Source organism: Aotus nancymaae, unplaced genomic scaffold, assembly GCF_030222135.1.
Source record: "Aotus nancymaae isolate 86718 unplaced genomic scaffold, 86718_ANA_hifiasm-v0.15.2.pri h1tg000008l, whole genome shotgun sequence".
Classification (NCBI taxonomy): domain Eukaryota; kingdom Metazoa; phylum Chordata; class Mammalia; order Primates; family Aotidae; genus Aotus; species Aotus nancymaae.
In genome coordinates this window covers 61,232,107-61,376,285 of record NW_026988419.1, presented here as the reverse complement: position 1 = coordinate 61,376,285, position 144,179 = coordinate 61,232,107, and the positions used below count along the sequence as shown (strand labels likewise).

The 144,179-nt window shown below is 41.9% G+C and overlaps 1 protein-coding gene across 2 annotated transcripts; it reads right to left on the bottom strand.

Annotated features, from left to right (window-relative positions):
- Positions 1-36,173: 36,173 nt before the first annotated feature.
- On the bottom strand, positions 36,174-115,269 carry ITGA6 (integrin subunit alpha 6). 2 transcript variants are annotated; one of them, XM_012462374.3, is made up of 26 exons: positions 115,088-115,269; positions 75,818-75,942; positions 73,906-73,985; positions 72,084-72,339; positions 69,983-70,114; positions 66,083-66,293; positions 65,228-65,421; positions 64,998-65,086; positions 64,208-64,326; positions 60,904-61,002; positions 60,589-60,650; positions 55,508-55,668; positions 55,189-55,332; positions 53,377-53,492; positions 53,068-53,257; positions 52,896-52,979; positions 52,718-52,797; positions 52,488-52,565; positions 52,298-52,400; positions 50,884-51,057; positions 49,584-49,682; positions 49,375-49,485; positions 49,179-49,277; positions 42,739-42,864; positions 39,311-39,440; positions 37,061-37,148 (listed from the first exon to the last, which is right to left on the bottom strand). In XM_012462374.3, the coding sequence occupies exons 1-25, from the start codon at positions 115,267-115,269 to the stop codon at positions 39,333-39,335; spliced, it is 3,222 nt and encodes a 1,073-aa protein (XP_012317797.2). In that variant the 3' UTR covers positions 37,061-37,148; positions 39,311-39,332. The 2 variants fall into 2 exon arrangements, with proteins under 2 accessions (XP_012317796.2, XP_012317797.2); XM_012462373.3 differs by lacking the exon at positions 39,311-39,440 and having other exon boundaries at positions 36,174-37,148.
- Positions 115,270-144,179: the final 28,910 nt, after the last annotated feature.

The window sequence follows — 144,179 nt, the reverse complement described above, 5'->3', positions numbered from 1 at the left end:
GTAAAAGAACCAGTTTCTTCTATTGCATCCTGTTGCAAAAGAAAATGGATTCTTATTCCACTTATGCAAAACACTGTATTGCCATAAGTTAAGAATACTTGCAACTAGCTTCCAAATTTTGGAGAAACCAGGCAGAGAGAAACAAGTACACTCTAAATTTTGTTCACAGGAGTATACCTTAATTGTTAAAAGTTGTAAATAGCTGAAAATAAGTTTTCCTGGCATTGAAAAACAAAGCATCAGCAACATTTTAAGCAAAAATTTAAAAAGGATTATTTCAGTTTTCTGTTAACTCAGTGCATACTGTTAACTCTTGTTCTGCATTTCAGCTCATGAGTCCTGTATTGTTTTCCTCTGCTCCAATGTCACAATTTCCAAAGTTATCAGAAACATTTATTTAAGAGCACCTGTCAAAGTCCTATAGCTGATTATAAACCATCTTTTGAAAAGGATCAAAACAAGACAGCAATTGTCTGTGAATGACAAAATGTCCAGGGTAGTTTTGGTCAAAAACATAATTAACAAAGAAATTTGGTTATTTTTGTGGTTAACAGTAACATAGTAACCCTAATTATGATTGATAGCATATACTTAGACATGAGAATTTTAGAAATCCAATACAATTTTGGAACATACCTTAAAATTATATAGTAAAGTATAACTTGAAGGAGTTAAACATAATTTTTATTTTGACTACGCCATGTAACTAAGCATGTCAAATAATCCTGTTTATTTATCTTTTGGATGCTTCAGGGGACCTGTGTAACAGCCAAAAGTTAGGGGCCAGGAAAGACAGTTTTGAAGCTGAAATTTGATTTTGGGAAACCTATCAAATATGTTAAAGGTTTAAAACACTTGATATTATGATATAGAATTCCAAGTTATCATAAATCATTTATTAAGCCAAAACGATGCTCGAAAAATTTTTTAAAAGGCAAAAACCTGTACTTATTTAGAGGGAAGACTTAGATTTCCAAACATTCTGTCTGTTGTCTCTCCCTTTCTTTTTTTCTCAGTAGCTTATTTGCAAGATAAAAATCTTTCATTATCCTTTAATTATATTACATGAAAATCGTCTTTAAGAGAGAGAAAGCCAAATTTCACCCTTACATTAGTCTATTATTAATGTCAGCCTTAATTTTTAAAAAACAAAATTTTATAGGCTGGGCATGGTGGCACACACCTATAATCCCAGCACTTTGGGAGACCAAGGCAGGTGGATCCCTTGAGACCAGGAGTTTGAGAACAGCCTGGCCAACATGGAGAAACCCTGACTCTACTAAAACTGGAAAAATGAACTGGGTGTGTTGGTACCCACCTGTAATCCCAGCTGTTCGGGGATCTGGGGCAGGAGAACATGAACCCAGTAGGTGGAGGTTGCAGTGAGCTGAGATTGCACCGTGGCACTCCAGCCTCGGCAACAAAGCAAGACTCTGTCTCCAAAAAAAAAAAAAATGAAACCCTTATAGATAATTCTATTAAATCTTAACCACTTTGTCCAGGAGATGAGATTCTTGTTTATTTATTTTTGAGATGGCGTCTAGCTCTGTTGTCCAGGTTAGAGTACAAGGGCAGCAGGATCTTGGCTCACTGCAACCTCTGCCTCCCAGGTTCAAGCGATTCTCCTGCCTCAGCCTCCAGAGTAGCCGGGATTACAGGCACCCATCACCACACCTGGCTAATTTTTGTATTTTTAGTAAAGGCGGAGTTTCACTATGTTGGCCAGGCTGATCTTGAACTCCTGACCTCAGGAGATCTGACCACTTCGGCCTCCCAAAGTGCTGGGATTGCAGGCGTGAGCCACTGTGCCCTGCCTCTTGTAAACCTCTTATAACTCTTTACAAATTTTTGTTAAAGAACAGATTAGTACCTTTAGAAAACTTTGTTTTGCTCAGCCGGGCACAGAGAATCACTTGAACCCAGGAGGTAAAGGTTGCAGTGAGCTGAGATCACATCACTGCACTCCAATCTGAGTGACACATTGAGACTCTGTCTTAAGAAAAAAAGAAAGAAAGAAAAACCTTGTGCTTTTATTCCGATATTCAATTTCTGGAAAAACCAAATAATACTCTTGAATTTAGTCAATATATTTACACACAGGATTTCTTTTACAAGGTTAATTTTTACAGACCTTCCACAACTTGTTCAAACCTTTAGCTTTACCAACTCTAACTTTCTAAACTTGGCAAAAATCTACATTCCCATGTCTTCTTACAATTTCTTTTTACTAAAAACACATTTTACTTTTTTTTTTACACACCTTGCATGTAAAACAATTTTCAGTACCCTCAATTACATGTTACGATAGTAACTCTTAGAAATTTTTTGTGTTAACATAAAACCTGGTAGTTACTTTAATTATATACTAGGCCCAGATAAGGTTTGACTCTTTCCAGCATAGCTAGGGGCGTGGTTGACACCATAGGTCCTCAGGCCTTATCAAAATGTTAGGCAAACAAGTCAAACAGTTTCCAAAAGCCAAAGAAACTGTTTTTGACCTTAAAGCATTTAATAAACCTAGTATTTGACCTGCATAATTTAGACCACATATTTACATTTTGAAGACATTTGCCATGTACTCTTTAAAACTTTTTATATTTCTCAAAGATTAAAGTCACATGAACTAAAAAGCATTGCAGCTTCTATTTTTTATTTAAAAATATTTGATAAAAGTGCTTATTTTTCTTTAATCCATCAGATCTCTTTTTTTATATATAAGCATCACACATCTATTTCATATATAACTACATAGAAGAAGATTCAGTAGTTTTAAGTTTGTTTGTTTTTTTTTTATACTTTAAGTTCTAGGATACATGTGTGGAATGTGCAGATCTGTTACATAGGTATACACATGCAGTGGTGGTTTGCTGCATCTACCCCCTTCCCCTGTCATCTACCTTAGGTATTTCTCCTAATGTTATCCCTCCCCAATCCCTCCACCTGCGGCTATCCTACTCCTAGCCCTTTAACCCCCCCTACAGGCCCCAGCGTATAATGTTCCCCTCCCTGTGTCCATGTGTTCTCATTGTTCAACACCCACTTATGAGTGAGAACATGGAGTGTTTGGCTTTCTGTTCTTGTGTCGGTTTGCTGAGAATGATGGTTTCCAGCTTCAGCCATGTCCCTGCAAAGGACATGAACTCATCCTTTTTTATGGCTACATAGTATTCCATGGTGTATATGTGCTACATTTTCTTTATCTAGTCTACCATTGATGGGCATTTGGGTTGGTTCCAAGTCTTTGCTATTGCGAACAGTGCCGCAATAAACATACATGTGCATGTGTCTTTATAATAGAATAATTTATAATCCTTTGGGTATACACCCAGGAATGGGATTGCTGGTTCAAATGGTATTTCTAGTTCTAGATCCTTGATGAATCGCCACACTGTCTTCCACAATGGTTGAACTAATTTACACTCCCACCAACAGTGTAAAAGTGTTCCTATTTGTCCATATCTTCTCCAGCATCTTGTCTCCTGATTTTTTAATGATTGGGATTCTAACTGGCATGAGATGATATCTCATTGTGGTTTTGACTTGCATTTCTCTAATGACCAGTGAAGATGAGCCTTTTTTCATGTGTTTGTTGGCCTCGTAAATGTCTTCTTTTGAAAAGTGTCTGTTCATATCCTTCACCCACTTTTTGATGGGGTTGTTTGTTATTTTCTTGTAAATTTGTTTAAGTTCTTTGTAGATTCTGGATGTTAGCCCTTGGTCAGATGGGTAGCTTGCAAAATTTTTTTACCATTCTGTTGGTTGCTGGTTGACAATAATGATAGTTTCTTTTGCTGTGCAGAAGCTCTTAAGTATAATTAGATCCCATTTGTCTATTTTGGCTTTTGTTGCCATTGCTTTTGGTGTTTTAATCGTGAAGTCCTTGCCTGTGCCTATGTCCTGAATAGTATTGCCTAGATTTTCTTCTAGGGTTTTTATGGTGTTAGGTTTGATTTTTAAATCTTTACTCTATCTGGAGTTAATTTTTGTATAAGGTGTAAGGAAGGGATCCATTTTCAGCTTTCTGCATGTAGCTAGCCAGTTTTCCCAGCACCATTTATTAAACAGGAAATCCTTTCCCCATTTCTTGTTTTTGTCAGGTTTGTCAAAGATCAGATGGTTGTAGATGTGTGGCATTACTTCCGAGGTCTCTGTCTGTTCCGTTGGTCTATATCTCTATATTGGTACCAGTACCATGCTGTTTTGATTGCTGTAGCCTTGTAATGTAGTTTGAGGTCAGGTAGCATGATGCCTCCAGCTTTGTTCTTTTTTCTTAGGATTTTCTTGGCTATGCGGGCTCTTTTTTGGTTCCATATGAAGTTTAAGGTGATTTTTCTCCAATTCTGTGAAGAAAGTCAATGATAGCTTGATGAGGATAGCATTGAATCTATAAATTACTTTGGGCACTATGGCCATTTTCATGATATTGATTCTTCCTAACCATGCTCATGGAATATTTTTCCATCTGTTTGTGACCTTATTTCCTTGAGCAGTGGTTTGTAGTTCTCCTTGAAAAGGCCCTTCACATCCCTTGTTAGTTGTATTCCTAGGTATTTTATTCTTTGGAGCTATTGTGAATGGAAGTTCACTCATGATTTGACTCTCTGGTTGTCTGTTATTGGTGTATAGGAATGCTTGCGATTTTTGCACATTGATTTTGCATCCTGAGACTTTGCTGAAGTTGCTTATCATCTTAAGGAGATTTTGGGCTGAGATGATGGGGTCTTCTAAATATATAATCATGTCATCTGCCAGTAGAGGCAATTTGACTTCCTCCTTTCCTAGTTGAATACCCTTTATTTCTTTTTCTTGCCTGATTGCTCTGGCTAGAACTTCCAATACTGTGTTGAACAGGAGTGGTGAGAGAGGGCATCCTTGTCTTGTGCCAGTTTTCAAAGGGAATGCTTCCAGTTTTCAGTATGATATTGGCTGTGGGTTTGTTGTAAATAGCTCTTATTATTTTAAGATATGTTCCATTGATACCTAGTTTATTGAGAGTTTTTAGCATAAAGGGCTGCTGAATTTTGTCAAAGGCCTTCTCTGCATCTGTTGAGATAATCATGTGGTTTTTGTCTTTGGTTCTGTTTATGTGATGGATTACGTTTATGGATTTGCGTATGTTGAACAAGCTTGGCATTCCAGGGATGAAGTCTACTTGATCCTAATGGATAACCTTTTTGATATGCTGTTGAATTTGTTTTGCCAGTATTTTATTGAGGATTTTTGCATCAATGTTCATCATGGATATTGGCCTGAAGTTTTCTTTTTTAGTTGTGTCTCTGCCAGGTTTTGGTATCAGGATGATGTTAGTCTCAAAGTGAGTTAGGATTTCCTCTTTTTGTATTGTTGGAATGGTTTCAGAAGGAATGGTACTACCTCCTCTTTGTATCTTTGGTAGAATTCTGCTATGAACCCATCTGGTCCTGGACTTTTTTTTAGTTGGTAGGCTATTTATTGCTGTCTCAATTTCAGACCTTGTTATTGGTGTATTCAGGGATTCAACTTCCTCCTGGTTTAGTCTTGGGAGGGTGTAAGTGTCTAGGAATTTTATCCATTTCTTCTAGATTTATTGGTTTATTTGCATAGAGGTGATTATAGTAATCTCTGAAGGTAGTTTGTATTTCTGTGGGGTCAGTGGTGATACCGCTTTATCATTTTTTTGTTGCATCTATTCAGTTCTTCTTCCTTTTTTTTTTTTAACTAGTCTGGCTAGCAGTCTATTTTATTGGCCTTTTCAAAAAAAAAAAAAAGCTCCTGAATTTATTGATTTTTTTTTTTTAAGGGTTTTTTCGTGTTGCTGTCTCCTTCAGTTCTGCTCTGATCTTAGTTATTTCTTGTCTTCTGCTAGCATTTGAATTTGTTTGATCTTACTCCTCTAGTTCTTTTAGTCATGATGTTAGGGTATCAATTTTAGATCTCTCCTCACTTCTCATGTGGTCATTTAGTGCTATAAATTTCCCTCTAGACACTGCTTTAAATGTGTCCCAGAGTTTCTGGTACATTGTGTCTTCATTCTCATTGGTTCGGAAGAACATCTTTATTTCTGCCTTCATTTCATTATTTATTCAGTAGTCATTCAGGAGCAAGTTGTTCAGTTTCCACGTAGTTGTGCGGTTTTTGAGTGTTTCTTAATCCTGAGTTCTAATTTGATTGCACTGTGGTCTGAGAGACTATTTGTTATGATTTCCATTCTATTGCATTTGCTGAGGAGTGATTTACTTCTAATTATGTGGTCAATTTTAGAGTAAGTGTGACGTGGTGCTGAGAAGAATGTATATTTTGTGGATTTGGGGTGGAGAGTTGTGTAGATGTCTGTTAGGTCTGCTTGGTCCAGATCAGCATTCAAGTCCTGGATATCCTTGTTAATTTCTGTCTCATTGATCTAATATTGACAATGGGGTGTTAATGTCTCCCACTACTATTGTGTGGGAGTCTAAGTCTCTTTGTAGGTTGTTAAGAACTTGCTTTATGTATCTGGGTGCTCCTGTATTGGGTGCATATATATTTAGGACAGTTAGCTCTTCTTGTTGCATTGATCCCTTTGCCATTATGTAATGCCCTTCCTTGTCCCTTTTGATCTTTGTTGGCTTAAAGTCTGTTTTGTCAGAGACTAGGATTGCAAACCCTGTTTGTTTTGTTTTTTTTTTCTCTCTCCATTTGCTTGGTAAATCTTCCTCCATCCCTTTATTTTGAGTCTATGTGAGTCTTTTCATGTGAGGTGGGTCTCCTGAATACAGCACACCAGTGGGTCTTGACTCTTGATCCAATTTGCCAGTTTCTTTTGATTGGGGCATTTAGCCCATTTACATGTAAAGTTAATATTGTTATGTGTGAATTTCCTTCCATTTTGATGCTAGCTGGTTGTTTTGCCCGTTAGTTGATGCAGTTTCTTCATAGTGTCAATGGTCTTTACAATTTGGTATGTTTTTGCAGTGGCTGGAACTGGTTGTTCCTTTCCATATTTAGTGCTTCCTTCAGGAGCTTTTGTAAGGCTGGCCTGGTGGTGACAACATCTCTCGGCAGTTGCTTGTCCGTAAAGGATTTTATTTCTCCTTCACTTAAAAAACTTAGTTTGGCTGTATATGAAATTCTGGGATGAAAATTATTTTCTTTAAGGATGTTGAATATTAGCCTCCACTCTCTTAAGAGATCCTCTGTGAGTCTGATGGACTTTCCTTTGTGGTTAACCCGATCTGTCTCTCTGGCTGCCCTTAGCATTTTCTTTCATTTTAACACTGGTGAATCTGATGATTATGTGTGTTGGGGTTGCTCTTCTCAAGGAATATTTTTGTGGTGGTCTCTGTATTTCCTGAATTTTAATGTTGGCCTGCCTTGCTAGGTTGGGGAAGTTCTCCTGGATAATATTCTGAAGAGTGTTTTCCAACTTGGTTTCATTCTCGCCATGACATTCAGGTACACTGATCAAATGTAGATTTGGTCTTTTTACATAGTCCCATATTTCTTGGATGCTTTGTTCATTTCTTTTCACTCTTTTTTTCTCTAATCTTGCGTTTTTGCTTTATTTCATTGAGTCAATCTTTGATCTCTGTTTTCCTTTCTTCTGCTTGATCGATTCAGCTATCGAAACTTGTGTATGCTTCATGAAGTTCTCATGCTGGGTTTTTTACCTCCGTCAAGTCATTTATATTCTTCTCTATGCTGGTTATTCAAGTTAGCATTTCTTCTAACCTTTTTTCAAAGTTCTTAGTTTCCTTGCATTGGATTAGAACATGCTCCGTTAGCTCAGAGAAGTTTATTACCCACCTTCTGAAGCGTGCTTCTGTCAGTTTGTCAACTCACTCTCCTTCCAGTTTTGTTCCCTTGCTGGTGAGGAGTTGTGATCTCTTGGAGGAGAATAGGTGTTCCAGTTTTTGGTGATTTCATCCTTTTTGCATTAGTTTCTTCCCATCTTCATGGATTTATCTACCTTTGGTCTTTGAAGTTGGTGATTTTTGGATGGGGTCTCTGAGTGGACATCCTTTCTGTTGATGTTGAAACTATTCTTTTCTGTTTTTTTAGTTTTCCTTCTAACAGGCCGCTCTGCTGCAGGTCTGCTGGAGTTTGCTGGAGGTCCCCTCCAGGCCCTGCTTGCTGGGAATCTCTCACAGGGGCTGCAGAACAGCAAAGATTGCTGCCTGTTCCTTCCTTTGATAGCTTCATCCCGGAAGTATACTCGCCAGATGTCAGCCAGAGCTCTCCTGTATGAGGTGTCTCCCATTCAAGATAAATGAGGGTCGGAGAGCCACTTGAGGACAGGCAGTCTATCCCTTATCAGAGCTCCAGTGCTGTGCTGGGAGATTCATGCTCCCTTCAGAGCTGCTGGGCATGGTGTTTAAGTCTGCTGAAGCAGAACCCACAACCACCTCTTTTCCAAGGTGCTCTGTCCTAGGAAGGTGGGGGCTTTATAAGTTCGTGTCAGACTGCTGCCTTTTTTCAGAGATGCCCTGCCCAGCAAGAAGGGAGACTAGTCACAGTCTGCCTGCAGAGGCCTTGCTGAGCTGCTGTGGGCTCTGCACAGTTGCTGTGTAAACTTCCTGGAGACTTTGTTTACACAGGCAAAGTTAAAACCACCTACCTGATCCTCAGTAATGGCGGACACCTCTTCCGCCACTGAGCTCAAACATTGCAGATCGAGCTCAGACTGCTGTGCTGGCTGCAAGAATTTCAAGCCAGTGGATGTTAGCTTGCTGGTCTTTGTGAGGGTGGGACCTGCTGAGCTATATCACTTGGCTCCCTGGCTTCAGCCCCCTTTTGTTCAGGGGAATGAGCAGTTTTGTCTCGCTGGCATTCCAGGCGCCACTGGTGTATGAGGGGCAAAAAAAAAAACTGCTGCAGCTAAAACGGCAGCCCAGTTTTGTGCTGGAAACCCAGGGTGCTGGTGCTGTGGGCACCAGAGGGAATTTCCTGGTCTGCGGGTTGCGCAGACCATGGAAAAAGCGCAATATCTGAGCCAGAGTGCCAAAATGTCTGGAAATGTCCCTAATGGCTTCCCCTAACTAGGAGTGGGAGTTTTCCGGCTCCTTGTGCTTCCCAGGTGAGGCAACACCCCCACCCTGCTTCGGTTTGACCTCCTTGGGCTACACCCACTGTCTAACCAGTTCCATTGAGATAAACCTGGTACCCTAGTTGGAAATGCACAGATCACTTGCCTTCTGGCTTGCTCTCTCTGGGAACTGTGAACTGGATCTGTTCCTATTCAGCCACCTTGGCAGAAGTCCTGTTTTTTGTTTGTCTGTTTGTTTGTTCGTTTGTTGGTTTTGAGACAGAGTCTTGTTCTGTCACTCAGGTTGGAGTTCAGTGATGTGATCTCAGCTCACTGCAAACTCCACCTCCTGGGTTCAAGTGATTCTCCTGACTCAGCCTCCTGAGTAGCTGGGATTTACAGGGGCCCACCACCATGCCTGGCTAATTTTTCTATCTTTAGTGGTGATGGGGTTTGTCTGTGTTGGCCAGGCGGGTTTGAGACTCCTGGCCTCAGTTGATCCACCTGCCTCAGCCTCCAAAAGTGCTGGGATTACAGGCATGAGCCACTGCGACTTTCCAGATTTTCCATCTGTCAATCTCCTAATTGGATTATTGGACCCGGGGTGGAGCCCTTCAAGAAACAGGGCTAGGAAAACATTTAGTTTCTAGGACCTAATAAGTAGGTATAGTTTGAAGACAAAAACAGATTTTGAGAGGCGTGTACCCGACATTATTGGGGTTCCCTGAGGAAAATAGATTGTTCCCAAAATAGGGTCCATGGTGCCTTCTCTGTTTTTTTTGAGGGAATCACAGGCTATCAGAAATTATCTTAGGCGTCTCCTGTGTGCAGTAAGAGTGGAGAAAAATAATCAACTGAGAAGACAAAAACCTTTTTCCAACCAAACAAGATCCAAGAAGAAAATAAAAGACATAAAGGTGTCTTAAATGTACCTATAGCTGGAATATTCACTTTTTTTTTTTTTTTTTGGAGACAGAGTCTCACTTTGTTGCCCAGGCTGGAGTGCAGTGGCATAATCTTGGCTCACTGGAACCTCCACCTCTTGGATTCAAGTAATTCTCATGCCTCAGCCTCCCGAGTACCTGGGATTACAGGTGCATGCCACCATGCACAGCTAATTTTTTGTATTTTTAGTAGAGTCAGGGTTTTGCCTTGTTGCCCAGGCTGGTCTTGAACTCCCTGAGCTCAGGCAATCTACCCACTTCGTCTTCTCAAAGTGCTAGGATTACAGACATAAGCCGCCACACCCAAGCAGCCAATATTTCTGGCTTTTTAACTTTACCATAAGCCACCTCACAGGTGAAACCAACAAGTCTCAACTAAGGTTATGACTCAACCACCAGGGTATGAGATATTTTCAAAGAGGTGGTAAGCAGTGTTTACAAAATCTAGAATCTTTAAATGTGACTCATATAAAGGAAGATTTAAGAAAGGAAGCTAGAAGTTGTTCATGGAGGGGAGTAACCACATGGTAAAAGTCACACACAAATTAACCAGAACGTACTCATTCCCTAAGCCAGGACTGAACTGGGGAAGCCATTGTAAAATGGCAGCGAGCAAAAGAAAATACTGCCATGTGGTTATAAAGTCAATTTCCTGGGACGTAAAACAAGATGGAGACCTCATCCAGTGTTCTTGTTTTGTTGTTTTTCATCAGAGATCTGTAGAAAAGTTTGTTAAGTATCAAGTTTTCTGGGCTGGCTTGAAGAGCAGGCTTATGGGATCCTAATCCCATGTTCTATCCTAAGATATTCCTCCTTATGACAGAACTATACAGAAAGACACTTAAAGCACACCAGATTGGCTACAGGTTAAGACTAGCCTCACAAATCATTTTTTCCTTTAATCAAAACTTTACAGATGATATAAACATTGATTTTTGCCATTCATTCAGCCAGCTTGCACAGAGTTAGGGAAGCCAGAATTCTGGCTGGTAAGAACTTTTAACCGTTTGCTGACATGTCAGGTTTCTGGGTTCCCTTCCCCTGAGCTATGGAGCCCTATCAACCCTGGAGTCCTATGAAGGGGAGGCAGACTTATCTACATACTTTAAAAGTTGTCCCTCCTCAAGACATTGTTCAGTTAGATCTGTATTTTCTTCCTGGTTGATTTTTAAGCCAAACAGTTTAAGGTTTGGGGAAATTATACTTACCCTAATTTGGGGATGCATGTGGAGGGTGATGTCCTATGGTATGGAGACAGTTACCCATCCACAAAGAGAAGACAGAGAAGGAAACAGAAAAGACAGCCTTCCCCCACCCCCTAAAAAAGAGTTCCAGTGATTCAGGATCATTGGAGAGAAGTACAGACTGAAGATGGTGGTTTACCCGTCTGGAAGGAGGGGAAAAAAGGCATCCCATAGTTTATTTGTCTTCCTAGCAAATGTCCAAGGTACATGAGGGAGATGGGAAAAAAAGGCATCCTCTTTTTTCTTCCATCCTTATATCTCCAAGTTTCGCCAGCCTTGGCAGGTGCCACCCAAATGCCAATATGGCCTTCACCCATGCAGCAGGGAGGCCTAGAGGGTAGGAATATCTGCATTCACCTCTGCGCTGGCCTATCCTCCCTGCTGTTGGTAATCTTTGAGTTCTGTAGATCTCATTTATGCCATGGATATACACACACATGACCTCCTTCCATGATGCTAGGGGGAGGTGCCTAATTGGCAGGAATTAGTCATTCTCTCCTGTGCTGTGCCCCTAGACTTCTGCTGTTGTCTGCCCTGATATCTGGTTTTCTTTTCTTGGGCTCCAACTTGAAGCTTCAAATTGAGTTTGGGACAACAGAGTAACTCAGGTGGGTGCATGGACTCATTAAATTGACTCCCAGGTGGCCTTTGACAAACTACAGTCAGTGACTGGCAGGAGCAGGCTGGGCCGTTCTTCCATTCTGTGCCATTCTGTGTGATTTTTACCATTTTTCCCTGCCATAAGCATTCTGCTAAGGTGAAGCTGTGGAACCAGGTCCATCTCAAACAAGTGAGAGGAAGGGAGTCCCAAGAATTGGGGACCTGGTCCAGTAAATTGCCTCCCAAAAGGAAAAAAGAAAAGCCTCTTGCATAGAAAAGCTCTCTGTATTTTCAGGGCTGTGTTAACTCCTGACATGGAGGAGAAAAGGAAAAAAAAAGAAGCTTAAGTGAAGGAAGGAATAGGCACCTGGAGGAAAAAGCCTCTTGCTCTTATGCAAGTGGGTTCCTTCAATGGGAAAAAAAACTCTTAATCACTGCCTCCTCTCTGCCTCCAAGTAAAGATGGAAACCGCACTGTTCTGAATTACATTTCTGATGACTGGGCCATGTGCCCATCCTATCCAGTAATATCTCCATAGTTTGCAACAACATTCTTAATATTATGAAAGAAGAGATAGAAGCCATTACAATCCATGAACGAAAGAAGGGAAGTGCCACAGCAAAGTCTGGGAGTCTTGGCTGATACCCTAGCCGGTGGTTGGGAACTGGAGTTGGTCTGGGGCCTTCAGGCAACATCAAGGTGTGGCCTTGGCCAGATGCCTTTAATTGTCCCAGGTCCTTATTCCGATGCCCCTTGATGGTCAGACCTTTGTGAAGGGAAACAAAGCCAGGATTCCCTATACCAGAGAGTAACAGGGCAGGGTGGCTGTGGCAGGTTCCTCCCCAGCATTACTCTGTAACTGTGCCATTTGCTCTTAATTGGCTAATCAGAGGATTGGTGCTTCATTCGCCTTCAGTAAAAAGTCTGAGGAGAGAAGCTTTGGGAAAAAGTGAAGAGTCATAGGTCTACTCACTCTTCTGACAATCCTGGATGAGCGCCCAGAAATGATGCATGATTTTTCTCAGTCACTTTGCCAGCAAGGACCCTCTAGCTGTTGATGCCCCTACCCAGACCTTGTTTGTGCATCCTGCCTGTGGCAAGAGATGACCTGCCCACTGAGCCCACCCGGGCTGCACCTGGCTTGCACATGCGGCTGTGTTATAGCTCACTTGCATTCAGTGGTTCCCAAGTTCTTGTCCTGCATTCATGAAGAATGAGGATATGCTGACAATTGAAGGGTAAGGAGGGTGGAGAAGAATTGTATTGAGCAACAGAATGGCTCTCAGTAGAGAGGGGATGCAGGAGTGGTCCCCCAACCCAAATTGGGTGGTTTCTCTCCCAGTGTGATTGAGTGTGGGGCTTTTTTGGGCTCAGAATAGGGGAGTGCATGCTCATTGGTTTGTGAGTATGCAAAGAGTTCAAACCAAAGGCACCACTCAAAGGTGGGCATGATTGTGCAAAAAACCAATTAGGGAGAGTAGGTATATGTAAAATAGGTGAAGGGTGGGAATCAGAGAAATATGTACCAATAGGTTCTCAATCCAGTCCAATCTCAGTCCAAAGTGGATTTGACTTGTGGCTTGGCTTTCAGGCTTTAAATTGTCTTTGGCATGGAGGTGGGGTTTCACCTGTGACCCACCCTTAGACCTAGTATACCTACAAATTTTATTAACTGAAGATTTTAAAATTTTTGCTGGAATTTGTTAGTGGGATTTAATCAATACATTAAATCTGTAAAATGTGATACTCTCTAAAACTTGAAGAATAATGATTCTTTATGCTTTTCTCTACTTTTATTCTTCTCATTTCCTGATTGCTTCTTTTGTTGGGAGTTCTCAGACTCCAGTAACAAAAGACAGCAAGAGAAAAACATATAGATGTTTATTAACACATATATCCCCTATATTTGGGAGATAATCCAGAGAAATGGGTACATCTCTAAGAGGTGGCTTTCACTTTAGGCTTAAATACCATGGCTTCCTGAAACAAATAAATGGTGTTGAGGAGACTCAACTATGACATGATGGCCAGGAAAATCATGGTAAACAAGAGCAAGGTTTGTTGTGTAAATATATGCCAATGCCTTCTTCATTGATGAATTTCTAGTGATTTTAGAGTTATCCTTTTCTTGATGCAGAGAGGAAGCCATGCTTACAAATGGAGATTTCCTTTATAGGTGTATAACTTCTCTTGCGAAAGGTTAACATCTATGTTTTCAGAGCTTCTCCTGTTTCTGCTGTTTTCCAAAATAATCAGCTCAAAGTAATCTTTATGCTAACATGGTGAATTTCGAGTGGTATATTCTGGTCTCCTACAGTAATATTTTGGGGTGATATGTTCTTAACCCTATCCCTTTTATCATTATTTTTTAGTTAAGTAATGTACACACACATCTTTACCCTTCTTAGAGATTTAGAAAAATAGAAACAGAATTCACTGTGATATGAATTTATTGGACATATCTTGAATAATCAAGTTGATCCTAAAAAGCAGTAAAAGTTCTTTGAATCCAGCGTTAGCTGGAAGAAGGCAGCTACTTTCTCTCTATATATTTTCTTTTTCAATTTCCCAACTCTTATAACGTTTTCTTTGGGTTGATGGCCATATTGGTCAGAGTTTTGATGCATAAAATAGAATCCACTCTTCATTATTAGCATGAAGAGGGGGTTGATTAGATGTAAGCAAAAAAGACGAAAGTGGTCTCTAGGCTGGGCCACTGAGAATAATTTCTAAAATAATAACCCAGCTGGGCAGCGCTGAGGCAGTCACTGGAAATTGCCAACTGAAAATGATCAAGTTAAAACTGCATTTGCAAAAATTATGAGAGTAGGCTGGGTGCAGTTGGTCACGCCTGTTATCCCAGCACTTTGGGATGCCAAGGTGGGCAGATCACTTGAAGTCAGGAGTTCAACACCAGCCTTCTCAACATGGTAAAACCCCATGCCTAAAAAAAAATACAAAAATGAGCCGGGCTTGGTGGCACATGCTTGTAATCCCAGCTATTCGGGAGGCTGAGGCAGGAGAATCACTTGAACCCAGGAGATGGAGGTTGCAGGGGGATGAGATTGCGCCACTGAACTCTAGCCTGGATGATAGAGTGAGACTCTGTCTTAAAAAAAAAAAAAAGAGTGAAAGGGTTCTTATTTTAGAACTCCATAAATTGAGTTGAGAATCAACTCAATTTTTTACTTTTAACCTCCAAGCTGCCCTTGTTCGTTCCTGGGCATAGGCTAAGATAACTATAGGAGGAATTTAGTTTATACTTTAACTTTGAAACAAAGATGATAATAGTGCTTTCCCTAAACAAATCTTCTTGCCTGGGAACCAGACCACCTTTTTTAAGACTAACAAATCAGCCACAAGGTTGGGTTTATGAGTTATGTAGCTAGAGGCCACAAGATTCCTGACCTCTGGAATTGCTCCAGAAATAACATCACTATTTGTAAAAGTGTTCAAGATATTTTTGAAACCCTGTATTCTGATGCACCAGCTGGCACCACCCACACCAGTAATCTGGTTCAACCAGTTCTGTAATCCCACCCAGTAACAGAATGGCAAAAAGAACCCATTTGGAACCCCCTACATTTTCATTTCTAATCCAGCCAATCAGCACTCCCACTCCCTAACTCCCTATCCACCAAATTATCCTTAAAAAACCCAGTCTCTGAATTTTGGGGGAGATTGATTTGAGTAATAAAACCAGTCTCCCCTTTAGCCAGCTCTGTGTGCATTAAATTCTTTCTCTATTCAATTCCCTTGTCTTGATAAATTGTCTCTATCTGGACAGTGGGCAAGGAGAATCCCTTGTTCAGTTACAAATTTGGGGGCTCATCTGGGATAGCTCTTGGGGACATCTGTTTGTGGTTTGGCAGTCACTCACCAGTTTCAGGTCCGCAGGCCAGTCCAAGTGGCTGTTTAGTTCTCTTGGTCTAAGGACTGCCTCTGGTGCTGTCTGCTGGCTGGGCTGCTGCCAGCCCAGAGTGCATGGATCTAATTGCAATGGACACATAGTTTCTGTAAGACATCTTATAACCTGGTTTGGTGAGAATTCCGGGTGCTGCCCAAACACCCTTTGTTCTTCTGATCTACTGACCTCTCTAGAGGCACTGTGGCCCCATCACAGGGACTGTCTAGCTTTCTCTAGAATTGTAGGAATAGTCTCAGTTTGTGGCAGTCTCTCCCCAGCTGGATGAATAAGGGACCTGTTTAAAGAAATGTTCTTCTGGTTTGGAATCTGGTCAGGAATTGTGGTATGGAAGACCTTCTCTTTGTCATTACTTTGCTGTGTATTTACATTTATGGAGGGGATCCCGCTGACAGAAGTCCAGCTGGCCTAACTCAGGGTGACCATCACTCTTCCATCTTGCCCAGAGATCATCTACTGAGTTCCTGGTCAGAGGTCATCCCTCCCCACCTCGAGTGGATCAAAGATGATAGAGGCCAGTGTGGGCAAATTTGAGCCTGGCCAGGTCAATATTTGGACCGTGAGCAGGAAAATGAATGTCTGTGTACTGTTCCATGAGTATTCTCTGCCTTTCTGGGACTAAAATTTAATACTGGAGAGATTTGTTCAACTGGTCCTTTCTGTAGATAGGTGTGATGGTCGATGTAGCCACTTTGCTTTGACTGTGGCTCCCTCCCTTGGTTGCATCCGCCCTCTTACAGCTACTGTTGGACAGTGAAGAGGTTTCTATGCTGAGATCAAGAGTGGGAACACATGTTCCAGCATCCACTTTGGGAGAGTGTTTGTAAGGTGCTATGTGGCAGGTGGCGAAATGCCTCAATCCATCTTGTATGCCTGTACTTGCGCTTAGTGTGCTGTTTTCTTTGACCCATGTGAAAGCTACCAAGTTCACCCTCTGGCATATTGGGCTTCCTATTGGACCAAGAAAACTAAAAACTTGTTTTGGGCTTGATCTGGTGGATGTGGTGTCCCTACAAACCACTGGAGACTTATTTGAAGATGGGAGACTAATTTTTGATAAAAACTCAGAAGTAGAGGGAGCCAAATGTCTGCCATACTGGAGGAGAGTATAACACTGCTTGGCCATAGTACCCTGTGGGATTAGGAATGCATGATGGCCTTGTCAGAGTTCCCTTTGTCTCCAGACGATCTTGGAGTTAGATTTGTTTTGTAAAAGGAAAGTGAAATGGGAGGAAATCTCCTATATATGGTATTTAATAGCACTTTGGCAAATAAACCAATGCAGAAAAGGTGTAAGGTCATAGCCCAACTAACTGACAGTGGAAAAAAGCCTGTTTTCTCTGAGTCACAGGAAAAAGATGATGACATTTTGATTGCTCGGTTAAATGAGGCTGCAGCTTCTCCTCCTACCTACGGATGAGCTGGGGCTGCTCTATGAGCACCTGAGCTGGGGTCCCCATCATCCCTGATATCCCCACCTTTGCAGGAATAGGAGCCAGGAGCAACAGGAATGGTCTCCCTCCTCACCTCTGACAGGAAACCAAATTCGGCCAGAGTACCCCTCTAGCTCAGGGAAGGCACTTCCCTCTTCAGCAGATTCCTATAGGGGACAGTGATGCTGTCACAGGTCAGCCTATGAGGGCTTATCTGGGTCCACTCTCCATTTTCTACCAGGATGATTTGTTTAATTGTAAAAATAACATACCCACATACTTGGACAATCTGAGGAGGATGGAAGACTTATTCTCCTCAATATTTGCAACCCACAGCACCCCTTGGGCAGATGTGCAAAATTTTCTTTGCACTTTATTGACCTCAGAGGAGCACAGAATGGTCCTAGGTAAGGCCAGGGAAGAGGTTGGTCACATGCATGACTCCCCGGGTAACCTGGTAAGGATGGCTACACAGGTGGCTGTACCCATCTCAGACTGGGGGTGGAACATAAATGGAGAAGGCCTTATCAAGATTTAGTCTCATCAAGACTGTGTTCTGGCTGGCCTCTGCAAAGGAGTGCTGAAACAGAATTCTTTTTAGATGGAGTCTTGCTCTGTTGCCCAGGCTGGAATGCAATGGCGAGATCTCAGCTCACTGCAATCTCCATCTCCTGGGTTCAAGTGATTCTCCTGCTTCAGCCTCTCAAATAGCTGTGATTACAGTCACATGCCACCATGCCCAGCTAATTTTGTATGTTTTTAGTAGAGACAGTATTCACGATGTTGTCCAGGCTGGTCTCAAAACTCCAGGTGATCCACCCATCTCAGCCTCCCAAAGTACTTGGATTATAAGCACAAGCCACTGCGCCTAGGCTAGAAAGGTCTTAATAAGGTTCAGGAGGTTAGGCAGAAACCTAATAAGAAGCCCTCAGAATTCTTGGAATGGGTATTTAAAGTGTACAGATGGTGTACAGATATTGATCTAGAAGTACCGACAAATGGTAAATATGACCTTTATCAGCCAAAGTGCTCCTGGCATTCGGAGAAAGTTGGAGGAGATGGATGGGACACTGGGTATGTCCCTGTCCCAGTTAATAGAGATTGCCTTTAGGGTGTTTGCCAGTCCAGATAATTTTTAAAATTGAACAATGAAAGATGAAACATCAGGCTAACCTTCTGGTTGTGGCTCTGATTCGAGGGGTCCCAGGACCACAGTGTGAATTTCCTTTAAATGCTCCATCCCAGGTAGGACCCCCACTGAGCCCAGACCAACAAAGGGGGACACCCCACTGTAGGTCCCAACCAATGCACTTTTTGCAAGCTAGAAGGGCACTGGAGAAAAGTCTATCCACATTCTAAATAAAGAACAATGTTAGGAAAAACCTCCTCCCTGTTCACCAGATGCTGGGAATAGCTGAGAGGTCTGAGGTTAAAGATATCTAGGAATGATGGGGCCCTGGGGTTGCTCCTGACCCAAGCAACACCCTCCATTCCCACATGGAGTCCCAGGTCATGATGACAGTGGGAAATCAACTTTTTGACTTTTTGATGGACACTGTGGCTAGTTACTTAGTGATAAATGTCTGGCTGTCTAAACTCTTCAGAAACTGTTAAAGTAACCAGGGTCTTTGGAAAAACCTTAACGAGACCATCCTCCAACCCTTAGAATGTCAGTTGGGCCAAGCCACCTGAATCACAGCTTCCTGTATATGCCTGAATGTTCCATTCGTCTGCTGGGATGTGACCTCCTAACTAAACTATATGCCAAAGTTACTTTCAATCCAGTATGAGTAAATATTGTGGTACCCTCCAGCATAAGCATGTGCCCTGTAGGCTGCTCTGTTACAGCTCAAAGACTCTGAACCTGCTGTCATTCCTGAGGAGGTACTTAAAGAGCTGAGTCTGGAAGCAGGGGCAGATGGGAGACCAGGAAGGGCCAGAACAGCTGTCCCAGTACAAGTCAAGGTACAAGTGGGAACAATGCAGCCATGCTTAAAACAATCCCTGTTAAGCCAACAAGTGAGAAGGGACATCCAACCTCTGCTGTGTGCTTCCCTTCAGTTAGGACTCATTAGGCCTTACTGGTTCTCATATAACATGCCTATTCTGCTGGTCCAGAAGCTTGGGACTAAGAAACATAGATTTGTTCAGGACTTGATGACTATCAATAAAATTGTAAAAGATATCTACTCAGTGGCCCCCATCCTTATACTTTTTTTAAAATTGTACTTTAAGCTCTGGGGTACATGTACACATCCTGCAGGATTGTTGCATAGGTACACACATACCATAGTGGTTTGCTGTCTCCATCCCTCCATCGCCTACATCAAGCATTTCTCCCGGTGTTATCTCTCCCCAACCTACCTGCCCCCACCCCCCGTGCCACTGTCCATCCCCTCCCCTGCCCCCCGCCCCACTGACCTACCCCCATGTGTGATGTTCCCCTCCCATGTTCCCCTCCCTATGCCCATGTGTTCTCATTGTTCATTACCCATCTATGAGTGAAAACATGTTCTTCTATCAGTTTGCTGAGAATGATGGTTTCCAGATTTATCTGTGTCCCTCTAAGGGACATTAACTCATCCTTTTTTATGGCTGTATAGTATTCCATGGTGAATATGTGCCACATTTTCCCAGTCCAGTCTATCATTGATGGACATTCAGGTTGGTTCCAAGTCTTTGCTATTGTAAACAGTGCTGCAATGAACATGTGTGCATGTGTCTTTATAATAGAACAATTTATAATCCTTTGGGTATATACCTAGTAATGGGATTGCTGGTTCAAATGGTATTTCTAGTTCTAGATCCTTGAGGAATTGCCACACTGTCTTCCACAATAGTTGAATTAATTTACACTCCCACCAATAGTGTAAAAGTGTTGCTATTCTCCACATCCTCTCCAGCATCTGTCTCCTGATTTTTTAATGATCACCATTCTAACTGGCGTGAGATGGTATCTCAATGCAATTTTGATTTGCATTTCTCTAATGACTAGAGATGATGAGCATTTCTTCATATGTTTGTTGGCCTCATAAATGTCTTCTTTTGAAAAGTGTCTGTTCATATCCTTTGCCCACTTTGGAATGGGTTTGTTTGTTTTTTTTCTTGTAAATCTGCTTTAGTTCTTAATCTAATATCATAGATTCTGGATATTAGCTCTTTGTCATTTGGGTAGCTTGCAAAAATTTTTTCCCATTCTGTTGGTTGCCAGTTCACTCTAGTGATTGTTTCTTTTGCTGTGCAGAAACTCTTGAGTTTAATTAGGTCCCATTTTTATATTTTGGCTTTTGTTGCCATTGCTTTTGGTGTTTTAATCATGAAGTCCTTGCCTGTGCCTGTGTCCTGAATGGTATTGCCTAGGTTTTCTTCTAGGGTTTTTATGGTGTTAGGTCTTATGTTTAAATATTTAACCCATCTGGAGTTTAGTATAAGGTGTAAGGAAGGGATCCAGTTTCAGCTTTCTGCATGTAGCTAGCCAGTTTTCCCAGCACTATTTATTAAACAGGAAATCCTTTCCCCATTTCTTGTTTTTGTCAGGTTTGTCAAAGATCAGATGGTTGTAGATGTGTGGCATTACTTCCGAGGTCTCTGTCTGTTCCGTTGGTCTATATCTCTATATTGGTACCAGTACCATGCTGTTTTGATTGCTGTAGCCTTGTAATGTAGTTTGAGGTCAGATAGCATGATGCCTCCAGCTTTGTTCTTTTTTCTTAGGATTTTCTTGGCTATGCGGGCTCTTTTTTGGTTCCATATGAAGTTTAAGGTGATTTTTCTCCAATTCTGTGAAGAAAGTCAATGATAGCTTGATGAGGATAGCATTGAATCTATAAATTACTTTGGGCACTATGGCCATTTTCATGATATTGATTCTTCCTAACCATGCTCATGGAATATTTTTCCATCTGTTTGTGACCTTATTTCCTTGAGCAGTGGTTTGTAGTTCTCCTTGAAAAGGCCCTTCACATCCCTTGTTAGTTGTATTCCTAGGTATTTTATTCTTTGGAGCTATTGTGAATGGAAGTTCACTCATGATTTGGTTTGTTTGTTATTGGTGTATGGGAATGCTTGTGATTTTTGCACATTGATTTTTGTATCCTGAGACTTTGCTTAAGTTGCTTATCATCTTAAGGAGATTTTGGGCTGAGATGATGGGGTCTTCTAAATATATAATCATGTCATCTGCAAATAGAGATAATTTGACTTCCTCCTTTCCTAGTTGAATACCCTTTATTTCTTTTTCTTGCCTGATTGCCCTGGCTAGAACTTCCAATACTGTGTTGAATAGGAGTGGTGAGAGAGGGTATCCTTGTCTTGTGCCAGTTTTCAGAGGGAATGCTTCCAGTTTTTGCCCGTTCAGTATGATATTGGCTGTGGGTTTGTCATAAATAGCTTTTATTATTTTAAGATATGTTCCATCAATACCTTGTTTATTGAGAGTTTTTATCATAAAGGGCTGCTGAATTTTGTTGAAGGCCTTCTCTGCATCTATTGAGATGATCATGTGGTTTTTGTCTTTGGTTCTATTGATCTGGTGGATTATGTTTATATATTTGCATATGTTGAACCAGCCTTGCATCCCTGGGATGAAGTCTACTTGATCGTGATGGATAAGCTTTTTGATGTGTTATTGCATTTGTTTTGCCAGTATTTTATTGAAGATTTTTGCATTGATATTCATCATGGATATTGGCCTGAAATTTGCTTTTTCAGTTATGTCTCTGCCAGGTTTTGGTATCAGGATGATGTTGGTCTCATGAAATGAGTTAGGGATGATTCCTTTTTTTGTATTGTTTGGAATAGTTTCTGAAGGAATGGTACCAGCTCCTCTTTGTACATCTGGTAAAATTCTGCTGTGAACCCATCTGGACCTGGATTTTTTTTGGTTGGTAGGCTATTAATTGCTGCCTCAACTTCAGACGTTGTTATTAGTCTCTTCAGGGATTCAACTTCTTCCTGGTTTAGTCTTGGGAGGGTTTCAGTGTCCAGGAATTTATCCATTTCTTCCAGATTTACTGGTTTATGTGCATAGAGTTGTTTGTAGTAATCTCTGATGGTAGTTTGTATTTCTGTGCAATCGGTGGTGATACACCCTTTATTTTTTATTGCATCGATTCTTCTCTCTTTTCCTTTTTATTAGTCTGGCTAGTGGTCTATTTTGTTGATCTTTTCGAAAAACCAGCTCCTGGATTTATTGATTTTTTTTTTGAAGGTTTTCTTGTGTCTCTATCTACTTCAGTTCTGCTATTATCTTAGTTGTTTCTGCTAGCTTTTGAATTTTTTTGATCTTGCTTTTCTAGCTCTTTCAATTTTGATGATAGGGTGTCAATTTTAGATCTTTCCTCACTTCTCATGGAAGCATGTAGTGCTATAAATTTCTCTCTAGACACTGCTTTAAATGTGTCCCAGAGATTCTGGTACATTGTGTCTTCGTTCTCGTTGGTTTCAAAGAACATCTTTATTTCTACCTTCATTTCATTGTTTATCCAGTCGTCATTTAGGAGCAAGTTGTTCAGTTACCATGTAGTTGTGTGGTTTTGAGTGAGTTTCTTAATCCTTAGTTCTAATTTGATTGCACTGTGGTCTGAGAGATGTTATAATTTCTGTTCTTTTTCATTTGCTGAGGAGTGATTTACTTCCAATTATGTGGTCAGTTTTAGAGTCAGTGTGATGTGGTGCTGAGAAGAATGTATATTCTGTGGATTTGGGGTGAAGAGTTCTGTAGATGTCTGTTAGGTCTGCTTGGGCCAGATCTGCATTCAAGTCCTGGATATCCTTGTTAATTTTCTGTCTTGTTGATCATCTGATATTGACAGTGAAGTGTGAAAGTCTCCCACTATTATTGTGTGGGAGTCTAAGTCTCTTTGAAGGTCGTTAAGAACTTGCTTTCTGTATCTGGGTGCTCCTGTATTGGGTGCATATATATTTAGGATAGTTAGCTCTTCTTGTTGCATTGATCCTTTTACCATTATGTAATGCCCTTCCTTGTCCCTTTTGATCTTTGTTGGTTTAAAGTCTGTTTTGTCAGAGACTAGGATTGCAACCCCTGTTTGTTTGTTTGTTTGTTTGTTTTTTGCTCTCCATTTGCTTGGTAAATCTTCCTCCATTCCTTTATTTTGAGTCTATGTGAGTCTTTGCATGTGAGGTGGGTCTCCTGAATACAGCACACTGATGGGTCTGGACTTTTTATCCAATTTGCCAGTCTGTGTCTTTTGATTGGGGCATTTAGCCCATTTACATTTAAGGTTAATATTGTTATGTGTGAATTTGATCCTGACATTTTGATACTAGCTGGTTGTTTTCCCCATTAGTTGATGCAGTTTCTTCATAGCATCAATGGTCTTTACCATTTGGTATGTTTTGGAAGTGGCTAGTGCTGGTTGCTCCTTTCCATGTTTAGTGCTTCCTTCAGGAGCTTTTGTAAGGCTGGCCTGGTGGTGACGAACTCTCTCAGCAATTGCTTGTCTGTAAAGGGTTTTATTTCTCCTTCACTTATGAAGCTTAGTTTGGCTGGATATGAAATTCTGTCTTGAAAGGTCTTTTATTTAAGGATGTTGAATATTGGCCCCCACTCTCTTCTGGATTCTAGGGTTTCTGCCAAGACATCACCTGTGAGTCTGATGGGCTTCCCTTTGTGAGTAACCCAACCTTTCTCTCTGGCTGCCCTTAGTATTTTTTCCTTCATTTCAACCCTGGTGAGTCTGACGATTATGTGCGTTGGGGTTGCTCTTCTTGAGGAATATCTTTGTAGTGGTCTCTATTTCCTGGATTTGAATGTTGGCTTGCCTTGCTAGGTTGGGGAAGTTCTCCTGGATAATATCCTGAAGAGTGTTTTCCAACTTGGATTCATTCTCCCTGTCACATTCAGGTACACCAATCAAATGTAAATTAGGTCTTTTCATACCATCCCATAGTTCTTGGAGGCTTTGTTCATTTCTTTTCACTCTTTTTTTCCTCTAATCTTGCCTTCTCATTTTATTTCATTGAGCTGATCTTCAATCTCTGATAATTCTTTCTTCTGCTTGATGGATTTGGCTATTGAAACTTGTGTATGCTTCATGAAGTTCTTGTGCTGTGTTTTTCAGCTCCATAAGTCATTTATGTTCTTCTCTAAGCTGATTATTCTAGTTAGCATTTCGTCTAACCTTTTTTCAAGTTTCTTTGCATTGGGTTAGAACATGTTCCTTTAGCTCAGATAAGTTTGTTATTACCCACCTTCTGAAGCCTGCTTCTGTCAATTCGTCAAAGTCATTCTCTCCCTTGGAGGAGGAGAGGCGTTCTGGTTTTTGGTGATTTCATCCTTTTTGCATTGGTTTCTTCCCATCTTCATGGATTTATCTACCTTTGGTCTTTGAAGTTGGTGACTTTTGGAAGGGGTCTCTGAGTGGACGTCCGTTGTGTTGATGATGAAGCTGTTTCTTTCTGATGTTTAGTTTTCCTTCTAACAGGCCCCTCTGCTGTAGGACTGCTGGAGGTTCACTCCAGACACTGCTTGCCTGGGAATCACCCGCAGGGACGGCAGAACAGTATGGGTTGCTGTGCCTGTTCCTTCTCCTGGTATCTTTGTCCCAGAAGGTTACCCGCCAGACATCCACCAGAGCTCTCCTTTATGAGGTGACTCTTTGGATGTACGGCGGGGGGGGGGTGTCAGGGAGACACTTGAGGAGCCGATCTGTCTCTTATCAGAGCTCAAATGCTGTTGGGCAGGGACATTCAGGTCTTCTGCAGTGGAACTCACAACTCCCTCTTTTCCCAGGTGCTCTGTCCCAGGAAGGTGGGGCTTTATTTATAAGTACCTGACGTGTTGCTGCCTTTTTTCAGAGGTGGCCTGCCCAGGAAGGAGGGAGTCTAGTCACAGTCTGCCTGTAGAGGCGTTGCTGAGCTGCCACAGGCTCTGCTCACCTGCTGTCTAAACTTCCTTGCAGTTTTGTTTACAAGGGTAAGGTTTGGACTGCCTTGGTAATGGAGGACTACCTCAGTAAAGTGGACTGCTTCAGTAATGGCAGACTGCCTCGGTAATGGCTGACTGCTTCAATCACAACTGCCTCATTAATGGCGGTCGTCCTTCCCCCCACGGGGCTCCACCGTGCTGGGTGGAGCTCAAACTGCTGCCCTGGCTCAAGCCAGTGTGTTTCAGATTGCCGGTCTTCATGGGGTTGGACCCACTGAGCCAGTTCTTCTGGCTCCGTGCCTTCATCCCCCTCCCTTTCAGGGGAATGGGCAACTCCATCTCACAGGGTTTCAGGTGCCAGTTAAAATGGCCGCCCAGATTTGTGCCAGTTTTTGTGCTGGAAACCTGCCGGCGCTGGCTGGAACAGCTGTACTGGAAGCCCACAGCGCTTGTTGACTGGCAGGAATCTCCTGGTCTGTGCCTCGTAAAAACTATGGGAGAAGCACAGTATCTGAAACTGAGTGCGGGAGTGGCTAGAAAAGCCCCCAGTGGTATCCGTTGGGTAGGAGGGAGGGGTTCTCCACTTTGCTGCGCTTTCTTGGTGAGGCAACACGCCATTCTGCCTCTGTTCTCTGTCTTTGGGCTGCATCCACTGTTCAACTAATCCCCTTAAAATGCACCAGGTACCTCAGTTGGAAATGTGGAGATCGCTTGCCCTCTGTGTCGCTCTTGCTGTGAACTGTGCTCTGGAGCTGCTCCTATTCAGCTATCTTGGCGGTTCCCCCCACCAATCCTTACACTTTACTCACAACCCTGACTGGGGTGAACTCAACTGGTTCACAATCTTAGATTTAACAGATGCCTTATTTTGCATTCCCCTGAGCCCTGAGTCACAAGAGCTGTTTGCTTTTAAATGGGAAGACCCAGATACTAAAGCACAGTAAAAATATTGTTGGACAGTTCTCAGGGGTTTAAAACTTCCCAACATCTTTGGGGAAATTTTAGCTAAAGACCTCCCAGACTTCCAATTAAAGAATGGGACCCTACTGCAATATGCTGATGACATGTTAATTGCTAGCACCACACAGGAGTTGTCTGACCAAAACACTATATTGACTCTTTTCTGGCTGAACGAGGGTACAAGGTATCCAAGAAAAAGGCTCTGATTTCTTGGCCTGCAGCAATATCTTGGGTTCGAGCTTTCCCAAGGGCAGAAGAACCTGGTCCCTGACCAGAGGGACACCCTCACCAGAGTAGACAGACCAACCACCTGGCAACAGTTGTGAGGTTTCTTAGGTATGGCTGAATTTTCCTGGATATGGATTTCTAATTTTGGACTTACTGCTAAACCTCGATACAATGCTTTGTGGGGAGTAGATATGAACCCCTAGAATGGACTAGGGACTGATAGAGGACTTTCCTAGACATCAAGGGAAAACTGCTGACTGCCCCAGCACTTTGATCTCTTTGTGCTCAAGAGACAAGAATAAGCCTAGGAGTGTTAGCTCAAGACCTAGGAAATATTAAAAGACCCATTGCTTGTTTCTCAAAACAATTGGACATTGTCACAGAGGGATGGTCTCCTTGCCTTTGGAGAGGCAAAAGTGCCTTTTGCTGCCACTTGTGATCTTCTCCAGAAAGCAGAGAAGTTTACCTCAGGTCAGTCAACCACAGTGCACCTACCCCAATGTGTGCTCCCCTTGCTGGAACAGAAGGGAGGATACTGGCTGACCTCTGGGAGACTCTGCAGGTATCAGGCCATCCTTTGAGACAATCCAGATGTAACGCTGAAGGCTGTCTCTAAATCCTGCCTTCTGCTTCCTCAAATGCCATCTGAACCTCTGTGCAACTATCGACAAACAATTGAACAATTTCATTCCAGCTGACCAGATCTGACAGACATACCCTTAGAAAGCCCAGACCCAGAGATGTTCACTGACAGGAAAAGCTTTATGGGCCAGGGACAGTAGAAAGCTAGGTGTGTGGTGGTAACCCAGCGACAGACTTTGGAAGCCAGAGCATTGCCCTCCAGAACGTCAGCACTGAAAGCGGAGCTCAGAGCCCTCCATCTAGGTAAAGGAGCAGGAGTGGCCATGTACACAGACTCTAGATATGCTGTCTTTCATGCTCATGGGGCCATCTGAAAGAAAATAGGACTCCTAACCTCTGATAATTTAAAGAAAAAAACATGCTAGAGAAACTCTAGTCCTATTAAATGCCATTTTAGCCCCAAGGAAATAACTATAATACATTGCCTTAGGCACCAGCAGACAGGTAACTTGGTGGCAAAGGACAATATTGCACAGATCAGGCCATGAAAAAAACAGTAAGGAAAAGGCCCTAAGATTCTATTGATACCTTTGCTACCTAAAATAGATTGTGGCCCTGAGCTTCCCATATACTCAGATGAGGACCTAAAAAGAGCATTTGATTGGGGTTTTGACCCACAATATCTTAGGAATGGCATTGTTAAACATATTCATGACTCCACCCAGTGTGTAGGGATGCCACCCTCCAATGGATACAAAAATATATTGCTGGTTCACATATAAAAAGAACCATTCAGAAGGTTATAGAAAAATATCTTTTCTGTGCCCAGAACAACCCAAAAACTAGCCCTCTCCACTTAACACAGAGTTGAGGCCAGGGGTGAAGGAACAACAGAGGACTGGCAAATTGATTTTAGTATGAAGTCAAGGGTAGTAGGAAACTTGAAATAGCTCCTCTTGTTTGTGGATACCTTCTTGGGATGGGTTGAGGCTTTTCTTTGTTGGACAGAAAGAACTTTGGAAGCCATTAAGGCCTTAATAAAAGAAATCATTCCTTAGCTTGGAACACTGGTTTCCATCTAGAGTGACAGTGGTGCAGCCTTCATGGCCCACATCTCACAGGGTATTTCTCAAGCCCTCAGTATAATTTAGAACCTACATACAGCCTGGAGGCCACAGTCCATAGAGGCTGCAAGATTCCTGACTTCCCCAATTGCTCCTAGAGAAAGCATCAGTATTGTAAAACCTAAGATTGGTGTTTGAGATATTTTTAAGACTCTGCATTCTGGTGCATGAGCTGGTGCCATCCAGACAAGTAATCTGGTTCAACCATTTCTGTGATCCCATCCAGGAACAGAAGACAGCAAGAAGAACCTGCTTCAACCCCCTATGATTTCATCTCTGGCCCAACCAATCAGCACTCTCCACTCTCTAATCCCCTTCCCACCAAATTATCCTTAAAAAACTCCAGTCTTCAAATTTTCAGAGAGACTGATTTGAATAATGACTCTCATCTCCCCTTTAGCTGACTGGACACACATTAAACTCTTTATTGCAATTCCCCTGTCTTGATAAATTGGCTCTATCTGGGCAGTGGGCAAGGACAACCTCTTGGGTGGTTACAAAATTCCTAAATTTGTAAAAGAGAACTTTATTTCTTAAAAAGGTTTGCATCTGGCAGGGTGACCATTCTGACAGATTGGGAAGCATAGCCTCTGGCCAGGAGCTAGAAGGGAGGGGCAATTTTGAGGGAGGAAAAAAGAAGCCAGGAGCTATTTTGAGGGAGGGGCAAAAGGAACAGGAGTCTATGCTGGACAGAGTGGCCAGCAATAGGAATCATGAATATTTACAAAATGAGAAATGTGCACATATGCAGTGGAGCTTCATGCCCCTTCATGAGTCACACGTAAACTGGCTAGAGCCACTCCATGGTCAGTGGTCTCTTATCAGGAAGGAATGGTGGTCAGTTGTTGTGTCAAAAACACAAAAGGGAGATGCAGTATCCCTTAAACTCAGGTTTTCAAAGTTATTTTGGGGTCCGCTTGGCAAAGTAGGGGTCCATTTATTTGATTGAGGGACTCAAGATTTCATTTTTATTTTTCAAAATAGAAAAAGCAAATACTTGTAGTTGCAATCTGAAGTCAGGAAAACGGAATCAAGAGGTCAGTCCTTCTCTCATGATGACTCAAAGCTGGAAGACACTTGACATTGAACCCTGGGGCTCCCTGCCGTGCTTGCTAGGAGAAACAGCCACCATGAGTCCATCTTTCAGATCTCAAGTGAACAGGTATGCAAGTCATAGAATTAAATTCATATAGGCTGGTCGCAGTGACTCACTCCTGTAATCTCAGCACTTTGGGAGGCTGAGGTGGGTGGATGACTTGAGGTCAGGAGCTTGAGACCAGCCTGGCCAACATAGTGAAACCCTCTCTCTACTAAAAATATAAAAGCTAGCCAGACATGGTGGTGGGTGCCGGTTATCCCAGCTACTCGGGAGGCTGAGGTGGGAGAATTGCTTGAAACCAGGAGGCACAGGTTGCAGTGAGCCAAGATTGTACCACTGTACTCCTGTGCCTGGGGTACAGAGTGAGACCCTGTATCAAAAAATAAATTCATATGCACAATCCTAGCTACAAGGGAATCTGGGAAAGTATTTTTAGCTTTCCAGTCCTTCTAGCTAGAAAAAATATAGAATAGATCAAGCCAGTCCACAGATACATACCACAGTGGCTTAGGAGTTTTATTAATTTATGGTGTGTTTGTTTTCTCACATGAGTACTTGGGTTGTTTGTGGTGGACGCAGGCAAAGAAACACTGAATAGTTCTGCTTAAGAAAGGAAATCTCAAATTGCAAAAGCTTCTCTTTGAGCCAGCCTGAACCTGTGCAATGTTTTTGTTTTGTTACTGATTTTGATACGTCTTTGTAACCAGATCAATATGGGGGTCAGCTACTAGAACTGGCACATTGTTTCCCATCTGGCTGTAATGCTATTCACTGTCATGAGATTTGACTTCTCTCAGGGCAGGAATCTTAAAAGCATGGCCCATAAGAGTATCCTACAACTAATGTCAGCTATCCTGTCAAGACAGTGAAAGCTATATATTCAGATTATCCAGAGACTGAACTGCACCCCAGTCACTCTTTATCCACACATTTGAGGATGTTACAGATTTTGAAGTTGTGTAGAGGTGCATAAGATAGTGTATATTCCTTTGCAGCCTAGGTTATAATCTTACTTATTTCTTATGCCATTTTACAGGTGAAGGAATTAAAGCATCAGGCATTTAGACTTGCCCAGGTCACACAGTAGAAAGTGACACAGTAGGGACCTGAATAAAGACTGACTCTAGAGACCTTTGATACCCCAAGGAGTAATCCACGGATCAGTAGCATTTCAGCACCTGAGCTTGTTAGAAATGTAGACTCTCAGACTCTTTCCCAGACTGTTTAAATCAGAACCTGAATCTTAACAAGATCCTCAGGTGAGGCATGTCAAACTTTGAAAAAGTCTGTTCTTAACTACTCTAACAGATTCCCTGACCACCAGTGGTTTCCTCAGTTAGGTGAGAACCCTGGAACTTCAGTTCCATCAGCAATTTGAGGACACCTTGGAATCAAACAGTCCCCTAGTCTTCCTAGGGAAGAATGCACGTATATACGTTTTTTTGCCTTTAAATAGTCTGTCAGTCCATGCATTATTGTGACATGTGGAAGGCAGAAAGGAGTTTTCAAATTTATTCTTCCAGTGACAAACTCTGGTCTAACACACATGGTATAATCCAGGTGCAAGATGAGCTCTGTGAGCATTTCCTCTTCCGCACAGCAGTAAAAGCAATAGGCAGCAAAACTGCGTCTTCCCTTCCCACTAAAGGAAACCAAAGAAATCGATGGTGTATAAAGAACTCTGAGAAAAGGGTCAAAAGAAGAAATCTGCTCTTTTCACACTCTTCCATGTCGGGGAGAAATCACGAAGAATTAGTACCTAGCAATTTCAAGGTACTTCATTATCTAACATGTCAACTTTCTGACCCCAACCGAAGTCTGTATTATGGTCACTGTATTAAGGGCTGAGACAGAATTTAACGTAGAAATAAGGTCATTCTTGTCGTTCAAAATGGTCTGTGTTGATGAGGACTTTTAAGAGTTAGGTTCACCATATTTTTTTTGTAGTTATAACACCCACTAGTAAGACATGAGTTGGTAGACACTGAAAAATGAGGAGATAAAAGGTTCCCATGACAATAAAAATAAACTGCCTCCCCATCTGTGAAATGAGGAAGTAGAACTAAATTTCCATGCTTCCTTCCCATTTTAACATTTTATGGTTCTATATAATAAACAAGGGTAAGTGTAAAAGTAGCTAACTTTAATAAGCACTTCCAGGTCGTCTAATTTTCTCTTTATAAGAACCACTGGGCCAGGCATGGCATGGTGGCTCACACCTGTAATCCCAGCATTTTGGGAGGCTGAGGCAGATGGATCACCTGAGGTCGGGAGTTGAGACCAGCCTGGCCAACTAACATGGTGAAATCCTGTCTCTACTAAAAATACAAAAAATTGGGCGTGGTGGCAAGTGCCTCTAGTCCTAGCTACGTGGAGGCTGAGGCAGGAGAATCGCTTGAACCCAAGAGGTGGAGGTTGTAGTAAGCCGAGATTGCACCATTACACTCCAGCCTAGGCAACAAGAGCAAAACTCCATCTCCCTCCCCACCCCAAAAAACAGAGAACCTCTGAGTAATATAACCAATCTTATTTTATAGGCCAAGAAACTGGGCACAGAGATACCAGTAACCCACCCAAAGTTACATTCTAAGAGGTGAAGCTAATTCACACTCACAGTGTGGCTCCAGAGCCATGCCCTTATGCACTGCTCAGCTGCCTCCCTGCCCATGGCAAATGCACCTCTAGCATCTCAGCTCCTGTTACTGGTGCAGTGGAAGTACCACAAACAGGAACAAGGCATTCCACACAGTGAGCATATTATTTTGATAAATATTCATGACATCCAGTAATCTCTAAAGCAGTTCTCAATCCTGGCTGCACTTTACAAGTCAGCTGGGGAGCTTTAAGCAGCGCTAAGCTAATGCCCTGGGTCTCACACTCAGATTCTCATATGGTCAGTGTCGCAGATTGTCCAGCCATCAGGATTTTTAAAATATGTATGTATTTCTTTGGTGATTTAAATGTGTAGACTGGGTTGAGAATGACTAAATCTTCGGGGAATGTGGTTGTTGTAGGGGCAAGTTTCGCCCACAAAGGATCAGGTATTGACTTTATTTTTATTTTTTTGAGACTGAGTTTTGCTCTTGTTGCCCAGGCTGGAGTGCAGTGGCACAATCTTGGCTCACTACAACCTCTGCCTCCCGATTCAACTGATTCTCCTGCCTCAGTGTCCTAAGTAGCTGGGATTACAGACATGTGCCACCACTCCTGGCTGATTTTTTATATTTAGTAGAGATGGGGTTTCACCATTTGGTCAGGCTGGTCTTGAACTCCTGACCTCAGATGATCCGCCTGCCTCGGCCTCCCAAAGTGCTGGGATTACAAGTGTGAGCCACTGCACCCAGTCAGGTATTGAATTTATATGTCAACCACTGATGTCTTAATTCAAGGGTTTAGATTCTGTTACCTATAAAAAGTGAATTCACTTATGCTTGTCAATACCATCTGTAGTTTTAGATTATAAGCTTCCTATAAAAGGTCAGAGCCAATGTCTTATGTATATCCCCAGAGCCTAATTTAACATCCCTAAACATCTGTTTACTTCCAAATGGAAAATAATGATTAAACCACATCCCTCTCAACATTAATGGGAGCTTAACACTCACTTAAATCTTATTGGTGAACTGAAAACTTAATTGCTAGGCTTTGAGGTAACAAAGGCAGCACATTCTGACCCTGTTGTTTCTTGAGATTTTTGACAGATGTTCTAGAAGGCTGAATAGTAAGAAATTTATCTGACTTCTCCTAGCATGGAACTGTTCCCATGACCCCAGCACAGGCAGCATAACTGAGAAATGGCTCCAGGGCAAGGTCAAGAGAAAACTGAGGCACTTAACGCTTTGCTGGCTGCTACAGAAATTGCACTTGACCACTTGACTCCCTCACTCTGGTGTAATCCTCAGCCATTACCTGTTAGTTTTGCCCTTTGTGGTACCTGGTCCACCCTTGCACTGGGCCACACGTTTCCTTCCTCTGGTTTTTTATAGTTCGTTTACCCTAAGTCAGGATTTGGCCATGAATCCCCTCATGATTTTCCTCCTAGATGAGGTTTGTTGGTAGCACTTTCGCAGACCTGGCCTCAGCTACTAGTGTACAGCTCTCCCATCTTCCAACAGCTGGATGAGATGCCTTTCGGAGCTGGCAAAACCTGCTTAAGGTACAGGAGAGAAAAAGCACTTATTGGCTACTGACTGTAATCACAAACTGTGGGAAGAACAGATGCCCACTAGCATGCAATAGCCACTCTTTTGAAATCATTCTGAAGTTCATTTTCTCCATCTCTTTGACCCTTGCCTTTTCCTCAAAGTGGTTAGACCCTGTCTTTTGGTCTTGAGGAACTGCCTTTAATCATTACTTTACGTTATCCAAGTTGATCAAACAACTCTTCAACATTTGTTTTCTCAGCCCTGTGGACGTACTTATGTGGAACCCAACCACCAACATGGACACTTTCCCCTCCTTGAAAACAAGTCTTTCAATCCCTGTTTGTCTTCCCACATTATCCTATTGTGGGTTAGTGTGCTACAGACCAGTTTCTCATTAAGATGTTTTCATTTAGAGTAGAAGGCTTGATCTTATCCTTACTTCCCTGGTTTGGACAATTTTTTAAAGACAGGATCTCACTGTTGCCCAGGCTAGAGTGCAGTGGCACAATCATAGCTCGCTGCAGCCTCAAACTCCTGGGCTCAAGCAATCCTCCCACCTCAGCCTCCTGAGTGGCTGGGACTACAGGTGCACACCACCACAACCGGCTAAGTTTTAAATTTTTTGTAGACATGGGGTCTTGTCATGTTGCACAAGCTGATCTCAACTTGTGTTCTCAAGGATCCTCAGCCTCCCAGAGTGCTGAGATTACAAGCATGAGCCACCATGGCTGGCAGTGTGGACAATTTTTAAAGCATTCCCCACCTATACCTATACCACATGCTAGAATATTCTCAGCCACAAGGGAAAAGCATAAGCCATAACTATGCATGACACACTGAATTTGCAATAACTAATCTGCAACCAACAATGAAGTATCAATGTTTGCAGTGATTTCCTCTATGAATCCAAACAGATCCAAGGATAACTGTGTAGTAATACCACTATCACTGGTAGGCATTCTGTATTTTTTTGAGAGGAAAGGTAAAAGTGTTAGAATCACAGGCACTGTGACTGGGTGGGCCATGACTTCAGTCTGTGTCATTTATGCCATAGCCCTAGTCAAACCACAGCTAAGCTCAATGAGGTTATGATTACCTATTGTAGTGATTTAATCTGGGTATATCTGATAGGTGAACTGGGGCTAAAATCATTAACACTGGCCAAAATCATTAACAAATACCAATCAATCACTTATTTCTTTGGGTGATAATACCCGTTTGATCTTCAAAGAAGCAAGAAGGCTAAGATTTTATGTAAAGTCAAGTATAGTGGAAAGCTATTACCTGATATATTCGACCTTTAGTCAGGCCAAGGCACACTATATTGTCTAGGCATTATATATGTATATATTATTTTTTATTTGGTTGTATTAGGTTGTGATAATCCAGCTAGAAAAAAGTTTCATAAAACTGCTCAAATCTAAATGAAATATTTTGCTAAAGAAAATATTTTGACTACTTAATTCTGCCAAACCAGTCCTGGTGATTAATATGATACATGTCACAAGTGGCCTGCTCTCATGTGTTCTAAGAAGGAAGCAGCTTAGCAATCAGAACTTTTTTTAATGCCTTGTTATCATTGCTAAGTAATACCCTATCCTCACAAGCACAGGCATTGAAGTGGAAGATTCAATGCAAAGATAAGTCCCAATTTGCAGGTTCTTAAATACCTGTAAGTTTCTTTTACTTATAAAGTAGTAAAATTAAAGACACAAGCATCAACTAAACAGAGCAAAAAGAGAAAAAAAAACCCTCAATCCCATTGCTTTGGCACTAATATCTGGCTGATCTGAGATTACATAAGACACTAAAAAACCTTGAACTTTGGTTTGATGAAATAAACAGAAAGACAATTAGGGTTGTCATTTATAATTTTAGAGTTTGCTTCACATATACAATGCTGTGTTTTGAAACAATGAACACTTTCATAAAAAATTTATTTCATACTTTTATACAAATATCCACAGGTAATTTTTAATCATGAAATAATTTTACAATGCTAGTTAGTATAAAAATGTATCAAATGCACACAGACCAGTGACTTGACTTGAGATGACATTTTTAACTACTGTACACACTGTAACATCCTTGTTTCTTTGTTGAATCCCCCTCCCAACACCCTTTCCAGGACATTCACTTTTTTTGTTTTTTATAACACAGGTCTGAAAAACACTGTCAAAAATATCAGCTCCTTAGCAATCTAAACACATTAGGCTCACAAATTCCCCAAGTAAGAAACTGAGACTTTAAACACTGTTACAACCTGTTTTACAGAAACATTTGTAAACAAAATGTAGTTTGTAAAACTATTTTTGTGAATAAGAAGTCCAAAATACAACCAAAACAATGTCCTTAGTATCTTAAGGTTTAAGATTTCTGAACTGTGTTTTGTTTCAAAAGAAAGACTGAGACACTGCTTATACTATATCCAAAACAAATTAGCACCTGTATGCTTCTGCTCCCCATATCACTTATCTATACGTTCAATAGAGACTGAATAGAGTAATAATTCTACCCCCTGCCATTTTTACAATTAAAACAACAAACAATTTAAAGTTCTTATTAAATTAGCCCCAGATAATTTGGGGAATACAAATAGGGGAGGAAACAAAACAAAAAATAGAACATCAACTCACTGATTAAATGGTTCCAGTAACATTTAACAACATGAAAACCATGATGCTCTGACTAGAATCACTGTTTTGGTAGCAGATACTCATTCAGTAGTCTTATACTGGATCGGTTTGGATCCACCATAGGCACTCACCATTTCTTTCAAGTCCTGAATATGCAGTATTTGCAGCAGTGAGTAAACTGCACTAGAGTTCAGTGAACAAACCCATTTTCTCCAAGAATTCCTGAATGTTATAGTATGAAATCAAGAGACATCACACAGTGTTCTAAACTAAAAATCCAATGCCTGAAATAATTAAACATCTTTAGTTATAATTCTACTTCTTAAATCTTTTGGGTTGTGGGGTGGAGGCTGTCATGAAGGAGAGGTTTTAATTTAAACTGGTACATTTATAAAGATTTTCTTTTTGCAGTAAATAACTTAGGTCAAAGTGATGACCTCCCATGCTCTAATTCTGATTGCTTAAACCAACCTGAAGGGTAAGTTGGAGACTCTTTGGCCTGTTAGTCAATAACAAAATGGTTTGTAAAGAAAATAAAAAATAAATACCATATACAAATAAGTATAACTAGCATTCAAGTCTGTTGCACCTGTGTGTTTTAGTGAAAGGGAGAATGAAACCTGTATGCGTTTGACGTGAGCAAGTATTCACGCAGCTAGGAAACAGGAAAAGACGGCAGCTTGGCAACATTACCTTCTATTGCACATTTAGTTTAAGACAGCGCTTTACACTGAAATACAACTACCCCAATGGCGTAGTCTTGTGATGTGAGACAGCTAACGTGAAGGATGTCTGCCACAGCAGTCCCAGGGTTAGGACAAGGACAGCCACTCTGTTAGTGCAGGTGAGTGTAGGTCCCTTCCTCGGCTACACTATCTGGAGGATGTCACCTGAGTGCAACTGAGCAGGCCCTTTCCCAGCACATGTAAGTCAGCCACACCAAAAACAAAGGCAACCCAGAACGTTAAATTAACGCAGTTAACGAAAAATCCATTCCAACAGTTTTAAATTTGGCTGTGCAAAACAGGAGCCTTAGGCTACATAACAATATCCACAGTTAAAACTGTAGGTTCGTACTATGTGTAGTCACTCTGAATTCAGTCCTCAGGGATTGAGCAGGCTTTTAAATCCAAATTGAATTTCTGAGTTGGAAAAAGCTGTTTGGGTACTGTGAAGCTTTCTTTTTTTAAGGGCCCCCCTATGAGTAGCTTTCATTTTCATTCCACTTTGTGATCCACTGTTTTTTTTCAAGATTATCAATATACTTTTCATCTTTGATCTCTCGCTCTTCTTTCCGGATCCTTACAGCATGGTATCGGGGAACACTGTCATCGTACCTAGAGCGTTTAAAGAATCCACACTGGAGAAGGGGGAGAAAGAGAAACAAATTAATTAACCTCACAAAGAAGCAGGTGCACTAAATAGGAATTTCTAAGCTTTCTGTTCAGCTATGTCTACCTTTGGACTAAAGGGGAAAAGAAAGACATGGTTTTCTTTTAAGAAAGAATAAGAGGTTGAAATGAAAGAAGAGACAGTGAGGATCAACGGGAAGAGAAGAACCGCTGTAAAACAGGAAGAAAAGTCCATTTTCATCTTCTCTTCACATTTTATAACAATGTAGGCTACCTCTTTACTAACAAGACTTTATGAAAACAGTGCTTCCATATTTAAAAGTAATGACAATATTATATGTAAAAGACCTAATTATCAGATTAGAATAGCATTTTAAGAATTTTTTAAAGGCATAAACCAAAGATTATTTAATGCCCCTCTCCCACTACTAAAATGCAAATCATGCCACAAGTATTTTTCAAATTACTATTTGAATATGCCAGTGTTCCAACAGGTCAATTTAATAATCTTTTTTCTCTCCTTTAAGGCTCTAGTACACATATCACTTCTCTCGTTAGCTAGGAGGTAATTTATGTTACCTAGATTTGCTGTTGTGCTTCTAATTAAGCTATTTTCATTAATAAATCACATAGTAACTGTGTCCTGCAATAAAAATCATGTGCTGCATAGGACTTGAGAAATGTATCACTATGCTGAATTTCAAATGACTCCCTAATTTCTCTTGCAAAAACACATTTACCTTTAAATTGTATATATTTCATTTAAATATCCAGTCTGATCCAAAGTATATTTTTACTGAGATAGCTGAATAAATTTGAATTGAGATTAAATTTTTTAATGAAATTTTTTTAAAAAGGTGTTTAAAATGCAGTTTAAAAGAATGAGAAAGATATTAATAGAATGGCTGAATAATGTGTTTATTATGTGACATCAACAGTAACAGGACATTTATGTTGAATGATATTATAAAAATGCCATGGGACAAGATAAAATTATATGCATAGTTATCACTAAATCAGTAGGCAAAATGGACCAAGATATTTTGTTCCAGGTTATTACTACATGGATTCATTTATGATTCTGTGCAAAAAAAAAAAAAAAGGCCAAAGTACCCATCTATTTATTACAAAATATGACTGCTGCCTGCCCCATTTAAACAAAGAAGGAAATGAAGGGTGATGATAATGTAAAGCTGAAATGGCAATATTGTGATTCACTGTGATAGTACCATGGAAAGGGATTACAGGAGTAATTCTGTCCTCTCATGCCCACATAAATGGTGAAAGGAATCAGTAGCAATTCCTATTTCCATGGATTCACAAATAAGGGAAACAAAACTTAAATGTAAAATCAACTGAGACTCAAGGTTGGATAAAATCTTTGGATACATGAAACATGGTCAAACTCCATCACAACATATCGCAATAAAAACTGTTTAGGGCATTTTTGTACTGGAATTTTTATATGTAAGGTAACTTTTCGGTAAAGGATCATCTTCTAAAGTTGGCCACAAAGCCCGTCATGCTGATAATCATAGATTGTTGTAATGGTCTTTGACCTGTAGGAGATATGCAGGAAATGGAAGGTGCATGCTTAGCTAGCATAAAACGATTCCTGAGCAACAGTAAAAAGCATTCCAAGCCTTCCCCATCACTTTATAGCAAGGAGAACAAAAAGATGACGACAGTGAGGAAGCCTCATGAAGAGAAACACAACATTTCCAACATGCAGCAGGTTAATTAGGCGGTCAACACAGCTTCCATCTGTGGGAAATTTCAAAATGAACAAGAAATCTGGAATGATTTCTTATGCATCTTTGAACTCCTTAGTGGGATGCTACATACTGAATTAATAACAAATGGCAAACTGGGTTACTATGAAAGACTAAAAACCTTTTTGTGTGTATAAATATTGCAATTTTCTCCATTGCTGTGGGTGATCAAGAACACAAAATAACTCACCTGCAATGAAAGGTTCTTTGTGCATTAAAAAACAAAAAAACAACTGAGCTTTCAAGTGAAGTGAAATAAATCCAAGCAAGGCAAGCCAGTGTGGACATTTGGAAACATCTGTTAATGGGACACACACAGCAAGCTGTTGTTCTTAAAGTTAGCCACCACAACCATAGCGGGTCCCACAGCTAGCAATTAAAAAACATTGATCAATTACCAATTACAGAAGTAGATCAATACTATGCATCAGAAGTAAGCCTCTCTTTATCAGATGGCTGAGCATGGATCTCAGCCTTGTGATATGTGGCATCATAATGATCTTTCTTATTTCTCTTGAAGAAACCACACTACAAGGAAGCAAGGTATTTAGTCAATTTTACAGTTTTATGTATAACAGCTAAACAACAGAACATCTCAGATTTTAATCTGCTTTCTACTTGAGGCTTGTTTACAAACAGACCACTTTCAGTCAACCAGCAGTAAACAGCCACTGCATTGTTTAATTGTCACATTCAACACACACTATATCACCATACATCTCTGGTCAAAAATCTATATGGATGACACTAGTTGGCTCATTGATTTTTTTTTTGTAACAGAAATCCTGAGGACAAAAATCATAGGGAAAATGTATACACACTGCTGATTGTAGCTTTGGGTAGTTTATTCCTGCAGGAGAAAATGAACTCCAAAAGAGGCAAAAGATGCAGTTTATTGAGACAAAGGTTAGAAAATAAATTCTCTAAGTAAAAGTTAGTGTAAGTCCAAATAAAATATAGATATACTGTAGGTATTTTTCTGCCTTTTACAGTAAATTTTATGGAACAAATGCCATTTACTTGAGGCCTTTTCATCTGTGAGATGAATCACAATACAAATTCCAATACACCATCATGAAAGAATGATTGCTGTCATTTTCCCAAATTCTCAGTACCATATAACCCTTAAATGGTAGGAACCCCATGCTCCTCAGGTTAGGTCACTCTAAATGAGTATAAAAGTATAATTCTACTTTCTACTATAATTTCCTTCATTTGATGATAGAGAAATTTTCCTGTTTACTTTTATCTAGTTCATAAGGCCATGGAACTGTCTTTTATAAAATTTAACCTGGACAAATAAAATCTCTCCCGAAACATTCTGCTTCCTAGTCCAGCAGCTCATGAAGGTCAAGTCTAGATTCACTTTGTACGATATATGAGAGCTGCTGGCTCCATGCGGCTATTAGATTGAAATTAATTTAAGTTACATTTAAAACTATGCCTCAGTTGAATCAGCCATATTCCAAGTTCCTAATAGCCACATGTGACTATTGGCTACCGTATTGGATGGTACAGCTCCAGAACATTTCCATAAGTACAGAGTTGTTGGGCAGCTTTCAATAATATGTGCTAGTAAATAGGGTGGGAAGAATGAACCAGGAACCAAGAGGCCTGGTCCTGCCTCCAGCTTGGCAACATTCTTAATATCCCTGGGCATGAGCATCCTTGTTAGCAAAATGAAGGTAGATTAGACCACCTAGGGGACTTTTTTTTTTTAAACCTGCAAACAGAATCCTAACATTTAAAATGGATACAATCTGAACTGCTCTGGTTGAAGTGGGGATCTCCATCTGCCTAGTTTAGCCTTGCCCTCTACATGGATATACAAACTCCAGTTTAAGGGCCACTGAATTGTAAATTCTTACCCTAAAACCGTATGACTTTTTAACCTACTAAATAACTGTGTTTAATAAGCAAAAGTATAAAGTGATAAAAATACTTCTCATGTGGGGTTGTATAAGTTGTATTTTAGAGTCCCCTTGACAGCCTGGATACTTCAGAGCTTAAAAAAAAACTCCTAAAATAATGAAATCATCTAATCCAATCAACTTACTTAACAGATGAGGCAAACAGAGGTCCCAGGGAGGTGGAATGATTTGCCCAAGATTATATACAGCTTAGGTTTCTTAACTTTCAACCCACTGATGTCTCATTCTCTTTAAAGGCTGCCAAATACTCTGGAAAAGCCATCCTTATGACCTCTTCCAGAAAATACAACATCATCCTCAAATATCAAACCCCAAATTTTTTGATATCAAAATACTTTTAAAAGCCAGGTGCAATGGCTCACATCTGTAATTCCAACACTTTGGAACGCCTAGGCAGGAGGATTGCTTGAGTCCAGGAGTTCAAGACTAGCCTGGGCAATACAGCAAGACCTCATCTTTACTAAAAACTAGCTGGTGTATGTGGTGGTATGTAGTCCCAGCTACTCAGGGTGCCGAGGTGGGAGGATTGCTTGAGCCCAGGAGGTCAAGACTGCAGTGAGCCATGATCACACCACTACACTCCAGCCTGGTTGATGGGGTGAGACCCTGTCTCAAAATTTTTTTTTTCTTCAAGGCATCTCCTTGAAAAAATATTTTTATATTGACTGGCTCTGTTTGCCAGAGGAACCTACTGCCTGAGGTAAACATCAGATGTAAAGCTGGCTAAAACTCCATACCAGGAGGAGTTTTGTTATGAGCAGACACCAAACTTCAATTACATGAATAGAGGACATCAGAAAATTATCTCAAATTAGCAAAATGCAATTGAAAAAAATAAAGCAAAACCAGATGCCCAATATTTGCAAGTAAGACTATCTTTAACCTGTAGGTATTATATTTTTGGATCCAAGAAAAGGAAAAGAATGGTTTGATTCTAGGGGGATTGCTGGTTTATCCAAAACCCTCCAGACTGGACATGTTTGAGAATCCAAAATTTTTGGCATTTAAAAAAAGTAATACACTGCATACGTAATGCTCCTATAATCAAAATGTTAGTATTTCTGCAGTGAAATTAATCAAAGGATGAAAACTTTGAAGTAGCCTCTCTCCACATCACATCAGGTTTTTCTGCCAAATAAGTCATTACATACTTTTCAGTTTTCAGAGCTTTTTGGAATTGCAGATAAGGGATTTTATCACTCACTGTGAATAATCCAAAATTTTTAGGTTGTAATCTTTGCCAGTAAGAATTTGTATCCATCTCGTACAGTTTTTCATAATGTAGACTCTTCACTGGTAGAAGCAGGGGAAGATACTACATTTTACTTACAGTCAAAGGGCCAAATTCTAATGAGGAACATCATATTGAACCTAGACCTTCCTCACGTTTGATACATGCTACAATGACCCCGCTTTGAGACAGTTACTCATTCACGTCATGCTTTTCTATTCAGAATCTTGTTGTAAGCATAACCAACTCCAATGGCTGCCATGAACATTCTTCACAGAAACTGAAATTAGCAGGGATACAGATTCAGATTATTATGACACCCTAACAATTTGGCTTAGATCCAGACTTCAATCTTAGGTGAAGAAAATGCTAAAGTAGTAAAATCTACACTTGCTATTTGCTAAGCATGCTAAATTATGTGTGACAGACACCAAAATTCATTTAAGAAACTTGTTGTGTACAAATATGCTTTAAATACAATATTCAGTAAATATACAGCCGTTCATTGTAAAATTTTCCTCAAATTTACCATGTCAAAAGAGTTTCATAATAAAATGTTAGAAAAAAGGAAGCAATGGAAAAGAAAACATAATATCAGTGCTGACTCCCATTTTTTAAAACATGAAGTTTATGTTCTGAAATTCAAATGCCAGGTATGACTTACCTTCCATAGTATAACCACTAATAAAGCAAGCATCAAAATCCCAGCGAGAATAGCCACTAGGATGATCCACCAAGGTACTCCTGAATACTGAGCTGCAGTCTTGGAGGGAAACACAGTCACACGAACCTATAGGGCAGAAAAGAAAGCAGCATGACGACATACTGTGATGACAGTTCACACCAGGAGTTTGTGGTACTAATTCTGCTTTTGAATATATTTTGGACAATGCAGCCTGTGAATGGATGAGATGACTTTCTGATACAAGACCCTTTCGCTTAACAGAATATTGCTTCAAGAAGCATTCCTTGAAGATCTTTCCCCAGAATCTTGAAAATGCTCGGTCATATTCAGACAAGGTGGTTACTTCTTTGTTAAAATTATTTTGTTATCAAGTAGAGAAAACTGTGTAATGAACCCTTATGTATTCATCATCCTGTTGCAGCAATTATCAATACACAGCCAGTCTGTGTATCTGTCTAAAACAGATTGCTCTCAAAAATATACCAGGTTAAATAGATCTAACAGTCAATCTGTTCTATCTAACCTGATACCTTTTTGAGAACAATCATATATATATATATATATTTTTTTTTTTTTTGAGACAGGGTCTCACTCCATTGTCCAGGTTGGAATGCAAGGGGTATGATCCTGGCTCACTGCAGCCTCAACCTCCCAGGCTCAAGTGATCCTCCTTCCTCAGCCCCCCAAGTAGCTGGGACTATAGGTGCATGCCACCACACACAACTAATTTTTTTAAAAATTTTTTGTTGAGACAGGTTCTCACTATGTTGGTCAGATTGGTCACAAACTGCTGGCTTCAAGTGATCCTCCTCCTTCAACCTCTCAAAGTGCAGGGATCATAGGTATGAGCCACCTCACCTGGCCTATACTTTCTTTTAATTAGTTTTCAGCAATGAAAAGGAAAAGGCCAGTTTAAAGATGTTGTGAAACACAAAAACAGGGATGAGGCTGCATGACTGATGGACACCATTTTACCTTTTTCTTAGGATATCACATTAAAGACCCTCAAACAATAACATATCCTGAAATGGCTTGGTGTCATCTTCTACAAAAAGGTGTATGAACAAACTAGACCTAAATTGCTCCTGCTGCTTAAACTCTAAACATAGGATAGTTTGCAAATACCAATTAAATAGAAATAGTGGTTACTCAGAAACCTAAAAAGCTGCTTCTGGCAATTCCAACAACTCAGTTACATGGGTAAGCAAAGAACTTTTGTGACACCAGAACTATTTTTCAAAGTATGCTAAAGACCTGGTGATTACTATGCACATGATTTTGTAAACTACACTGATTAGAGAACTACTGGTTTGAAGTTTCTGATATTTCTGAATTAAGAAAATGTAAAGGGAAACAAAACTCAGGGGGAGCATTTAACTCCTGAGGAGTGTTTTTAGTCAAGTATTCTATGTCTGTATGAAACCCTAGATGCGGCTATGTCTACACTGTGCTTCAATACTTTTATACTATGCTGTGGTGGTTTTCTTTAAAAATCTCTCATCAAAGTACTTCTCTTTCCACTTCCAGGAAACAGTTTCTCAACCTCACCTGACTTACAGAAAATACTTAAAAGCAGTAAAACTGCTTTTCTTTTAACATTGAATAGACAGCAATTCACATCATGGGTTTTAGCCAATTATACAGACTGTAACAAGCACGCATAAAACACCCTTATCAGCCACCATGTTTCCTGTTATGTTCTAAATGAGGTTTTCCACAAGCTCTGAGCCCCAAAGTGGCCTCATGGCACACTTCCCCTCTTCTTCCTCCCACTACAAGGAAGAGATTGCCAGGTTCAGCACAGGGACATCCACAATGAAGGGAAGAAGAAACTGACAGACCAGTGAAGGAATAAAATATTTATGTGGCTGGTAAGCTGACTACAACAAACCAAACCAAATAGATGATTTCAGTTAGCCTAAACTGTATCTCGTTTAACTTTGCTGCCCTATTTGACACAAGGAAGGTATACAGTTATGTGTCCTTGGGGCAAAGTGGTCATGTGGAAGGGCCATCCTCATTTGTAAGAATAAGTTCTAGTAAATCTGGAAGTGGAGAGTGGAGACTGGTTTTTGGCAAGGGGAATCAACTTTATTATAATGACACTGTGTACAAGTGCCTTTAAAACAGCTAACAATAGGGGGAAGCCACCCCCGTAAATGGTTTGGATCCAACATTGTAACAACTGAGCAAAGTAATTTTTGATTTTGCATCTGGAGTGGCAGAGTGGATGGGAATCCAGCTGAAGCACTAAGCCCCAGGCCTGGAACCATTCAGACTAGAACTGTGACATATTTTTAAACAACTCACTGGGCATCAAAGACAGGACCAAAGTCAGGGACTGGGTTGGCTACACATTTAAAAGGCAGATATGCTCTGTGATCAAGATGTTTTTTGTTTGTTTGTTTTGTATGACAGTCATTCTCCAGCTGGGATTGAGAACAAGGGGGAGTTGGCCATAGAGCCAGGTGACCAGAGATGGGAGACAAAGGGTGGGCTGTGATTCCCAGAGCTCCAAGCCTTATCCTGTCACACCAACTATTACTGATGAACAGGCGAGTAGAAACTACTGTAGAGCTTCACAACTCCAAAAATAATTTCTTTCCTTTGGTTTCATTACAATTTAGGGATTTCCATGGGGATGATGCACACCTGTGGAACTCATCCACCATGTGCCCATAAGGGGAAGATGGGTGTAAGCTCTGTTGATGCATTAAATTTGATTACCCATGAGCAGTGCTTAGACCACATTTGCTTGTCAGCTGCCAAAATGCCTTCTCTAAATTACTCTGTAATGTACCACCCTCTGTTCTCCTTAAACATCAGTACACAAAGTCACCCAGTGAAGGGATTTTCATATCTTTTACAAATCTACCTATGAAGGACATCATCCACTCTTGGTGTTTCTCATATAAGAAGCCATCTTATAAAAGGATCCATATCTTAAGTTCTTCTCTGAATTTAGAGCCAAAGCGAAAATCTTATTCCCCTGAAGAATTATGTACTTTTTATGGTCATTTAAAAAAAAAATCTTTGACAGACAGGAAGCTTGGGTACTCTCTACTTGCTTCCTTAGGGATAAATGGGGACATAGAAATACAACCAGTAAACAGTTCCCCCAACACCCCACCAACTTCCTTGGCTAATTTGACAGTGTTTTCCTGGTTCTGTCTCCTGCAGCATGACATTCTTAACAATCGACACTGTATCTTACCCAACTTTGCCTCTCTAGCATTTGCACAGGGAGGGCATACATGTGTCTTTCATAGGTGTTTATTAACAGGATGGATTTAATTGATGCTAAAATATAGCATAGCTTACCTGGCCCAATTATGTGACTTCTGCTCTCCCTGACTGCATTATAATAGTGTCCTAATTTAAAGGTGTTTTTTATTGTTTGTTTTGAGACAGGATCTCACTCTGTTGCCCTAGCTGGAGTGTAGTGGCACAATCTTGGCTCATTGCAGCCTCGACTTCCTGAGCTGAGATCATCCTCTCACCTCAACCTCTCAAGTAGCTGGGAATACAGGCATGTGCCACCCCACCTAGCTAATTTTTGTATTTTTTGTAGAGAGATGGGGTTTTGCTATGTTGCCCAGACTGGTCTCCAACTCCTAGGCTCAAGCAATCCACCTCCCTTGGTCTCCCAAAGTTTAACAGTGTTTTATTAAAAGGTGAGCACAAAACTCTTGAAATTGGTTGGGTTATAAAGAATTTTTTTTTTTTTTTTTTTTTTTTTTTTTTTTTTGCTTTTTTAAGCCAAATTAAGCTCAGATCTTCGGGCACAGAAAAACTACAGCTTAACCTACTAAAGAAATGTGCAGATAGGATATCTGAGCTATTGTATTTCAGAAATCACAGAAAACAGAAAAGGTATCAGATGACTAGAGGTTAAGAAAATGTCTTAATTTTCAAAAGACATGGGTTCTAGATATGAGACCAGTAACCCATTCACAAATCTACCAATTATTAAAGTAGGATCATAGTGAAGACACCAATTCCAATTGGGAGGCATGAGTTCTCCAAGCTCTAAGAATATAAAATGCCCAAGAGAACCTCATTTTCATTTGTGACCCAGCCATTAGACTGAATACTAGGGTCCCCAGCTCCATCATCTTCCAGAAGAGAGCAGTTGAAGAGAAGACATCAGACCCAAGGTCTGGTCTCAGCTCTGCTTGTTGGTCAAGTGACCCCAAGGGGGGGACGTCTTTCCTTGGATTCAGTTTTCTTATCTGAATTTGAGATTTGGGGACTTTGTGGAGACCAAGTGTCACAGAGTCAAAGAACAGAAGCCCTGAAGTCAGACAGTTACAGGTTTCAATCGAGGGTCTCAAATTATATCCCCTGAATATGCTTCCTTGTTTGTAAAATGAGTACGACGTCTACCTTGGCATTATTCTGAAGTTTAAATGATAAGAGTATAAAGTATCTAGTAAGTTGTAGACATTTTATTAAGGCTTCACTAATGTTAGTCCCTTCCCTCTATTGTTTTCTCTTTCTAGCTCTAAAATCTCAGTGATTTTCAGAGTTGCTGATTTACAGTTATAGAAAGCTATACCTGTTACCTTTATATATGCAGAGAAAGGATCCTTAGGGAAGGTGTGGTTTATTTGAAAGTCCCTTATAATGCCTGTTGATACGTCCTGGAGAGCCTGGGACAGTGCTGGTTGATACCACGATTCCAGCAGCTTGCCCAGTACAGCATTTGTCTCAGGCAAATGTATCCAGGGGTTGGGTACAGTAACTCACACCTATAATCCCAGCATTCCAGGAGGCTGAGGCAGGCAGATTGCTTGAACCCAGAAGGTAAAGACCAGCCTGGGCAACACAGTAAGACTCTGGCTATACAAAAAACTGAAAAATTGGCTGGATGTGGGTGGCATCCCTGTGGTCCCAACTACTCAGGAGGTGAGACAGGAGGACTGCTTGAGCCCAGGCATTCAACGCTGCAGGAAGCCGTGTTCCTGCCACTGCATTCCAGCCTAGGTGACAAAGCAAGACTCCATCTCAAAAAAATAAAAACAAAAATGTATTCTTGTTTGTATAATAAATTGTAAGGACCACTATATTTCAGAAAACAGAATGATTTGGAAGGCTCCCTGAATTTTCAGCTAGCTAAATGACTGAAGCCAGAACATTTCCATAAGTAGACTGGCAGATTAATGTAAGAGCAGGAATTCACAGTGTTTCTTTCTCCAGTCTCTTTTGCAGAACATTCCCATTCATGATGCCCACCATGACACGCAGTCATTCTGCCTCAAGATCTTGATGCTAGTCCTGGTGGGTTCTACACCCCTATAAGGAACCCCTCACTATTGGTTCACTACAGTGTTCTACACCTAGTCCTATTCAACATTTTTGTCATTACTTGGATGAAGACAGAGAACTTGCTTCTCAGTTTTTAAAACTTTCAGGGATAGAAAGTTGAGGAAGCAAATGATGAAGCAAGATTCAAAATTACTTTGAAAACTGAAACAATGGACCCAAAGCAAATCTCATAAAATATAAAGATACACTTAAAGGCATACATTTAGATTTTTACAAACAGCTCAAGGACAGGATACTGGAAACACAGCTTGACAACAAATTCTGATGAAAACACCTGGAAGTTTCAGTAGAACACTAACACAAAAATAGCAGCTGTTAGAAATTCAAACATGCTGCTCAGCAATGGTTTGAAAAACCAAATTTTAGGCAGGTCTTACAGAAGTGTGTTGCCAAGATGCTGAGAGGTAAAGGCCCCAGGGTAAGTGGGACCAAGCAGATCCCACCTCAGCTGCTCTGCCCGCGTGGGAGTCACACTGCCCAGGAAGGGAGAGGCTGGAAGCCAGTTTGGCTATGCCCAATGTGACGCATAACTCAAGAGCTGGGTGCATAGCTCTGAGGAGAATAAGAAACATCCAAGGAGGCATGACCATTTCCTTCAATTATTTGAGAAGCTGCTACATGGCCAAGAGAGAGAACTTATTTTAGACTTGTTCCAGGGACATAACCAGGGACTTACTTTACAAGGTTCAGTTCAGGTTTCAGCTATGAAGAGCTCTTTTCTAATAATTACAGCTGGCCATGGCACAGGCCATCACTGGGGCATTCCACCAATGGCTGCGGCATTAGAGATGGTAGAAGACACAGGTTTCTAGAGGGCTGTGAGGTGCACCCTCTCTTTCAGTTGAGCTAATAGTTCTCAAATCTACCATGGGCACTGCTGAACTGGATGACCCTAGATTTACTTCTTTTTTCAATGATTCTATTAAAATACAGCTTGCAGTACCAGTACCTTAAGACACTATTTTCTCCGTAACGGAGGTAATAGGGCTATGAGGAAAATGAGCACCACAGCACAGGACTTCAGGCCCTGGGTGTAGAGTACAGGGAAGAGAGACTTGCTCTGAACCTGAATGTAGCTGGAAACTTCTCACCTGAGTGCCTGCATTTGGCAGCTTGATATTTTCGGCAGCAGCAGTCACATCAATGAAGGCTCGCACAAAAATGTCCAGGTAGTTCAGTTTGGAATATTCCTGTTTGGAGACAGTTAGTGAATGCATTAGGGAGGTGAGACGTGTCCTAGGCAGAGACAAATTACTTCCATGGGACAGCCTCATGCCAAGGTCATACCTCTAAAAACGTGCTGTTCCATAACCTTGAGCGCAAAGTCAGAGACGCCTTGCTGTCCAGCCCTCGCAGCGGGCATCTGATGTTCACACAGTTCACGTTCATGCTACAGTTCTAGACAGAAAAGGAAGACTGGTCATCAAAAGGCACTGGTCTGAAGAAGTCCTTCCCCTTATCCTCTCAAAAATTCACAACTCTTGAAAAATACTTACAAGAGTCTGGTATTTTCTTTCAGCAAATAAAGAAAATTTTCTGCTATCATCTATCTGTTTTTCAGTAATTTCCCGTTTCTTTCTTGAGTTGTGAGATTCCTGAAAAAAAATTATATCCAAAATAGCTCCAATTTATGTAATTCTTTGTTGCTACCATACAAGCCTCTTGAGCATACCCTCCTAAACAGTGCCAAATTCACATGATCAACAATATTTGCCTCTCTCCTGCCAAAGGCACAGAAATAAATGTAAAGTCAGCAGGTACTATCACTCTAAATTCAAGTTTATTGATTTACTCATAGGGCTAAGTTTATTAAGTAATTCATTCCCACTCTGACCTTAAAACTCAGAGAAACAGAAATATGCTCTCTTTGACCCTCTGTATCCCCACCAAACTGTAGGAATACTGAGATCAGAGATCCCTCCAGCTCTGTTCCTAAAACTTGGTAGTCAGCACATCTTGAAGGAATAAGTAACACTGAAGAACAGAGAAAGCAGCAAAAAGACCCATTATATAGCTCATTCAAAGCACAGCAGTGAAAACTAAGCCATACAAGAACTTTTAAAATTGCATTTTTCTTGCAGATTAGTAATAACGATTCTCTTGATTTTTAACACGAGAAGATCATGCTATAAGTCACCAACTCCGATCACTGATCATACCCAGTCACCTTAGAATTTAAAATAAAAGAAACAAGCATGCAAACCTTCATCAAGCTGGAGCACAAATGATAGGCCAGTTATCTAAGTATGGAGCAGTATAGAGAGGGGTTTAAGAGTACAGGCTTTGACATCAGGCAGAGCAGGGCTTGAATGTGGAATCTGTCTCTTAACAACTGAGTGACTGAGAGAGTAACTTGCTCTCTGAATCTTAATGTCCTCATCTGTGAAATGGTGGGGATAATGAAACTCCCTCATAGGACCATAAATAATTACTATTTTAAAAATAAGCATAAAAAGCTTTCAAGGTTACCTACTAAGATGCCATTATCTTTTGCAATGAGTTTGGTTCTACTTGGCATGAACACTGGCTGGCCCCTGGGTAATAAGCAGCTTCTATTACCCAGGAGCATCTCCCAGTTCTCCTTATTACGTAATATACTAGGTCATGAGGAAACGTCAGAAAACGTCATTTGCCTCAACAAGCACTGAATGACTCTGCCTTATGTACTATAATGGTCACTAACCAGCAAAAATGCCTCAGAATGCCAGTTTCCTAAGGACAGTAATTATTTTCCCCCCAAAAGTTAGTTTCTCTAATTTGCATTTATGGAGACATTAGATAAATCTACCAACATACCTTTAGGTTCAGGAAGTTGATCTCCCATTGTGGCTCACAAGTTATCTTTTCCAATCCTTTGGATTCTACTTTCACCAAATAAAGCAACCATTTGCCATTGCTAATTTCTTTTGGCCACTGAATGTTCAAGGTTGCTGTGCCAAGGTTTTTAAGAGGTTTACCTAAGTTAATTACCTGTTAGAAAATAATACATATTATCTCAATCTAATGTTTTCAATGTAAATTTAAGTAGCTGCTCCTGTTACCAAGAGAAGGAAGTTAAAATATCCAGCATAATCCTATAATAAAAGAACAGGCTCCAAAAATGGACTATAGATAGGGCATTCAAAGTAAAGACTTGTGCTTAAGGATTTTTGTAAATAAAAACAAAAAGGTCAAAGGGCAAATGATAGCTAACTCATTCGAGGAACAACTGCTGTATGCAACAGAGTCAGCAGTGTAGACATACCATGTTCTCAACATATGCCCAGGGAAAATTACGTGTGAATTTGTGAACTGCCCTGTAACCACCCTGCTTGGCCAATGACAAGGCCTGTGCCAAGGCAGTGTACCAACAACCTGCTTCTGGAAAACCCCATCCACTGCAAAAATGAAGCTGCCTCTATTCCAGAGGAGATTCTGCAAAACTATTAGGACAGTCATGAATCTGAGTGTCTAAGCTGGGAACAGAGAGACATCCTGCAGCAGAAGCCAAACACAGGAGGTAAGAGCCCTCTTGGTGTGGAGACTGTCCCAGAACTCAAAGACTTCTTTCAACCACACCTGCATAGAGATCGTAACCACAACCACCACCTGCCCCAGCTGTGTCTGTAATGCTAAGAGACACACAGAGGAGAATTCAGCCTCTTCATCCTGCTGGAGTCAGAGGTGGGCCCATGCTTGCCATTTGAGGCCTTCACCACAACGGTCACTATGCCTTCAGAAATGTGATTTCAGCTCCACAGACCTAAATCCATGTGTGAGTTACAAGCAGACTGTACCATATGTTGATGTTTATTCAACAGGACAGAGTCACTGTGATTGCCTACTTTGAAATGGTTCAGAGCCAATCACTGCCTTTCCTACAGGCATAAACCAAATCTGTATTCACCACAAAACTGGGCTTGTGAAAGGTAAGCACACATTCATATTCTTTCACCCACAAACAGTTAGAAAGATGACCTTATAATAAAGGAAGGAATAAATCATAACACATTCTAAACAACTGGATTCTGAACAGTGACAGTTCTCCATCCTGCAGGATACAATTTTTACTATGAGCCAGTATATTGTTTAAAAACTGGCAAACTAATTATTAACTGATGATTTATTTATAATGCTTAATATTATTTATTTATTAAAATGACATACTCAAGACCATACCTAGTATATGTTACCTTTTGGTATGATGAAAGGACCAACTGCTCCAACTTACCCTGAATTCATACTCTATTAAACTTCCCACTTCATCTTCAGATTTCATAGCTTGCTCGCCAACAACTGTACCTCCAAAATACACCTGGGAAGGTTTAGCAACTCTGTCAAATTTAAAAACAGCAGTTTTGGTGAGGATTGTAAATGGTTCTTTCAAACACTGATTTGTTATGCTAAACACAAACACTTACCCTGAGACCGATAAAAGCAGTTCAATAACCACTTTTGCTTTAGCTGTAATTGGAGCCAAATTATCTTGATTGCTTGTTCTAAAAATGAAAAGGAAACAATAGGGTTGTATTTTACCAGTCAGATTTCTCATCACAATTAGACTTCTTTTATGAGTTAGATCAGGGCCAATTCATTGACTGCCCATGTTTTCATGAAATAATTCTGAATGGAGAGGTTGATGTACTCTTACGTTTCTAAGTTCAGATTAATATCCAGATCTGGGGTATTAAAGGTGACTTCAGTTGTACTTAAAACCAAATAAAAAGTAACCTAAAAAAAATATAAATAGCTGTTAACACAGGCCATGCATACAGACACTGCAATGGTATTTAAAACAGTGAAATACAGTATGTGAAGGCATCACCTACACTTGAATTTCTTTTAAAAGGATTTCCAAGCTCACAGTCAGCTTGTGAGCCATTCTGGTTGGCAACACAACTTAACTGTTTCTCCTGTAAAAGAAACACGCACGAGGTCACAATCCATTCATTTGTCACACAGGGTTGTTTTTTCCCCTCCCAGCTGGTCTCTAATACTTACTGGGAAAGCCCTCAGTTCTCTATATGCAGAATACGTCAAAGTGTCCGGAAATGTTGCAATGAGTTTAGCCTCATGGGCATCATCGCCATCTTTTGTGGGACTCCTTGGGTTGGAAGGGCTGTTTGTCACTGTTATTTCTAAAGCAATATCCTTCTGATCTTTTAGAACTAGTTCTGGTACACCTTTTTGACTATTTAAAAAAAAAAAACAACAAAAAGGCAAAGTCCTCAATACATTTCCAGTAAACTTTCTTAACACAAAGCCACCGTGAAGCCAGAATCATTTTTGCTAGTGCTGAGCGATTCTTACATTGGTAAATAAGAAAATTTGTCTTGATTTCCTTCTCGGGTGCAAAACTTATATTCTAGTTTAAGGTTGCTGTTACATACATTGTCGTCTCCACATCCCTCTTTTAAGAAGTGCACCTGTAGGAAAATCAAACTATTGTTAATTTATACCATTCAGGACTCAGGAAGGCATCTATGTAGGTGACTGGCTATTTCCACACAGTTCATTTCCCTGTGTGATGATTATCATTGCAAGATTCAAGCTTTAAATGTACTTTACCACACATCAAATTCCCATTTTGTCCGTTGGTAAAATTTGTGTTTTAAGAACACTTTGACCAGGGCATGGAGGCAGTGTGGTATAGAAGAGTGTGACCCAGCAGCCATACAGATCTGGGTTTGAAACCCAGCTCTGCCCTTACTTAGCTGTGGGGCTTCTGGCAAGTCACTTAACCTTTCAGAGTCCAAGTTTCATCATAGGTCACATGGGGATACCACCGTTCTAACTTTACAGGGCTACTGTAAGAAGTATCAATAATAACAATGATGCCAATGATTATAACACTCGATTTACATATCTTAACTCATTTACTCTTCACAACAGGCCTCTAGAAAGATACTATTATGAGCCCCATTGTAGGAGGAAACAGAGCTTAAGGTCAGGTAAGCAAACGGCACACTAGCACCATGCTCATGGGTGCTTGATAATCACACTGATAAATAATTAGGAAAATCATCTCTGGCTACGGAGCTAGGAAGGTACACAAGAAATATTAACAAAACAACAACAGAAGTACATAAAAGTATACAGAAATATAAGGAACTATGTTTGGTGACAAAAATGATTGGCAATGTGTAGATGAAAGCTTCAGCTCCTGAGCCTTGAGACAGTGAGGACTCACTTCTGCAAAGCTGCATCAGTAAGGCACCAGTACCAGGAGCCCCAGAGTGGACAGACACTCATCATCAATTAGATTTTTTCTTTTTTTTTTTGAGATGGAGTCTCATTCTTTTTGCCCAGGCTGGAGGGCAGTGGTGCAATCTAGGCTCACTACAACCTTTGCTTCCCGGGTTTAAGCGATTCTCCTGCCTCAGCTTCCCGGGTAGCTGTGATTACAAGCATGCTCCACCATACCTGGCTAACTTTTGTATTTATAGTAAAGACTGGATTTCACCATGTTGGCCAGGCTGGTTGGTCTCAAACTCCTGACCCCAGGTGATCCACCTGCCTCGGCCTCCCAAAGTTCTGGGATTATAGGCATGAGCCACCACACCAGGCTGTCATCTATTATATTTTGAAAGCAAGAACATAACATAATGCCAAATCAAGCTGTCATAGCTCCTTGGGCTAACCTTGCATCTTAACCATCCTAAACCCCTAGCAAGCGGACCCCACCTCATATGAGGTATCCAGCAGGTCATCTAATACATTTTTCTTCCAAAGATGACTTAGGCTACATTAGGCACTAATGTATAATGCTTTCCATATTTCAGTGTTCTCAATGGTAAAACACAATGTATTTTTCCATGTACAGCTAAAGGAGAAACAATGTGAGAATATAAGCTCTACCAATTATAGTCTCGATAAGTTATAATGGCCAAAAATGAGAAGAAAAATACACTCTGGCCCCAAATTGTATTTCATATGTTTTTATGTTTATTGATAATTTGGGGAACAAGTCTTCTCTAACAAACCTTGCATACATTAAAAAGCATGTTAATACAAAAGAATGGCCTTTAAAGCAAATCACTAGTTCTATTCCCTTCAAAGACATTTGATTTAGCATCATAATGTGGCAAAAACTTTGGCAAAACAAAAGTCAGAGAGACTTACATCAGTATGAGCCGTCTTGGGTTCATTTGAATTCAGAATTGGAAGAATTTCTTGAAGTGAATTTACTCGCCTGCGAGAGGTTGGCTCTTGGATCTCCACTGAAGCAGTTATGGGAATGGGACGCAGTTTATCTCTGATATTTTCCTGAAAATCATGCAGTCATAGAGTTAAGCAGGTATAAACGCTATTGAGGAATTCCAGAGCAATGATTTTGTGTTGATCAACAGGTTGTTAGAATAAATTTCAGAAATCTGTATATTACCATATAACCTTCTTCTGTCCTCTTTATAAAACAGATGTGACCATCTGCAGCCCTCACCTGTAGCCAGAGGGTCTCCTCCATACACACTTTCTGTTTCTGCCCATTCAGAGTTAGTTCTTGAGTATATTTGGGCTCAGAACCTTGGTTTCGAAACTGAACTCTTGAGGATAGCCCAGATTTTCTTCTTTCTTTTTCAGCTTCAAGTGTGCCCACAATTGCTAGATAAAATTAACAAAATCATATGAACATAAGTGCATTCATACACAATCCAGCCATAAGCATGTTGAACTCCTTTTAAGATTTTAATTCTTTGTAGAAAACACTTTTCCCCATTGACATTGTTTCTCTTCATATTTCCTGGTAATATACATTTGCACAATTCAAATCAAGCTGTCTTTTCCTTCCTTTTGCTTTTAATAATATTTTTAAGTTAATTTTTCACTGGGCCACCTGGGGGAGCTCAAGAACAAGTTAAAACCTTTCAGCAGCAGCAGTACTTAAGAATCAGTTTCTGGCTGAAGTTCATGAACCCACAGAATACTAATGATAAGTAGAAGAACCCAACACTCCCCCCTGAGGACCTAAACTGATTTTCTCCCTTACACAGTCAATGCTTATTCAAGTGGCCTTGTGCCTTTGCTATTCAGAAAAGGGCTCTAGAACAGCAGCATCTCCTGAGGGCCTGTGAGGATGCAGAACCTCAGGCCCAGTCACACCAGAATCTGTTTTACTAATAGCATCACCAGATGATTCTTATACATATTAAAGTTTAAGAAGCACTGATAAAGGATAGTTGTCTAAACAGAGGAATAATATATTTTAGAGATGGAGAAGTCTTTTGACAGTAGGATGGGATCTTTACCTTAAAAAAGAGGCCATGCACAGTGACTCATGCCTGTCATGAGCACTTTCGGAGGCCAAGGTAGGTGGATCACCTGAGATTAGGAGTTTGAGACCAGCCTGACCAACATGATGAAAACACGTCTGTACTAAAAAATTAGCTGGGTGTGGTAGCACATGCCTATAATCCCAGCTACTTGGGAGGCTGAGGCAGAAGAATCGCTTGAACCCAGAAGGCAGAGGTTGCGGTGAGCCGAATTCACACCATTGCACTCCAGCCTGGGCAATAAGAGCAAAACTCTTGTCTCAAAAAAATAAAAATAAAATAAAAAATAACTGTTTAAAAGGTAAATTATATTCCTTTTAGTGGATGGAGGGCCTGTCTGTCAGCATAATACAGCTCACACAACCAAACTGCCTACTCTGCACTGAGCAAGAAGGCATAGCCTGTTCTTGATAACCTGCACTAATGGAACCTGGAGGCAAGCCAGGATGTGGACAATCAGAATCTCATTTTTGACTTCAGAATGCATTGTTGGTTCATTAGAGGTAGCTGCTAACTGTGATTTTCATGGGCCAATACTTAAATTACTTACATTCATTAAGCACTCACTAACCAGCAAAAGGGAAAGCAAACCTCCAGGACAAGTCTGCTATAGGAAACACAGAAAATGAATAACTCACATTCTAATATTCACCTTAGAGTTGGAAGAGACCTTTTCTGGGGAGGCTTGGGGTCATACCAAGAGAGACAGAGGCATCACCAGCTTCTAAGTCTCTATCACAAACACAAAAGGTGATTGCTTTCTACAGGGTCTTAGATGTCCGGTCTCACTTGCCTACTGACAACTGCAGGAGCCACTCCTTCCCTAGCCGGCTGTCTTTCCCTTCTTTTCCACCTCCCAGCACAGTTGGCCTGCTTGGCTAAGCCTTCCCTTCCCCTTCAGATCTCAGCTTGGACCTCATCTCCTCCAGGAAGCCTGTCCTGGCCTCTCGCGATCCTAGACTATTCCATCTCTCTAATCTCTACACTTAGGCCCACTATGCTGTGATTTCCCGAGTGTCTCTCACAGTGGGGCAAAGCCGAGGACAGGGACCACATCAGTCTTATTCCCCACCACAGTCCCCAGCAACTAGCACAACACCTGATAGACGTCTGATTTATAGAATAGATGAAGAGAAGTGGGAGTAACTGGTTCCCCACTTGCACACACATGCACACACACACGATGTGACATTATTCTTATGCTGAATGTGAGCTATTGAGACCAAAATTTAGAAACACTGACAGTTTCAATCATAATTTTTGTGTCCAACTGGAGAATTCTTAAATGTCACAGCTGCCAAATAGAATGTTCCCCCATTTTAGGCCTTCTGCAGCCTTGACATCATCCATTTATAAGTGACCTGCTAGCTTCACAACGAACCAGATAAAGGCTCACATGCTGAGTGCCCCTCACAGCAAAAGTGTGGGAAGTACGGGTGCAGGAAAACCGTCTAACTTCCAAATCCACTCTAACCTTCCCTAACCCTCCAGACAGTCCACATCATCTTAAAATCTTTGCAGGCCACCTTTGCTGACACCCTTGAGGGGCAAGCCAAGTAGAGCACTCATTACAGCTCAATTATACATATCTGTATGTATGGAACACCGCGTCTGAGGACTGCTGAGCTAAAATAGCCCCGTCAAACAATAAGCTCACATTCTTGGATACTGGGAGAAGACTTTAGATGTATTAACTTATGTAGCTTTGTAGAAGTTCTGTTTTAGTTCATTTAGAATTTGCTGTGGAAGTAAAAGCAATGAAAGCAAATGTTCTTTGAATGTCTTCAAAGGAAATTTCTATCCGTAATAGGCCACCCATAAACACTTGGTTAACGGAGTAGCTACATAACATAAAAGTAATACACATGGCATTGAATGCTGCACCTACAGCTAGGAGAAAGTCTTACAGGTGATTAATTTGGGGGAAGACAAGGAGTGCTCTGATGAGATTTCACATCTACAGTCAAACTGAGAGTGATTTGAAAAAATGGCAATCAGAACAGAATAAAAATGTTTCCCCATTTTCTCTGCCTGCCTAGTCAAAGAATCACTGTTTCTCCTTGTCGCTCTCATTCATTCCAAACAATGGTAATGGGCCCATTATCCAAGTGGGCCAGTGTAAGGTATGGCATTTAGGTAAAAATAACACAAATGATACTGAAAGGATAATAGATTTTGAAGAGTCACGGTATACATTTTCTTGTCATTAAAAGCCACACAAAGATTTGCTTTCTACACTCGACAAAATGCCAGCTGCATCAAAAAGCAAAGCGAAAGGCCACAGCTCCCCCTGTGCACAAAGTCCTAATCCGTCCACTCCAAGAATGCTTCGTGCCAGGTCTGCAGGTCCCATGGAGAGACCACACAGCAGGAGACGACCCCACAGCAGGGGAGACGGAGAAACCACCTGTGGACAGCTTGAAATCTGGGAAGATGAAGGCTAAGTGAGTTTATGGCAGTGAAAATCGGGTGTAGGGGGACTAAAAAAATATTAAAGACTACATTTATTTAAACTGTTCCTTTTCATACTTCATTGAACTTTATCTTTATCACAGGTCAGTATCTTCATTCTGTTGCCTTAGTGGGTACATTCATTAGAGTTACATAAAACTTCATATAGAGTTAAAGAAGAATTAGAGTACAGCTAAGAACAGAGCTGTGATGTGTGAGAGGATTCACCGTCCCAAACCCTAGTCCTTATATGGCTATTTTTTCCTTTTTCAAGCAACAACTTTAGGTTATTTGAATTAGGTTACATTCTGGAATATTATAAGGGACACCTTTTTAAATAAAGAAAACAGTACTACTTTGGATAACAGCGAGAACACTTCAGAGGACTCATTACCTCACAGTATATAGCAAAGGCTGACAACGCACATGTAAGGACAGAATGACCTTGTTCTTCACAAAGTGTCCCTTAGTGGCAGATACAGTACACTAGAATCCCAAGCTGCCAGGACCATGGCCTGACCTGGAATGAGAATTCCCTCATTAAATTCCTATGCCCCTGGCCTTGACTCTGGAGCCAGGGGTCTGGTGGCTCACATCTGAAGAGGTGTGGCTGCTTTAAAACGTGCCAGAGGAGGCTGGGCGCGGTGGCTCACGCCTGTAATCCTAGGGCTTTGGGAGTCCAAGGCGGGCAGATCACAAAGTCAAGAGATCGAGACTATCCCAACATGGTGAAACCCTATCTCTACTAAAATACAAAAATTAGCTGAGCATGGTGGCGCACACCTGTAGTCTCAGCTTCTTGGGAGGGTGACACAGGAGAATTGCTTGAACCCAGGAGGTGGAGGTTGCAGTGACCCGAGATCAAGCCACTGTACTCCAGCCTGGCACCTGGCGACACTCTGTCTCAAAAAAAAAAAAAAAAAAAAAAAGCCAGAGGAGAACTTACTACCACCACTCTTCTTAAGAGTATCATTAACAGTATCAAAATTTTTGTCAAAAATCCTGTCTTGCCCCATAAATATATACACCTACTATGTGCCCACAAAAATTAAAAATTAAAAAAAATCTATTTGGAATTACAAAGAGAGGAAGCAGAACAGTATCTAATACATGACAAACTGCCTTTCACGTCTTCTCAGGTGATCACCACCACGACTGTATGCTCTAATTACTATTAGAGGCATTGTTCTGAACGGATGGGAAAAGACAAACTCAAATGTAAAGGGACTTGCCCTGTGCTATAGAGTCAGTGTCAAAAGCTGAAACCAGGAGCAGAGACCACGTCTCTGACCTCTCAGGGCCAGCATGCAAATTCCCCAGGAGCCTGCTCTTGGGAACACAGGGTGGGTGTTCTGAGGCCCAGAGGCCTCTCTGGGAGGGAGGGGATGGGAGGAGAATGCAGCCTGGCAGTGATTCTGTGCTGGCTCTGGCTCCTGCAATTGCCCTTCCACAACCACCACCCACCACCTCACAACAACAAAATGAATTTGCCACACTGTTTTTCAAAGACAGAAACAGAGGAAATGGTTGTGGCTGTGGTAGCAAATAAGTACTTTTCCAAGCCATTCTGTCCTAAACCATCTGTTCTGGAAAACTCAAACGGCAACCAAGTGGAGAGTATTTCCCCCTCACTGTGCTGTGCCCTCCTGATTAAAACGGAGACAAAACATACACTTAATTCTTTACACAAGAATTGACAGACCCATTTTGGCCACTGCAGTTTTATATTTCTGTGATTTGTGCAGAACTTTCAACCTGGCAGACCTAAAATAGATATATTTTAAATGTACCAGGTACTTACATACTGAAGGATTATAACCAGCAGGTTTCGCAGTATATTCGAAACAGGCTTTAACCTTGAGGCTGAATAAAATCAAAGACATATTTCTTAAAAGATCCATTATTGCAGTGGGAAAAAACCCAACACGTTCCCTAGCTCTCCAATCCCCCCACTGTCCACGGATGAGCAACGTGTTCTCTATAATCCCCGCACTGTCCACAGATAAAGCAACTCTTTCCCTTTGCCCAGCATTCCCACAATCTTCCCTGTGGCTCCTCAGGCAATAGGGTCATCAGGAAACTGAGGGGGATCCCACCAAGACAGAGGGACGCTCACCATATCCCGCTAGGCGCCCCGCATGCCATTTTCTGGCGGAGGTCGATTCTGTTAGGAGTTACTGTGATGGTTTTCTGAATATTAATCACAGGCCGGGATCTGGAGGCAAAGGAGTGAAAAACAAGCTCAGCCTCTTGTTACCTTGAATGTGAGACTAATTCACATACTAGATGGCATCCTTAGCAGCCCAGCACAGCTTAAAACCACAGGAAAACAAATGCACATGACTTTTTCCCCCACTGTTGAAGAAAATAACTGTTAATACATATAAATGTATATAATTCAGAGCCTCATTATAGAATATTTAAAAACATACACACTTATGAATACATGTGCAACATGTAGGACTTTCAGAGTTTTAAAGTAAATATTTTGTCTCCATTCCCACCCAAATACCCAAGTAGCCTTGTATGCTCTTCCAGACACGTGAGTCTGTTAAAATTATCTAAAATTAAATACTAAAATATATTTATAATTTCAACTAAATGGGAACTTAATTGTCATTGTTCTGTATATGTTGCTTATTCTAATTCATAAACATTTCAGAGGACTTGTCCTATATATACACATAACTCTAGTTGTTTTTCAAGCCTGATGGCGTTACACCTTATCAATGTTAACATCCTTTATTTAACCAGTAACTAATTGGTAGGCATTCATGTTGTTGAGCTTTCTGCTTTCACAAACATCATTCATGCACTCATTTGAGTTTATCTGTGGGATACATTCCCAACAGCAGAATTTCAGAATCAAAGAATATGTGCATTTTAAGTTATGAGTAATTTTGCCAAAATACCCTCTGGAAGAATTACACCAATATACACCTAATGCCTGAGATGCTCATGATCAGCGTGTCTACAGTATGTGAATTAATACAGGCAATCCTGAATTTGGGAGTCTCCATCTTACAAACACTTGCCCTTCTCTTCAGCCTCCCTCAGAGTCTCCCACCCACAACCTTCACTCTTTGCCTTCCTGTTGCCAGAATTGACAACTTTTCTACCCCCATGATATCTGCAAGCAAAAACTTGAACTTTTAAACCTCTTCCCACCTCTGCACTGCCTACTCCAACCCCGCAAACACTTGAGAAGCTAGAATCCAATTCCATACCCTATTCCAGTTCCCCGTCTGAAAACGTCTTTTCATATGTTTTGGCTGCCCTGCTCCCGGCAGCCACAGGCGTCTCCATGGGTCTATGGCCTGACTACTGCCACAGGCACAAGAAATGCAGGTATGCGGTGGGTTGGGGGCTGCGAGTGGGTAGGGAGATTGCCCCATCTCCCACCTCCATTGCTCCCCACCAGAACTCAGAATGGGGCCTGGGGTTTCATTACCACGTGGATTCAGTTAGGCTGCCTCTAGTAGGCTTGTGGTAAACCCAGCCATTCTGGAGAATAGTGTTTCTATAAGAAAATGCATTCCAAATCCCAAACAGCTAGCTCAAACTTCTGGAATCAATCTGTTGGTAGGCTAGCGAGAGCACAAGTCCATTCATGGAGAAGGTAGGGGCCAATAAAAGGCCAAATACTACCCTCCTTCCCTGTTTTTCTATTTTCCTTTATCTTCATTGTTTACCTTTCTATTTTTATTTTGCATTTAGACAGCTGCTAGGTTCTAAGATACTAACTAGATACATTCTTAAACTTTGAGAGCATATATAAAAGGCAGAAATTCACAAGTATTTTAAAATCAGCTGCCACAGATATAATATTTTACATATTATAGTATTAATGCTTTAAGGGTGACATAAACTTCAAAAGAAAATATTTTAACAGACATTTCTGCTTAGGGCATTTTTTTCTTTTAAACATACAACACGTACAATTTTGAGGGCACAGTATATATGAATTATGAAAATGATGTCTTTTAACATAGAAAATAAATCTTACTGGTTTGGTTGCCTCATGTTTAAAATTGGTGTTTATTTACTAACTACCCTGAAGTGCTAGTACAATTTAGTAGGAAAAATGCCCAGGATTAAAGTTGGGAAGATTTAAGTACTACATTCTGTCTCTCAGGCTCCGGGCTTAAAAGCTCAAGCAAGTCCTGGGCCTCAGTGTCCTCGTCTGTAAAATAAGGGGAGGTTAGTCCTCTTCTTATCAAACAGTTGTTGAGTTTTACTTTCATACTATCTGCAAGTAAAAAGGGAACAAGTGTACAGGGTTGATAGTCAACCTGCTTTTGAGGACAGGAAAGTAAGGATATTAAAGTATCAATTACACACAGACAGAGGCAAATTCTTAACTGACTAAAGTTAGGTCATCTATTGTATTGCCAAGGAGAGATATCCCAATAGTAAAAATTTTAAAAACCAGATTAGACAGCAAAAGTTATGTACGGTGTAGCCTTTTGATGATACCTTAGAAGTACAGAGATGCTCAAAAGTTTTGTGGAAGATGGGAATAATGTACTATACTTTCTATAATTCTATATGATTAACTTCTTTTTTGCAAAACAAGAATCTGCTACTTTTTGAAAATTAAAAAACAAACAAAAAACCCTTCCTAGTTTTGATGGTGATTTCCAGCAGTGATGAAAGCACTGGTTAAAGGAAGGCTCAAACACCACTGATGGGAACCATCGCACCCTTTCTGGGGGTCATCTTGGTGAAGCCGAATCAAAAGTCTGATGCGCATATGGCAATTTCACATCCAGGAGCTTATCATAAGGAAATAATCAAGGATATAAACAAAAGTAAGAATGTTTTCCACAGCTTTTTGTATCACAGGGGCAATAAAAAAATTGTGAAGCAACGTAACCATCCAGCGAGAGGCCAGCAGTTGATTAAGTAAGCTATGAACGAGTCAGCAGACGCCTCATAGACAGCTGTCAACTTCATTTTGGCAAAGTACTCAATGACATAGGAAAAATCCACTATATATCCTAAAGAGACAAAATTACAAAATTATGCACAATTATGGTCTTAATTTTGTTAAATATACACAGTACAATCACAAAATATAAAACAATAGAAATCAAGATCTTGGAGTTTAATAATGTGTGGTGAATTATAGGGGATTTCCTTCTGTATGCTCTTTGTACTGTCACATTTTATATGTGTTTTGTTTTTTCATCATCAAAATTAAGGTTTTAAAAATATATGAAGTAAAAATTCTAACTTGGATCTATGTTTTCCTCAAAGACTTTAAAAGATTTTACAAAACAGGTTTTTATTATATTTTTTACTACCTTCAAAAAAAAAAAAAGAAAGAAATAGCATCACAATTCATATAAACCTTTAAGTATATAGCTATGACGAATTATTATAGAACATGCTTAACGCTAAAATCATAGATAACAGACCTGAAAATAGTTACTGAATCTGAGAGGGACCCAACAGCAACATCAGGGTAGGAATTTCTATCAAGGTCCATGTTTCCAGCAATTGAATATCCAAAATACGGTGAGGTACCCTCGAGAACCTGAAATACACAGGGCATCTGAATGGACATTACACTATCAACATGAACTTCTTAACTATGCTTTGAAAAAGACACACAAGTTTCTTTTGAACTGAAATTTGAGAGTTCACTTATAAGTAAATTATATTAAATTATATACAAGTCATAAATATTTATATGATCTAATACTTTATACATTTCATTTCATAAAAGTCATCTGATTTACATAGTATCTCAAAGCATAAAATAGCCCATTTCTGATGAGCTTGTTTACTATATTAAGTCAATCAGGCCATTTCAAACCAAATCTCCCTACCTTCTCCCTACGAGTCTTATTTTTCTCAAAAGAAATGTTTAATTCCCCATGTAATTACAGTAATCTGTTTTGTTTGCCCAATTTTGTCTCTATTTAGTATGCTACTAAAGGGAATATATCACATTTCCTCTCTTTATGCCATCAGGATAGAACAACATTCCTTTGCTTTGGATTATTTTGATTCCTATCTGAGAAATTTTACAATCAGAACAAGCAAGTCATTGCATTTATATATTTATTCTGAAGGTACCTTCTATTAAAACATTTAAAAAAAAACCAAAATCCATATTATTATGGACTTGTAAGTCACTTAAATATTCTATTATAAGGCAAAAAGCTGAGACTCTAGCTGTACAAATCCAGGTTATTTGGTTACCTGTGTTGGTTTGGTATTTATTCCATTTGCAGATCCATGATAGATAAAAACCTTTCCCATGTCATCATAGGGAGCTCCAACTGCAATATCTGTTGACAACATCATTTTTTAACAAACATTTTAGAAACACTCCAGTACAATGTTTTAAAGTAAGATGACATAAGCACTATTATTTAAACAACCAAATTACCTATCTATATATCATAGCCATTTCACAATCTATTATCTACCTGGGTAGCCATCTTGATTAATATCTCCAATATTTTTTACTGCAATGCCAAACATAGAATCTTTGGTTCCATTAAGACGAATTGGTTTCACATTATTCCATCTGCCTTGCTGGTTCATGTAGACATACACTGCACCTCCAACTTCTCCATCTCTATCAAAATACTGTGGGGCTCCAATAACTATATCTTGCCACCTAAAAACATAACGAGAGGAAAGAGCTGTGAACCATCAGCTAAAACACCAGCAACACAAGTCTAGGTACTAAGGCTACAAAGAGACAGAAAGGCCCTCAACACCAGAATTTATGACTCAATTGTAACATTTTTAAAAAGCCAAGGTAGCCTGTAATAAATGCCCCAAGAAAAATACTAAGGGTAAGAACTCAAAGCCAGTTCCTCAAGTCAGAACCACAGTGCAGCAGGACTCCCAGTTAAGACCTCACGATTCTACCCTACCCCAACCAGCACCAACAGCCCCAGATCTGTTTTTGACTTTACCACCAATTCCTATTTTCAACAGGAGCTGATGCTCCATCAGCCCCATAAGAAACCACAGAACAGAATCATGCAGGTGTTGTTTTCTGAGTTGACTTTTTTCAAATTTTAATGCTTCATGGAGCCTTGATCCCAAGAAACAAGTAAAAACTGAAAATCAAAAATACAATCCTATACCCTTGGGAGGATGTAAGTATGTCTGCTGCCATCATACAAATGATAAAGATGGGTTGGTAAAAATGTGGCAGCAAAAATACTCTTGCCATCAACTAACCTGAAAGGATGGCTCTTCTCATGGCCTACAGAAGCTAGTCAAAGCAGCAATCATTTGCAGCATAAAATAAACTGAGGCATTCTCACCCATCCTTGTTGAGGTCCACCACCGCCACATCATAGCCAAAGGAAGAGGCCAGACCTTCTCCATCGAATATGTGCTCAGGAAGGAGATGTGCAGACTTCATGTCTCTCTTTAGCAAAACCACAGCTCCACTGTGATTGGCTCTTGGAGCACCAGATACAAAAGTGATCTCATCTTTAGAAACAATACCTTTCCCTGAGTCCAAAGAAAAGCCTAGAAAAACAAAATATATACAGCCGCTCACATCAATCCATGTATTTTCGGCCTGTGACACTGGTAACTCGATCATTATCTCCTCCTCTCGCTTCCACTCCCCTTTACTCCTGACCTTCCCACCGGCTATCACCTCCATAATATGAGTGACAGAGTTCAGATCTGACACAAGGACAAAGTCCTGGGGCTAGCTAATTTACTGCTTTCTATGGATATTAAGACTTAATGAAAAGCACCTATGTATAACTTGAATTTTGAAATATTCATACATCTTAAGAAGCAATTTGCACCCTATTTTAATATTGGAACTGTGGCAAAAGGAGATCAAACTAGTGCTGAATTATCTAGGAATAATTTAGTTATGTTACATCACACACACAGAGAATATAACCTGACTTGTAGCATAACTGAGTGCATGTCATAGGGTTCTGCTGTAATTTAATGACCAGTATTTTTACAGGAATAAAATAAAATTGAAGAAAAAGCAATAAGCTTGGTAAGAAGCATCAATCTCCTTGGTAATCAGAGAAAAACAAATGCTAACATCATGAATACACCATAGATAGCATTTCATTGTTTTGGACCCACTTAGTTCAGACACAAACATGCAGACAAAACAATGACGGATGATACATGGTATTTGAGAACCTAGTATATACAACAGAGGTGAGGAAGTTGTCATTGGTAGCAGTTACATACTTGTTCAGAGGGCAGAAAACATTAGGACACCCCATTATAAAGCATCAGGTAGGATGTCAGATTACAAATAACTGAGATCTGGTGAAAAGCAAATATAAACACCCACATCAAAACCATTCAAATTAAGTACATCTTTCTATAGAAAGATGAGGCAGATGCAGAATAATATAAGCTCACCCCTTTTATTGGGTTTTACTTATGAAAAGCTTCGCCACTACCGTTGCAGTTCTCAAATTGTGAAGTGAATTGAAAAACATAAGCCACCAGATTAGAGACGGCAATATGGAATCCAGCTCTTACAACCATGTGGCCACACAGCCCCAACCATGGCATGCTTTTTGTGTGTGCTTCAATTGAAACAAAATAGGACATAAAAAGATTTATGCTCTGTATGGATCAAAAATAAATTTTAATGACCACAACCAAGACAATTTATTTGTCATCGCAGAGGTCACAAACCTAGGTAGCTATTCATCATCACGTCAGGGAATGTGTCAGGCTGCTCCCGGGGAGGCCGTGTTTTATAAACAAACTGATCAGGATCTGTATAGGAAACGCTGGTCAAAAACAGCAGGCCTGTACACATGCATGAGACGGAAGAAATTGAAGAAAAAGTCATTATGTTTGGTAAGAGGCAGGACAGCCACTGCTGTTCTCGCTGGATGAGGAGGCCACCAATGCATCCGGCAAGCTGCTCTCGTTGCCAGCTTCCAAAACCTCAAGTAGATCGTTTTATTCCCCCAGACCCCTGATCTTTTGAAATGACAGATTCACACACAGCACAGACAAGCCAAATGTAACAATTCAAATTTGATTTCTTTCTCATTCACTTTTGAGGAAATCCATTCTAAAAGTGGCAAATGTGTTTGAGAAAAAATGCTTCATATTTTCCTATGTTCTGACAGCAAGTATGTTTATAAAATCCACAGCCATCTGTTTTATAGACCAAAGTATTGGTTTCTTGGCCAGTACAATTAAAATTAAGTACTTTTCATCATAAGTAATCCCTAAATAAAATATTCTGAGATAGGGTCCTGCTCTGTTGCCCAGGCTGGAGGGCAGTGGTGCAGTCACAGCTCACTGCAGCCTCAACCTCCCAGGCTCAAGTGATTCTCCTACCTCAGTCTTCTGAGTAGCTGGGACTGCACACACATGCCACCACCTCTAATTTTTTTTAGTTTTAGAAGAGATGAGGTTTTGCTACATTGCCCAGACTGGTCTTGAACTTCTAAGCTCAAGCAATCCTCCTGCCTCTGCCTCCCAAAGTGTTGGAATTACAGGTCTGAGTTCACCATGCCCAGCCTTCTAAATAATACATTTGAAGAGAGAAGTGGTCTGTTAAAATAGATTCAAATAAAATGGTTCATTGATAATATTTATTTTGAAAAGGATTTTACCTTAAAAATCCAAGTTTGGGCTGGGCGCAGTAGCTTGCGCCTATAATCCCAGCACTTTGGGAGGCTGAGGTGGGTGGATCACCTAAAGTCAGGAATTCAAGACCAGTCTGACCAATATGGTGAAACCTTGTCTCTACTAAAAACACAAAAATTAGCAACGTATGGTGACATACGCCAATAGTCCCAGCTATTCCGAAGGCTGAGGCAGGAGAATCGCTTGAACCCAGGAGATGGAGGTTGCAGTGAGCCGAGATTGTGCCACCACACTCCAGCCTGGACACCAAGAGTGAAACTCCATCTCAGAAAAAAAAGATTAACAGTATTGTTCACATATATTTATACAATTTGAACAACTTTTTTTTTTCTTGGAGACAGAGTCTCCCGCTGTCGCTCAGGCTTGAGTGCAATGGCGTGATCTTGGTTCACCACAACCTCCATCTCCCAGGTTCAAACAGCAAGGTGCCTTAGCCTCCTGAGTAGCTGGGACTACAGATGTGCGCCACCATGCCTGGCTAGTCTTTTTGCATTTTTAATAGAGAAGGGGTTTTGCTGCGTTGGTCAGGCTGGTCTTGAACTCCTGGTTTCAAGTAATCAGCCCGCCTCAGCCTCCCAAAATGTTGGGATTACAGGCGTGAGCCACCGGGCCCAGCCTAAACAACTTCTTAGTGTGTATTTACTGGCACATTGCTTGAAATTATTCACATATCTATATGTGTTTTTTCCTTTTTTACCTTGCATTGTTCCAGTAATATCCTAACATCTGGGTACTTTTCTCTAGTTTTTTTTTTTTTAAACAGGTTACTCTTTAGGTTTAGAAGTTTTTTACATTTTTTCCAAGAAATGCACAGTAATTACTCTTTATGTCAACTCATACCAAGAATTAAAGCTTTTAAAAGCCTTTGTATAATTACCATAATGTGCATGAATAACTTAGGACACCCATTAGTCATGCAAACAAGCCTTAGGAGTTAAGGAATTGGCCCTTAGACACAGTCTGGGTGTCCTGAAAGCTGCTTTAGCAGTCCTGCTCAGCCTCCGCCGGGAAGCTCTCATGCCATCTGCATGCCCCTGTGACATGGGGGTCCCCATTCAGAAGCAGGGCCAATCCCTGGAGAACCAAAATCACAGAGGGAGGACCTGGAGGTCTTGACCTGCCACTTAAGAATAACTTTATTAAATGCAGCTCTTAATACTATCTCTGGAAAGAGGCACTGAACAAAGAGAGCTCAGCTTACTGTGAACACCTATGCACATTTTCATGGCTGCATGAATGGCCTGTTTCAGGTTACAGAGGCCGCCATTAGCTCAAGAGATAGATTTCCAAGCAGGAGGGGAGAATGGACGATTTTAGGTGATAATAGGTTTCTTCCCCCATTTAGGGAGCCCCGGTCAGAAGGAAAGGATCCCAGATATCAGTCAGGTAAGGCCTCTAGATCACCAAGCTTATCAAGTTCCAGCAAAAGTGGCCACAGGTCCCGGCCCCACCTGTCCCCTTCTCAACCTAGAAGTCCAGGGGCTGTAGGCCCCATGAGGAAGTTTCACATAAGGTATCTGAGAAGGTGGGCAAAGGCAGCCATCTGTGCCTGCTCCTACCTAAGTAACTGTTAGCAGGAACAGGAACGAGACTTTCATCATGCTCAGTCTCTCCACCAACTTCATAGGGCCCATCTTCAAAGATGTTCATGTCAAAAAAAGTGTTATTCTTTTGCTCTACACGAACAATCCCTAAAGGAATGAAATGGTAAAAACAACAAAAAAATGAAGATGAAACAAAACAAAATAAATGGCTCCTAATAAACATCCCCCATACTATCACTAATTTACAGGAAGAAAAATTTGGAGGAAAAAAAAGGAAGGACAGAGATGACTTTTATGGTTGTTACATGTTTGTGTAAATTTTTATGGGAAAGATAGTCAAGTCATTAAAAAATGCCCCATGCATTTTCATGAACTATCTTTATAAAGCCATGAAACTAGATGAAAAATGGAAGGTTTGCTTAGTTAACAAAATCTACAGAGAACTAATTTTTAAATGACATGAACTTGATATGTATGATATTTTGCATTCGTTGTAATCCCACCTCAATTTGTCTTCTTTTCTGTAGTGTAAAAGTGAGACACACTGATCTTTTCTTTAGATCACTTTGACCAAGATTTCATCTTTTTAAAAATCTTGGCCGGGTACAGTGGCTCACACCTGTAATCCCACCATTTTGGGAGGCCAAAGCGGGTGGATCACCTGAGGTCAAGAGTTCCAGACAGCCTGGCCAACATGGTGAAACCTCATCTGTAGTAAAAATACAAAAAAATTAGCTGGGTGTAGTGGCAAGCACCTGTAATCCCAGCTACTTGGGAGGCTGAGACAGGAGAATCGCTTGAACTCAGGAGTCAGAGGTTGCAATAAGCCAAGATCATGCCATTGCACTCCAGCCTGGGCAACAAGAGAAACTCCATCTCAAACAAAAAAATTCTTACAATTAATAATTTAAAAAATAAGGTTTCACATGGTAAGCCTAAATCACTATATGACTTTAAATGGAAACATTTTAGATCAGGGTTTACAAAGCAGGTAAGCCATTATTTTCCATTAATTAAAATATACATAATTGGTGGATGTTTTTGTTGTTTTGTTTTACTATACGTGGCATCTATTCGTGCTAAAATAAAACTATTCTAAATTCAACATGTTATTTCAATTAGGTCAAAATAACCTGGGAAATACTGTACATGAAGCTTCTGTTGGGGTGGAGGTGGAGGGCAAAGGGAAATTACCCTTGAAGATTGCACACAGAGAAAAGTGTTCAAGAATCATTTCTAACCAGAATTAAAACAGATTTTTGAATGGAAAAGGGAACATTTTCGTAAGTTTTCCCTGATGAGTGAAAGTGTTATATGACTTATATTAATAAATTTCTCAAAAATGGCTTATTTCCAAATCAAATGCAGTTCTCTTCATCATGGATGAGAGTTGGGTTAATCAACTTTTATGATACAGCATCTTCTATACATGCTCAGTTTCTTCAGAGAAGTTAAATTGTTTAGCAGGAACTGACCAGGTTCACACAGTCAAAACATGTGGGCCATTTTCCTCTTTACGTCTCCATGTCTCCATTTACTCACATCACAATAATTAAACAACTTTTCCTCACATATCTGAAATTATACCTCAAAATTCCCAAATTTGTCTGTAATCTGCCCTAACTTTACTGAATTATTAGCAAATCATGGCCTTTGAGAATAACATATACAGAGAGAAATGTCCATATTAATACACTGTTATTAATGTCCATGTTGATATGCTGTTATTTGTATATAACATTACTTAATCCTCCTAAGTTTTCAGATCACTAACTTAAAATTAACACTTTTAGCTTCAGGAGCCAGACAAATATAAAACAGTAAAAACTACTAATGTTAATTATAATATTCCTACTGAAAAAAGTTAACTACCAGTATTAAAGAAAAGTATTGGTAGAGGGAAAAAGAATGTCAAAGCTAAAATATATATTCCACTATTATTGGCTTTTAAAAATCACATCATTTCGAGATTTTTAACATCCAACCCAACTTTTATAATATACAAATGTCTTCTAACACATTTTAGCTCAAAATGTACTAAATTATGGTAATAAATCGTATTACAGAAATTATGTAGACATTCTGATCTCTATTTCTATAAATACAAAGGTCATACCTTTCCAGTTATAAGTACCCGGGGCTCCAAATACAATGTAATGAAAGTCTTTAGTAAAAGTAGCGGCTACACCTTGCTGGCAAGAGCCAAATTTCTCATGGCCTCTCAATCGCCCATCACAAAAGCTCCAATCTCCCCCATCCATATCATCTTCAATCCTGAGATTCTGGCTCAGGACATAACACCGCCCAAAGATGTCTCGGGATTCCTGCTTCGTATTAACATGCTGCCTCTTTTCATATCGGTGAGCACATGTCTGTAAACAGATGGAAGAAAGTAGCCCGTTCTTGTCTATAAGCCTTGTTTTTAAAAAATTTACATATGGATAAAATTGTCACTATAGACATTAATTCTAAAGAGGATAATTAAACACGTCCTCATCTTGGGACTGGATCCCAAACCAGCAAATAGTCCCCAAAGTGGCACTAAGGAGCCCATTATCAAGACACACAGAAACTAGAGTGTGTCTTATTCTCACTCAGAGTAATGCTCCAATCCAAATATTGAATGACTATCTGTATCCATAGGCAATTTATTTGTAAATTCACCTGTCATATAAACAAAGAGAAACACCTTATTCCATTTTCTTAATTCTAATTGGCTTTTAGTGGCTGTATAAACCTTCACATCAGTGTGAAAGTGGGTAATTATGTTCTAGAGGAGAAATCATAGGGATCAAACATACACAGCTTTTAAAACAAAGACATTTCCTTTTCCCCACACTACTTCCTTGTAATCAGTCCTAACTTACACCCTGAGCTCTGAGATTATTTCCCAAGATACGCTTATTTTTAAAAGGCAGAATTACAAGAAGAGATAGAAATAATCTCTGTAATTTCTACAGGGTATGAATGGCTACCCTTCATGCAAACACAGGCTAAAAATATAATACCAAATCAATTTTCCATAAATGTCATTCCTTAAATATCAAAACTCAATGTTCACTTTTTTTTTCCTCAAAATCCTATGTAAATGTCATTACAGCAAGCAGATTTTGAAGGAGACAAAAAGATCATCATATTCCAACCAAGAATGCATTGCCAAGACCATCTAGCCCAATCCACCAAACAAATCCTCTTTTTGTTGCTATCCCTTCTATTTGAAAACACTCAGAATAAATAACAAGAGTTTAAAACTACCTGGTTATTACTTTCCAAGACCATGCCCATATTTTTAATAACTTATCTATAAAGCTATGAAGTTTCAAGGACAGAAATGATGTCTAGTTTTGTTTTGTTTTTTTAATACCATCTAGAATTTTAGGAATATTCAGTAAAGGTTCTTTAATAAGTTATTTAAATCTGAAAGTTCTATAGAAAAGCAGGTCGTATGATTGTTTCAGAGTATGTCGGGAATCACAGGAGAAATAGGCTTTGATTTCTTCGTCTTCTTTTTTGTTTTTTTGAGATGGAGTTTTGCTCTTGTTGTCCAGGCTAGAGTGCAATGGTGTGATCTCAGCTCACTGCAACCTCCGCCTCCTGGGGTTGAAGCGATTCTTCTGTGTCAGCCTCCTGAGTAGCTGGGATTACAGGCGCATGCCACCATACCCGGCTAATTTTTGTATCTTTAGTAGAGATAGGGTTTCATCATATTGGTAGGACTGGTCTCGAACTCCTGACTTCAGGTGATCTGCCCGCCTCAGTTTCTCAAAGTGCTGGGATTACAGGCGTGAGCCACGGCGCCTAGCCTGGTTTCTTCTTGATATCCATTCCTGCTTTAAAGCAGTAAGTTCGCTCCCTGCTTTGTCCCCTCCTATAAGCCTGGTGCGGGCACGTAACTAGCAGTCCGATAGTGTAGGATAAACATGCGTCTCTATACTTACCACAACCTTGCCCCCTGGACCTTGGCTCTGGACAGTGACCCCCATCCACTGATCTTCCTTGCTTTCCGACGTGGGGTCAGCTGTAGAAAGGAGCACAGTTAGCCTTCCAAGTGACTGCACATACTAGAAACCATCGCTGAACAAAAATACAAGCAACTGTTTCCAAATGGCCTTGACTCCGAGTCTAGCTACCTAGTAAATTCAGTTACTCAATCCAGAAAAATTACTTGTCATCTCAAGGAAACAGAGAAGTGGTTTTTTGGTAAGAATCTGTCATAAAATTTGAAACATAAAATGCTTAGCTCTATGTAGTTGCCTATTTTGTCCAACAATACTCTTTGCCCTCTCTCGATACTCAGGGTCCTGAATGCAGAAGGTATGTCAAACTCTAAGACTAAGGGAGCCCTCCAAAATACATCCCTTAAGGCAGCAATGTAAAATCCGGTATTCAAAAGGCCAACTACCATCCAAACTAACCAAAAAAAATAGGTACTTCTCTATATACTCCCCAATTTTTTTTACATAACAGCATTAAATGTTCTTTTCTTTTCTGGAGATGTGAGATAAAGACTCAGATTTCCTTTAGGATCTTGTAGCTGACAATGTATCAATGCCAAACAGGAGAGTTACTGTTAGAGAGAGGGAGACCACAGACATCACCGTGTGCTCATATCAGTATCGATTTCAACCCACTGTGTGACCTGTATCCAAATTTTTGCATTCCTCAATGAGTAGCAATACAGACACAAGTTTTAATCTTGAATCATTATAAAAATATGAAACTAAACAACTTTAGACACAAGGAAAAATGCCAAAATGTTAAAGAATAAGTCTAGATAATGAGATTGCCAGTGGATTTTGTTTTTTATTCTTCATAGGTCTGTGTATTTTAATAGTTTCTTAAAATTAATATACTATTTTCTAATTTTAAAAATGTTATTTCTTTTCTCTTTTTTTGAGGTGGTATCTTGCTCTGTCACCCAGGCTGGGGTACAGTGACATGATTTTGGCTCACTGCAGCCTCTGCCTCCCAGGTTCAAGCAATTCTCCTGCCTCGGCCTCCTGAGTAGCTGGGACTACAGGCGTGCACCACCACGCCCAGCTAATTTTTGTATTTTTAGTAGAGACGGGGTATCACCATGTTGACCAGGCTGGTCTTGAACTCCTGACCTCAAATGATCCACCCAACTCAGCCTCCCAAAGTGCTGGGATTACAGGTGCAAGCCACTGTGCCTGGCCAACAAATGTTATTTCTAAAAGATGAAGAAGCAAGAAAAGAATGTAAACGTGAATCTGCAGATCTGCTTAGACCAAGCATATCAAATGAGGTTTGGTTAGAGCTTCTCAGTACACTAACTGCTCTGCTCATCCTACAGAAAGCCAGGTACATCAGATGTCAACATGCCTACGTCCTGGTATTTTCCACCTACCCAGAGTCCTTAAAAAAACAAATCTCTATCTGAGATGGTCGGGAAAACTTTATCCATATTAGCCAGCTCTCATTCCAAAGGGGTCTGATAGTTAAAACTGTCTTTCTCCCAAATATTTTAACAGCACATGAGAACTTTTGGCTGCTGAATACAAGATACACATTCATTCTCTTAATTGCTAGGAAATCAGTTTTTCCACAACCTCCTGCAGAACCTCAACACATCACTAGGTGGCAACATCCCTACACCATATCGGTTTAGAAACCAGCGTTAGGAGGAGCCGCAAAACACGCTGCATCCCAGTGTGATTTAGAAAGTAAAGTAAGTAAATATTTTCAGGGCAAAAAACAAAACAGTCAAGACTGATGCAATTAAAAGAGGTCCTCTCTACAAGAATGCATGTTTGTCCCCACTCTCCTTCCTCATGGAAACAGTACAGGCAAGCTGCCTGAGTGAACATGGAGTAAGGGAAAGGAACGAACCGTCGTTGTCGAATTCGATGCGCGTGCACGGCCCCCGGGTGGTAATGTCACAGCTGTACAGGCCACCCGTTCTGTTGGCTCTCTGCTGCGGAAGCGCTTCTGCCCGCGGGGCCCCCACGAGCAACCTGTTGACGAAACAAACAATTTGGAGATTTGAATTTAATATACATTTAACATTTAAATCAGTCAGAACCAGGATATGTGGGATTATTCTTTGTCTAGGAGTCCACTAATAAATACTTCGACAGCTTAGGCGGTGAGTGAGAACAAAGGTAGAGTCCTATGTCTGGTTCACGTAAAACGCACAAACACAACTGCACAGGGGAAGCAAAAGAGGGGATAGTGAAACGAGGAAAATATGCCTGTCTCTCACAGTATCAGCATTTCTGGCCTAGTGTGATCTGGTGTCTAAAAGACACCCTCTTCATAGAACACAACCTGTAAACCCCTACGATGCCAGGGATATCACAGGAAACTCAAGAGAAGAAACCAAAGACTTGCAACAGTGGAAGGAGAAAATGGCCACACTAGACGTAATCAGCAGCAACATGTCAGTTCCTAACACTGTGCCTTCCCAAGGTGGTTTTCAAGGGTATTTCTCCCTAGCTCTTAGAATTTCAGTTTATATACTGATTTAGAACCTAACCTTAAGTAAGATACAACTCAACTGAATTATTCTCTTACAGCTTTGGCCTCTTTCCAGTTCTTTTTTTCCTCCAGTTTTATTAGGGTAGAATGAACAAATAAAAAGCAGATACATGCGGGTCGTGGTGGCTCATGGCGGTAATCCTAGCACTTCGGGAGGCTGGGGCGGGTGGATCATGAGGTCAGGGGATCAAGACCATCCTGGCTAACATGGTGAAACCCTGTCTCTACTAAAAATACAAAAAATTAGCAGGGCGTGGTGGCAAGCACCTGTAATCCCAGCTACTAGAGAGGCTGAGGCAGGAGAATCACTTGAACCCGGGAGGCAGAGGTTGCCGTGAAGTGAGATTGCGCCACTGCACTCCAGCCAGGGCGACAGAGCAAGACTCTATCTCAAAAAAAAAAAAAAAAGCAGATATATTTGAGGTGTATTTCTTGATGTTTGTTTTTCCAAGTCAGTTCTTCCTTCCTTGCACTTTTGTCACATTAGAAGAGTTCGTCCTCTCTCATCCAGTCAGTCTCCCACAAAGGATTCAGGGATACCTGGTGTAGCTCCACTTATATACGAGGCACTGTAATGTTCCTTCTTCTCCCCAACCCAGTGTTCTTATCTCATATAAGGAGGCCCCTAATCCAAAGCCACGGTCCTCGAAATCTCAGCATCTCACAGTTGGACAGGCTCTTTAGAGGTCCAACAACCTTGTTGCTAGGTCCCTTTTGCTAACACCTTTACTCACCATCAAGTTTCCAATCTTTGGGGTCTGGCTGACTCATGGAACAACTAGGACAAGAAACAGACAAAAAACACACACCTGACTGGACAGAGAGAAACCAGCAGCTCGGAGTTTTGGAAACAAGGCTGGAGCTGAGGAAAAGGACTAGGAACACAAACCTACACAAACAACGAACTCTTACAACAGAAAACAAAGTCACTCCCGGCCATCAAGAAACCCACAAATCTCCGAGGCAAAAGCAAAACAAATGAAAATACAAACCAAATAGTCTCTATTACCTTCATGCCTATTGGGTCCCAATAAAGGAATCAGTCCAATAAAGGATTCAACAGATTTTTTAAACCAATACCATGGAGCAGGTGCAGCAGGAGGCAAGTGCACCTCAAAAGCAGGGAAGGGGGCCAGACGATGCCCAGATAGAGAAGGAGGGGCGGCTCACGGAGGAACACATGGCCCCAGCACTGTCCTTCCTCCCAGCTCCCTGGACAGTCACAGCCTCCACCTCCAAACCCCCCTACATTTGAAGAAACAAAACAGCACATACCAAGGTACAGAACTGACACACAGACTTAAATTAGGAACCGGAGCAGTGTCCTTGGTGCCTGAGCCTTCTCAACAGAGGACAGAGGCAAGGCTGGGAGCCACAGGGGTCCCCACGGGTCTGCCCTACACCTATTCCAGTGATATCCCTGGATCCCAGGAATGCCAATAAACAAGTACCTGGAAGGTGACCTGGCCTAGACTGTGAGGTGAACACGTTCTATTATTGTGCTTGACAGAAGTCAGAGGTGGAGTCACGGGGTGGGCACTGGAAGGGATAAGTGGGGTGCCAGGACCAGAGGCACAGAACCCCAGGACTTTCACACTGGAAACCCCTGAGAGACAGTCCAGTCCTCCAGTTTTATAGATAAAGAAACAGGCCCTGAGGAGTGGCCACGACAAAGATTATCTTGGTGCAATGTTGTCTCCATTCCTTTTCAATGCTGCTTAGGAAGCAAAACCCAGGATTTCAAGTTTACAACCTAGTTGAAAGGGCAAAACTTACACAAATAAAACATCACAACCAAAACTGTTCTGTATGCTGATAAAATTAAGGTAACACAGACAAGTAGAGGCAAGGAAGAATCAAAGCATTATTGCAGTTGGGTGGAGTGAAGGCTGGGGAAGAGATTTCCTGTAAAGGTAGCCACCTGCAGAGAAGCCTAGAAAAAGCAGCACGGGAGTGTCAATGTCATAACTGTGTGTCTTCTCTAACCACTTCCTCTTCTCACCCACACCCAAGGTGGCTACTAAGTTATCTAAGGCAGACACAGGGCTTATTTCCTGTTTACCCTATTCTCTCATTCTTTCACGTATTCATTCAACAAATACTCATCAAGAGCCTCCTAGGTTAACTAAGGAATTGCCTCCACTCCTCAATCTCTGGCCTGGGGAAGCCTGATCCATGAAGGTCATGACGTCATGAAACCACAGGGAGCTAGAGGCAGTGAGAGGATGGAACAGAGTGCTGTGGGTGCCCGCACCTGCTGGAGAGGAAGGGAGGGTGTCACTAAGAGATGACATCGGGGCTGGAGGTGGCCAGGTAAGGAACACAGCACATGCAAAGGCTGCAAGAGAAAGAGCCAGAGGAAATGGAAAAGAGGGAGTTGGTAGGGTGACAAGATGGGGTGGAGGGTCAGCAGCCGGTCAGCAGCGCTAATGGACGAAGGGTCAGAGACCGTCTTAGCCCCGGGCTTCTACAGCCTGCCATGCCCTGTAGGGTACAGCTGCTTTTGGGTGGCCTGTGGTTTAAAAAGCTGTGGAGGTTGTCCTATTTTCATGCCCAGTCCCTCAGAGTGGGTTGGCTTCCCCCAGCCTCTCTTCTCCTTGGTACCTCTATCTGGCACGTGTTCTCCACTCTTAGTAACTAATATGTGTGGGACAAAGAATAGGCATTTAACTCGAACTTGTTGGCTGGTTACAGGGGCTGTGGTGACAAAATTTCACAAATACCAACACCAAGCTCTTGCAGAAGAGGTCCTCGTGTCTTACATGCAGTGGCTGCTCAGCTGACAGCAGACCACACAGAAGGATGGAGGCAGCAGGGTGGTTTGGGGAAAAGGACAACAGATTCAAGAAGAGACCTGCACACAAGAGAAACCCACGGAAAATAACGTTAGCTGTTGCACTGCCTCTGGGTGGGCTCTGCCTGCACGTGGTCCTGGCACCATCCTTCTTCCACCTCGGGTGGCCCCACAGGGGATGGAGGAGACAGAGGTGTTCCACTGCCCCTCGCAAATCCCCTGGGCGGCCACAGGGGGAAGAGTGGACACCAAGCAGCAGAGGGCGCCCCTGCTCCAGCTGCACCCCATCCCCTGGGACCCACTAAGGTGACAGAACCCATCATTGAAAGGTAAGATAAAGCTGCACGTTGAAAAGAGAACACAGTAACCCCAACCACACTGAGCAACTGGAGGCGCCTTCACCCTCAAGGTAAAGCTGCCCTCCGCAGTTCAGGAAACAAGCAAAGGATCTTAATTCTGCCTGGAGCCAGCCTTAAGGCAAGAGGTCACAGCCTCATAGCTGAGGTCACAGCTGAGGCTATGCTGAGCAGGAACAATAAATAAGGTAAATAGAGCTGTGTCCCAACAATGACAACACAGAACAACCCAACTACTTCCTAATCTAAGTCATTTAGGGTCTGGGTGCTGGTCTAAGCTGTTCAGGACATGGTTGGCTCCTGAGCTGGCAGAGTGGGTCCAGGTCCAGGAGGGACAGTGTACACCTAGGAAGACCCTCAGCCCACACCAAAATCCAGTTTATGCTCAAATTCCAGCTTTCTTCCCTTTCCCTCCAAGGCCATTAAATGCCAAAAACTGGGCCCAGGCCACCCAGGTGGTTCAGTATGAAAACCAGGTACTCTCTGGGCACCACCAGGATGCTCACAGCAAGTCCTAAGAGAAGGGCAGCGACGGCACTCAACACTGACCAGCCCAGTACGCATGAAGGAAGTAAGAGCTATGGTAACAACTCGACCTTCAGAATGACAGGAACCAAGGGATATGAGTTAGAGCCTTTGTACGGAAGCAGTGGAAATTAACAGAGCAGAGCCTAAGAGGTCTGTTCCCGTATCAGGTCAAGGCAAGACAAACTAAACCAAGGGCAAGAATCTGGGCGTGAACTAAGATCATTTCAAAACTGGCCAGTGGACAATGACCTCCACTGAATTTTAAAGCTGCACTGAAATAAAAACTGCCTTGGGATTTCAACATATCAGAAACCCACATTTAAAAGACAAGACAAAACTCAAAATCACAATATATCATCTTTAAAGGTAAGAAATAAACACTGAAATACTAAAATGCAATATAAAAGTCTAATGATATCAATATAACAGTACCTGAGGATATAACACAAATTCAAGTCTTCAGAGCCTAATCAGAGTTCTGGTCACAAAGACTCAGGACTCACTATCATGCTATGAACACGAGGTTATTTCAAGATTCTTCAAGTAAACTACACCCTCCTTTCACATATTCAAGTTCTACCCCGAAGAGAGCTGGTATACTTTTGCATAAATACTTCAAATCAAAAGTTCTAAACACTGGGACACTTTTAAAACTCTAAGGACAATAGCAGCTTTGCCCCACTGTCTTTGGCAATAATTCATTTCCTCAAGGATTAAAGATTCTGCCCCTAGCTATGCAAGCTGGGCCCAGGAAACATGAAATACCGTACCATTAGAACAAGAACACTATTGTTGCTTAATTTAAAACACAGCCTTCTTGGTTTGTCCAAATTAAGACCTAAAAAGTTGGAAAGTAGCATTGCTAGGGCAGTTGTGACACCTCTACATTTAACCCATTTTCAAACTCAGTATTTAACTTTTGTTAAAGTAACAAGTACAAATGATAGGAAATCAAAAATAAAGAACTGAATGGTAGAAAGCAACAGATTCCAAACTGATCCCAAGCCCCACACCCTGGACAAACCTCTTACTTTTCATTCTGGATTTACTGATTATCTACGTATTGATTGATTTATCAGCCTTAGGCAATAACTGTTGGCCCCATCATATGAAAAGGGAAAGACAAACTGCCTGCCACTTCCCATCCTATGTTTAATAACTAGATTTAGTGCCTCTGTTTGCTACTCTGAGTTTTTTTTTTTTTTTTTTTTTTTTTTTGAGACGGAGTTTCGCTCTTGTTACCCAGGCTGGAGTGCAATGGCGCGATCTCGGCTCACCGCAACCTCCGCCTCCTGGGTTCAGGCAATTCTCCTGCCTCAGCCTCCTGAGTAGCTGGGATTACAGGCACGCGCCACCGTGCCCAGCTAATTTTTTTGTATTAGTAGAGACGGGGTTTCACAATGTTGACCAGGATGGTCTCGATCTCTTGACCTCGTGATCCACCCGCCTCGGCCTCCCAAAGTGCTGGGATTACAGGCTTGAGCCACCGCGCCCGGCCTACTCTGAGTTTTATATATTTAAACCTCAATTTTCCCTTCAACTTTTGACAAAAATTTTGATTCCCTAGTTAGTGAGACAAAGCTATCGGCACTTGGATTCTTCCTCTTAGTTGCTCCACGTCCTGCCATCTGCCAGTTACACCTTTACACTCACAGGACCTATTAGCACTTACATTGTGCCTTTTAACCCCAATTTAGTCATCCATTCTTTTTTTTTGGAGACGGAGTTTCGCTCTTGTTACCCAGGCTGGAGTGCAATGGCGCGATCTCGGCTCACTGCAACCTCCGCCTCCTGGGTTCAGGCAATTCTGCCTCAGCCTCCCGAGCAGCTGGGATTACAGGCACGCACCACCATGCCCAGCTAATTTTTTGTATTTTTAGTAGAGACGGGGTTTCGCCATGTTGACCAGGATGGTCTCGATCTCTTGACCTCGTGATCCACCCGCCTCGGCCTCCCAAAGTGCTGGATCATTTATTCTTTTACATAGCCAAATAAACATTATTCAGTGCTGAACCAAACTGTATTTTGATTTTTCTTTTTCTATCTGGTAGCAGTGTCAGAAGCCCTTGGCCTCAAAGAAAACTGGCTGGCTGCTCTTACGTTCTATCGGACGCCTCGTGTACTTCACAGCTGGGCCATGACTCTTGCTTTCCTTGGCATTGCTCATTGCCTTTCTTTTTTCTTACATTGTTCACCTTTATCCAAGCCTCAGTCTTCTCTAAGCTGCCAAGCATACCCTGCGTTAAATCAGGAACTCATCTTTGCTCACATTCCCTTCTCAGAGCCCCTGGAACCTTCTGCTGCAACACAGACCTGATGCTCTGCCAGGCCTGCTACACAGGATCATGCTAGAAAAATCCTTCACAGCTATAGTGCGGTGACTGGCTTTCATATGGGATCTGATGTTTCCCCTTGTTTGAATTACTTTCTTAAATACTGTCCTAACGGCATATGACAGGTAAACTGAGTCCCTACATGTACAAAAATGTCTTTATGGTGCTCTCACCCTTGATGGATGGTTTGGGTACAGAACCCCCAGTTGCAAAACATTTTCTTCAGAACCTTGATGGCACTGCTGTAATTAATTCCAGTATCCAGTATTGCCAATGGAAATTCTGGTGTTAGTCTGATTCCCAAAAGGGTAACTTTTTTTTTTTTGAGACAGAGTCTCCCTGTCACCCAGGCTGGAGTACAGTGGCATGATCTTGGCTCACTGCAACCTCTGCCTCCGGGGTTCAAGCGCTTAATCATGCCTCAGCCACCCTAGTAGCTGGATTACAGGCATGCGCCCCCATGCCTAGCTAATTTTTGCATTTTTATTAGAGATGGGGTTTTGCCATGTTGACCAGGCTGGTTTGAACTCCTGGCCTCAAGGGATCCAGCTGCCTCGGCCTCCGAAAGTGCATGAGCCATCACCGAGGGTGACTTTTACATTCTCCATTTTACCCGAGGCATTCTGACATGATGGTGAACCTCTTTCCCTCTGCAGACTCAGGACATGAATTTCCCGGACACTCCTCTTATTGTGTGTGGATCATTTCATTCCTTGTGTTTTCTGTCCTCTTTCCGGAACCTCTGTTAACTAGTCAGGTGGTGAACCTCCAGGGTTAATCTACCCTTTCTCTCATTTTCCTTCCTTCTCTATGGTTCTGAGATTTTTCAACTATATTTTCTGGTATTTATACTGAAATTGTTCATTTCAGCAGTCACATTTGCAGTCTTCAAGAGCTCTTTGTTCTGATTGTGCCTTTTACGTAACAGATCCTAATCTTATTTTGTGGGTTTAATATGTTCCCAAAATTCTAAGTATTTTGCCTAGAAGTTTTCCTACAGTTCTTTGTGTTCCTGGATTATCTGTTTCTTGTAGTTTTTCTGTTTACTTCAGCCATTGCCTTTTATGCTGCTAGCTCTCATCACATGCCTGATAATCCCTGTTCTCTTTTGTTCTGATGTTGCATCAAAAGGTTCATTTCTGGCTGGCTCTCACCCTGAGCAGGAATTCTGAAAGGGAGTCCTGGGTGGGGCTGCTGACTCCAGGGATTCGCTTTAGGCTGAGTGGACAGGCAGCTGGTTGCCAGACTGCAAACCACTCTTCAAACACCAGAATGAGGAGAGCTTAATTCTTGGGGTCCCAGCATTCACACTGGAAACCCTAGTTTTGGGGGGTTTGTTTTTTGTTTTTAGTGTCATGACTTGGCCTTATCTACCTCTATAAAGAATTCATTTTTGGCTGGGTGCAGTACTTGAAGTACAAATTCACACCTGTAATCCCAGCTATTCTGAAGGCTGAGACATGAGAATTGCTTGCACCCTAGAGATGGAGGCTTCAGGAGCTGAGATCTCATCATTGCACTCCAGCCTGAGTGACAGAGTGAGACTGTTTCAAAAAAAAAAAAAAAAAAAAATTTCCTGTTTTTGTGCATTGTGATCAATTTAAGCTTTGTAAAACACGTACATGTCAACATTCCCTGATACCCGGCCCCTCAAAAGTGCTGTGGGTTTGGTATTTTCCCCACAGCCAGGGTGCTCAGTTCCAGCAGCCCATATTCCACACAGAGGTAGGGAATGATGGAATCACATGGTCTCCGCGGTCCCCTGTATCATCCTTCACTTCCAGACCCACTCCTCTCTCCTAGTCCCTGCTTTCCCTGATCACTCCTGGTTGGGGATCAGGGGACGGACACGAGATTAATTCTAGACTTGGCTTCTTCCCCTGCTAAGTCCTAAGCCCAGATCCCATCTGCTTTCTGCCTCTTCATAATCTCTCACCTATTAGGAAACCTTGAGGAGCCTGGAAGCAAACTCGTATACCCAGTTTGCCATCTGGAACCACAAGTCTAAGTACAATCATTTCTTGTGGGAATCAGATTTTTCTCCCAGCCTAGTTTCCCACAGTTGGAAGGGGGATGCCTTTCCCCCAGCTGTTACTACAAACTCTCTCTTATAGCGCCTACTACTCCTCAGACACTGTATATGCCTAAATAAATGAGTATAATGGGGAAAAACATTCCAAACATTTTTTTTGGCTAACGTGTATACTTAGGCTTTTATGAATGCAGATGAAAGTCAGCTGACATTTGATCACTTAAATTTATACAAACATTTAAAGTTATACATACTAAACATTCATTTAAAAATAGTTTTATTTGTATTTCATCAAACAATTTTAATCAAACTGTGGGTTTCTCTGACATTAATTCATCAGAGAGCAATGTCTAACCCAGTTTTCTAGAACATTTCCAGGATGTTTTAAAATTTGTAACATCCAGTACTTGCAATTATGATGCTAAATCCTGAGGAATGAGTACTGAATGTGAGCTAAATTTCTTTGTCCCCCTTTTTTTTTTGAGACACAATCTCACTCTGTTACCTAGGCTGGAGTGCAGTGGCATGATCTTGGCTCATGCAACCTCTGCCACCTGGGTTCAAGTGATTCTCCTGCTTCAGCCTCCTGAGTAGCTGGGATTGCATGTGCCCGCCACCATGCCTGGCTAATTTTTGTATTTTTAGTAGAAATGGGGTTTCACCATGTTGGCCAGGCTAGTCTCCAACTCCTGACCTCAGGTGATCTGCCTGTCTCGGCCTCCCAAAGTGCTGAGATTACAGGCCTGAGCCACCACGCCAGTCTGCCTCCCTCTTTAAATTAAATAAATTCATTTTTATTTAAAACCAAAGTTAACCTCTATTAGCATCTACAATTAAAATGGATTGATGTCCTGTTAGATTAGCTAAGGTGTTTAAAACAGACGACTGTGTCATTCCAAAATAAAGTAGCCAGAAGGGTAGCTCTCATAAGAGAACAATTTTGTAATGTTCAAATACAAGGGGAATAATTTTGGGGTAAAAACTAAATCTTGTTTTGTATTTGGGGTATAAAGAAAACCCCTATTCTAGACCCTCCATCAGAGAGCTGTCTACACTGTGGACATGAAACACCTATTCTAGACCCTCCATCAGAGAGCTGTCTACGCTGTGGACATGAAACACCTATTCTAGACCCCTACATCAGAGAGTTGTCTACGCTGTGGACATGAATGCCAGCAAGGGCACCTGGGACAATCCCTCTCTTTCTGAGGGGCTGAGGCCCTTCCACACACAGACTATGCTGTACTGAGCTATTTTTGGTCATCAGACCATCCTATGGAATGGTTAATGCTTCTAGCTTTAGCTAGGCTGGCCGTATGTCCAGCTTTCCATGGGACAGTCCTGGGTCATACCTGTTATCTAAAACTTGAATGTTCACTCCACTCTCTTTCATTAAAAGTGTCCTAGTTAAGAAGATAAATAATATGCTCACCCCAGCCTCAGACAGAAAACTGGCAAAGAAACCAGACCGATGCAGCAGTGTGAATTCAACAGCGCCATGCTTGAAATCTCAACAGTGTGGCTGCATTTGGCTGCATCTGGCTCTGGTATAGTTTCACAGGCATGGGTGAGTTATTTGGGCCTGGGAAGCCACATGGCCAGTCTCCACAAGATCAGGCTACCTGAGGGTAGCTCAACTGGTCAAAGCTCACTGGCCTTGTAAGAGCCCCTCTCCTTTCCCACAGCTTGACCCTCCATGTATCCACTGACAGAAGTACTGTCCCTCCTCTGGCTGCAGGGGAAATGCCTGCTCTCTAAGGGCCAGTGATTAACAGGGAATGTCCACACCCTCTACCACTTCCTGGCTGCCCTCAGCAAACCTGGTAGCCTGCCTTGACTGCTCAGTCTTTACTCCCCTGTCTTTAGTTAAGGGTGCCCCTTCCCAGGCCTTCCCCACCTGGTGAAGAGAAGCAGAGGAGTCATTCAAGCCTGCTCGTACATTTATCCAAACCCTGTGCCTCTGCCTCTGTAAGCTCTTCTCCCTTTGAGCTAGAAAAAAAACAAGCCATGAGAATAACACCTTGTATCAGGCTTTCCAGCCTATATGCATGTGGGTGTGTGTGTACTTTAAGTTATGAAAAAACTATTTGCCTTATTTTGGTGACTGATTTGAAATCTAAAGACATCTGATAACTTTGCCTCACAACAAGTTCTATCCAGCAGTATGAGCTATGCTTCAGTAAATATTACTGTATTCAGTTTGTCCCATTTGATCAGTCACAAAGAATCATTTCAGAATAAACTGGAAGGAAAGTATTTCAGTACATATATATATGTTTTCCTACAAGTAGTTAAGATAAGAAAGGAACTTCTTTTTCAGGGAGAAGTCACTGCTATTCACAACTATTTAGCAGTAGCCGCTGTCAGGGTTGGTGTCTGGACGTGAAACACACTCGTGCTCACCTTCTGCATGGGGCAGGGCTGAGAGGCATCTGAATGAAACTTGCTGAGGGCACACATCTTACTGCTTCTCCCAGGAATATCCCAAGCTTTGAGAGCAGGGTCTGGCACGTGGCAGGTCTTCAATAAGTATTTACTGAGCAATATTTACCTGGAGGGTGTGATTAGTAAGAGCCACTCTCCACAGCTCCGTGAGCAGCAAAGCAAGCATCAGAGGTCGTCACTGCCAAGTGACTTGGTGGTAACAGCCACCTATGCAACGAGACTTTGAATTGGGTAGGTAGAATGTTTTCTATTGCTGCTGTAACAAATGGCCACAAGCTCAGTGGCTTAGAATACATAGTTAATAAAATAGCTTTCATCTTATCTTATTATCTCACAGTTCCGTAGGGCCAAGGGCCCACCCAGGTCTCACTGGGCTGCATTCCTTCCTGAAGGTTCTAAGGGAGGATCTGTTTCCCTGCCCTTTCCAGTTTTTTTTTTTTTTTAACTTTTATTTTTGGTTCAGGGGTACACATGCAGGTTTGTTAGATAGGAAAACTCATGTAACAGGGGTTTGTTGTACAGATTATTTCGTCACTCAGGCACTAAGCCTGGTGCCCAACAGAAAAACTTTCCCTAACTCATGGTTCCTTCTTTCGTCTGTACAGCCAGCAGCAGAGCATCCTCAAGTCTTCCTCTTGCACAATATAAGAATCCCTGGATTGCAGGGCCCATCTGGAGAATCTAGGATACTTCCCTGATTTTAAGGTCAGTTGATGAGCACCCTTGATTCCCTCTGCAACCTAACTCCCCTTTGCCATTTAACCTAATGCAACAGCAGGTCTGGAGGGTCAGGACACAGACTTATTTGTGAGTAGCATCCTGCCTGCCACAGCAGAAAATCCAAACAGCCTCTTATTCACACTCAGTTGTGCTTAGACGCCAAGAACTTGGATCCTAACAATAGCTTCAGTAAAAGCATTTTGGGTTAAGTATTTCTGAAGGGCATGTTCTGGGTTAACCCTCTCCATCGCCCTCTACCCTTGAAGCACTGGGCTTCTATCACACCCTCCAACCACCAGCACTCTAATGGTCAGGACATTTGCAGGGTTTCTTCTCTCCTCCTGGCATCCTTCTACTCACCCTTCATGTCTCTGATTAAAAACCTTCCCATGCTTTCCAGGCTAGATGAGGTCCCACCTCTTATAACTTCTCATTTGCCTTTCCTGAGCAGCAACGGCCACAGTTAGTGATGATACAAACTGTGTGTGAGATCACTTGCTCACTGTCCTTCTCCCTCCCCAGGTCAGCTCTGTGGGGGGAGGGGCCACACCTGTCCAGGTCACTGTTGCATCACCTAGCATCCAGCTCAGTGCCTAGCACTTAAAGGACATCCAATGGGGTATCTGTAATGAACAAGCTAAGGAATTTACACAATTAAAAGACAAAGTTCAATTTACTAATTTCAACACCGCAGACTTAAAACTTTGAGAAACCTTAAACCATTTCTAAAGCAGATCTCCCAAAGGTAGAAAAAAGTAGGGAATATCCTTGTCAATGCCCCTGCCCAGGAAAGTCTCTTGGATCATCCAGACGGGCTCCAGGCAATCATCCTTCAGCCCATTACCAGCAAGCCACATGCTCCTTCCAAGGCTCAAGTTTTTTAAAGCAAGCAAACAAAAACACCTTTGTATTCCATCTGTACTGTGATTTTCTTTTTGAGACAGGGTTTCGCTCTGTCACCCAGGCTGGAGTGCAGTGCATGACCGTGGCTCACTGCAACCACCTCCTGGGCTCAAACAATCCTCCCACCTCAGCCTAAGTAGCTGGGACTACAGGCGAGCACCACCACACCTGGCTAATTTTTTGTATTTTTAGTAGAGACAGGGTTCTACAGTGTTGCCCACACTGGTCTTGACTCCTGAGCTTAAGCAATCCTCCTACCTTGGCCTCCCAAAGTGATGGGATTACAGACATGAGCTACTGCACCCAGCCCTGTACTGTGATTTTTTAAAAAACAATTGTGTAAGAGTTAGATTATAATTAACATAGCCATTGTTTTAAAAAGTTTGGTCTGCAAATCTTTGAGTAAAGTGACACAGAAATGCCAGCTGCCAGGCTAAGAACATGCCCTGTCACTCCTCTGTTCTTTCATTCAGCACACATTTCCTGAGCTCCTGCCCTGTGCTGTGACTGGGCCCACCTCCCTACCTTAACTAGCCTTATAGGAGACAGTGGTTCTAATTTCCAGCAATTCCTACTGAGCAATGCATTTTGTAAGGGCTGCGAAAGAAACGGCTCTCAAAATTGAATGCTTACTAACAGCTTAGCCTTACAGCAGTTTACTCCAAATACCCACACCACATTTGGGAAACGGAAGCTAGGGCCCAGAGGTTTCAAAAGGCAACTCTTAGTTACAATGTAAATGCCCTTATCTGTAACTCGCTAGGTTACAAACACCAAAATGGGCCCATTAATATGGGTTTTGAGAGAAAGCTTAGGAAACTTCAACTCGGCAGATGACTTGAACTTTGTTTCTCATTTTAGGCTTGCAGAACTAACAGCACTAGTGATTTTGAATGTCAGCAACCTATTTTTGGATTCTCCACATGGCTACTTATAGATGAGAAAATGCAGGAGAATCACCCTATTCCTATTGATGGGGTCACCATCTGGAGCTGGTCCACTAGGCTCTTTGTTTGCACTTCCACACTGTGCAAATGCTGCCCATTCTCCAGAAAGCACCTGCTCAGCCCCCAATCCCCTCTACATCTCAGCTCAAGCATCATCTCCATCAACGAAGCCTGGTCCTTTCCTGCCTCCTGTGTTGCTTTGTTGCTGCTCATCCCTTTAGACAGATTTGCTGCCATTGACTCCCACCAGTCCCTATTCCCTGGAAGAGCTCAAGGAAGCCCAGCTTGATCTCATTAGAGCTCCTAATTTTACAGCAGTAGAGACAAAGTTTCAAAGGGAACCACAGGTTCCCTTTTGAAACATAGTTGACAACATAGTTGACATAGTTGACAACACAGGTGCATGGTCAACTATGCAGCCTGCATTTAAGTCCTCTGATAATTGAAGCAAAGAACCACCTGTAAAGAACTGGAAGGTTGAGAAAAGTGAGAGAAAGAAAATGAACTACACTCCACCTCTTTCTGAATCAAATTCCAAAACCGTATTTCATTACAACATTTACAAGAAATCCCTAAAATGTCAAGTTCCTTCACAGTCTTAATAGATAAAATTACCAAAGTAAAAACGAGGGGAGGAAAAGACGATAGAGAAGATAATATACATATCTTTAAGTGCGATGTGATTCCACAAAAAAACAGATTTTGAATAAAAGTGGCACCAGAACACTACACCACCGCTCCCCTCTGTCCCTTGGATTATTAGGAGTTTGCAGGAGCTCAGAGCAGACTGCGAAAGTGGCCATCTTGAGGCAAAACACAAATGTAAGAGTTTACCACCAACTTGATTAAAGTTAGCAGTGAGAATAAACACCAGGGCGTCTCTTCACTGCTGGAGCTTCAAATGGTAACACTAGGAGGGTACTGTGCACAGAGAGCCCTTTCTAAATTTTTCTTCCCCTCTCTAACTGAAAATGTACCATTGTCTATATATTCTGCAAGGTTACAAACTATCCACTATGATCATTCCTATCTTGCCCCCAGGAGAAAAGACCTTTTTTTAAGACAGATTCTCATTCTGTCACCCAGGCTAGAGTTCAGTGGTATGATCACAGCTCACAGCAACCTCCACCTCCCACGCTCAAGCAATCTTCCCACCTCAGCTCCCTAGTAGCTAGGACTAAAGGCGCATACCACCACACCCGGCTAATTTTAGTATTTTTTGCAGAGATGGAGTTTTGCTGTGTCGTCCAGGCTGGTCTCAAATTCCTGAGCTCAAGCAATTCTCCTGCCTTGGCCTCCCAAAGTGCTGGGATTATAGGCATGAGCCGCCACACCCGCCATCAAGAGATTTAAACTGTGGGTTCACTGCTCTGATTTAAGAGGAGAGAGATCTAAGTCTCTGTGACATCCCCTATCCAGTTCACTTTTGGCCCTCTAATTTGATTCAATTGGCAACTAGACCAAATAGTGGGAAGAAGGACAGCAAGGCTGATGTATGTACAAGTCAGTCAATACTTGCCAATTTCTCCTCGAGCTTGCTGGTTGCTCCTCTCTTCCATCAGATCTTAGACCCTTTCCTCATCTCTAGGTGCGCTCTCATCCTGCGGCTGGAAACACCATCCATGCATTGATGACTCTCAAAACACCTCTTTTCAGCCCCAGCCTCTCTCCTGAACTCCATACTCAGATAGTCAATTGCCTACTAAACATATCCACTTAACATCTCATATTTAATATGTTCAAAATAGAACTCAGCTTCTCCCACAGCCAGGCTTGCCATAGCCTTCTCTATCTTTTTTTTCCAGAGACAGAGTCTAGTTCTGTCACCCAGGCTGGAGTGCAGTGGTGTGACCTCAGCTCACTGTAACCTCCACCTCCCGGGTTCAAGTGATTCTCCTGCCTCAGCCTCCCGAGTAGCTGGTATTACCGGTGTCTGCCACCATGCCAGGCTAATTTTTGTATTTTTAGTGGAGACAGAGTTTCACCATGTCGGCCAGGCTTGTCTTAAACTCCTTACCTCAACTGATCTACCCCCCTTGGCCTTCCTAAGTGCTGGGATTATAAGTGGGAGCTACTGCACTCGGCCTCATTCTCTATTTAAAAGTTTTTTTCTTTTGAGACAAAATCTCACTCTGTTCCCCAGGCTGGAGTGTAGTGATGCAATCTCAGCTTACTGCAACCTCCACCTCCTGGGTTCAAGTGATCCCGGGTTCAAGTGATCCCGCGTTCAAGTGATTCTCATTCCTCAGCCTCCCAAGTAGCTGGAATTACAGGAATACGCCACCACATCCAGCTAATTTTGTGTGTGTGTATGTGTGTGTATACATATATACGTATACACACACACACATATATACACAAATATACACAAATACACACACACACACATACACACATGTATTTTTTAGTAGAGATGGGGTTTCATCACATCGGCCAGGCTGGTCTCAAATGACTAGCTTCAAGTGGTCAACCTGCCTCGGCCTCCCAAAGTGCTGGGATTACAGGGGCTTGAGCCACCATGCCAGCCCCCTTCACTATCTTACTAAATGTACACTATCTACCCAGGTGCTCAGGCCAGAAACTTCCTGGAGTCATCACTGATTCTTCACTTGCCCTCGCATCCCACGTGCAAAGCATCAATAAAGTCTACAGGCTCTACCTCCACATTTTACTCTCTGACCACTTCTCAGTAGTTCCTCTGCAGTGTTCTCACTGCTAGCTTTAATCAAATTTGTGATCAACCCTTTCATTTGTGTTTTGCCTCAAGGTGGCCACTTACACTGTCTGCTCTGAGCTCCTGCAAACTCCTACAACAAAGGCCTGAGCCACCATCACGTCACACCTGGACAACTGTAGTATCATTCTAACTGGTTTGTTTCTACTCTTGTTCCACCCCAGTCTGTCCTCCATGGAGCAACTGCTGTTCTTTGCACATCTCAAGGCATATCACATCACTCCTCTGCTTACAGCCCTCCAATGGTTTCCGATGGCCAATGGAATGAAATTTGAATTCCTGCTACATTCTACAAGGCCCATGGTGACCTGCCCTTTATCTGCCTCTCCAGGTGCAGCCCCTCAGGTGTGTGCTCCTGCCACACTGACTCCATGTCTGTCCTTTGAACACAGCTAGGATGATCAAGGAAGGGTCTCTGTGGGAAGGGGATGGTTGGCGGGGAGTCGTGGCTCACATTTCCATCTCCGAGTCACCACAACTGCTTCCGTTGGTTCCAAACCCTCTTGACTTGGATCTTCGCTGGTTGCATCCTTCATATCCCTAAGGGCTAACTCAACCATCCCCCTCTCTCTTTTTTTTTTTGAGATGGAGTTTCACTCTTTTTACCCAGGCTGGAGTGCAATGGCGCAATCTCGGCTCACCGCAACCTCTGCCTCCCGGGTTCAACTGATTCTCCTGCCTCAGCCTCCCAAGTAGCTGGGATTACAGGCATGAGCCACCATGCCCAGCTAATACTGTATTTTCAGTAAAGATGGGATTTCACCATGTTGGTCAGGCTGGCCTCGAACTCCTGACCTCAGGTGATCCACACACCTCAGCCTCCCAAAGTGCTGGAATTACAGGCATGAGCCACCATGCCCGGCCAACCATGCCCTTCTCACAGAGGCCATTCCTTGATCATCCTAGCTACCAGCTCTAAATCACACCTACATTCACCTGATGAAATAATCTTCACAGCCTTCATCAGTACCTGAGATCATGAAAGTCAGCTGCCCATCTTTCCTCCCCTAGAATGCTGTTAGCTCCATGGGCACAGGGACTCTTCTTTAGTTCCCTGATAACACCTAGAGCAGTACCTGGTATATCCTTGGCATTCAATAAATGGGATGATTGCAACCTTAGGTGGATATTACTCATGCATCCCAATATTTTTCTTGGCCAAAAAAACCTGAGTAGCAAACAAACTACTTACATTTGTAGGACCTTCTAAAATTACAAAGCCCTTCACATATACTTTTATTCAAATGTCTCAGCAATTGGGGGGCGAGTATCTTCATTTTAGAGAATAAAAATCCAAGGCTCAGACATTCCCTGACATGGGTAGGACTCCCAGCCCAATGCCCTTCCCAATGTGCCACATTCTTCCCACCGCAACTGGGAGCCCTCCTCCTCCATCTGGCCACAACCTGGCCATCCACCAGGAGCTGCCCCTGCTCCCCTCACTTCCCAAGCACACAAGGGCTTTGATGCCTTTGCTCACATCTTCCTGCCACCTTATCCCCACTCCATAAACAATGTCTCACCACCAGTCACCAAGCTCAAGCTCCAGGCTTTACCTACGTACTTGCCTTCAAGACCCCTACTCAAGTTTCATCATCCCCAAAGTACACTTTCCAGGTCACATACTTCTCCCAACTTCACTTTACTAGGCTATCAACTCTTTGAGGGCAGGAAGCTGGTCCTACTTTTTTTGTAACCTTATGGGTGTTTGGCCAAGAAAAAAAACCAAACCCTATTTTTAAATTATACTAACTGGATAATCCAGTTGGACAAGTATGAGCTACAATTCACAGTGGAACAAACCTAGCCTGGAATTTTCATGTTTACACAGAAAGCTGGTTAAAAGGCTGAGGCTCTCTTTTGACTATAAATAACAATGTCACATTCAAAAGACTAGATTTCTAATAACCTTCTAAGAAATCATGAACATACCTACATTTGAAGGAGGCAAACAAGTTATTATTGCTAATAATACCAACAGCTGTCATCTCCCATGCTCTCATATTAGACACTCTGCCTAATAATAGGAGACACTGTAGGAGACAATCATATAAGAGACACTATTGCCACCACCCATTTTAAAAATGTGGACACAAATTGAGAAGACAAGTAACTTGCCCTAGATCACACAGCTGCTAAGTGACAAAACAGGAGTCATGCCTAGCACTCCCTGGCTCGATCTTGCTGTAAACCACTACACCCAGAGTCTCTTTTCTGCTTGATTTGATGACATCACTAAAGCACTCCAGTGTACTCATTAAAAAAATATATTTCACCAGACCATGGTCAGTTATAATTAAGGTCTATTAAGTATGTTAAGATCTGTGCTAAAGGCAAAGTTAAAGGCAAAGAATGCTTGCTACCTTTAACTGGAACACAAGACCAGCAATTTTATCCTGGCTTTCCCAAAATTTCACAAGATACCTTTTTTTCCTGCCTCCTTGAAAGAGCATGCTGGAACTAAACCCCATTTCTGGTGAATATGACGCTCATGTGACATTTGAGCCTGAGGGTTCTAGTTCTTAACCTGACTCAGTGCACTTTACTATGGGTGTGTCTCTGATTAAGAGCAAGGGAGCTCATGCAAAAAAGGAACATCCAAAGCAGAACATGTTTTTAACATCCACAACTTTAACTCCTCCAGCTCAAAGTCTTTACCATATACTAGGGGAAAAAATGTGAAATCACAACCATCAATTTCAACTATTTAAATGGAATGCCAATATAAGTGGTCAGATCCGTAAAATGGAGGAGGAGATAGGAAGAGAATTCTGGAATTCTGGTTCTATCCCTGGGATCTATTTTTGGTGTGACCTTGGTCCACCAACACTTGCTTCTTATCTCCCAACATAAGAATTTCAATAACCTCAAGGAAACAATAACAGCAGTAGCACCAATAACATAATATCACAAAAGCAACTGGCCTGCATTTAAAATGATCAAGAATTCCACTTCAACACAAATTTATGAAGTACAGAAATAAATATATAACTAGCTCATTTTAAAATAAAATTAGGGCTGGGTGTGGTGGCTTATGCCTGTAATCCTAGCACTTTGGGAGGCTGAGGAGGGCAAATCACTTGAGATTAGGAGTTCGAGACCAGCCTGGCCAACATGGTGAAACCCTGTCTCTACTAAAAGTATAAAAATTAGCTGGGTGTGGTGGTGGGTGCCTGTAATCTCAGCTAAGGCCTCTTGGGAGGCTAAGGCACAAGAATAGCTTGAACCCGGGAGGTGGAGATTGCGCCACTGCACTACAGCCTGGATGGCAGAGTGAGACTCCATCTCACAAAATAAAAAATGAAAATAAAATTTGGCCAGGTGTGGTCCCTCACACCTCTAATCCCAGCACTTCGGGAGGCCAAGGTGGGCAGATCACTTGAGGTCAGGAATTTGAGATCTGCCTGGCCAACATGGCGAAACCTCATCTCTACTAAAAATACAAAAATTCGCTGGGCATGCTGGTGTACACCTGTAATCCCAGCTACTCCAGAGGCTGAGGCACAAGAATCCCTTGAACCTGGGAGGTGGAGGTTGCAGTGAGCCGAGATTGCGCCACTGCACTCCAGCCTGGGTGACAAAGTGAGACTCTGTCTCAAAAATAAGTAAAAGTGAAATAAACTTAGGTGAAGTTTTTCACCTAACCAAGCAATTCATACCAGTAAGACATCTCTCAAAGGGCCACAATAAAACACTGCCTACTGTAGTAAGGAAAAATGAAACTCCAAGTTCTGATCATTGCCTCCAAGCAACCCTGTTCTTTCAGTTTCACAAAGCAGCTGCCAGATCTTGTCAAATGTGGCATTTAATCATTTCCTGCGCTTCTGAATTACCAGATACCTGACTTATCAGTTGCCAAATCACATTTGTGATTTGGAGTCCAATCTCTAGTGAGTTTTCCTTTCAAGGAACCAAGTCTAGGAACTGTACACACTGGATTGTGAGCTCACCATTTCCATCCCTGACCTTTGCACAGCGCTTGGCATATAGTAGATGCTTAGTAAATTTCTGTTATGGGAATAAAGTTTTATCATTAATTCATCACTTTTATTAATTTTAAAATCCAGCATGTTGTTACCAAGCAGGTTTTTATATTTCAAGTGTACCAAGCATAAATATTATCAGTGTTAACTCAAAAAATAAGATTCATTTCTTAAGAGCTGTTACCGAATAGTTTACTTGCAAAGGAAAAAGTGACTTTAAATTCCATCATTTTTCAATAAAATATTTTAAGTAAAAACCAAGAAGAGAAAAGGTAGACTTAATGAGCTCGCACCTGGTGGGTCGCCATACCCATTTTTACTATTTCAATAGTTTAGGAAATACAAATTTTTCAATGTTTTGAAAAGGAAATTAATATGGTCACAGTTTATTTTCTAAATGAGATAAATGAAACAACAGGCTTAGTAGCTCTGCCAGAGAGTGCTGGCTGTCACCCAATATTGGTTCTCCCCTTTCCCATAGTAAAAGACTTTTTAGCTGGGCATAAGGCCACCCTGAATAAATACTACTCAATGAGCCTCCGTCTTTAGCTGGATGTGCCATACAACACGATCCTGCTAAACAGGACGCATGACGTAGCCTCACGCTGCCGCTTCCAATAGTTTTCCTTAGAAGACGGCATGCATGCGCCTTTGGCTCTGTTGGAATGTAGGTGCCACCACCATGAATCGGAGGTTGAGGCTCCAATGTTGGAGCAACAAGAGAGCGAGTCCTGGGTCCTGACACATCGGACCAGCCACCCAGGTTTTTAAGAGGCCAGGAAGACAAAGACAAAGCAAAAAACAAAACCAAAAGAGGTATTTTAGGCTTTTCTTTTAAAACAAACAAACAAAAAACAGATTTAGAAATAGGATACTGTGAACAACAAAGGCAATTTAAAAAGTATAAATACCAGCCAGGCACCATGGCTCATGCCTGTAATCTCAGCAGTTCAGGAGGCCAAGGCGGGCAGTCACTTGAGGTCAGGAGTTTAAGACCAGCCTGGCCAACATAGCAAAACCCTGTCTCTACTAAAAATATAAAAACATTAGCCAGGTGTGGTGGTGAGCGCCTGTAGTCCCAGCTATTTGGGAGGCTGAGACAGGAGAATCGCTTGAACCCGGGAGGCAGAGGTTGCAGTGAGCCAAGATCCTGCCACTGCACTCCAGCCTGGGCGACAGCAAGACTCTATTTCAAAAAATAAAAATAAAAAATAAATAAATATATATATACACATACACACAGAGAGAAATGAAGTTATATGCCTAAATGTTTAGATTGTTTACTACTCCATTCCTGCACTTAAGAGATTTAAGAATATCCAGGGACCAGTATTGCTTGGGAACCAATTAGCGAGCACAGATGGTGGCTATAGCACTGGAGCTACAATCCAGGGGCTCCCCGTTGCATGAGGGCTTTTCGCCATTAGTTGCTGGGTTGTGGTGGGAAATATCTGGTGATTAAGGGTGTTCCTATGCAAAGAGTGGGCAGGGAAGTAGAGAGGGAAACTCAGGTGGTTTGGGACAAAGCTATTTACAGGTTGAATATCATTTTCTGAAATGCTTGGGACCACAAGCATTTGGGGTTTGGGGTTTGTTTTGTTTTGTTTTTTGGATTTTGGAATATTTGCATTAATACCCACTGAGCATCCCAAATCTAAAAATCCAAAATCTGAAATGCTCCAATGAATGTTTCTTTTGCATGTCATGTTGTCAGGCACTCAAAAACACTAAAAAAGTTTTTGCTTTTGGAGCATTTCAGATGTTGGTTGTTCATATTTGGGATACTCAGCCTGTACTAACCAGAATGAAAGTTATTTCAATATTTTAGCAACTAATACTACTTTACTTGTATATACGGAATCAGTCCTACTTGGATTTGTTATTACTGAGATGATATAGTGTATCCCTGTAGCAGCTACTACCTCCAGAAAACTTACATCTTCTTTTCTGTCCCATAACAAACTGGCCGGCCAAAACCATAATCAGAAATACTAAGGAAGTAATAAGAATGGTGGCTTCAAGTCCTAGCAGTACCACCTGTTAGCCGAGTATCACTGCGGATTATCTGTAAAATCCATTCTAGCTAAATTTTCTCATAGGGTGTTACAAGGATCAAATGAAACGATGGTCCTGGCACCGTGGCTCACACCTGTAATCCCAGAACTCTGGGAGGCCAAGGTGGGAGGATCACTTGAGGCTAGGAATTTGAGACCAGCCTGAAGAACATGGTGAAACCTCATCTCTACAAAAAATACAAAGATTAGCTAGGCATGGTGGCACAAGCCTGTAGTCCCAAGTACTCGGGAGGCTGAGGTGGGAGGATCACCTGAGCCCAAGAGGTTGAGGCTGCAGTGACCTGTGATCGCACCACTCACACTCCAGCCTGGGCAAGACTGTAAGACCCTGTCTCAAAAAAGAAAAAAGAAATAATGTCAAGTAATTTTGTAAACCCTTAACACAGTGATGAAACATGAAACACTATATACAATCTTACACGTTCCATTCTAATTTTAACACATACATTTTAACAAGCGTAAAGTACAGGTAAGGCACAAACACTGAAGCCTTCAGGAATCCTACAGCTTGGGCATAAGGTTGGCAACTATTGTTGAAAAAGACTCTACTAAACCCACTGTAGCCTGTGGTCCATCAGATGGTTAATACAGAAAGGAATGAGGGCAGCCACTCCTCCAGAATCAGCCATGACCATTAAAATAGCGACACTGGTCAGGCCATGGCACTAGGAATTAATTGATCCTCCATTTAAGGTGAAATGAGGGAAGCATAAAGTTCTTCCCTGCAGCACTGCTTTTAACAGCAGAGGATTAGAAATTACCCGAATACCCAGACTGGTTAAATAAATCATAGTTTGTCCTCAAAACTGAGTATTATACAGAGATTAAAAATATTAAGGAAGCTCTTTATTTACAAGATGGAATAGGCATTAAAACACACCAAAAGAAGAGCAAGGTGCAGAAGAATTTACACGGAATGCTACCAAATGAGTTAAAAAAAAAAAAGTCTATGTACATATCTGCTTGTAAATATATAGGTACTTCTGAAAGATTCACAGTAAGCTGGTAAAACAATGGCTGTCTCCAGGAAGAATTCGGTGATTAGAGATCAGGGTGGGAGGTTGACTTTCATTCCATCTTCATAGTTTTAATATTTGTACCATGTGACTGTACTACCTATTCAAAAATAAATTTAAAATGAAATTTTAAAAATGGAGGTCACATTGAAAATCTTGCAGAGAAAATGAGAGAGATAGCGAGATTAAAAAAGAAAGAAATCAGTTGGGCATGGTTGCTCACGCCTGTATTCCCAGCACTTTGAGAGGCCAAGGTGGGCGGATCACCTGAGGTCAGGAGTTCAAGACCAACCTGACCAACATGGTGAAACCCCATCTCTACCGAAAATACAAAATTAGCCAGGCATGGTGGTGCATATCTGTAATCTCAGCTATTCAGGAGACTGAGGCAAAAGAATCGCTTGAACCTGGGAGGCGGAGGTTGCCATGAGCTGAGATCAAGCCACTGCACTTCAGCCTGGGCAACAAAGCAAGACTCTGTCTCAGAAAAAAAAAACAAAACAAACAAACAAACAAAAAAAAAAACAAGAAAGAAATCAATGCCCACAAGTCATGAAGTAAACCTTATAGTTGCATAAAACAAGCTCACACATGCTCTCTTTATGTAGGCAGTTGCCGGCAAAAAGAGTCAGATTGATTTTTACAGCCCATTCCAGAGGCATGACAACACATCAGTAAAGCAAGCTCACCAACACGCACCTACTACGCACCAGGCACTGTGCTGGCAACCCGGGCATTACAACAAAGAGCAAATGTAAGGCAGAGGCTAAACTACATGGAAGAAAAAAAGTGCAACAGCTGAAAAGGTAGGTAAGCTTTCCTTCAGAGTGCCACAGTCAAGTGAGCTGCAGCATAAAATGCAATGACATCAGACGGAGGAACTCTAACCTTCCCTATAAAAATCCATGGCACTGACAGCATTCAGGGGAACCTTCCAGCTATGAAAATACACCCAACACAAGCTCCTCACCCTTCATCCATCCTCCTTTCAGAAGGGACTGAATTTGTCCAGTCCAGGGGAGTCCCAATATTCAGACCGAAAGCACTGCAAGTGCTGTTTATAAATAGCTGCAGGGTCCAAATGCAGCTGGATGCTATGGGCACTGCTCAACCTGCCTGTGGCAATCACTTCCTACCGGGAGGAGCTGGGTTCACCCAGGCAGAGTGAGTCATGGCCTGAGTCAGGCACCTCACCTTTCATCTAATCTAAAGCAATGAATGAGGGGTATGGCAGTAACCAGGACTCCTCCATATTCAGAAACATGATGGAGAATGTGGTGACCAATATGGGGAACACACAGCTGCTTCTGGATTTGTGGCCACAGGCAAATCCAAGCCTGGTTTCTAATGGAGAAATGTTTATCATCTCAGCAACTCAGGATGTATGACGAGAAAGAGATTCAGACAAGTTAGATGGGACATGAAGAGATGTGCTTAAGCTTCTGGTGACATTTTATCAAAAAAGACAAATTGGCTAGGTGGACCTCTGCTTAGGAGTGAGGGGGGATGGGGTTCTAGCAGGAAGTGAAGCAGAAACAACTCACGACAGGAAGGTAGTTGTGAGCGCAGCTCTGTCTCTGGATGCAGGACTATGATAAATCCTACTAGGTCTCCGTTTCTTGCTCTATGAAATGAGGGTGGTGGTCTACCTTTCTAGACCATTCTCCAAGTTCCTTCCCAACTTCTGCAAGTGGCAACTAGTTTCAGTGGTAAAGAAATTCACAAAAATATATTGGGTATTACTAGAATATGCCTACTCTCTTTTAAGAGACAGAGTCTCCACACTGTTACCCAGGTTGGAGTGCAGTGACACAATCATAGCTCACTCTCACCTTGATTTCCTGAGCTCAGGACATCCTCCCACTTCAGCCTCCCAAAGTACTAGGATCATTGGCATGAGCTGCCATGCCTGGTTGAGTTTAGATTTATTTTAAAGCATATTTTTATTTTAGGAGTTATAAGTGTCAGGCTCTCTGTTAAAGCTCTAGGCAAACACAGATAAATCAGACCCAAGCCCCTGCCTTCAGTGGCCTCACAGTACAGAAACCTCAGTAAGCTTCTATTCTGACAGCTAATTGATAAATAATATTTATTTGTTTCTATTCTGATAGCTCCCAAATAGCTTATTAGAAATCTCATCATGAAAACATCAGTAAGAATAAAGAGAGACTATTAAACTCAACAGGATCTGAGCAATAGAGAAATTAGTCATTAGAAACTCAAGAATCTAGAGCCGCTCCCTTTAGATTAACAGGGCTCTAAAAGAAGCAGGGTGGGGAGTAGGGATTAGTGAACCAGGAGAGTAATTTGCAAGACAAGCTAAAGATGACCTTACTACAAAGGACAGCTGTAGTCCTACTGGTGCTCCCTGAACAGGCACTTCCTTTTGACTTCAAGCCACAAATGTGCTGCTGTCATATCAAGCCTCAGCTTCAATCGAAACACAGAATCCAACTAAAACCACTTTTGGTTTCATCTTAAAGCTACCAAGGGTTAAGGAGTACTAACAACGTATAAATGACAAATAAGCTAATATAGCCAGGCTTCTTATCAGTTGCAATTTCCTGTTACTCAATTAAAAATGCGTATGACTTGGTTTCTCAGAGGCTGCTGAAGAACTCTGGAGCCCCACAGGCAGAGCCAGGAATGTAACTGCTACACTCAACTCATAGCAGTCCTCAACCAAATTGTAAAAACACATAAAAAGCTATGAGACTAAATTTCAACTTGTACCATAAATATGTTAAACTTTTAATTCCATTGCCACTAATATACATTAGAATACGGTATCAAGTGATATTTGATTTAGCACAATCATATATTGAGTTAAAGTTTAACTTATCAATACTTTATGGCCTCATAATATGAACATCATTTCTGGGCAAGAGATGATGTGAATATACCTAACAATACTGAACCATAAACTTTAAAATAGTTAAAATAAATTTTATGTTATATATATTTTACCACAATTTTTTTCCAGCATGTAAAGATCATTCTAATGAAATGGTTACAGCCAGGCACAGTGGTTCACACCTGTAATTCCAGCACTTTGGGAGGCCGAGGTGGGCAGATCACGAGGTCAGGAGATCGAGACCATCCTGGCCAACATGGTGAAACCCTGTCTCTACTAAAAGTACAAAAATTAGCTGGGCATGGTGGCCTGTGTCTAATCCCAGCTACTCGGGAGGCTGAGGCAGGAGAATTGCTTGAACCAGGGATTGGGAGGTTATAGTGAGACAAGATCATGCCACTGCACTCCAGTCTGGAGACACAGAAAGACTGTCTCAAAAAAGAGAAAGAAAGAAAGGAAAGAAAGGAAGAAAGGAAGAGAAGAAAGGAAGAAAGGAAGAAAGGAAGAAAAGGAAGAAAAGGAAGAAAAGGAAGAAAGGAAGAAAGGAAGAAAGGAAGAAAGGAAGAAAGGAAGAAAGAAAGAAAGAAAGAAAGAAAGAAAGAAAGAAAGGGTTACCCTGGTTCCTATTCTCTAAAAGCCTTTAATGTTTTTGGGGAATCAAAGAGCTCAACAAATATCTATTGAATATCCATTTCCATGTATTAGATTTGAACCAAAAGTGAACAAGATGTCAGCCTTGTTCTTAAGAAGCTCACAAACCAACAGGACTCAGATCCATCAGGCAGACATTTATAGGGTGCCTTCCATATGCAAGGGATTGGACAAGGCCAGGAGGGCAAACAGGTGCTGTCTTATTTGCAATCACCCACACAACAGCAAAGGCTGACCAATGTTGAGCTGAAGAATTCGGAGAATCCACTGAAAAATGTGCTATGGTCATTTGGAGTGTCCCAGAAAGCAGGGGAAAGGGTGACAGTGGCTCTATTTCTCCCAACCCACTATGTAGAGGACATTTAAAAACCCAAGATACTGTTCTGTTAAGGGCAAGATTATATGGCACAAGTTTAACTCCAAGAATGGGCTACCTCCCCAAAAGGAAGATGTGTATAGCATAGCATCAGGTGGACCAGCCCCTGGGCAGCTGGGTTTCAGGGCCCACATTGCCACCAACTAACTGTCACAACTTTTCTGGGTCTCAGTCTTCTTTCTATAGAGAAAAGGTTGAGTTGGTCAGTGCTTCCCAGTCGTTTTCATAAAAGCACTGAATGACGGAGGCAGGTGAATATGTATAGAGGCATAGTGCAAAGCAACCACCAAAAGCCTGCAATGTCTTTGAAGACTTGTGTTTTATGTAAGAAACATACACACTTCATTCTGTACTATAATGAAGCTTTTATACCACCACCACGCCACCTCAGGAAGATGTTTCCTATCTGATTTGCAGCACACCAGGGGAATGGATGCTCAAGTTCTGATGACTCACACTTCTGCATAATTCCAAAGATACTCTATTTCCTTTTGGACTCAGATTTCCCTCAAGGTCTATACCAATCATCTTGAAAGAAGAGATTGAAAAAGGACAGTATTTTAGAACCCAAAGTGCTGATTTAGCCTCATTTTCCATACTCCTGACAAATCAACAAGGTCATGTGCCATTTTTTATTCAATATAGGCACTGAGACACTGGATACATTGACTAGGATTACAAACACAATCAACCAGGCCAGCGGGAACAGGAAGCGCAGTCTCGGCTCTCCTGCTGCGTTCCCAGAGCTGGCTTCCACCCTGCACCACACACACCCAGTCAATGCCCTGCTGTCCGCCCTGCCTGCAGGATACACCAAGACTGTGCCGTCCAAGGCACTACCCAATGCTGGAGATGGAGATACTCCCAAGTGGGAAGTGCTCTCTCCACACCTAAAATGAGCCTTGTAAGGACTCAAGATAAAAAGCCATGGTTCTCTGTAGCTCAAATATAGCACAAAGGTCTGCAGATTACCAAACGGTTTTGACACGTTGCCATCTTCTCTTCCTTCTTCCAAGTACCGTATTTCTCTTTCCTGTCTTCATCAAGACAATGTATACTTCCCGGCGGCCTGTGGACTGGCCTCCAGTTGTAGCCTCCCATAGGGCAACTTAACCTCTGACCTGACCCCCAAAGGGTAACCTCTGCTGTCCACCAGACGAAAAAGATAAGAGAGCTACAAAAACTCCCCAGTGTGAAGGAATTACGCTCATATTTTACTTTAAGGGACCCGTAGCAGTAAAGGCTGATGTGATTGGATGAGCCGGGCATTCCACTAAGTGCTTTATCCTTACCTTTAACGTTCACAACCCTTTGAGGTAGGTACCTCCATTTGACTAGTGAGGACAAGTAATTTGTCCAAGGTCAAAATCAGTAAGAATGTGAAGAAGCTGGAATTCAAATCCACATCCATCTGCCTCAATGAAGTTCTTACTCCTAATGAGGCAAACTTTTACACAAGTACTAAGTAACTTAGGGCCACTGACTTACTCACTGAGAAATGAGAAGCAACGGAAAAACCTCACACCCTTCCACCAGGACGACTAGCCATCTACCTTGCATCTGTGCCCCTCATCCGGCCTTCCTTCCTCCTAACTGCGATGAGCTACCCTGGCTCCAGTCATCAGTTCAGCTCCCCCACGGTCCGTCCCTGTCACCTACTGGCAGATGTCACACCAATAGTTCTCCCCTCTCTTGCATTAACTTTTCCTTTTGATTGAATCATCTTCATCAAACAAGCTCACTACAATCTTCTCCCATCTTAAAAAATCCAAAACAAAACTATTTCCCCTTCCAGTCCCCCTGGTTCTGCTCCCCTCTACAGCAAAACCCCTCAAGAGTTCCTATTGTCTCCAGTGCCTTCTCTCCTGTTCTCTCACAAACCCACTCCAATTAGGCCTTGCTCCACTCCTCCCCATCAGGGCTCTCACAGGGTTGCCAGTGGCTTCCACGTTCCCAGTCTAGTGATCAAATCTCAGTGAGTGTCATTTGATACAACTGATCTTTCACTTCTTTTTTGAAACACCTTCATCATGTGGCTTCCGGGACCGCACACTCCCTCCCCCTCCTCCTGCCATTGGTGTCAGTCTCCTGGGCTCTCCCTAGCCTCCCTGTGTCGGAACACTGGAACACCACAGGGCTCAGGCCTCAGTCCCCATCCTTGGTGCGGCCTCCTCAATTCATCCTTCTAAATATAACCTAAAAGCTTCTCTAGCTGCATCACCAATCAAACCTTTCCAACTGAACTTCAGGCTTTTAAATTCCATTTTTTTAAATTGACTCAGATGCTTACTCAACCACCTAAATAACTCCACTTGGCTGTCTAGTCACTCCAAACCTGGCAAATCTAAATCATAATCCTGCCCTGTCCCCAAAACCTATTCCTCTCCACACCATAATACAACTCCATCCTCCTAGCTGCTTGGGCCAAAAACTCTGGACACATTCCTCTCTACCCTGTCTGTCTCAACTGATATCTAGTCCATAGGAAATCCAGTTGACTCTACTTTCAAGACATATCCAGAATCCAAGCACTTCTTACTATCTTCATTGCTGCCACATTGGTCCAAATCACCACCACCTCTTATCTGTTTATTACAGGAGCCTCCTAGTCAGGATAGCCTTCTATCCTTGTCCTCAGACAGTCTACTCTCAAGGCAGCAGGCCAGAGAAATACATTTAAAACCCAAGAGAGAACATGTTCTACTCTTCTCAGAACCTTCCAGGGCTTCCCATCTCATTCATGAGTAAAAGCCAGTCATTCCATACAATCTGCCTCCAAGGAGACTCATCGCTTTGCCTGAACATGCTTCTGCCTCAGGGCCTTTGTGCTTGCCATTGTCTCTGCCAGGAATGCAGCTTCACCTTCTCAGGAAAGTATTTTCTGGCCATCCCATTGCAGACCACTTCCCTCCCCATCTGCACTCCCCGATTCCTTTCTCCACTTGGTTTTTGCAGGTATCGTGCCAACAATTCTCCTCTCTCTTAATTAACATTTCTGCATTAATTATTACTATCTAATATAATACACATTTTTTTTATGGGTTGTCTCCCCGATCAGAACATAGGCAGGGATTTTGTCTATTTTATTTGCTGCTGTAGCCCCAGCACTAGTACAGTGCCAAATATGTAGTAAATATTCAGTGAATATCTGTTGAATGAACAACTTTTATAGGAAAACCCAAAAAAGCTGACCATGGTTTCTCTGGCAGATCCAGAGCACATTCCCCTCATGTTCAAATAGACAAAAATCCCTATTTCTTTTGGGTTAAAACAGAAAACAAGTATAAATCAACATGTATGCACACACACAGAAATAAATGAGCTTACAGAGACCAGTTTCATATTCTAAGATACTGAAAAACCCTCTTAGCTGGCTTTTGGCATGGCTGCTAAGCTTGGGGAGAGGGATCATTGTCTCTCAGAGCTCACCTCCCAGATCATCCTGAATGAGGGTCCCCACAACGCCTCTCCCCATTCCTACAACCCCTTCTCAGTTAACCTCTATAGCAGCCTTAGGGCAAGCCTTAGAAGGTACTTTTCTTTCTGGCTTATCAGATACAGTATCTGAAATGGCTTTCCCATGTTCTTGGCATATAGACACTTCTCTAGTCTGGGATTCTCAAAAGTCCTCCCCCAACCTTGGCGCCATCTAATTCAGTAGGCGTCTCCTTCAGCCTTTCCCAAGGTCACTGTCTTTGAGCCTCTAGAAGGCCCAGCAGTGCCCAGATCCATCTGTCTTTGCACTTGTAAGTTCACGAAAGGCTTCTTTATCACCCAGGTCTTTAAGCTACCTCTCAACTTTCTCCAAGTATCATCTTAAGTTGGCAGCTGGGCACAGTCTCACCAGCAGTCACGAGGCCTCGGTGGCAAATAATAATATCCCTTTCCTAGAATTCTATCTCTGCATGTCTACCTGATCACTTCTGAGCCTCTCTGAACTCTTCCTTTTTAAAAAACTCTTGGGGCTGGGCACGATGGCTCACGCTTATAAATCCCAACACTTTGTGAGGCCAAGGTGGGCTGATTGCCTGAGTCCAGGAGTTCGAGACCAGCCTGGCCAATATGATGGCATTCTGACTCTACTAAAAATACAAAAAAATTAGCTGGGTGTGGTGGTGCACACCTGTAGTCTCAGCTACTCGGAAGGCTGGGTTGGGAGGATTGCCTGAGTCCAGCGAGGTCAAGGCTGCAATGAGTACTGCTACACTCCAGCCTGGGCAATCAGAGTAAGACTCTGTCAAAAAATAAAATAAAATAAAGAGAACTCTTGGGTTTGTGTGACAGCAAAGCTAGATTCCCTAGGTCCAATTGACAGGTTTTCGGCACTTTTGTTTGGAAAAAAAAAATGGCCTTTTTCCTACCTATCACTAATCTCTCTGGAGCCTTGTAGAATCTAAACATTTCCATTTCATGATTTTTACTGTTTTTATACCTTTGTTCTAAAGGGACATACATAATCACACTGCCAGTAAGAGGGCAGCCAGGCCATCAGCCGACAAGACATATCAGGAGAATGAGGCCCAGGTCAGATTTCTTACTCCCCTGAGCAAAGAGGAAGAACAGAACAACTCCAAAACCTCAGTGCTGCTGAATGGGGCATCCATACCAGAGGCCAAACATTCCACTCCTTGGCTATGATTCACTTGGATAAGGATCCTCTCGTTAACTTGACATCACAAAGCTTTATCAAGACCACAGAAGATTGTGGTCACCAGCATATCCTGAAGAGAAGGGCTCCTGATTCTGCAAGGACAAAGGAGTTATTTGAATTAGGAAGGCTTAGGTTCAGTGACATCCTACCCTCTGGGTCTGAAATGTTTATGATCATTTGCAACACACACACACCTAAAACAACCTCAGTACAAATGAACGTCCTTTTCAAAATGAAGAAACCACAGTGACATTGATATCACCAAGCAAAGCAAACAGAGCTCTTGGGTAAAGAGGCATTACTGGGTGCTTCCTTACTCTTCAAATCACTAACCAGTGTGCCCCTTTCAAATTATTGCAAAGTTTATTTGTATTTCTATACTCCCAGGCTTAGAAAGCATGCTTCTCTCAAAGGCATTTCTTATTCTGTATCTGAAATGGCTTTTCAAAAAAGTAAGCTTCAGATTGTATGACATGCAAAATATACTAGCCGATTGGGAAATAAACATGCAAGCAGATACCCACGGCTCCATGTCACGTGTTTTTGCCCTTTGCACTTGTGTTTAGTGGTACTTCCTTCCATTCCCCCTAATTCAGAACAGTCTTCTTTACCATTTAATTGGTTTTAGAGGCTTAGTTTTCTAAACAGTCTTTTTGCCAATTTAGGATGAGATGAAGCAATAGAGGAAGCCAAGACTGGAATCTGGCATGCGGCTGAACTGGGGAAGGTCTGCAGCCTGTGAACAGTCTTCTACACACACACCAACCTCAGAATCCGTACGCTGGTTGGAGATCATCTTGCTTGTTTATCTAAACAGAAAAGCCAGACAGCAGTAGATTTGATAGTGGTTATCACACCCTGTTATTAGGTTGACAGGGACCCACACTGGTTGAGAGGCCCATCTACCTGCCGCAATTCAGGGCTAATTAAAAATTAGCTTTTAACTTAGTTCCAAGAGATCAGTGTTTGCCAATCTACATGCCAGTTTAACAAACAAGCCCGTGAAGGAAACTACTTCCATACTTTGCCCACATAAATTTCCAACCTTAGGCAGTTTTGTCATCAATAATCCACAGGCTCCTTCCTAAAAAATATTAATGCCAAGCAAAAAACGGAGAAAAATAAATAGTCTTCAACCCTGCCCTGAGTGTTGTGCAAGTTATCCAGCCTCCTAGGAATGGAGGTATGGGGTTGCTTTCAAGGTCATAGAGGTCTAAGAAACCAGACAGGTGGTATTCCTTAGCAGAAAGCCCATCCTGTAACTGCATCACTCACCCTCCATGGGTATCCTGCCCACAGTCACTACCCCATCATGTCTGCGCACCCATCTGTCCACTCATCTCTGAACACTGAGACCTCACTGGGATTTATCTAGGGCTTAGCAGCTACAAAGGGCTGCTAAGTAGCAGGCATGGCTCTTTTGAGATGCACTTTCCAACTGGAGAATGGAATGAAGAAAGGAAGAATGTACATTTAAACATGATGAAAACCAAACCTAAAAGAAGAAAGCACACCCATGGCACAGGCCAGGCAGCAGGGAAGATGTGGATTTAGGATGCGGCAGCCACTACCCCTCTTACAGCCTTGGTCCCCTTGTCTAGTTAACAAACACAGAGTGCTTACTCTGGGCCAGGACTATTCTAATGTGTGAGGATCCTAGCTTCACCACTGAAGGCACGAAGGCCTAGGGAGGTCAGGAATCCTGCACAAAGTCATGGCTAGTAAATGGCAGAACAGGATTTGATCCCGTCTGGCTCTAGGCTGTGCTCTTAGCCACTGCATTATAGTCTGCCTTCTGGGTAAAGGAGGAAAGCTAGTCTGACCCAAACACGGAAGACTAAGAACAGATTCTTGGAGCACACTTATGGAAACTGACGTAATAGATCTGCGCTGAGCTGAGAATCACACTTTTATAAAAGGTTGCCCAAGTAGTTACCCTGAAGACCAGCCAGGTTTCAGAACCCCTAAGCTTCCTTCCACATAAAAAGTTATTTGACTCCAGAGTTGTACCCAACCCCAGAAAGAGAAGATGGGCACTGGGGGCTGAGGCTACGTCCACTTCCTACTGCTGCAGTATTTAATCTTTACCATCCTCCCAGGAGGCCCGCGGGGGTGCTAGGCAGATCCCCAGATCCCATGCTTTGGCTCCTAGGCTCACCCCTGGAGCGGGTAAGCAGCCTTCCCACCATCCTACCGAAAGAGTTAAATATATCCAAGATTCCCTTACTATCCTGGAAGAAATAAACTCCGCTATCAATTCCTAAGTGACTTCACACAGGTACTGCACTTGCATTTGACCCCCACACCCCTGTCAAGTTGCTTCCAGGATCTCTATTCCACAGCCATCCTTCTCTATCCAGTCTCATAACAACCAACCACCTCAGCAAGTCCTGAGTACCCATGGCAGTGCAGGTCAGCCTGTATTTCTGGGGTGAAATTCCAAAGTCCACCTTTAGGGCAAAAGCCAAGTGTAATTTAAAATCACTCATGAAAATCACTTAGCTGGGACCCTGGCCTTTGAAAAATCAAAAACCAAGAATTAACTTCTTGTACGTCTCTTTGCTAAGCTTATAGCTTCACCTTCCCTGGAGGCAGAGGACACCAACGCCTGAGCAAGGAAGGGTAAAGGGTCAAAGAAAGGGATGAGTTGTTTTTGTAGGTTAAATTGAGTGTATAATATCAGACTCTATTGTATTTGCAAGACATACGCTAGGTGCTAGCAGGCAAAGAAATGAATGTAAGACCCCTGCCCTCACATAACCCATAATCTAGTTGGGAGAGATTAGGTCATCTGAAGATGGTGGTTAACAGTTAAGCACAAACCATCAGAATTGTCAGACACAATGTATTACAGACATCCAAAGGAGTTAAGAAATTGCTTTAGTGCAGGATGGGGAAATTTTAAACTGGTTCTTAAGCTATGATTATATTCTTTCTTAAAATGGGCTGACTTAGCACTAATCACTGTTTCAGGCACAACTGGCCCTGTCATCTAAGCATACAACAGTTTTTTCTGTTTTGTCTCACTGTCCCTCTTGAAAATACCAAACAATTCACTGTCCATACTTATGCCTTACTGTCCATAGTAACATGCTGAGCCAAGGTCTTCAGGGAACCATGCGCCATAATTCTGGTACTATTTGGTTATGAAAGCTTAAATTAAATCTCAATATATTGTTATGCTAAAAGTCTATATAAGTGAAAACACAGAATAACCACTTCTTTTTTAATAAAGGAATCCTTTTATATAAGCATTTAACCCAACTTCTCCCAACAAATTACTTATGCCATATAAACACTTTGACCCTTTTTTTCCCTACCCTGTCATTACTTGGATGGTCTCACACCAGCCTGTGATAAAATTAAACTTGCCTATTTCTGCTTTCTTGCAGAGTCCTAAGATTTCTTGTAAGTCTCGCTGCCCGTTTTGGCTTTTTCTCTACTCTTAGCATTCAAGGTGACCCAGCAATCCCTAGAAGATGGCCCTGGGCCACATGGCACTCCAACTGAGTGAACAAATGCAAGGAAGCAAGTGCGTAGGTACACACCCTGAATACAGCTCTGATCCCTGGCTAGCTAGAGCCACACTTGACTGGGCTTTTTCAGAAGGGAATGGGGTGGGGGCAGGCAAAGAAGGAAGGAACTTGATCCAAGGCCAGCTGGAATGGAGTCAATAGTAAGAGTCTAGGCACCAATATTTAAATAGATAGGCCTGACCTATGCATATGGGAAGCAGTTCGATAAATCAACACAATACAGTAAAATTCCAAATACTTTCAAAATTCAGATGCTTGCCCTTTTCTTCTGGTCTGAAAATCATTTCTGGCTTTTCCATTTAAAGAAGGCAATGAGCATGGGTCAGAGATATCAAATTCAAATCCACATTCTTTTCAGATTCTGCTCAAGATGAATTTTCAGCTTCAGTTTCTTCATCTGTAGAGAGAGACAGTTGGACTAGATGATCTCTAGTTCAGAAAATATGACTTTAAGAGATGGAACGTGACAAGTCTGAGAAAAGAACAAACCCAGTAAGAGTCAGAACAGAACAGAACAGTGGGCCTGGAGCACTTCTGGAAGATAGTGGTGATCAGAGAGAGAGAGAGAGAGAGAGAGAGAGAGAGAGAGAGAGAGAGAGACCCCATCAAAGAAGAAAATGAGGGTTGGCAGAAATCCAAAATTACTTCATGAGACTCTCTCTCTAATAGATCTCCTTCTTCTAGGTTCTTCCTTGTGGTCATATATAGATCTCTCTCTTCCCAGAAGAGCTAAGAGTGATGAGTCACAGGATGGATATATCCACGGTCATCATCACATATCCACCTCTGGAAATGACTTAATTTTAACTACCTGAGAGAAATTAAAGAGTCCAAGGTGCTCAGACCCTGACCTTGGTCACTCGGCTGACCATTGAGTAATCTTTTGGAGTCTGAAACATTTGTAATATACAGCCTGAAAATCTGAAGTTTTATGGTATCTAGTCCAATTTTATAGTCTCCAAAGCTTTTAGAACACCTGACGTGTTTTGGGGCTCTCTGACACAACATTATTCTGTCATAAAGTCATAACTAGAATTTAAGATGTGACTGAATAAAGGCACTATAGAAAATTTAAATCACAAAAATTTATGATAGGTCTTTTATGAAAACGCAAATATGTATCTGTTAGTCCCATGCATCTTTGATATTTTAGTTCTCCTGCCTCCAAGTCCCCTGTTCATTAAACCAACTTTTGTTTTAAGTCTAATTAAGACCTACTAAAGTTGCTTTGAACATAGGTTTCATAAACATGACTGAGTTTAAAATATCATTACCCAAACAACAATAACCTTTGGCTTTACTCTCCCTCAGGCATTCTTAGAATCACAGAATGTTTAAGACACCTCGTACAGTACCTGACACACAGTAAGTACACAATTACTGCTTTTTAAATTATTAACAGCTACCATTTAGTCAGCAAGTCTCCATGCCAGGTAGGCATGAAGCACTTTGCATATTATCTCTGAACCCTCACAATAACTCCAGTAAGCAGTAATATCTCCATTTTACAGAAAGAAATTAAAGCTCACAGTAAATTAACAGCTGCTAATAAAAGGCCAACAAGGAATCTCAGCTTAGGTTTCTCTCCCACCAGGTCCCTGAAAGACCCCCCACTGAGTTTTTCCATAGAGTTTAGGAAGCTGGTCCAGAAGTTTTCTCAATCTTCCTGGCTCTGCTATTTATACCCACATTCTTTACTGTCAAAAGTGACAACTGACCTGTGTGCTGTGGCCTGTGTGTGCTGGTTCTCCTGGGAGGACCAATGCTATTCCTGAAGCTGGAACACTTTACAAAAGCATAGGGGTGGGCAGCACGTGACATAAACCACAGCCCCCCTAAAGTGTGGCCACTGCCTTTGGACTCTAGGAAACATACAGTTTCCTTACACAGGGCCTCTCCCCTTTGTCAGCTGCTAAGAAGAGCATTTCTAGAAGGCATCAGACCCCACTGCAGGCTTATCTTTACCTCGGAGGAGTTTCCATCAGCTCTAATACCAGAGAAGCCCAGCAGCAGTAAAAGTTTTAGCAAGCATGCTGCTAACCTTCATGACACAGATTCCTGGCAAAGTCACGTTTTGCAAATCTCCACCACCAGGATATTCATGTCCCAGTACTTTCCCTTTACACTTTTTGCTTGAACAAGCATTTCAAGGAAGACACCGGTTTCAGTGGGCCTCTGGTGCAGAGACAGAATGCCCAGGAGAATGAATTCCCTCTGCTGGCCCACAATCATTTCTGCACTAACAAGCTCAAATTCTACACACTAAGTATTCCGAGACAATAAACGTCATCCATTAACTGAGTTAACAGGAACCTTTCATTTCAGATTTACAGCTTAACAACAATTATTTCTGAGAGAAAGCAGAGTATAAGCAGCTGGCCAGGCATGCGGCCCTAGACCACCCTCCTGGAGCCTCCCCACCCCCAGCTAATTTCTGTGCTTCACCTAGCAGGTGTTATCAGAAAAAAAAAAATCTGACTAAAATTCAGGGACTGCAACATTCACTAATTCCAAAGTTGTTAACCGCTGAAATCAAGAGGTTTCCTCCAGTTCTAAAATCCCATTCGCCTCTCCTAAACACAAAATATCTTCCCTGTGGCTGCACTTTGCTTTCTCTGGTCTGTTGGTCCTGGAAGGTCCTCAGTTCAACTAAAGGCCTGGGTGGGGAGGGGAGACCTTTTGTTGCTGGAGCCTATTTTTCTGTAGCACTGATCAAGAATGCAGCCCCATAGCGATTAAGGCGACTAAGCGCCAAAATACCCTCTCCGGCTTAAATAGCTCGATCATGTGGGAACCAAACACTGTTTAAGAAATAAAAGGAGAAGCCAGGAGTGCAGGTCTCCACTTTCTCCTGGGAGGTTTACCGCTATGGTTGGTGTGTGTGTGTCGAGGGGCGGGGGTGTCCCTTTCAAACCTTGTTTGCAAAGTCCAGGCTCAGATCGGACATTTTGCTTTAACCCTTCAGCTGTACCCGCCCAACGCTGGAGCCCCGCGGGTCTCCGGCACGGCCGAGCACTTTGGGGGCTGGGCACATCACTCAGAAAGACTTGTTTTCTCAGCTGATCTAGTCCAGCGAACAGGTGCTTGGTTAATTCCATTTTTTCTTTCTTTCTTTTAAGGCGTGTAAAAGTATCTTCTAAAGAGCGCCCGCCTTGCTGGGAAAGTCATGCAGGACACATGGAAAGTGGCTTTCCAACTTGTGCGGGGCGCGCGAGTCTGCTGGGGGCACGGGGTGTACCGTGAGTTTGGCAAAGGCCTGTACCACCATGAAACTACGCATGCAAACCACAGCAGTGCTGCGGTGACCCTGCACCCACCCCCGCCCCAAACACACACGTGAAGCTCAGCAAAGCGTGCCACCTGCCGGGGTTCCAGCAAACATGCCCGGAGGGAAGGACTGGTGGAAAGCACTTTGTTTAAAACTGAAAAAAAGTAAACTCTCCCCGGGGCCAGCCCAGCCCTCGGGTTCTCCTCTTTCCCAAGCTGAATGAGGGGAGGCGCCGCGCGGGGCGGGTCCGGGCGGGGAGCGGCGCGCGCTGGGCGCTGGGCGCTGGGTGCGCCTCGGCCGGCCAGGGCGCGACCCACGGGCCAACTCCTCCCCGGGGCCGGCGGGAACAGGGCGCGCCCTCGCCTGTCCTCGGGCGCACGCCGGCGTCCCGGTGGGGGTGGGAAGGGTCGGGGAACTCACAGCCTCTTGTCCTCGGGCTGCAGTTGCCAGTGCATGGCCAGCGAGAAGCCGAAGAGACTCCCGGGGTCCCCATATTTCCGGATCACGTTGTCCTCACGAGTGTCCAAGTTGAAGGCTGCGCCAAGCCGGGGCAGGAGCCCCGCCAACAGGTAGAGCAGGCACAGCTGCCCCGCGGCGGCCATGGGCGGAAGCACGGGGAGGCGAGCGGGGACTTGCAGCGGCCGCTCTGCGCTCCCAGCTGGGTCCGAGGCTGCCGCGCTGCTGCCGCCGCGGCCACCTTCGCCTCCTCTCGCCGCTGCGCCCGGCCCCACCCCCGGGACGGGTCGCGCTCTCCGTCCGGCCGCTCCCCCTCGCAGGCAGCTAGCGACTGCTGAATGAGCCCGTTGTTCTCTGGAGACTCTCAGGCGTTTTATCAAGTGACGAGGACGCCGGCCCCGCCCCTCCCCACCCTCTGGCCCCTCCTCGCGCGCCCGCGGCCCGGCGTACCGCCCGCACCTTCCCCGCCTGCTCTAGCCTCTCCAGCCGCCCCGTACCTGCCCGGAAGCCACAACGTGGTAGACCCGGAGGCGAGCTCACGGCGGAGCAGCCCCACTCCCACGCCCCCTCTGGAGAGAACTGTGGTTGCAGAGCAGCGCAGGGCGAGGGAAAATTCACTACCTAGTATGACGAAAAGTGCAGGTGATGCACCGGGCCTCATTGCCTGAGCAGCCTGTTCTTGCAGATGTGGGCCCACGTGCTAATGCATACTTCATTCATTCATCTCTACAGGTGTTTGTGGAGTGCTTAAGGCGTGCTTTGGGCCTTAAAATACAAACACCTGTAGAGGGACTACAGTTTGTGGACTACAGCTATGTAGGCTGTTCGGGGTCCTCAAAGACCTAAGCCTTAAAATGATCACAGCACACAACTTGATAGTGCTGTATAAAATGTACACAATCCAGCCATTACCTCAATTCATCCTAACAGCCCAATGAGGTGGGCGTTTCTTTTTGCAGATCAGAAAACCGAAGCTCAGCCTTGCCCCCACATCACTTAGGATTTTGCCCAGGTGACCAGGAGAGCTTATGGGAGAAGTCACGTCAGTCAAGGATGGGTTGTTTAACGTGGCGCCAGGAGCTCAGGCGAAGATGCTGTTCTTTCCTAGCCCTGAACTTTCAGAACTAGTTGTGGGGAGAACTGCTGGGCCGAGACAGCTCCGAGTTCTGTGTGGGTGGCATGAAAGCTCCTGACTCCAGGACATCGGCGGGGCTCCATGTGAGGTGTTGGCCCTAGAGGTAACCTTATCCTGCAGGGGTTCTTAACCCGAGGAGAGAGAATTAATTCAAGAGTATTGTGAACTTGAATGGGAAAAAAATTACATTTTAATGTTCACTAACCTCTGACATTTAGCATGTTTTGCCATTATGAACGTTGACAACTACAGTAGCAGTAGAATAAGTATGACTTTCATCACTAAAAACCATAGGTTTTTATATCATATCACAGTTGTTGCAAATACCTCAAGTTACAAGTTATTAATCAGCCAGATATTGTATGTCAATAATGAATCATATATATTGCTCTAGCATAGATTTTTTAAAAGATTTTAATTGTATTTCAATATGATTGGCTTTTTTTGTAACCCCCTGTGTTCTTTTACGCATTTTAAAAACCTTATTCTGAGAAGGGGCCCAAGGTTTTCAACAGCCTGCCAAAGGAGTCCCAAGGCATGAAAAGGTTAGGACGAGCTGGCCCAAAGCCTTCTGGAATGCCCTGGGGATCCCTCTTTGGAATCTGACATTCCTCATCGCAAATACAAGCAGGGTGCAGCCCCAGGGAAGACAGGAGTTGTGTGTGCATAGGGGTAGGAGGTGTCCTCTTCTTCACCTCAAGGAGTATTAAAGGGAACAGCATGTGCCACTCAGAAAAGCTGTGTGAACATCATCAAGGGTCCCCACAGGTGGTAGCAGCTGCCACATAAGTCCCTCAGCATATTAGGGGTGTGAACCACTTCCTGGCCAATCAGTTACTCCAGTCAATTATAGTCGAAAGTGGGACGCAGTGGGTTTAAATTCAGTAGATAATCTTGAAGAGCACACAGTTTTCAACAAATACATCTTGATAAGGTTGGGAAACTATTGGAGACAGTCATCTAATAAACTAGAAAGTATTTGCAACGTGATTTTTCATACAAAATAGTTGCAAGTTAGCATTTTCGCTTCCTGTGAAATATGTACTATTCCAGAGTGATGGGGTCCACACTATTATAGCCATAGCATCATGAACCTCACTGCAGGGTGTACTCAACCAGGAGCCACTAATGTGGCTGTAATTGTTGCTGAAATATTCTGAATTGGTTGATAAAAGCTGCTGCCCTGGGCCGGGCACCGTGGCTCATGCCTGTAATCCCAGCACTTTGGGAGGCTGTGGCGGGTGGGTCACCTGAGGTCAGGAGTTCAAGACCAATCTGACCAACACAGCAAAACCATCTCTACAAAAATACAAAAATTAGCCGGGCATGATGGTAGGTGTCTGTAATCCCAGCTACTCAGGAGGCTGAGGCAGGAGAATTGTCTGAACTCAGGAGGCGGAGGTTACAGTGAGTACAGATCATGCCATTGCTCTCCAGCCTGGGCAACAGAGTGAGACTCCATCTCAAAGATAAAAAAGCTGCTACCCTTAGCTCCTCAAGGGCAACCATCCCTGCCCTGCTTATTTTCCTAGAACTAAGCAACTTCCTCACAACCTAGCAAATGAAAGTTTAAGCCCTTAAGCCCTGGCACAGCAGGGTATACCTTCTGCTTGGGTATGCCCATGTCATACAAGCTGTTAACTATTCTGAATGTCACTCCTTGCTTCTAACAGTACTTCTGTGGCCCATTCATTCCATCCTTCCCAAGATGTGTTTAGTGAATGATGTATGAATGGCCAGAGTTATCTCCTTCATCCCAAATGCAGATTGCGCTCAAATTGAAATTCTAAATAATATTAAATTTAAATATAACAACGACATGTATAGCACTACTCTAGCAAATGATGCTTGTGTGGGAAGAGGTTGGGATAAAGAAAAACAAGGCTGGGAGTCTTGTTCTGGAATATGTCAAGTGCCCATCACAAATGGAAAACGTATTGGCCCCACGCTCCTACCTGCCACCTATCTCCTACCTACTTGAAGTTGAGTCAAAGTCTCACTCCTGCCACAGATGCCAAAGATGCTTGAAGGTGAGTCAAACCCTCACTCTTGATATAATTTATTTGAAGATTGTCAGTGCTTTCTGACTATAACAATCAAGTTTTGGCCAGGTGCAGTGACTCATGCCTATAATCCTAACACTTTGGGAGGCCAAGGTGGATGGATCACTTGAGGTTAGGAGTTCGAGACCAGCCTGGCCAAAATGGTGAGACCTCTGTCTCTACTAAAAATACAAAAATTACCAGGTCTGGTGGCAGGTGCCTGTAATCCCAGCTACTCAGGAGGCTGAGGCTCGAGAATCATTTGAACCGGGGAGATGGAGGTTGCAGTAAGCCGAGATTGTGCCACTGCACTCCAGACTGAGTGACAGCAAGACTCAAAAAAAAAAAAAAAAAAATGAAGTTTTGTGACTCAGTCATTATTTCCATGGTAAAACAGAGTTGGGTGTTTTACAAAAGTGTCTTACAAAAAGGAGGTGTAGAGGCCATTCTGGATCCACTGAGGACATGTCAATCTCTGGGGCCAAAGGAATAAAAGAATTGAGAGCCCTAAAATTTATGAAGTAAAAACCTGGGAGGGAGTGCATAGTTTTAATGAAGAAAACAAAAATCTGGGACAGGAAGATACTTGTCTGGAAGCAAAGGGAGAGAGATAGCTTGGTGATAATGGTGTACTGAGTATATAGGGCATGGGGCATGTGTGTGTGTGCATGCAGACATTCCTACGAAAACAAGACACACAGGGTGCAAGAACGGCCCTACAAATCCAGTTAACTGGCAAAACTGTGTCTTGTTTAAAAAGAAAAGGGGGGCTGATTAGAAAACAAAATAACACATCACAGAAGAAAATTCTATAAACTGAAAATTGTTAACTAAAAGCAGTGAAAGCTATGAACAGAGGCATTTACTCAGATGAGAGCTTTTGGATTCTTATGTTTTACAAGTACACTTTCAAAATAAAATTATTTGTTCTATATACCACCCTCTGTAGGGGAGCTTTCAAAACAATTTAAGAATATTGGTACTCGTGTAGAAGTCTGAAGAATCCATGTCATGCCTAATACATTTTTCATTCCCTGAGACTTACTTTAATCATTTTGTTATCAGGTTCTCTATTATATTGACTTCATCGTCACCAACAACAGAGAATATATTTGCTGTTTGCATGCAACATAGAAACTAGTTATTAGACCGGGTGTCGTGGCTCATGCCTGTAATCCCAGCACTTCTGGAGGCTGAGGCAGGTGGATCACCTGAGGTCAGGAGTTCGAGACCAGCCTGCCCAACTTGGCAAAACCTCATCTCTACTAAAAATAAATACAAAATTAGCTAAGGGTGGTAGCAGGTGCCTGTAATCCCAGCTACTCAAGAGGCTGAGGCAGGAGAATCGCCTGAACCTGGAAGGTGGAGTTTGCAGTGAGCCGAGATCACGCCACTGCACTCCAGCCTGGACAACAGAGTGAGACTCCATCTCAAGAAACTAGTTATTGAAAACATCTCTTTATTCTCCTTCTGTGGTTACATTATCCAGACAGTTTTACATATTTCCTGGAGCCCTTTAATGTGAGGCCATACATGAGAGTGGTTAGCACATGGTCTCTAGAACCCAAGTTCCTTGTTTCCCATCCTGCCTCTGCTCCATGCTAGCCACATGGCCATTTAATCTCTCCACATCTCAGTTTTCCCAGCTGCAAAATGGGAATAATGACATGTCATCTACCCCTCAGTAGTTGCCTTTTCTTAAGGATTAGTAGAGTTAATGTTATCTATCTATCTATCTATCTATCTATTTATTTATTTATTTTTGTTTATAAAGATAGGGTTTCACCATGTTGGTCAGGCTGGTCTTGAATTCCCGACCTCAGGTGATCCGCCTGCCTTGGCCTCCAAAGTGCTTGGATTACAGGTGTGAGCCACCATGCCCAGCCAATGTTATCTAAAGCACTTAGAATGTTGCATCAAAACCAGAGCTTCCACCTCCATACAGGTTTTCAAGATATGGCTTTTATGAGCTATGTATTGACCACAATATACTTATAGTTTTGTGAACTAAACATAATAAACTGTTCCGACTAGGGATTCTATTCAATGGCACATTTTTTGTTCTAGAAAAAGAAATAGAGTTTTCCCATACTGTTTTTTTATTTGTCTTTTTATATTAATGTTCACTTCTACACTGAACCTTAACGCTTTTGTGTTAAAAAAAAAAAAAAAAGGTGACATTTTCTTCACTCAAAGTCAAAGCCCATTTAATAGGGGTAGACCTGCCTTTGGTTGGGATTAGGAGACTCCATATTGCCAGCTGTTCCTTATTTTAACACCCAGATCTATTTTGAAGTAAATTGCATTTGAATGTTTCTAATTCACTTACAATGAGCTCATTAAAATGTAGAGTATTTCACGTTTCCATTTTAGGTGGGCAAACTTTTTTCAAGTTTGTTTTGAGGGAAGTTTTCTAAGCCAGGAAGCCACATTTTCCCAGCCAGAAATAAACTCCAGCCTTAAATGAATCAAGTTAAATCTAAAACTGAGCTCACAAGGCTGGGTTGAAATCTCCACCTGGGGATTTGGTTTTCCATCCCCATCTTCATCAGAGACAAACGTGAAGCTACGTGCATCTCATGCCACACACAATGCAGTCTTGAAAGACAAACATGGAGGAGATGTTTTAAAATTAAGTTCCTTTTTTAAAGAGAAAATTTCATTGCTTTCTATAAAAATATTTTCTGTGAAAAAAAAAAAAAAGGCTGATTTTGAGTTAGGACTTAAGCCAGCAGTCTGTGGAGCATATCAGATGAGATCAAGGCAAACACTCACAGAAGGCAGCTTAGCCTTACCCTCTTCCTGCCTGAGGGCCTGGAGCAAGTTACCCAACTTCTTTAGGACTCAATTTTCTTTCTTTTTCTTTTTCTTTTTTTTTTTTTTGATACAGAGTCTTGCTCTGTTGCCCAGGCTGGAGTGCAGTGGCATGATCTCGGCTCACTGCAACCTCCACCTCCCGGGTTCAAGCGATTCTCCTGCCTCAGCCTCCTGAGTAGCTGGGATTACAGGTGCCTGCCACCATGCCCTGCTAATTTTTGTATTTTTAGTAGAGACGGGGTTTTGCTATGTTGGTCAGGCTGGTCTCGAACTCCTGAACTTGTGATCCGCCCACCTCAGCCTCCCAAAGTGCTGGGATTACAGGCGTGAGCCACTGCAGCCAGCCTAGGACTTGGTTTTCTAAACTGTGAAATGACCAGAATTCTTACCTCATCAGGCTGTTATTAGGATTAAATGAGATTATACAAGTGAGGTATGTAGCACAACGTCTACTATTAATTGTGTGCTGAAATAAAATGGTAGCTGTGAAAATGAAGGTGAAGAAAGCATACTAGAAAATAAAATAAGGACTTCAAGTAATAGGCATTAAATATAGGGAGAGGGAATATGCAAATGAGGTCACTTGTGCCCCATATTCGCTGCCTTTAAATGGTCAGGATAAACCATTTCTCACTGTTATAGCTTGGCAAATAGAGTCGTCCCTTGGTATACATGAGAGATTGGTTCCAGGACCCCTGCACATAACCAAAATCCATGCATACTCAAATTCTGAAGTTGGCCCTGAAAATCCACATACAGAAAAAGTCAGACCTCCACATTCGCCGGGTTCACATCCCACAAATACTCTATTTTCGAACTGAGAGTTTGTTTGAAAAAATCCACGTGTAAGTGGGCCCCTGCAGTTTAAAGCCATGTTGTTAGAGGGCCAACTATAATCTCTGTCATCTGATAGTTTCCTGGTGCCAAGGTCTGCGTAGAAACAAGTTTATGCTTCACTCTGGGTCTGAACCATTTTTGTCTTTTGCCAGGATGTGAAGAAGTAACATTGGGTCCCAAACTCTATGTCCACCGGAACTTGAGAAGAGACAAACAGTTCAGAGGATGAGCCAGCTAGGAGACCTGGGGAGAGAAAGGGAAAAAGCAGAGGGACATTACTGAACACGTCCTTATCACAACCTGCTCAGCCAAGGAGAAAATTAGGGCTATGAGCTATCTAAAATCACAGCCAACTTATCATTATTTTGTTTGGAGCTTTATCTTCTTGAATACATCTTGCTGCTAATATTAAAGCAGCTTATACTACTTAAAATAAGTTGATAGGATTATTATGAGAACATGTCACTTGACAGGGAAATCAAACCTTGATCTTTAAAACTTCTTCAACATTTTTAAATCTGGAAAGCAAGTCACTGCCACATGAAAAGTTAAGCAGTCACTGTATTTAACAGGTACCTTCTTATGGCACATTCACAAAACATTTGAAGGCAATGCAATAAATTCTGCCCTGTGAACATACTACTCTATAGAACAAATAACAAAGAAAGGAGGAAAAGAACGTAGAAATCTGAACCACCTGATAGCTGAGAATGGCCCTATTGCAATGGCTTTGTTGTCCCAGATTACATGCCCAAAAGTGAAGAGCCAAACTTTTCTGCATTATACAGCATATTTCTGGACATTCCCTGGTGAAAAAGAGAAGAATGGGTTGACAGATACTTATATCACATTTCATGTTCAAAAATCTCAAACACTAAAGTCAGTCCATCTCCACAAAGCAAAAGCCATTGTCCTAATTTTATGTCGGCAGACACTAAAGCAGGGACTTTTCCTAAAAAGAATGTCACGTCTCTCTGACCAAATTAAAATTTGGGATTTCCCGACTCCTGATTTCATAACCCAGACCACTCCATTGAACACTTCTTCAGCCTTGGCAGACAAATTCTCCATGGAAACCAAATCGCCTGCTTCCCAAACAAGGAACTGTAGCAGTTTGCAAAGTGTAATCCTGAGCCAATGTGTTTTCTGGCAGGAAAAAAACACCAGGAACACGTTGTCAGTTAGGTTGGGATGTTCAGGCGTAAACACATGCTACTTGTTCATCCTGCTTACAGAAGGATGCAAAGCGCAGAAAGGCTACTTAGGGGGATTGTGCCCCCACTTAATCCAATAGACCAGAGTGAATTTTTTCAGCCTTGGGCTTTACCAGGAAATAGAGCCTCCAATCCATTGCCCTAGAAGTTCACTTTCCCCAAGTAGCCAACCCACCCCTGGTTGCTGTTGGTTACAGAAACAGTTGGGTAAATGCCACATTGGTTGAAAAGGAGGTAAGAATATGGGAGACAGTCACCTCTTTGATTTTTGAAGGGCTTTTAGAATTTCCTAATTTATACTCTGTAAATAACCAAAATACATCTATTTCTCTGAGACTTTCTTTATGCACTGACTACAGTTAGCTAGTGATGTCTTTAGTGCTTCCAAACAGTTTTCATCTGTATTTTTAAAATAATTCAGATGCAGGGAAAATAATTTGAGGGTTATGTGTATTTTTAAAATATGTTCCAAAGTTGAAATATTTTCAAATGTTAATTAAAAGGATATATAGCTATAGATTATACTCCAGTCATAAGCCACTTCTGTAACAGTGAAACAGCAAAAGAACTAACATAGCAAACTCCATTTCTGTTTAAGGGGCCTTTACCCTGCATGTAAGCAAGGATAATTTTAGAGCACTGAGAAAATATGCAAAATCAACAATCATGTAGTTTTTGCAACTGACTCTGGCATTAAAGGGAAAGTATGTAAACAACTAACAATGTTTTGTTAAAGATTTATAGGAGTGTTGTGACTTGACCAAGGACAGAATTGTTCCCAACCTCCTCGGACCCTCACTGGCGTCCAGATGTCTGCGGTCGTCGGTCACCTCTTCATCCCAACCCTCTCTTCCTCCCTCTGCCTTTAACATAAAAAGAGCTTGAAATTTGTACTGACTTAATATGGTACTTTAGGATGCTAATCCACCATCTTCTCTGTTTACTGGCTCTCCGAATAAACCTGCTTTTCCTCTCACCAACTCTCGCCTCTCAAGTTTTGGCTTTTGAGCAGCAAGTAGCAGAACCTGGGTCTGGTTACACTTAGGATAGATTCAAAGAGGAAGGTGAGCATTAAGTAGACCCTCCTTCCATCTGCCCCAGCTCTCCCTTCTTAGTCAATAGTCTGCACATCCCTCTCTCTTATCTCACATTAAGGGACTCTGTGATTTATTTGCCTATAACGCTGTCTACTATTAAATACTTAGTTATTTCATAGTAGGGACCATGCCTTGGTCATTTTTCTATCCCTGATGGCAAACACTGGCCCGAGAGTACAGAAGCTACTAAAAAGTCACTATGTTACTGAAGGGTTTTTACCAATCATTTTTATGCCAGAAGACTTCTTTGAAGTTGAAAGGGTTTTTTGTTGTTGTTGTTGTTTTATTTTTAGAAAATGTGTCATCCTTACATTATATCCTTAAAATGGAGCATACCCAACAGAGTGTTTTTTCCAAAGGGTACATGCTTCCTACCCAGGTCAGTAATTCTCATGGAAATGAAAAACTCCTACATCAAGTCAACTGATTAGCAAGGCACCATTTTGGACTCAAGGTCTCTGGTGCTATAATGCTGCCGACAATCCAAAGATATCTAGGGCAAAGTTAAGATGAGTTGCATAATCTAGAATAGAAATTCCTAGCACAGGACTTTGGGGAGGTTGCAGGGAAAATGGGGAAAGGAGGGTAGATTGGAAAGGGGGCCATGATGACTGCAAATTGGGAAGCCCTTTGAACAAAGCAGCAGGGTTCTGGGAGGGGTAGATTCCCTAAATTGGAAAATGTATTTATTCCACTCTTTGGTCTGCTGTGCCATGGTACTCATAAAGCTACCATCTTCAGTGTGTCCCATCCTTTAGTCACCATACAAAGACATGGTGACATGAAGTTGAAAGGAAATGGTTGAGATGATAGATTCCTCTAACCATTTCTCTCTCCACTGCCCAACCCACCCAATAGTAAATAACTGGGTCAGTCTCTGCACCCTGCCCTCTCCCTTTTCTAACTGTACATACCCAAATGGTGAGAAGCTCAATGTCATTAACTTCTTCTCAGGAAAAGGTTTTTGGGAAAAGGCATGCATTGAGCATCATAGCAGATATGGCTGAGGTTTATGAGCTTGAACAATACTATGAGTGTGCCTTTTCATTGCAATGAAAAAGAAAAGACTGAAGAAAATGGGTTTCTGTTCACACCTGGAAAGATGATATGATGTCCTTCAAAGCCACAACTATAGTGTACATAGAATTCTGGAGATGTCGGAGGTATATGAAGGGGGTTATAGAGATGGCAGACCATGATGTAAGGAATAGGAAGAGGCACAATGTGTGAGTCCCAGAATTTAATATTTATAAGGCTCTACTGTTTTACCTAAACATCAATTTTCTCTGTGATTTGTTCAGGCTTGACAGTAAAATTTCCAGCCAAGAGTTATCCATTCGAAAGCTAAGTCATTACTCCCATTCATATATTCCATTTAATGGATCTCTCAAGTGTTACTGAATATTATGAAGTACTCAGTTCATGACAGAATTAGAAGCCATGTTGGTGGGGAGAGGAGCACCCACAAAACCAAACTGAAACCCTGTGTTCTAAGAGAAACCAAGCCTGGCATAGAATATGGCATCTTTTGAATAAGGAATATACCTTTTTTTGTTTGGGATTATGTAAGGGTTTCTTTAGAATTGCCTCTTTTTTTATTATTGGTAAGATATTTGAAAAATGACTCAATTTAGAATACTAAATTCTTTTTCTAAGGTCAAAAGAAAGTGTTTGAGGCAAATTCAAGATGGCTACAGATTTTTTACATTCCTCTCATTAAGAAGGGGGGTCTACTTCTCTTTTCCTTGAATCTGAACTGGCCTTAGTGACTTCCTTGACCAATAAACACTAGCAGACATGATGATCTGGGAATTCCAGGACTGAAACATAAGAAATCTTATGTCTTATTCCTGGTACTCTTGGGAACTCATTCTTGAGCCTTGAGCCACATGTAAGAAGCCCAACTTCCATGGTGGAGTGAATATGAGGCCACTTGGAAAGGGAGAGGTCCAACTGAGCCGGCTTTCTAGCTGTCCAGGCCAAGGCTGTGGAAGTGAAGCTATCCTGGAATCTACAAACCTGCCCAGCCACCAGCTGAATAACTGAGTATCGCCAGCTGACACTAAATGGAGCAGAAGAACCATCCAGCCCAGCCCTACCTGAATCACAGACCTGCAGAATTAAGAGGTATTTATAAAATGGTTGTTGCTTCAAGCCACTAAGTTTTAGGGCAGTCTGTGATGAAGCAATGAATAGCCAAAACAGATTATGGTGTAAAGTTCCCTCAAGGGACTCTTCTGATGGTGGGTGTCAGCTTCTATTCAGCTGGCCACCTCCTCTGCCATTGTCACAGTGGGAGCAAGTCCGCAGTGCGAGGCCAGGGTTGACAAAGCGATTCAGTCATGTTCTTTGAGAAGTGAGATCAGTTATACTGGCTAAAAAGGGACTAAAAAGAGTTTTGGGGGTGATGACTTTATGGCTCCATGACTAATCCCCAACCGCTCAATAATAGGTCCAAGGCATGTGCCACTGGGATAGGTTTTCTATGCTTCCCCCAAGCCTCGTGTTTGGGGTGGGGTGGGAGATAGCTGGAAACAAAAGCGACTGTGTCTGACATCATGTGGCTAGTGATGGCTTCCACGGATCCACACAGCACTCCCTGACCCACTTCATCTTTAAAGAGTCTTTTCCAATCCTTAGTTGCTATTAGCGTTAAACATATCCATGATCACAAAGAATTTGAAAACCACACTATGGATTTTCTGGTAGACAAGAGGGCAAATCCCAAAGTGTCAATTCAACACAGAGCCTAAAAATTCCAGTACGAGGGAGGCTTTCTACAAACGTAAAGGATCTTCCACCAAAGTCTCTTAGCCTCCCTCTCATTAAAGGTCTTGTGTGTTTTCCCCCCTCTCCAGCTCCAGTTTCATTTTGTGAAAAGGTTCACTGCCTTATGTGCCATGAGCAGACAGGCTTATCGAATGAACTGTAAATCTAATCAGTTTGGCACAGGGGTTTCATGGGAGCCATGTAAACAATAGCTGGAGTTGTGTTAAGCTTCAGTGACTCCAACTGATTCCCAGTTTGGTTCATTTGTGAAGAACAGTTGGAGATGCAAAGCCAAGCCCATTAATTTCTAAAGAACGATTCTAAGAGAGGAATGAGCTGTCAATCCCCAGAAGGTTTTCACTCCAAGCTCTAACTACAGGATTTTATTTATGGCATAAGGTGTGTCTTTGAGTTACTGTTTTCTTCCATTCCTCCAATATTCTGTATTTCTAAGGAAATCCTGGCAACTCTTATTGAAATTGGAATCCTGTGTAGGAATTGAGCAGAGAACTTCTCCAAGTTCCTATGGTCTCTAAAATAATGACCAAAGTATGGTCCTCAATCCCCCACCCGCGTTTTCTTTAAAATGTAGTTGTGCCTAGGTTACCTCTGACAAACGGACTTAATTAGTTTCAGTTCTAGTTCTCATTCACGTACTTTTATAGACACACATTTTAGATTTGAATTTCACTCTCAAGACTGTAAAGTTTATATAGTGCTGAAGTCACACCAGTTTTTAATCTCTTAAATTCACACATGCTTAGTTTCCAGATGGAAAAATGAATATTCACCACAGCTCTATCAGGAATGCCAATTTCCCATCACTCCCTAGCATTGGGCAATGCGGTTATAATACTGTGTTAATTTAAGACATCTCTGGTCCTCCGAGCCTTGTATTTACATACTAGCTGAAACTGCAAGTGGAAATGAATGGAGCTGATGATATTTGCCTTATCCCAATTTTTCCGTGAGGAGGAGAGAAGCACTTGTGCTTGAAATAAGCAGATGTGAAAACACTTCTCACTAATCAAAATGTTTACCACTAGGTTATGAGAGGCTGCCTGTTTAGAAGCAGTGAACCTGATATGTATACTTAGCAATATAAGTCTATTTAATGTGACAAAACCTTGGAGCAGAATTTTTGCAGCTTAGTTGAGGGTGATCACTAGCAACACCACACTTCATTGTTTATTACGCTTTTGGCAGTTCATGAACTTGGATCCAAGAGGGCCTGGTATGTCTATTTCAGTATAGACTCTCACATCAATATATTTACGCTTCAAGTCACTACACCCAGAAGTGATGCAGGGGAGGAAATGCAAAGAACAACATCACTACAAGATTCACAGAATGATCTTTGTAAAATATTTTATATTGAATTAAGGAAACTTTCATTGGAATACATTAAATTAGTCTCTAATATTCTGGAAGACAATAAAAATCATGCAATTGTTCTCAATTTGATCCCAGGCAGTAGGAAATATTTTTAACAGGAAATTCATGAAATAATACATATGAAGATGACAGAAAATTACCAATGTGATTCTATAGAGAGCTTGGCATAGCAATTTGTCTAATTCCTTTCTATAATAAAATTATGGCCACATAAACTGATAGAAGGTGACTAGGAAATCCATCTGTGTTTTCTGGATTAAGACCACTGTGCTAGAAAGTTAAACACTGTATGTTCTTGCTCATATGTGGAAGCTAAAAAAGAGTTGATCTCATAGAAGTAAAAAGTAGAACAGAGGTGACTAGAGGCTTGGAAAAGTAGGGGGAAGGGAGAGAGATTTTTTAAAGGATATAAAATTACAGCTAGATAGGAGGAATAAATTCTGGTGTTCTTTATCACTATAGGATGTCTTCAATCAATAATATATAGATTCAAAGAGCTAGAAAAAGGATATTAAATGTTCCCAACACAAATAAATGATGTTTTACATGATGAATATGGTAATTACCCTATACCATGATACATTATATGTATTGAAACATGTCTGTTATATGTACAGTTATTGTCAATTAAAAAAAAATAAAATTTTGGCCAAGTGTGGTGGCTCATGCCTGTAATCCCAGCACTTTGGGAGGCTGAGGTGGGCAGATGACGTGAAGTCAGGAGTTTGAGACCAGCCTGGCCAACATAGTGAAACCCCATCTCTACTAAAAATGCAAAATGAGCTAGGCGTGGTGGTGCACACCTGTAGTCCCAGCTGCTCAGGAGGCTGAGGCAGGAGAATTGCTTGAAGCTGGGAGACGGAGGTTGCAGTGGGCCAAGATCGTGCCACTGCACTCCAGCCTGGGCTACAGAGCGAGATTTCATCTCAAAAAAAAAATTTTTTTTAATGCTTTAATAAAAAGACCACTGTGATTGTAAAATCCACAGAACTCTGCCTGAAACTAGCTTAAGCTATATAGCTGATATTCAACAAAAGGTTATGTAATTAATTGTGACAATGGAACTATTTTGTGGAGTATTTACCCTGTAGTAGATACTATTCAAAACATTTTACATGGATTAATTCTTTAAATCCTCACAATAGCCTGTCTCATAAATACTCTTAGCGGTCCCATTTTATATACAAGAAAAGTGAAGAGGAGCGGGGTCCCATAGGCCCCCCGCATCATACAGCTCAGAAGTGCTGAAGCCAGGATTTGATCCCAGGCAGGCTGGCTCCAGAGCCTATGCAAGCGACCCCCACTCCCAACTGCTTCCCAGAACCTGGGACTCTATAAGTTACCAATCGAGAAAAAGTATAATCTTTGACTTCATTTTGGTATGAGTTAGAGTTATGGCTTATGGTTTGAACCCAAAAGGTAGTAGTGTTCAATGGGATGGTATCCACTTGGGATATTCAGAAGAAAGTCCCATGGGTTCATTTTTACTATCTACCTTATTTATTATCAGTATTTATTAGGTGGATAAAAAGTGTTAGAATATATGCCCCCAATTTTGTTTGTTTGTTTTTTGAGACAGAATCTCACTCCATCGCCAGGCTGGAGTGCAGTGGCACAATCTTGGCTCACTGCAACCTCCACCTCTCAGGTTCAAGCAATTCCCCAGCCACAACCTCCCGAGTAGCTGGGATTACAGCTGTGTACCACCACACTCGGCTAATTTTTTGTATTTTAGTAGAGACAGGGTTTCACCATGTTGGCCAGGATGGTCTCGATCTCTTGACCTTGTGATCCACCTGCCTTATCCTCCCAAAGTCCTAGGATTGTAGGCATGAGCCACGACTCCTGGCCTGTCCCCAATTTTTATATGACAATAAATTTAGTAGAATTGTTAATATTTTGGGAGATAATGAAAATTCACTCTCAAAAAGTGGGGAGAATTGTTCTATGAAAACCATTCAGTTCACTTAAGATGTACCAGAGATATTTATTAATCACAGTGCCTGATCAGTTGTTCCCAGTTGCATGGTCTTTTAACGTCAATCTCACATGCCTAGCACAATGACTGGACGTGAGTGAACACCTGACCCAAGGCGCTGGGTCACTCCTAAGCCTCAGTCACTCCACAGGCTGGAATGAAAAAAGGAGCTGGTCAGGGCCGGGCCTGGTGGCTCATGCCTGTAATCCCAGCACTTTGGGAGGCTGAGGCAGGCAGATCACGAGGTCAGGAGTTCAAGAACAGCCTGGCCAACATGGTGAAACCCCATTTCTACTTAAAATACAAAAAATTAGCTGGGCGTGGTGGCACATACCTGTAATCCAGCTACTCAGGAGGCTGAGGCAGAAGAATCGCTTGAACTCAGGAGGCAGAGGTTGCAGTGAGCTGAGATTGTGCCATTGCACTCCAGTCTGGGTGACAGAGCAAGACTCCATCTCAAAAAAAAAAAAAAAAAAAAGGAAAGAAAAAAGAAAAAATGAGCTGGTCCTATCAAATTTTCACTCTTGGGAATTTGCTTTGGAAGACAGAATGACAGTAACTTAAGTTGGAAAGTTATGATGTGGGTAAAGGAGAAGAGAGATCACTGTGGCCAAGTGCATGCGCAAGCCACGGCCATGGAGCACAGGAGCTTTGAGTGAGCAGAGCAAGGTGGTCAGTTTAGGGAGACGAATGAGAGAAATGCAGAGTGAAAGAGATGGGGGAATAGGAGGAGACATACGTGAATGAACATGAGAGGCCGAAGAGTGGCTCTGAGTCACACTGCTGAGATTTCTCGTGGCTCTCAGGTTCCACTGGGGTCCATAAGAACCCTTATAACAAGCCCCATGGCTTAGATAACTCCAGAGGATCTTTGTTCTTTGTGGACAGAAAAACCTAATGCAAAAAGTAGATGAATAAAAATGGTTAACTTTTGGGCAGAATCCTTCCACCCAAAAATAACTTAAGGAAATATTAATGTGGAAAAATAAAAATGACATAAAAATAAGAATAATTTACCCATATGGAAGCATTACCAATATAATATTGGGCTATATGAAAATGAATGCATTATATAAATCATGATTTTCAAAGAGCTGGAGTTTTTGCTTTTGCTCTTTTAAAATCAGATCTTACATAGCATACCGTCTCATTTTAGTCATCCTTTAAAGAAAAGACATAGGGCTTCTGGCAAGGGTTCCAATAATAATCCAAATTATTAAAGTATGTCTTAGAAGTAAAGCCACAGGGGGTTGGTGCTATGTGGCCTAAAGAGAAGAAAGCTTAAATTAAACAGTGATTTCTTTTTTATCTTTAAGAATATTGGCTGAGGTAGGAGGATTGCTTGAGCCCAGGTGTTCAAGACCAGCCTGGGCAACATAGTGAGACCTTGTCTCTACAAAAAATAAAAACAAAAATTAGCTTGACATGGTGGCACTTCCCTATAGTTCCAGCTACTTGGGAAGCTGAAGTGGGAGGAAGGATTGCTTGAGCTGGGGAGGTCAAGGCTGCAGAGAGCCAAGATCATGCCCCTGCACTCCAGCCTGGGCAACAGAGCAAGACTGTCTCTTTATAAACAAACAAACAAACAAAAACAAAGAATATGGAAGAAGCTGGGCATGGTGTCTCAATTCTGTAATCTCAGCACTTTGGGAAGTCAAGGCAGGAGGATCATTGAGCTCAGGAGTTCAAGACCAGCCTGGACAACATAGTAAGGCTCTGTCTCTACAAAATAAATAAAAAACAAACAAACTGGGTGTGGTGGCATGCTCCTGTAGTCCCAGCTATTCAGGAGGCTAAGGTAGGAGGATTGCTTGAGCCTGGAAAGTTGAGGCAACAGTGAGCCATGATTGCACCACTAAACTCCAGCCTGGGCAAGATCCTCTCACTCAAAAAAACAAAAAACAAAACAAAAAAAAAACCATATATATATATGATTTTAATCACTGATCACAATTATCTCTTGTATTATAGAAATAAAAATGAGCTTTGGTCAAAGATTTTCTGTCAAACGTGAGGAGGAATCTGTTGACAGTCTGCAAAAGAAATGCAGAACTGCTTAGTCCTGGAGACAGACGTTCAGGAAGGAATTTAGAAACCCCTGGAAGTCTTGGATGATTGCCAGATAGGGCTCAGAAGGTTTTTTTGGTCTTTGGATCTGAACTGCAGATAGAAAAATGCAGTGTCCATCCATGAGTGCCATGGGAAGTCATGAGTCAGATAAAAAGGAAGAAATGGAGTACAGATAAAACAAGGAAGAAGAAACAAGCAAAGAAGGGAAGGATGTCAGAGGAGGTGTTCAAGTTAGCATTCACTTTCAGGATGATGTCTGAAGGCCACTCTGACCTCTTTTATTTTGTGCAATGTAGTATGTAACGAGCTGGTCATCATCAAATCACATCCTTGCTTGGAAGTGAGTCAAGTTGAGCCTGACATAGAGTGGCCAGGGGTTTGGGCATTCACGTGCAGTTTCCGTTCCCTACTCTCCACAAGGCCTCCGTGGGACAGCTTCCATACCTGAGGGAATCAGGCCAAGACCGAGTGAGTCATCAGCTCATTTCAGGAACCCACCTGCTTGCTCCAGTGTGGCCCCATCAGAGCAGGAATGGCTTTGCCAGAAGACTATCACCGATGGTGCCACCTTGTACTGCCTCTGCCCTTGAGCTAGGATGTAATTTAAAGGAAAATGGGGCTGGGCGCAGTGGCTCACGCCTGTAATCCCAGCACTTTGGGAGGCCGAGGTAGGTGGATCACCTGAGGTCAGGAGTTCGAGACCAGCCTGACCAACATCACGAAACTCTGTCTCTACTAAAAAAATACAAAATTAGCTGAGTGTGGTGGTGGGCACCGGTAATCTCAGCTACTTGGGAGGCTGAGGCAGGAGAATCACTTGAACCTGGGAGGTGGAGGTTGCAGTGAGCTGAGATTGTACTACTGCACTCCAGCCTGGGCAACAAGAGTGAAACTCAGTCTCGAAAAATAAAAATAAAGGAAAATGGGTGGCATGGCCCTTATTTCTAAGGTGCGACACTGATGAAGAGAAATTCGAAGGCAGATTTAATGTGGGAGCATGGAGTGCAAAATCTTAATCCCAAACACAAACTTGTTTCATGAGAAACCTTGAGCCCTCCACGTGTCTTGGTCCTCCCTCTTCCATCCTTATAAAGCAGGTTAGGCTGACTTTTCTCTGACTGACATGTCATACTACACATAACATACAACATAGACATATATGACTACATATATGACTATGACTGAGTTTGCTATATTTACTTGAAGTTGAGCTTTTTAAAATAGGACAAGGTTGGACATGGTGGCTCATGCCTATAATCCCAGTACTTTGGGAGGCCAAGGCAGGAGGACTGCTTGAGGCCAGGAATTTGAGACAAGCCCTGGAAATGTAGTGAGACCCTGACTCTACCAAAAAAAATTTAAAAAGTAGCCAGACAGAGTGGCATGAACCTGTACTCCCAGCTACTCAGGCGACTGAGGCAGAAGAATCCCTTAAGCCCAGGAGTTCAAGGTTACAGTGAGCTATGATCATCCCATTGCACTCCAGTCTGGGTGACAGAGCAAGACCCTGTCTCAATCAGTGAGGACAAGAAAGGAACTACACAGTACTCACTACTCAAAATTCTTGGTTTAGGAACCACTTCAGAGGTCATAAGGTTTTTGTGCTAAAAGAGATCTTAGAGATCAGGTAAAATTCTGTCTTCTCCTATGGATAGAGTTAAAGAAACTGAGACCCATAAAGGATAAGGGGCAGAACCAGGCCCAGCTTGTGAGTCTCCCTAATCCAATCAAGTACTTTCCCAGAAAACTAGATTAAAATGAAAGTGGCATGTTCTTTTTCTCAGCATCTCAACACACTACAATTCATAGGGTTCTGAACAAATCATGCAGTTGTAAAGCAAACACTTGGCAGAGGCTGAGGCAATTCTGTGGCTTTCTGCTGAGGCTGCATCTTCTGCCTTCATGGGGCACAGTAATCACCAGTCACTGCCACCAAGGTTCCATACAAAGGCTTGCAATCTGCCTGGTTTCATACCATTTCTCAATCCAGAGGTCTGGATGAAAAGACTGAGAAAAACCATCCCTCCTGCTGTAGGAAGAAGCTCTACCCTGAATTATGTTGGTTTATTTCCACAGATTCCTCCTAAAGTCAACCAAATCAAATCAACTTATTCTAATATGCCTTGAATCATGCTTGCTTGTGACATGAGTGTGAATCCAGTTTAATTTTTCATAAGTGAATGAAATTATTCTAATAAAAACTGTTTTAAAATAAAGTATGAGTCACATGTTCAGTATTAAACAAAGAAACTTAGACAATAGAAGTGTGTAAAACAGAAAGTGACATTTTCCACCCTGTCCAGTGCCCCTCCCTTGAGATAATCATTGTTAACAGTTTGGTTTACATCCTCCCTTTTATGCCTGTAGGAACATGTTTATAAGTATTTGACTTTCAAACCTTGACTAATGCTTAAAAGCTCCTTATTAAAGATCATAAGTCAAACTTCCTATTAATAATGTATTAAGCTCACTTTTGGGGTCCTGAAAACAAAAATAATAAGTGTAGAATGAGAGCAACCTGGTTTTCTGTGACTACTTTTGTCAGGTTACCTCAAACATGCATACAAGTCAGATCTGGTAATTTAAAAACAGGACTCCAGCCCTGATCAGAGTTAATAATAAGAACTATCAAACCAAAATTATTTTCCAGTGCTATTCTGTGGAGTTGCAGAAAAGTCTCAAGCCTAGGAAAGCTTGATTTAATCCTAAATATTATCTTATTTACCACTCATAATGAATCTACTTGGCACAGTATGGTGCTCTATGTTCTCTGGTTATTTCCTTTCGTTACAATAGTAACTTTGGCTAGGGTGCTGTTCCCCTGCTATTTGGGGAGGTGGTTATAAGCTGGTCTGATTTGAAGAAATAGTCTCTCTAGTCTCCCTATGACAAACGCAAGTCCACGCCCAGACACCTGAGGGTTGTGTCTCTACATGCCACAGTTGAGGCTGTGTAACCTCAGGTGCTATTTATCTGAAGGGCTTCCAAGGCTGCTGAGCTCCTGGCAGCTGTTCAAGAAGAAGGGACACCTGCCTTTGGGAAAGAACAGTAGCTTCCCATGGCAAACATTCACCGCTTGTGGACCTATAATTAGAAGGGGATAACATCTTGCAAGCTGACTGCTGGTTCTCATGGTCTCAGAAAAGCGATGAGTTTCCATGTCATCCCTTGTAGCTGAATAGGACACAAGGGGGTCAGGTACAGGGAGTGTGTGTTGAGCACAAGTGCCTGATGAGGCTCCTGCATTGTGGTCTGGGATGCTAATGAGTTCTGTTTAGCTAGAGGAAGACAAAAAGGTAAGGCTTAAATGAGTGTCAGAGCAAGGCAAGCCTGAGCAATTTTTGTCATTGCTCCTCTCTCTCCCTCTCAGGCAAAACTTTGACCTTGAACCTAAATTTTACCACAACTTTCTCTGTGCCCTTGAAGTGCTGTCGCCTGCCTCAATTTATTCAACTGCAGAATAGGCTTAGCAGTGCCCATCTCTAAAGGAGGATCAGTCGGTCCATGCCCAAGATGGGTGTTGAAAATATAGATCAATGTCACAAAGTCTCACATACAATAATAAAAAAAATACTACCCAATTTCTTCTTTTATTCTGGAATTTTTTTTAAATCGATTACTAGTTGAAGTAAGCTAGGGTAATATTTTCTCAAACTGAGATTCATAAGTTCTGAGATAATTTTTAAAATTTGGGACTTTCCTCTGGATTATGATCTAAGAAAAGTCCTATCAGAGTGTTCTGGCCCATCAGGCCAACCATCTTATAACTAAAACTGCCTTGAGTTCATTATCTGTGTTTCTGTTTCCGAGAGAACTGGTGCTAAACTTTCAGTGTTTATGCAGCACTGTACACAACATTGTATACAAGACAATGTACTAAACTGATTGGACAATCACCAGTGGATCAATGGATAAAAACAAATATAAGAGCTAAAAATAATAGTGATGGGAACAATTAAGCCTCGAATAAGGGCTCATCATAATCCAGATCAAAAGCATCAACCAGCTAGTGAAACATGAAACAATCAGACACATCTTCCTCCTATTCAATCCAACACCAGCAATTTGGTTTCCATAAAGTATCATCTATCACATTTTAAAAATGATCCTCATTTGAATTTCACTGATTTTTATAATTATGGATATTTAATTGATAAATGTATTTTAGCATTATACTTGTTTAAGGGTCAAAAACCTAAGAAGTAAATAACTAGTTTTATTTGATGGTAATGAAGTAATGTTACTTAAAAAAATTAGAGTAGTCACTTGGGCTAATAATTTTTTCCTTGAAAAGCTGTCTATAAATTAACCAAATTTGAGAAATACTGAATGAGGGCATTAGCTAAGTGGGTCTTGGTGCTCTTATTAAAGAGAAAATCTGACCAGGCACAGTGGCTCACACCTGTAATCCTAGCACTTTGGGAGGCCGAGGTGGGTAGATCACGAGGTCAGGAGTTCGAGATCAGCCTGACCAACATAATGAAACCCTGACTCTACCAAAAATACAAAACTTAGCCCGGCGTGGTGATGTGTGCCTGTAATCCCAGCTACTCAGGAGGCTGTGGCAGGAGAATCACTTGAACCCAGGAGGCAGAGGTTGCAGTGAGCCAAGATCGCACCATTGCACTCCAGCCTGGGGTACAGAGCAAGACTCCATCTCATAAAAAAAGGAGAGAGAAAATTCTCATTCTAATGTTACGTATTATAAAGAAATTTTGTCAATAACTTTCTAGCAGAGATTTAAAACTAGTAAATCTTCCTAATGTTATTCAAAATCTTCTTTTAAAATGGTCACACCACCACGCCCAGCTAATTTTTGTATTTTTAGTAGACACAGAGTTTCACCATGTTGGCCAGGCTGGTCTCAATTTCCTGACCTCACATGATCTGCCCACCTAGACCTCCCAAAGTGCTGGGATTACAGGCATAAGCCACTGTGCCTGGTCCTTACATGGAATTTTTTTCAGAAGTGTATTAGAACATTTTTGTCAGGTTTTCTCCAAAATCCCATTGACTTTTTTATTAGGAATGTGTTGGAAATCAGAGCTTAATTTGGGGGACTGGCTTATTAATAATATTATCTCTTTTTTTTTTTTTTTGAGACAGAGTCTCGTTCTGTTGTCTTGGTAGGAGTGCAGTGATGTGGTCATGACTTGCTGCAGTCTTGACCTCTCAGCCTCAGGAGATCCTTCCACCTCAGCCTCCTAAGTACCTAGGACCACAGGCACACACCACCATGCACAGCTAAGTTTTACATTATTTTTTGTCGAGACAGTATTCTACTTTCTAACACTATCACACTGGGGATTAGATTCCAACATATGAATCTGTGGGGGACAAACATTCAGACATAGCACTCTATATATCTTATGGTATGTGTGTCTTATTATGAATGGAATCTATATTTTTATTCTATTTTCTGTTTATTATTTGCATACAGGAACAGCATTGATTTGCATAATTATTTTGTAACTAATTCCTCTGATTAGGTCTGATAATTGAGTGCTTCCATTCCTTTTCATCTGAATGCCATTAATGGCAGATGCCATTTTACGTAATGCCATTAACTCAAAAATTATTTAAATCTCTTATTTTGTGCAAATGAAACTATGATGAGATACCATCTCGCACCAGTCAGAATGACAAGTTTTAAAAAGTCAAAAAATAACAGATGCAGCGGAGAAAAGGGAGCACTTATACATTGTTGATGGAAATACAAACTAGTTCACCCACTGTTGAAAGCAGTTTGAAGATGTCTCAAAGAACTTAAAACAGAACTACCATTCTACCCAGCAATCCCATGACTGGGTACAACCAGAGGAAAATAATTCATTCTATCAAAATGACATGTGCATTTGCATGTTCATCACAGCGCTGTTCACAACAGTCAAGATATGGAATCAACCTAAATGCCCATTGACGGGGATCAGATAAAGAAAATTTGGTACATAGACACCATGGAATACTATGCAGCCATAAAAAAGTGAAATCATGTCCTTTGCAGCAACATGGATATGACAAGAGGCCATTATCCTAAGTAAATTAATGCAAGAACAGAAAATCAAGTACTATGTATTCTCACTTATAAGTGGGAGCTAACCATTGACTACACATAGACATAAGGATGGGAACAATAGACACGGAACAACTAGACGAGGGAGGGAGGGAATGGGAATGGGCTGAAAAACTACCTATCGGGTATTATGCTTACCACCTGGGCAACAGAACCATTTGTATTCCAGATGGCAGCATCATAATAATACACTCATGTAACAACTCTGCACATGCACCCCCCGAATCCAAAATTTTGTTTGTTTGTTTGTTTGTTTTGAGACGGAGTTTCACTCTTGTTACCCAGGCTGGAGTGCAATGGCGCGATCTCGGCTCACCGCAACCTCCCCCTCCTGGGTTCAGGCAATTCTCCTGCCTCAGCCTTCTGAGTAGCTGGGATTACAGGCACGCGCCAACATGCCCAGCTAATTTTTTGTATTTTTAGTAGAGACGAGGTTTCACAATGTTGACCAGGATGGTCTCGATCTCTTGACCTCGTGATCCACCCACCTCGGCCTCCCAAAGTGCTGGGATTACAGGCTTGAGCCACCGCGCCCGGCCCAAAATTTTAAAAATAGTAAATAAATAAACCTCTCATTTTGGTCATGTTTCCATTTAATTCCTTAATATAACATTTGTTATAACATAAATAAATTTACAGACTCTATTTTATTAATAAAATTAATACTCTAGTGTGATGTGTCACGCATATTTCCCAGTATGTTCATCCTAATTTGACAAATACAGTTTTTCTGTTACTTCCCTTGGTTTAGACAGTCTTCTAACAGAGGGTCTAATTTTTAAAAAGGGATTCTTTTATCTCCATAAAATATTTACATCTCATAAAACAATATGTTGCTACAAAACAGTTCTCAGTATGCCATGCTTCATTTAGTCAGATGCCTTCCCTTACCTCTTAGTCTACTGATAACACTGAATAATAGCACGCTGTTGCACATTTCCAAACAGTGACAGGTCAGAAGTAAAACTCTGGTTGCTAATCTGCTGTGCTTGCACCGCGTCAGACTCTGGCTTTTGAGCAGCAGAATCTTGGCATTTTTGGTCTGCTTGCTCACTGTTTTGGCCCAAGGAAATGAGTTGGATGAGTGCCCTTCTTTTTTATTCAGAGATGCCATAGATTAATTTTAAAGACGTTCTTTCATCTACATAACAGAATGGGTTCAGATAGCCTTTTAAGTTATTATCTGCAGTTCAGAACTTTGTGCTGGAAAGTCATCCTGGTTATACAAAAGGAGTCTGTTGGAAACACTGAACAATGAGAGTTTGACATTTTTCTCCTTCTGCCTCCAGAAAAGAACCAAAGCAACTATTTTATTGCATTTATGTATTTCATAAAAGAATGTGGGGGTTATATTTATATGCCAGCAAACTTCATGAAAATGACAAAACGGTGGAGCTTGTGTCAGGGGACGCTGATTAAAAACTCATTCCCATTGAGTTGGTTGAAAGAAAGTGGTAGCAAATTATTCTGTGTGTTCTCCTAGACACTCAAACTGTATACTTGTTAAAATGTGAAAAAAAAAAGCAGCAGTGCCTGATCCAGGATGAAACCTAGCCTTATTTTGTAGGAGTAGAGCTGGAAAGGGGGAAAACAGTAAATAGTGTGGAACACATTTTGAATTTTGGCTGAAATTAAGCCATGGATACAAATATTTGAAACAAAAATGAAATTAAAATTTTTTTTTTTGCCCTGCCACATAAGTGCTTCTCAATGATATTCGGTGTTTTCTGTTTCCTCTCTTGACTTCATTGATTTTTGTGTGAGCCTGCATGTGTGCACATTCTTTGAATATAAATGGCTTTAATTAAAAACTACCTGAGCCAGAGAGTTCACTCTGGTTCAGGAAATCCAATTCTCAGCTTGGCAGGGTGAAGATTTAGTAGAAATGATTTTACATCCTGGTTGCCCTTCCAAAGGAGCTGTGACTTTTCCAGGACAATCTCTTCTTTGAACCCAACATGAAAACACATTAGTGCTCTTTTCAGAACAAAGAAATATACATAGGAAATAAAGACATTGTTTTATCAAAGCTTCATCTTCTACTCTGACGTAAACTGGCTGGGAAAGAAAGTGTCTCCTTCCGAGAGGAAAGTGGTTCAAGTCTGTTTTCTCCATCCTCAAAAATCCTACTAAACTCAATTGCAATTATAAAAAAAAGATGCGTGCTTTCCCATCTTCTCTTCTCTAGAGCTTCGTCCCGATCTTCCCCAGTTTGTCCAGCATAGGTTGTGAGCCCACTGCCATTCAGTGTGTGTGAATTACTAACTGGGTAGCCAGGGTTGGTCTGCGTGCTTTTATCTGAACGGCAACTGACACATTATTGATCAGATTTATTTGAGCTGGTTTTGCCTCCTTCTAGGATGAGGAGCAGCACCGTTAGAATCTGGGCTGCTTAGAACACAGAAGAGAGCAACAACCCCTTTCTTACAGCCTGTATGGCCCCCACCCTGGGCCCCAAAGACACCCTGGCTGAGACCAGTTCAGGGTACATTTGTCTTGGGTATTCTGCCTTCTCCATCCATATCCTCTGACACACATGGCGTGTTTGTGGTGGCCCTCAAGCTTGCCACTGCATGTAGCCAAGAGCCAGCTTCCTTCTATCTACTTTAGCGCTCACTCATGGCCCCACCAGACAATCCCTTTCCACCCATAGACTCAATTGTGAGTGTGCAGTGACAAGGCCTTTGCTGCATCCCATTGCCTCTGCAAGTCTTTCCAGTACCCCCTTTCAGGGCTCCCTCTGGCTTCTTCTCCCTTCTGAATTCTCCACCTACAAGTGTGGACTTGATGCAGACCTACCACTGCCCTCACTAATGGACCCCAAATCCAGCCCCATTCCCTTGCATTACCAGTCTGAGGTCTGAGAATCCCAGCTCACTGAAAGGCTTGGGGACTCTCCAAGAGGTGCCCAGTGAAGACATATCCCAGGATTTTTAATAGGACTGTGGGACCAACAAAATGCCCAGATTGTGCTCATCATCTGAGTTTATTCTCCTCCTAATACGAAGAGTAACAGAAATATAGTTGTGCAACTTAACAGTCTGGTACCTAAGGATGTTTAAGGAATATCTAAACCAACTGTTGATAAAAGTCACATTAAACAAGCCAAACACTCCAGAAGATTCAAACCAAAAGGTATATAATAATCTGCCACTCTGAACTTTTTAAAGAGACATTAGTTTTAAAATATTTTTTCTACACTTATTTAGCACCACGATATATGCCAAGCATTGCACTATGGGCGGGATAACAGACACAGATAAAGACCACTTGGTTAACACAAGGAACTTTACGATGCAATGGGGGAAATGAGACACACAAACAAATGGCAATGATGCGGTAATGGACGTGTGCTGGGAACAGCAGGGACCTCCAGTAGAGCACGAGAGGCTCTGAGTGGAGGGGGTGGGTTATTCCCCAAACAGTTATCCTAGGCTTACTAAGGTCTGATACTAGGAATAGAGTTAAAATCCCTATTTTCAAAAGGTTCCCCTGTTACTAGGAGAGCACAATAAACAAACAGGTGCACATCAAACAGCATGATAATGAGCAAATAGGGATATATACGTGGGATGCAGTGGAACTCAGAGGAGGGGCTCTCTCCATAGATAATACTCAGGATCTTTAACTCACCAATCGGAAATGACTGAGCAGTAAATAATTGACTCTATAAATGGCTGCACTGGCTGATTAGGAAAGAACCCTGTCCCAGCCCAGACTGGATGGCCTGGGAGCTTCCTAGAGGAAGTGAGGCCTGATTAGACACTTAAAGGACAAGTAGAAATAGACCAGGCAAGGGCATTTCAGAGAGAGATAACAGAACACATGCAAATGCTTGGTGGTGTGAGAACAGAGAATCAGCATTCCTTCCCCAAACGCCCTTAGTGAGCACCCAGACCATGTGCACCCAGGGGTTCTCAGAAGCAGCAGGCCTTGTGGAACAAGACAGCTCACTCAAGTCATTAGAAGTGACATTTGGAAATGGTCAACACTCAGAACAACACACACACACACACACACACGCACCCATGCATGCATGCAACACACATATGATACTGTTGTTAGTAACAGGAGCCCAGAATCCACCAGGGATAATGAAGAGCAACCACTGAGCCAAGGATGAAAAGGGAGAAAATAGCAAATCAAGAAAAGCAGATCAAGACGGAGGGAAAATTAAAAGAACAGGCCTGAAAAAATTTCCCCCAGAGGAAAAAAAAAGATTAAGCTCAAACCATAAAACTGCTCTAATTATAAGTCTACTTAGTGACTTAAGTGAAGATATGTTAATAAGATAAATGCAAAAATGAAAATTAAATGGAAAATAAGCAAATGTAACAAATATAGTGTCATGTCTGATGTAAGAAAGTACAAGGCCGCAGGTGTGGTGGCTATTGCCTGGAATCCCAGCACTTTGGGAGGCCAAGGTGGGCAGATTACTCGGAGTCAGGAGTTTGAGACCAGCCTGGCCAACATGGTGAAACACCATATCTACCAAAAGTACAAAAAATTAGGCAGGCATGGTGGCGTGTGCCTGTAGTCCCAGCTGAGGCACAAGAATCACTGGAACCCAGGAGGCGAACGTTGTAGTGAGCTGAGATCATGCCACTGCACTTCAGCCTGGGCAACAGAGCAAGACTTGTCTCAAAAAAAAAAAAAAAAAAAAAACAAGTAGTAGGTATTTGTTGTTTCTGTCTGCCCAGAACCTACCCTATTCTTCTGTAAGGGAGATCCCCTTTCCCTTGAGGGGCTCAGGCCCTACAGTTCATACGGCTCAGCTGGAGCTGACCCTTACCCCTCCTCTGCCACAGGTGTGGGAATAGTGGTAGCCCATTTCCTCCAGCTCCAGTGATGGGTTCACATGTGAGCATATGATTTAGTCCTCTCCCAGGACTTTTCTGGTGGACTTAATGTAGAGCAGCTCTTCCTCACTGGGAGTTGCTAAACAGGTCGTATGTGAGCCCCAGGATTTTTGAAACCATCTTCACCAGTGGTGGGAGATGGGGCTTGATGATATCATTTCAACTCCTGGAGCAGCTACCCACTCCTGGACTTTTCTGGTATTTGAGCTAATTCTTACTTTTACGTAGCTAATTTGAGTTAGAGTCTGTCACTTGAAACCCAAAAGGTCCTGTTTAATTGACGAAAACTTTCAGTCAGTAAAATAATGATTTCAAGTGACAGGCAGGCTGGCCAAAAACTGACTTTCCTAAATGGCCAGACCCTACATATATTGAACACTCACAAATGAAAATACAGGAAGAGAGAGCTAGATAGCATTCACAGAATGCATTTGGTTCTGATTTGTTAAAGAATTTCTGGTACAAAAAGTTTAAGCCAACAAAAAGCACCGTAATAAGGTGTCTTCCAAAAACATTTTGCATATGTCAGAAACACTACCCAATTGATTCCTTCACTCTATACATGTTTATCAAGCAGGTCCAGGCTGGGTACTGCCAAGGAGAAACAGGATAAGACAACATCCCTGCATAGAGAAACTCACAGTCCTGTGGGAGGCAAACACGGGAGCAGATACACTAGCAGAGGGAGGGCCGTAATCCAGGAGAGATGAAGTGCCATGGGAGGCCACAGGCAGGCAAACAGTTTTCTTACATCAGAAGTAAAATCAATC

Bases quoted from the DNA above. Each gene is read 5' to 3' on its own strand.
- ITGA6 (XM_012462373.3), bottom strand. From the start codon at position 115,269: ATGGCCGCCGCGGGGCAGCTGTGCCTGCTCTACCTGTTGGCGGGGCTC. The intron at 52,401-52,487 runs GTAAGTGTTTGT...TAAATTTGACAG, and splicing joins CTGCTTTTATCGGTCTCAGG to AGTTGCTAAACCTTCCCAGG. The intron at 51,058-52,297 runs GTAAGTTGGAGC...ATTTTCTAACAG, and splicing joins TAATAGAGTATGAATTCAGG to GTAATTAACTTAGGTAAACC.